This window comes from Elephas maximus, chromosome 2 (genome assembly GCF_024166365.1).
Source record: "Elephas maximus indicus isolate mEleMax1 chromosome 2, mEleMax1 primary haplotype, whole genome shotgun sequence".
Taxonomy (NCBI): domain Eukaryota; kingdom Metazoa; phylum Chordata; class Mammalia; order Proboscidea; family Elephantidae; genus Elephas; species Elephas maximus.
In genome coordinates this window covers 75848688-75970583 of record NC_064820.1, presented here as the reverse complement: position 1 = coordinate 75970583, position 121896 = coordinate 75848688, and the positions used below count along the sequence as shown (strand labels likewise).

At 41.8% G+C, this 121896-nt stretch overlaps 1 protein-coding gene across 2 annotated transcripts; it reads right to left on the bottom strand.

Annotated features, from left to right (window-relative positions):
• Positions 1-1815: 1815 nt before the first annotated feature.
• MAP1B (microtubule associated protein 1B) lies at positions 1816-102250 on the bottom strand. 2 transcript variants are annotated; one of them, XM_049865289.1, is made up of 7 exons: positions 101959-102250; positions 93759-93860; positions 24975-25057; positions 22295-22435; positions 7458-13917; positions 3843-4081; positions 1816-2628 (listed from the first exon to the last, which is right to left on the bottom strand). In XM_049865289.1, exons 1-7 carry the CDS (start codon positions 102140-102142, stop codon positions 2473-2475), a joined length of 7365 nt encoding a protein of 2454 aa, XP_049721246.1. In that variant the 5' UTR covers positions 102143-102250; the 3' UTR covers positions 1816-2472. The 2 variants fall into 2 exon arrangements, with proteins under 2 accessions (XP_049721246.1, XP_049721257.1); XM_049865300.1 differs by lacking the exons at positions 93759-93860; positions 101959-102250 and adding an exon at positions 27577-28743.
• Positions 102251-121896: the final 19646 nt, after the last annotated feature.

The window sequence follows — 121896 nt, the reverse complement described above, 5'->3', positions numbered from 1 at the left end:
AGCAAAGTAAAGTACATGTATCTTAAGTAAGTCTCTTAAGTGGTCTCATGAAATGTTTGACTAGATCAGTTTATACTCAAAATCATTTTCATCACAATGACTTTTCCACTGTGTGTTAATTTTTTGTACCCTTAATCAATGTGTTCTTTTCAAGGACTTGAAAGAAATAGGGTAATAAATAAAAGTGTTTCTAGAGAAGCCTAACAAAAATAGAACATTAATAAAAAAAAAAAACTAAACATTTGAAAAATGTCATTCACAGCATTAAGTAGACTGCATAGTCCCTCAGTGAAGGAAGGGACCTTGAAGAAGCATTGTTTAAACCCTCATAGCAGTTAGCAGTGCAAAACATATACTTATCAGTCAAAAATAAACTAACAATGTTAATTCTGAAATAAATAACAGACAATAAAATGAGGTCACTGTCCACTACTTCGTAGATCTCAGAGTCTGCAGGAAATGCAACACGACAGAACACAGTATAGCTGTCACGGAGAAGTTGTTCCATCTGAACACTGGGTGCAGTGATCTGCAACTTGAAACCTGACATCAGTTTTAACCATGATCTGGCTTCCCAGGTTCACAGTTCAATGATGGAAATGATCTCTGGACTCTACGTGATGAATCGTGGGAGTTGGGAATTCATTTGCTTTCAATGTATTATTTCTTTTGTTTTTTCTCCAGAAAAGAACATCCCAAAGCAAATTTATGCTAAGGTCCTTTGAACGTGGCTTGGCTCTTTTACCACATGGTTGAACATCTTGAAAGAAGTATGTAGGATGAGGTACTTGTAAAGGCCCTGAAACATAGCCTACCATGCCGTCCTCCCCCACTCTCAACTAGCACATACTCGGATTTCTATGTTATGGGGATCAAGGGGTGGAAGGTATCATTATTCCTGTTAGTTATGGGTTTTTTAATATTATTACTGCAATATCAGACTTCAGTCTCACCAGAACTTCAAAAAAATCATTCATTTTTTGTCTTACGAAACACTTAAAAAAAGACTTCTTTGCAATTTCCTGTAAATGAAAACATTTGTTAAAAAGTTCGTCTATGAAAAGTTCTCACATATCTAAAAAAAAAAAAAAATTCTTCTGTACATTTGTTCCCATTATTATGTTGAAATTAATTGAAAATAAAAAAAGCAAATGTAAGACAAAGGAAGGTAAATACTGTACACCTGCTGAGAACCTCTTCCACTACAAGATCCACTGTTTTCCCAGTTCTGATCATAGAAGCCATTTCAATCTTGAACTTGCAGTAGTAAAGAAGCTATGAAAGGCTCAATTTGTTTGGCTGAGGGGCCACAGGTGCACTGAGGTGGTGTTCAACACACATGACTCAGCATCAAACCATTGCACCAATCAGATCAGCTTCTAGTACCCCCACACGCGCACACACATGCTCCTTTAACTCAAGTATCTATAATCCTACACAGATGTTTTATAAACTTGCCGTCTCACATTAAAAAATAAGTGCATCAAGTATCTTTGTACATTCAAGTCACTTTCTAAGGCAAATTGTCTACCGTATGTACTCCCAACTGCTTTGGTATTTGCTTCAGTTAATTGGGGTGGACTTGGGTGTTGACACATGCAGGTTAATTGACTCAGAGCGGCCTAAGTGGGTGGACAAATGCTGGGAGCATGCCTTAGATCAACCTAGTCGTGTGTTTACAAAGTCTGAGAGTTCCGAAGGGGGTTCAAACCACTTGCATGTCCAGTCTACACTCGCTATGCTATGTCAGTGTGCAGCCCTCAAACTGAAGGAGCTAAATTAAGGCGTGAAAATCTCACATGCCTTCATAACAAGTTTTGTTCTTTTTGTTTTCTTCCGCCAACTTGTTTTAGAAAAGTAAGACCTTTTTTGATGACTCAGTCTGACACAGATTGAAGTTTCCCTAGGTAGACTACAGAATGCCTATTGCCTGAGAAAATGCAGACCTAACTCTTGGTTATTTTCTTGTCCTTACCCCACCCTGCTCTCTCTTCTTCTCTCTGGGTATCTCACCAGCAATCTTTCCCTTACATCTCCTTCTCTTGCATTCTTTTTCTTTCTCATTCTCTGTTTCTCTCTCTCCTGTGTTCTCTCTCTTTGTGCGCTTGCTTTCCCTCTTGCTCTTGCTCTCTCTTGCTCTCTCTCCCTCTCTCTCTTAAGACAAATGCCTCTACCTAGCAGAAGTCAGTTGGGTTTGCTAGTGCATGGTTTCCAAATGTTCAGCAGCGATGAACTGGGGTAGGTAATTCTGCAGTAATTTGAACCCTATTGTGGGAATACTGTTACTTCCCTTAGCAATCAGCAAAAACTGAGAAATATTAGTGACTTGTATCACCATGACACAGTATAGCATTTGGCAGGTAATAGTTCAGTGACTTAATTAGGCGAATTGATTTTTTAGAAAAGATGGTTTCAAATTGAAGAATTTCTGGATGTAAAGTTCAAATCCTGTGGTGTGGCTGGTCTTGGTTTTTACAGTTCAATCTTGCATGCAGGGAAGGATTCATCTTGCATAACCACTGTGCTGCTGCTTGCTAAAACCATGATGTTGAGATCTTGCTGTTTCTCATGGGTCTCCTGGTACCATTCTCTCATCACTTCTGAGTCATGAGTTGGGATCAGGGTCACCTGCAGGGAGAGAAAAAACAAATTTAAAGGCAGAGCTAGAAACCAGATGAAAAAAAAGTAGGAAAACAATGACAAGGTGTTAGTTAAATCATTAGAGGAAGAAGGGAAAAGCAAGGAACATTTTCTGTATTCCTCAAGAAATGCAAAGGACGTTTCAACTTTCATTTTCCAGGAACCAGAATAAAGCCACAAAGAAATTATTTATTCTGGGGGGAGATGAAGGCTGGAACCAAAAGGCAACTAATGACTAGTCAATAAGTTCATCTATATTCACTGCCAGTTTTTCAATTCTTTAGTGTTAAGAGAAGTGCTTCAATTATGGTGCAACTTCTTGTATTTCCTTTAACACAACTGGTGAGTTTTGCATTAAAGATGCTGTATATTTAATCCAAGGAATTTTAGCTATTGTGGTAACTTAAAGCCCTTAGAAGTCCACTAATTGTGTGTAATTGTAATTTCATCCTGGAAACAAAGATTTGTATCTTTAACTTGCGTGTGTGATTGGGGGTGGAAGAGCGGGGTGCATGGGTAATGGCTTAAATAGAAAAACTTTCCTCTACTATTCATTAAGAGGTCACTTGTCCTTCTCATTAAATCTCTATGATTAAGTAACATGTAATTCTATTTAAGATTATGCATACGCAGTTTACTATGTGACTCTGAAGAACCGCAAACAAAACACAGATAAGGAAAGATCACAGCTGAAATAATATGGGGCGGCTCATGGCCAGACAGGTTATTTGGAAGTAGACATTTGGGAGCAACCTATTGAGGACCATTTTCAGCAGTGTCCCTCCTGTGGAATTTCACATGGACAGCTGATTTTCTAAAAGTCCGTATTCTTAGCTTGGTCTATTTATGAAATGCAAAGGAGTAAAGACGATTCTTTAGTAGCTCTCACATTTAAACATAATCACTTTGATTCATGCACACACAATACTCTTGGTATATTAGGGGACAGAGCAAGTAATCTTGGACCCATTTTGCAGATAATTTAGTTATGCCCTTCTGGAGGTGAAGTGGCCTTCCTCCAAGGCCGTGGTGGTGGTGCCAACACAAATATTTGAGACCAGGTTCTATTTGTTAAACCTGCTTTGCCCTCAGGAATGTCATGTGTGATAGACCCATGAGGCACCTCATATGGATCCACAGGCATAAAGGTGTCTCTGGATACAGTTCCATCAGCAGTGCAGACACTGTCCTTGGGCTCTTACCTGCATGTTACTGCCCCACTGAGCCTTCCCTTCCAACAAGGCGTCCAGGACAGCCCGGCTGGGCTCCTCAGCAGCAGGGTCATTTCCACTCACCACGTAGTAGGATGACCTCACTCTCTTGAAAAATTCGACATCAACATTCTTACTATTGCTGTGGTTGGGAATATAGCACAGGTCCAAATACACAGGGGGACCTGGAGGCACGGCTGAGGATTTGGCCGTCTTGGTGGTTCCTGGTCCTTTGGTAAGTAAACAAAGACAAAGAAAAAGCAAGGGTCACAGCAATGAGAAGGGACCTACACATCCAGTCTACGTTCCCTACTCATCCACGAAGAGATTCTCTGGGACATGCGATGGGAGCACTGGGCATTTCCATCCCCTGGGAACTTGTGGAGGGCATTCAACACTGACAATCTGAGAAAATATAACATGGTAGTTTACCATCACAACAGAGAAGTGAAGAAGTGGATGGTTTCCCTTTGTGAACAACGCATTAGCAAAGTGTTTCGAGGCCTTTCAAAAAGATAGAATTAGAGAATAACTCTCCTCCTTCAAGAGCTACTAATGTGCATCTTAATTTGAAAAATGATCTAAGAAACAGATTTTAAAGTCAAAAGGAGACACTTGCATTTGGTAAAGCATAGTCAAGCGATCTCAGGAATCCACTCTAGGATTTCATTTATAGCAATTTTATAAGCAGTTGAATACCCTCACATTGGATCTTGCAAATGGATCAGATTTCAATCCCATATGGATTTCAAAGGCCCTCAGCACCTCACTCCATTCGTAAGCAGTGATGAACCACTGTGTTCTCTCCTCTGCACAGTACTCTGAAAAGCCAGACACGTCCCTCCCTAGAACAAGGCTGGATACTGAGCTTTGGCAAGAGGAAGGCTGAGAAAGACTAGGCTTTGTCTAGCCAAGCAGGACATACCAGACTGGGGAGGGGGACACCTTGTAGCCAAAATTCCCAGTCTAAATCAGAACAGGCTGGACAAAGTAAGAATAAGGACGGTATCCAACCAAAAGTTCCTGGCATCTTGTTTGGTGGGTTGGCATTCTCACTTGTTCCAGGAAGCAGGGGCCACCTCAGCCAGTTCTCCTGTAGCTCGTGGGCCCTTTCTCCCCCTTCAACTTTCTACTGGGTAAGGGAGACAGAAATCTGCTACAACTGAGTCCCTGCAGGTTCTTCTAACTGGTGGGCCCCTCAGCAGGCCTTGTACCAACTTTTCTGCTTGAGAATAGTACTGCCCCCCAGTGGAGAAGTCCACCCAGGCCAAGACTGAAGTCTAGGTGGGGGCTGATGTGGAGAACACAAGCCATTAAAATTAAGGCTAAAACTTTGCAAATCCAGTATAACAAACAGGAAGAGATGATAGAAACTGGAGTCGAAACTGAGTTCATACAATGAGCCATGATCAATTAAAATGTTCATTGTTTATGTGGCTCATATTAGAAGCTGCTCTTGTATCCCCTCCCCCATTCCACCCCAAACCCCAACAAACATACTCACACTGACAAAACTAATTTACAAATCTCAGAAGGTTTAACGTCTTTGAAACACTAACAGAACTAGCATTAAAAGGCAGCGGCTCTTCACCCTAGATGCACAAAGAATCACCTGAGGCTCTTATGAAAAATGCTGATGCCCAGGCCGCGCCCTCCAGACTCTGATTTACAACTGGGCTGGGGCTGGGGCTTGGGCACCACTATTTGTTAAAAGGGCCCCAGGTGATTTTAATGTGCAGCTGGTTTTGAGGTCACCGCTCTAAAGTCATTTAAAACACAGGCTGGATCCTTTATGCTTGATCCTCTTTCCACTCTCTATGGGATTTTTAAAGGCTGTCATCACATAATCAAAACCATCAGTGAATTCTGTCAACTGTCCAATTTTATTTTTTGCAGGAGGTTGGAGGGTAAGAACCAGCCAAACTGATACTTGAATAAACTGACTCACTTTTTGACTACATTAACTGGTCACTTTAATGAACCTGAGCTGAAATTCAGCCTTCAAAATACTGATTTGTGGGCCTTCTAAAGAATTATGGCTTGTAGCAGAAGTTTGTGTTCCTTTTCTTCTAATAACCTGAGCGCTAAATCACTCCCATGAACACCAAATGAATATTGCTCACAGAAGCACAAACCGAGGAACTTGCCAAAAGTCGACCCAGGTTTGTTTTAGATATCAATTAATAGTGTGATTTTCCCTTTTTAGAAATTCATCAGAAAAGCATTTTAAGGCATGTTCAAATTAACTTGTCTTTATTTATTACTTTGCCCTTAGATTACCTCTTTAAATGACCAAAAAGATTTTTAAAAAATCAATTGCATGGGCTAGGGCATATGTTCTTGCAAGTTTGGTGGCATATTTAAGTTTGTTTTTATCCATTTGAATGGATATCATGTTTTCTCCGAAGTGTGGATGAGCTGACAACTCTTTCAGACCAAGGAGGGACTTGTCTGGTGGTTTGTCATGAATTATAAGCATGAACAAATGCAGTTTGTTTTCTACATGCATGTAAAAGACGAAATCTGATGAGAACTGAGTCCTGAAATTGATGCTCTGTATTGCTTAAAGTAAAAATTTGTAGCTATAACTGATACTTTCTAAAATGTACTGAATTTGAGAGCTCCAAAGCTTCATCGATCAGATTTTCCCTAATAAATCAAGGAAATGTTATTTATATTTTGTTTTATATGTTTGAGTCAATTTATATTACTTTGTGAACTGTGATCTGAAAACCCCAATTAACTGTGTAAAACAAATAAAATGTATTAATGCAAATCGCCATGTGGGTTGGAAGCAACAAGAGAAAGCTGGGTCACCTGTTCCATAAAAAACCCAGGTCATGTCTGAGGAGTAATATAAGTCTGGGAATCAAGACCAAAACAGGAATGATCAGAGCCAAGGTCATTGCCAAGTAGGATCTCAATCTGCAACAGTGTGATGAATCTCTACTAGTGAGGCTGTGGAGTAAGAGAGCCTTCAACACTTCTCTCTCAATTTGTACTGGGTACCCACTGGTCAACTGAAATTATGGTATTTATTGGCTGATAATAAAACAAAAGCATTGCCTTTAATAGGGAGGTATCTCCAGCCTGATGATCTTTTTTTGTAATAGAAAAAAAAAATTGGAATATAAATCTTGGGATTAAACTGCTTATTCCAGGCTTGACTCAGAACACTTTGGTTTTCCCTTGTCCTTTCGGATCTTTGGCCTGTGTCTCCTCGGCTTGATTCTGGGGCCAGTGTGGCTAAAGGCAATGCTGACACAGTCTGCCAGGGAAGGTTTAAACTATACCCTTGGTTCTGAAGACTTAGAACAAAGCTTCAGCTGCTGTGTTCCAGAATGGTGCAGGCCCAGGCATCCCGTCTGGTGAGCCTGAGCTTCCCTGGGTCATATGCTGAGCTATCCCTAAGTCTAAGGGGCTCACTGGGCTGGGATATCTACCTTCTGGCACAAAGAGGATAGTAAAGAGAAGGTAAAGCACCAATTTGTGCTCCCTCATGACCCTAGCACAAAAAGGGAAACTTAAAGGCTCCAAACAGCTTCTTCAAATGAAAGTAGGACTGTTGTGGCCTACATCGGGGCGCCCACATCTTCCTTGACCTACCTGCAGTTGCGGTCTTCACTGACTTGGATGTGGAGGTGTTGGTGGCATTCTTGGTCTCCTTGTCTTCCCCCCGGGCAGTTTTGACCTCAGGAGCAGTGGTGGGTTTTGTTGCCTTTTCTACAGATTCTTTCTTCTTGGGAGAAGCCACTCTGGACACCTTATCTGAAGCCTCTTTCAAGCCCACTGGTTTTGGAGAAGCAGCAGAGGGCTTAGACTTCCCATCACCCTTTTTGACAGGTGAAGATGACTTGGTCTTTGTACCTGGCTTTTTGGTTTTGGTCTTCTCTTTCAGGTCTTTCTTCAGAGCTTTGCCGAGGTTCTGCTCAATGGCCAAAGCCTCTGGATCCACCATGGACACATCAGGGTGGCGGGGAGATGGGCTGCGGTCTTGCATGGGTGCTGGAGGTGGGTCCATGTGTTTGTATGTGACGGTTTTGTCTGTGGGAATGGTTTCAGATTCATCTTCAGAGTCGATGTTTGCATCAGCTGTGATGGAGGGGCACTCTTCAGTCTCCGGGGGAACGTCCGAGTCTGTCTGGGATGGGGCTGACTCGCTGACTGAGGTGGGAGGGGTTTCATCACACTGTCGCCCCTGTTGCTTGCCTCCTGGAGGTGGCGGGGCTCCCCCTGATTGAATGAGGGGCTTCTCAGACTCTTCAGTTGGCTCTTCACTGGCAAACCACTCCAAAGGATTGGGATTAATGAAGGAGGGTGAAAGCTCTGTCTTGGGATGCTTGTATTCACAAGAGGACACGAGGCATAAATCAACATCCTGGCGGGCCTCTGAGGGGGACTTCTTTTCTGCAGTATAGCATTGGTCTGAAGTCTCATAGGAATATGTAGATGCCTGGGGGGTTCTGGTGATTTTCTCTGTGGTCTCATAGCAGTATGCGGAAGTATCAGGGGTTTTTGTAGGTGTCTCATAGGAGTAACTTTCAGACTCGGGAAAAGCAGTGATTTTCTCAGTGGTCTCATAAGAGTAGCTGGAATCCCCAAGTGTGTGGCCACCATCTTCAGTGTCATCATAGCCATTGCTAATGTCATCCAGTAGCCTGCTAGACCTCTCGGTTTTTTCATAGCTGTAACCACTCACTTCAGGGGTCCTCGTTGTCTTCTCACTTATCTCATATGAGTACCCACCCTCTTCAGGGGTCCGTGTGGTCTTTGTAATTTCATAGGCATAGCCATCATCTTCAGGGGTCTTGCTGGTTTTCTCAACGGTCTCATAGGAGTAGCCACTGTCACACGGGGATTTTGTGGTTCTCTCCGCCTCCTCATAGTAATAGCCACCTACATCTGGGGTCTGGTGGGTTTTCTCATAAGACTCATAACTTTCTTCACCTGGGGACCTGGCTGTTTTCTCTGGCTTTTGATAGGCATAACTAAAATCACCAGGTGTTCTTCCACCACTGTCCTCCAAGCCAGATGTGGTCAAATCTCTATCCAAGGCTAGATGGTGTTGCATTGTATCAAATAACATTGAGGCACGGAAGCTGTAGGGCTCTGCGGATGCTGCATCCACTGATGGAGAAGAGGAAGTGTGGCAAGCTGCTGCGCTCTCTTTAACTGCAGAGGTAGAATCTGAAAAACTAGGTGAATATAAAGGAGAGGACTCTCTTGGGGTCAGTGGAGAAATATCAGATTTTGGTGAAAGCTTCTCTCCTTCCAGACTTTGCACTTTTTCAGATGTGAGCGAGGCATATAAGGATATATCTCTGGGAGGAACCACGTCGGATAGAGTATCTTCCTGGAGAGGAGAAGCTATCTGAGAAGGGGTATGAGCGGAAGAGGTGGATGGGGAGGCCTCTACCTGAGATACTGAGATAAGCTCAGAAAGATCATTATCTTGGGTGTAGGATGGCTCCTCCGTTGGTGGTATCTTATGTGATAAACTGGAGTCCTGCAAGTCAGAAGGACTATAGTCCACTTCAGTTGGCCCATTTTCAGTGATGTGAAGCATACCTACACCCACAGTAGGCTGATCTGGAGACTGTCGACTGAAGTCCATAGCAAGGGAATGCTCAGGGGATTCTTGGCCAAATTCAATAGACATTGAGGATTGTTCCGATCTGTGATCTTGAACTGGTGTCCTGGATTTGGCTGTTTTAGGGGAGAAGTCTGGTGGAGAAATTGACATTGGTCTTGGGCATTCTTCTTTAGATGGAGACATTTCTGTTTCCTGGAAAGTGGTAGGTGTTTGCACAACAGACACTGAAAGGGAGTCATCAACTTCTGTGGAATGTGGGGAGCCAACCTCAGCATGTAGAGAAGGAGACACATCATCTGTTGTTGGCTCTGGAAATGAGCTTGTAGCCACAGAAGCTGTGGAGACTGAAGCCACACCTTCCATATGAGAGTACGTGTCTTCTGCTACACCCTCATCAACAGGAGTAGCTGACTTGTCTGAGACAGTGCCTTCAGAAATGGACATCTTGGTATCTTCCTTAAAAGATCCAAACTGGCTGACATCAATTTGTGTAGGAGAAACATCTCCTCCTAATTTTCTTTCATCCAAAGCCAGTCCCGGTTGAGAACTCATGGCTTCAACATCATCAGTTTTCTTTTCTTCTCCAAAGTCTTCCTTTATTGGTATAAAGTCTGCGCTTTTCTCTTCCTGCTTCTCTTGGAAAAGACCAGTGGAAGTTATTTCAGAAGCTGGACTTATTTGGTCTGGAGAACCTTGTTCTCCAATTGTTCCTTCAAAGGGGCTTTCAGTACATCTGTCGGGAGTCTTGCCATCAGCATTTAGAAAGCTTTCATATGCAGACTCTGATCCAATTAGGGGAGGGCTACGTAAAGGAGATAAAACTTTTTCAATAGGAGACTCTGAATCAGGCACGGGTTCATCCATGGGACTTATGGAAGGCTTTTCATTGTCATCTTTGGCATCATCAAATTCAAAACTCACTGGAACTGCTGGTGGTTTTTCAATGACTTCTGTGGGGAGATGACTGGATTTCTCATCAGTGGGAGATTGGTAGTAAGGGGTGTGGCCAGCACTGCCAGTCACAGACTGAGATGGAGACACCACTTCCAGAGTCTTATCCTCTGGACTAGCAAAATGCTCTTCAACTACTTCTTGGGTCACCTCGGGAGACACTGGGGCTGCCGCCTCTGCTGAGACTTTAATCTCATTGGGCATCAGGGAGAAATTCACACTACGCTCACCCAGAGGGGTCTTTTCTATGGGTGATGGTGGAGATGGACTCAGAGATGGACTCTTGGATGGGCTAAGTTTTTCATCTGAAACTGCTGAGGTGTCTTTGATCTCCAACGTGACGCTGGCTTTCATTTCTTTCTCTTCAGAACAGTAAGCATCACGTAGAGCAGATCTGCTGAATTTGTCTTCCTCCATGGATGAGGGTGGTGATATGGTGGAGGCTGAAACACTGTAATCTTTGCCTTCAGTGGCATCTGTTTTTGACACGTCAGATAATCCATTGAGTGACGTAACAGGTTTGGGGTATTCCTGAGAATACAGTGAGGACTCATATTTGGTGATGTTTACGAATTCCTGAGATGGGGATTCTGTCTCTTCATTGTTAGTCTCATCACTCATCACGTCACGAGGAGTAGACATCTCATCCATTGGGGTGGGCTCACTGGATATCTCAATAGTAGACTGTGTATAGCCAGAGGTGGCAGTGAATTCCTCAGGCTGGTCTTCTCGATTCTCCTCATCAGAAGCGGTGGCCTCACTCTCTGAACCTCCAGGTAGAGTCTCATCATGAATTGAAGATGCAGGTTCTTGGACAGGAGACTGGGCTCCCAGTTGCTTGGTTGATGTGGTAAGGAATCCATACTGATCCTCAGCACCACCGGCCTCTGCAGCCTTATCAACCACTGCCATCACATAATCTTCAGCTTCAATTTTTTCAGGCTCATATTCTTCCTCTCTGGAATCTTCTGCTTTGTCCTCCTCATCACCCTCCTCCTCAGACTGTTCAGCCTCTTCTTTCTCAACTGCCTCGTCCATATCTTCTTCTGCTCGGTCATCGCCACTGGCCACAGATTCCCTCTTCTCCTTGATGTGCACATCTGCCTCAGCCTTCACACTTTCCTCATCCTCAGTGGGGCTGTGCTTAGTTCTAATATACATGCTTTCTTCACCATCCTCTTCTGGCTCCTCAGCCTCCTCAGTTTCTGCCTTCTCTTCATAGTCTCCAGTCTCTGAGGATTCTTCAAAACCAGCCCCTTCATCTTCAAACTTTTCAATGTCATCCACTTCCTGTTTCTCGACTGGCTCCAGCTCTTCGGGTGTTTGCTCACACTCACCTTCCCCTTCAGTAGTGGTGATTCCCTCATCAGGGGACTCGGCAGGACCTTTGATGACTTCTGTCTCTTTCTGGATGACGTATGCTTCAACTGGTTCTGTTTCCTTCAGTTTCTCTTCATCTTCTATTAGTTCCAGCTGAGGCTTGATGTCCTTTGCTACATCAACCTCTTCAGCCTTTAACTCTTCAAAGTCCTTGGTTAGATCCTCAGGGGATGACATAAGGGACCTCTCAGCTTCAAGTTCTTTGGCAGGGCCAGTTGCTTCTATTCCAGCTGCCACTGACATGGCTTCTGCAGCGGCCACAGTGCTGATGGCTGCAGCTGCAGCCTCTGTTGTCTTGCCTTCCTTCTTAATGACTTTAATTTTTCCTTTCTCCTTTGGCTTCCCGGCAGCAACAGCATCTTTCTTGACAGGCTCTTCCTTCTTGGGTACTTTTGGTTTTAATGCAGCTGGTTTTTTTGCTTCAGGTAGAGGAGTAGATGGCTTCTTTACGTCTTTAGAGATCTTCTTGATTTCTTTTTTGGGTTCCTTTTCTTCCTTTTTAACTTCCTTCTTTTCTTCCTTCTTCACCTCCTTCTTGGCTTCCTTCAATGGTGTTTCTTTCTTAACCTCTTTCTTGGATTCTTTTTTCTCTTCTTTCTTGATTTCTTTTTTGACTTCTTCCTTTTTTGTTTTTTCCTCCTTCTTAATAGGTGTTTTGTCCTCCTTTTTAGCCACCTCTTTCTTTGGCTTTTCCTTTTCCTCTTTCTTTTCTTCAGGTTTTGGCTTTGTTTCCTTTTTCACGGTCTTCTCCTTGGTCACTTTGGGTTTGACGTCTGTGGCTTGCTTTTCAGCCACCTCAGTTTTCACTGAAGGCTGGTCTTCTTTGCTGGGCACCTCCTTTTCACTCACTGAAGGTTTGGTGTCTATTTTTGTTGGCTTGTCTTTTTTCACTGTTACCTTTTCTTTGCTTTCCACTTTGGGTGGCTTTTCCACAAGGTTAGCTTTTGTGATGTCAAGGGTTTCTTCTTTAGACTCTTTCCGCACAGATTTGCTAGGGAGTGGTTTTGTGGCTGGCTTCAGACTTTCTCGGCTATCAGCCCTTTGTTTCAGTTTTACTTGTTTCACTGCAGGAGTGGCTACCTGGCCGGTGAGATCCTTCTGGGTGGCCAGGGGCTGTTTGAGGAAGTCTAAATGTTTGAGTTTTTCCAGCCCTTCTAGGATGTTGTATTGGGTGCTATTTCCAGGAAATAGGACTCGGATGATTTTCTCTGCAGGGTTTGCTGGATGCCACACAATCAAAGATGAGACTGAAGTTAAATAGGAAATTGGAATATCTACTTCTTGACCACTAGGCAGAATTAGTTCAGCCTTGTCTTTGTTAGTGCCAGTCCACTGCTGCATAAAATACTGCATTTCCTTGCTGTTCTTGACAGGGTTAAGTACATACATCTCTAGTTTACCAACTCCCATTTTTTGGAAAAGAATGACAGGATCGATGGTGTTGCCTACACTTCTAAATAGAGGTTCTGGTTTCATGGACAATTTGTTTAGGTACTGAAGAGTGAAACAAGCTTCCTCTATGCTTCTTTTCATCTTGATGTTTGGCTCAGGGTTTTTCAGATTTTCAGGTACATTAAGAAATACAACTCCCAAGTCAGGGGAGATGAGGTTTTTCATCCAGTCACTATTTGTGGTGGAGCCCTGGGACTGTTCCTCCTCGAGCTCTGCTATTTTTCGCTGGAGCATGCTGTTTATTCCAGGCAAATTGTCATCCCCAATGTGGGTGAGCAGGATGGAGTCCACTCGGTCCAAGTGTCGGATGAGCTTCCAGAAGCAAGACTTTCTTTCCGATCCTCCATTGATTAGCATGTTGAATCCATTCACTGCAAACAATGCAGAATCGCCCCTCCCACCTGGAAAAATGTAACAGCAGGGCTTGGACAATTTTAGAAATCCACCAGATGTGGGAGGTTCCAGGATGTCAAAGGGAGATGGGACTTCCACTGATTCTGAGAGATACTCAGTAAACTCTGAAAGTCCTTCCATTTCTGGCAATATAGAGGCTGAGTTGAGTTTAATATTGATGAAATCTTGGAGATTGTGTCTGTCAAGATTGGAGTTCTTCCAGTCCCCTTCTTCAGGACAGAACAGGGTTAAACTGGCTTTGTTGGCAGGGTGGGTTGTGCTCAGTAATTCCCCAATCTGGAATTTAAAAAAAGAAAGGAAGGAAGAAAAGGTTTAAGTGACTGTCATTACTGATCCATCATCTTCATCTGTTACCAGATATCATAGGATCACTGGATGCATACAGGGCCAATGCACTTGCGTAGTGATGCTGGTTGTTTAAATGATGAAATACTTCCACAGTGGCAGATAAACAGCCCCTTTCCTGAGGCCCCATACTATCCCCCTGCTACATCATCCACCTACCAGCCCCTCTCCTAGGGCCCCTTCCCCTTTCCTTGATCCAGCAACCTTGGGTCCCTTCTTGCCCCGTAGGGAAACTCCAGACCTTGCCCCAGTTATGAGGCTAGTGCTACCTGGATCATCAGGGCCTGTGCCATAAAAAAAAATAGCAGTGATAAAATACTGTGTCACCGCTGGGTATTTGCCATGCAAAGATACCCTTTAAAAAATATTAAACTCTCAAAGGGGAAGGCTGTGTGAATCATTCACCAATGATATAGAATCTTTTCTTTCATTCCTCCGAGTTTGGCAAAAAAAACTGATTGACGCACTGAAGTAATTGAGATAATAAGGCATTTGTTGGTATCTCCTTTTAGACTTTGGTAAGTACAAAAGAAAAAAGTTGGTTTTGTGTTTATTTTTTCTGGGAGACAGGAAGTTATGGATTGGCCATTACTGCAAAATTACTGATTTTTGGCATCAGTTGACACTGCTTGAAATATGAGTGATTCACCTAGCCAATTCTCATACTATGGCTTAAAGGGCAGTCTTGCAAATATAAATGCTTAGAGTGATTAGATACTCATACAAGTGAGTGGCCAAATTCACTCCTCATTTGTTTATGTTTAATCCAGGGGAAGACACCATGCTCTCTCACAACTCCCATTCTTTTAAGGACAAGCTGGGTATGCATGGATGAAGATCAAATTTTAGCTCAAATGGTTTTCAATACGTTGTTTAGTACTTCCCATAGGATGGGAATGTGAAAGAGCAAAGAAGGAACAAAACCAGGATTATAGTTTAATGAAAAAGCAATTTTCTGTTCCACTCAGTATTATGGCCATGTGTTTCATGGTCTTAGCCTAATGAACAGTGAAGGAGAATCATGTCATAAACTCTAGTCTTCTTTCGGTTTCAGTAAAGCTCATAAATCAGCTGAGAGTTTCAGGCTGAAAGGAGCCCTGGGTCTTGGTGGTACACGATGAAAGGGCAAAGCAAAGTTTTCATTTGGTCCAGGCATCTCTGAGCTGGCAGGTCTGTGCTCTTACCTTCTAGAACTAGAGTGGGTTTTCTCTGCATCTTATAGCCCCTGAATGCTAACATTCTGAGGCTTCGTGTGTGTGTGTGTGTGTGTGTCTGTGTGTAATTTATAAAATCTGAGTTTCCTACACTACACTACGGTAAGACAGCCATTTTTGTTTCGTTAGCCTATTAGACCTAAGCATAAAATTTTGTGAAGGGTCACAAAATAACAAGTCATTGACTTTGTTATTTTCCTCTGATTTAACTTCACAACTTCCTATAAAAGTGATTTTGGAAGCTAACAAAACTAAAAGAGCAAATAGTAACCATCCTTGGGTGGAGGCTTTGCTCATATTATTTGCTGGTCAGCCAAAACAAGTATAAGCACCGAATATTGTTTCTTGCCCAGTAATTAGCACAGACCTTTGTCGCCATCACCATAGCACAATCAGGATTCTCCCAATCCTAATTACTAATGCAAACTTTAATTCAATTATGCAAACTATTCACATTGTATAATACATTTTAGAGAAAAAAATCCAGGATAACTCAAATGGCTGAATCTTTACTTGTGAAATATTTAAAATGAAGCTTAGTTCATTTTAGTTTTTGAAATCCCACCCTAGCTGAGAGGTGTGGCAGCTAAGGGTATAACCCTGCAAAGGTAGGGGGTATTCCAACATTAGCTCTTTTTATGTGAGATGTGTAATCGCCAAGTTCAAGGAGAAGATAAAAAAGCTTGAAGAATACCTATCTACTTTCTATCTTATCTCTATTATGAGTTGCTATGAAATGCAGAAAGTGAGCCACCCCTCACCACCAAGAAAAGAAAAAAAAAAAAAACACCCAGGTTGTACAGAATTCTGAGGAAGTCAGGGGTAATGATAAACAGCAATGAAAGGTTGGCAGATAGAAACCTATGGTGTACGACAAGAAGCACAGAAGAAAGTCAGCGCTGCCGGGCAGGTTTATTTTCAGACAGGAGAAATCCAGTCCCTCTGGAGAAACAGCAGCATATTGTGCATGATGAGGCAAAAATGCAGAGATGAGGGCTAGAGACAGCCAGTCATGAAGGAGATAGGTGGGAAGGGGAACAGGAGGAACAGAACCAACTACTACATCCTTGGAGCTACACAGAAGAAATAAGTCCCCACTTCCCCCCAGAGCCTGATTCCAGACCTGTGGTCCAACAAGCACACTAGACAGTGAGTGACTTAATGCAAAGACCATGTCTTCAGAGTGCCTGCCTGCGCTCCGTCAATGCTTATTCAATGAAAGCATGAGAACAATAAAGAGGAGCTAACAATGCTAGGAGTAGCAAGGAAACTTGATACCAGTTCTTAGACTTGGTGACTGTGACTTCCTCTAGAAGAGTTTGGAAATCGCCATCATAGTAAATGGTAGCTATTATAGCCCATTATATTAAAAGGCCACCATCTGTCTATTTGTTGTACTGTTGTGGCTTGTATGTTGCTGTGATGCTGGAAGCTATGCGGCTGGTATTTTAAATACCAGCAGGGTCACCCATAGTGGACACGTTTTAGTGGAGCTTCCAGATTAAGACAGACTGGGAAAAAATGCCTGATGATCTATTTCTGAAAAATGCCAATGTAAACCTTATGGATTACAACAGAATATTGTCCGATACAGTACTGGAAAACGAGCCCCCTAGGTTGGAAGGCACTATATAGTGGCAGTAACAATGGACTCAAATGCATCCTCTCCCAATTGACATTTAATTATGAATAGGATGGACTCAAATATACCAATGATCATTCACATGGTACAGGACCAACAACATTTTGTTGTGTTATACGTAAGGTCGCCGTGAGTCTGATCCAACTTGAGGGCAACTGACAACATACTAAAAGTTCCTGGATGACAGAAAAAATTTTTTTTGTATCTTTGTATCTTATTTATAATCAGGCTCATAATCAGGTTCAGTAAATGCTTGTTGAACTTCACTAAACTTGGCCAATTCAACACATGCTGTCTTCCTGGAGTGGGTGCTTGGGATGTGATGAGAGCCTGCTGGTATTTATCAAACACACTGACTAATACCCCTCCCTCGGCTTTTATAAAGGTGGATCAAAGACTTGACTGAAAGAAATATTGCTTTGGGGCAAAGATAGTCTTTTTTGTTAATTATATTTTTTTTTTACTGAATGCAGGCATACTGGATGAGAAAGGAAGAGATAGGAAATAAATGACTTTACTGCAGATGGCATCAGTGAAACAAGATTTGAATTCCTAAACCATGGGCTACTAACTACATTTCCGTTTTTGATTAAGTTACTGGCTGATGAGGAAATATTGCAGACAGTGTACCTCTGGGTTTTTAGCAAGGCGTTTAGAAGGACTTCAGAACAGTATGATACAAGAATTAGGCAGATTTGTAACCAGCCATACAAATTTTTTTAAATTTCCCATCAAGTCAATTTTGGCTCATGGTGACCCCATGTGTGTCACAATAGAACTATGCTCCACAGGGTTTTCAATGGCTGATTTTTCAAAAGTAAGACCACAGGGCCTTTCCTCCGTGGAGTCAAACCTCCAACCTTTCAGTTAGCAGCTGAGCACCTTAATTGCACCACCAGGGACTAGACGTACAAACAGTGCTGCTCTATGGGAGCCTGGAGGGAGATTTGTTGGTGGCCCACCTCAGGGCTCATTTTTGTCCTGCTGAGTACTCACTTGGATGAAAATGGTGAAGAAATATTTAACAAATCTGTGGATAGCATGAAAATGGGATACATGGCAAAATGGTGGGTGTCAGAATTTAAATATTTGTAAAAACCCTTGACACTGGGATGACAATAGCTCAATCAACTCTAACACAATGGAATTCCAAAAGATTAAATGAAAGGTCCAAAAACCAGCTGGGTAAAGTGCTGGTTTGAGAAATACGGCTTAACAATGATACCCATGGAAAAGACTCAGGGATTCTGATTGACAGTCAAATGAATTTATCATGAAGCTAAAGAAGCTAAAGCTTCAAGGCCCCTCACTGGCATGGTCCCCTTCTAAACATCTGTACTTAATTTTAGTATTAATAATTTTGATTCTTTTCCTTAAAGGGGACTCCCAAACTGTATAAATTGCAGAGCCCCTCAAAGTCTGCATCCTCTCCCAACTGACATTTAATTGTGAATAGAAATGGCCAAAAGTTACTTTTAGACTTATGTCACAGAAAATTTGTTGGAAACTAAACAAGTCATCAACTCTCGTAATCCTATCCTGATCGACAGACCTCTGGAAGATGATGTCCAGTCTGAGTCATGATGTTTTAAAGAAACTAGACCAAAAAATAAATTTTAAAAACTGAAACAAGTCTCCCTTGCTGGCTTCTTTTCCTTGGCCTTAACCTCTAAATGCTAGATATGGGTCCCTTATTCTTCTTAATGCATTCTTCTCCCTAGCTCATTTCATCTAGTTTCAGGGCTTTAAATATCTCTAATACGCTGATGGAGCTCTGGTGACACAGTGGTTAAGAGCACCACTGCTAACTAAAAGGATGGCAGTTCGAATCCACCAGCCACTCCTTAGAAACCCTATAGGGACAGTTCTGCTCTGTCCTAGAGAGTCACTGTAAGTCAGAATCAACTCAACAGCAACAGGTTAATATGCTGATGGCTTCCAAATTAATATCTCAAGGTCAACTCTGAATTCCCTGAGCTCTGGACTCATAGATCCAACTCTGTGATAACACCAAGGCACCAAGAACTCAACATGATCAGGGCTGTGCTCTCTGATAATGCCAAGGCACTAACATGTGACCAGGGCTGAACTCTTGAATTTCCCCTATTAACCATCCCATCTCCCCTGCCTGCCAGTGGAGCAGGTTTGAAGGACAGTAACCAGGCAATGTAAAGAACTTTTAATATCTTGTTTTATGAAGAACAATGGGTGAAATGGGTGTTTAATCTACAGGAAAATAATAATAAACATTGGCAATGTTGGTGGAGAGTGTCTAAGACACTGTTAGGTAGAAAAGAGATCACATTCCTTCCTTAAGGATACAAGGAGACAAACTGAGGAAACATCTGACAGAGAGATTGAAAAATGCCCCCAGGAGACGGTGATTTCACATCCCTGGATTTCAGGGAGGGGATGGGTTAGCCAGATGACTTTTCTATCTGTAAGTTCTGGTTTTTGCGTTAACTTCCAGCACAAAAAAACCTGAAGCTCAAAATATATTGATAGTTCTAATTTTCAGCCCATTTATTTTCAGCTATTCTTTTCAAGAAATTGATTGTTTTTGTTTTCCCCAAATTACGTATTTCTGGTTTCTCTGGAGTGACTTGTATGCTTCAAGGACTGGATAAAACAGAATAGAACTGGACACCAAACAGCTTTACGGGTCCCTTTGTTACTGAGACAGTCTGCACACAACCCTTCTTCCAAGGAGATAATAAGCAGTCATAGCTCCAAAAAGGCTGGGAGCCACTGATCTACTCCAGGGATTTTCAATTCACTTTACCTGTGGCACCCTTCCTTCCAGCCCCAAACAGACAAACGTTGAGCTGCTCTGACTGGGGCAGGAGAAACATCTGGGCAGATCATCTACCCAACGTTCTTCCCTTCCTTTGCCTTCCCCTCCATTCCTGACACCACTGATCTAGTCTGTTACGGGAATCGCTAGAGAATCTTTTCCACATAGGTTGAGCATTACTTTCTCCAATATATCGGAGTGGGGGGAATTGGGGAGGCAGAGGAAAGTATGACTTACTCTTCCGCCTTAATGAAACCTGCCTGAACATAATGAAGACACGTGCCCTTCAGAAGCCCCACAATGATTACAATCCCTGAGAGTTTTGCCCTTTCATGAAACTCCATTCATCATTCAGTTAAAGCCACTTCTTTTTCTTCTGTAATTAGTGGCAAATCTGATGCACACACAGACCACTGTGCTAAAATTCTACTTCTGTGGACTGGCAAAAATGATTCAAGCAGCAATATTCACAACATTCTGTCTTACTAAAAAAGAGTGGATTATCTGAAGTCCAGATGACTGAACTGTGATACCTCCTTATTTAAAAATTCGGCAATGACAAACCCTTTTCTTTACATATTTCCTTTGCTTGGTTTTACTGGGAAAAACAGAAACCAATGACATGCAGTAGCAACAAACCACTAGAAACTAACTGCAGAACTGCACAGGAATGAAGAGAGGCACCTGTGTGCAGGTAAATGAGCGGAGGGCTCAGGGCTGAACTGAGCCTACAAACAGAGCAGTTGACTGCTCACCTGTGTCACTGGGCCTTGGGGCTACATCCAGGCCTCCACAGCTCTTTCCCTTTCCCGGGTACAAGGTGCTGAGTGTGTGACCTCACCAGCTACTAGGCAAATGTTTGACTGCCTCTGAGCAAAACATGAGCATGGGGACACAATCTTGCAAAAGATTCACACATCGATTTCAAGTCAGTAGTTACAGTAAGCATTGCAGCTCTAGCTTTGTAATTTCCATGCAGTTTAACAAAGGTTGACCAGTTGCTATCAAGTCAATTCTGACTCATGGCAACCCTACATATGCCAGAGTAGAACTGTGCTCCATACTCATTTCAATGGCTAGCTTTTCAGAATTAGATCACCAGGCCTTTCTTTCAAGGTGTCTCTGGGTGGACCTGAACCTCCAACCATTTAGTTAGCAGCCAAGGGCATGAACTGTTCATACCACCCAGGGACTACTAACAAGGGTTTACTGGGCCTTTACTCTGTGCTGAGGGCAATGGATACAAAGATGAAGGAAGCATAAAGCCTGAATTCTAGCAGCCTTGGAAGAAGACAGATTGTGAACTCTGGAGAAAGACAGGGCCAAAGTTTTCATTGTGGAGTAGTAAAGACAGTACTGGCCGTAAGTGAGCCTTTCAGCCTCTGAGGAAGGAGCCAACAGACAGACTTGGGGTCCCTTTGCAGCTATGGTGGGCGGCAGTACTATCTCCCTCAAGACACAGATGACACCACTATCCTGCAAGCTGGAACATCAAACGCTAGGTAAAATATTCCTTTTCACAGTGCTTTCTTTCCCTGAAGTAGGTGGAGAGTGACAGTCAGTTATGCCATCGACCAGTGTTTTTGCAAAAGCCTCCAGGTGAGCCAAATGAAGCTGGGCAGCCTGTTCACAGCTCTTGCTAGTGCTGAAAAAGTATGAAGAGATCTGTCTGTGAAGTGCAGGGCTAACGAAGATTCAATGCAGAAGGACACAGGGCCCTCTGCAATACCCCTGAGACTGAGGGCTTCCATCTCAGGAAGGCGGTTTTGAACAGAAATGGTAAGTCATCCTGTCAGCACATCCCTCAGCCTCTCACTTAGAAAACCGCTATCAGCTCTGGGCAGGCCCCAACCTGCTGTGGCGAAGGCCCGGAATTGTTTCTGTAACTGCTACACACCATTAAGCAAAATGAAGGAGGCCCGTTATCTTAGAGATGGAAGTTTCCCAGCCAGGATAAATTGTCAAACAGAAATAACCAAATCAAAACCTTTTATCTGATTTTAGCGAATACCACTAACTTCCTATCATTTTCAATACTTCACATGTATCATCTTTTTATAAGATAGGTGTTCATAAGAAATACTAATGATCCGGCTTCAGGCCAGCTACTTTAACCATCTTTTTCTTGTTCATAGACATGCCCTGTTTTCCTATACATCTCCCATTCTAGAAATGTGCCTTCTCAGCCCAAGTTCAAACAATGGGACCAGGGATCAAAAGTAAGAAATCAGAAATAAGTAGACAAGGAAAAGTAGGTACAAGTACTGGAAGAGATCAGGGCAGTTAAATCCTACCAAAAGCCCGAGAGATCTGGGGAGTATTCACTCATAAAAACAAGAAACCTGGGTTCTCTTTCTGGCTCTGTCATGTTTCTCGGACATCATTTTTGCCATCTGTAAAATGTTGAGTGTGCTGGCCCCCACCCACCCATCTATATCTTGGACAGGTTGAGAATGGCTCAAATTAATTACAGACGAGTCCAGTGAATTATAATTGGTGATGGGCCATTGAATCATATGTTTTTGCTTATTTCAAAGGAGGTGTGACATTCTCTCCCTTCTGCCTCTAACTTCCCCCACTGCTTTCAAAGAACAGCTTTTAGCTGCAACAATAACCAAGCAACTGAAAAGCTTAAGACTTTTCCAGACAGGAGCCCACCTCTTGATCGGTGAAAATCTCTATGAAGTTCTGGAAGGAGAAAGAGCCGGACTGGAGAATGAGTTCTCCGGTATTTTCAAAGCACTGCCCTGTCAGCACGAGCAGCTTGTGTCGGGCGGCGTCCGTGATCATTAAGCGCACCTGAAACAAAGCACAGGGAGCAGGGCGTGAGCCATGGTGGCACTGACACCCTACCTCCAGGACAAGCCTTTGGAGCCTCATTCATTCCCTGGCATTCTCATGTCCCTTGGGGGGTTGGACACAGCCCTGCCTATAGCCATCATCTACAAAGCCCATGACTGTACCCACCAGCTTGCCCATGAGTGCCATTTTCAAAGTTCTGCTACAACCACGACAGTAACAGTCGTTGCCTTTCTTCCCATAGTTTCCTCCTCTTTTTCAAAGCAGTATCTACATGTGGCACATAGCTGCTCGGAAGTGTCTGCTAGCAGCTGGTAGTCTGTGGGACATGGGAAGACTTGCAAATATCTTGCATGAGTCACCAAGTACTGTCCAGGTCCCCAACTGCCTCAGGAAGGACAGGTTTCCAAGTACGGTCCCAAGTCAGCCCTCCCTCCCATCCAGGATCCTTTTCCTTACTAGCCATACACTGAGCACATAGCTCCAGATGCAGTCTTCAATGAGATTGGCAAGGAGCCGGATGTAAACAACATAAACAAAAGGCTGCCCCTGAAAGGGAGTCTTTTAAATAGAATTGTAAGTAGTTTGCACTAAATAACTTTCTGTGAACTTTAAGTGGCAAAAAGCCAGCCTGTCCTTCAGTAGAAACAGGGTTGTAAGCGTAAAGATATTCATTCAGACCCCAAATCAGCTCAGCACGTACTCCATGTTAGGTATCATGGTAGGCACCGAGGGAGAGAGAGAAAAATAGCCAGATCATAACTCCTTCCCCCAGCAACCCTACAGCCTAATCATGGAAAAACACATGTGCCTAAGTAATTGTTCCAGCCCCATCTGCTCCACAGGCAAGCCTGAATTCCTTATTTTTCCTTTTTCATTTTCACAGCTGTTCCAGGCAGTCTGCCTGGACATATATTAAATCCTCCAGCTTGTTTCAGTTATAATTACTTCCTGATTCTGTTAGTCACAGAGAGATTGCTATCTCGTCACTTTCCTCAACCTTGAGCCTTAATGACTTATCAAAGAAGTCCTGCAGATCTAAAGCAGGTGGATGTGGAATCAAAAGAGGATAGCCAAAAAGTGGACATAACCCACATGTCCATCAATTGATGAGTGTATAAACAAAAGGTGGTATAGACATACAATGGAATAATATGCAGCCATGAAAAGGAATGAAGTACTAGTATACATATGTTACAACACAGATGAACTTTAAAAATGTTCATCTAAGTAAAAGAGGGTAGACACAAATGGCCACATAGTATATGGTCTCATTTATGAAAGACCCAGAATAGGCAAATGTATAGAGACAAAAAATAGATTAGTGATTGTCAGGAGCTGAGGGGAATGAGGAATGGGATTTTTTAGAGTTGATGAAAATATTCTGGAATTACATAATGATGATAGTTGCACAACTTTGTGAATATACTAAAAATAACTAAATTTCACATTTTAGAAGGGGGGATTTTATGGTATGTGAATTATATCTCTATTAAAAAAAAAAACAAACAGGCTACAATCAAAAAGATGCTTAAATCATGGGCAGAAGAGACACTGGGTAATGGAAGCCCCCAAGGACTTTGGGTATTTTAACGCCCAAGAAGCAACGCAATCTCAAAGATGCTAACTGTAATAAAGGACACGGAAAATGCATCTGTATCAACTCCTGGCCTGGGTGACCGGGGATTCCTGGCTTCAGCCAAGTTCTTATTGCAAAGTGGCTCTGAAGCACCCAGTTACTCTCTGTGGCAACGATTTCATGTGGTGGTAATAATAACATGAATAATAACAGCAAACATTTATATTTCAGTTATTACGTGCCACACTCTATTCTAAGCACCTGACACATCTAATCACAATATTAACTATGAATATTAAAGGTAGGCGCTGTTATGATCTCCATGTCAAAGAGGAGGAAACAAAGAGGAGAGACAAAGAGGCAGGAAGTATCTTGCTTGAGGCCGCCCAGCTAGTAAGTGACAGTCCTGGGATTAAGAAGCCAGGCTGTCAGGCACCAGAGTCCATACTCCTGATCCCCATGCCATCCTGCTTTTCAGTAGTGATAAGGGGTGTGCAGGATAGATCTGAATGGAGCTTCCATCGGAGATGCCGTTCTTCTCCAAATCTGGTTCTGTTATTTCCCAAAGGCTCCGAGTCTATTTCCCCTACTACATGCCTCCCAGACACCATGCCAGCAACATCATCATCCCCCATACAGACTCAAGATTTTATACTCCCTTGACTAGACACAACATTACAGTGCCAGCCAGTGTCTTCCACCTTGCCTTTATTGAAGAGGGGAAGAGGGCTGTGTAAAGTTCAGAGCAGCTAGATTGGGAAGGCGGGTGGTGTAGGGTGGTGCTGATGAAGAGAAAAGCCACTGACTGAGGGCTGAGGAAGCATTCCTGGGCTGGAACTTCTCTTCTCTGTGTCCCTCCCCCTGCCCGCACCTGCCCCGGCCCCTCGGATCGGCTGGGCCCTGTCCTGCATGCTCGCATGTCCTGCCCTTCCCTGGACTCTGCAGAGCCAAACGGCTTACCTCAGTGCTGACTGCTTCATCTGAAGGGTTGATCAGGACCACTGTTTCTAAAATGTCACTTCGGTGATGAAGGATTTTCTGTCCTGCAGACACAAAAAGACACAAAGAAGGAGACCTTTAGTTTTTCCGGATTAGAGTTGCCCCACCTACTTCTGGGGCAACAGAGGGGTTTCTGCCTCTGAGATGGCAAACCCACACAAGAATTCTCCACACTATCTTTGGAAGCACAATTGGTGCTTCCAAACAGGAGCGTGTGGACCCCAGCAGGTTTGTGCAGAGGTGGGTCTGTGTGATCAGGGGCTCCTCAAGCTCTCACACCCCGAGTTTTCATGGTTGATCGCAGGGCTGCCTTTGGTTGCTGAGGGCGGGTTTTCTTCTGAGACAAGCAGTGGATGCCAGGAAAACTCAATGGGGCTCTTGACATTTCTTTTCTTATGGTAATGGGGGATGTTTCTCCCTATCAGCCTTTCTTCTGCTGAGAACTGTGCTGAGATTAATTAGGGGCCTTATTGTGAAATGAATGGCATCCAGAAACCCCAGCTAACAATTAGCCCAATAACAAGAATGGCTGTCTGAGGCAGGCTTACAGTCTGTTGGGGTATTCATTAATGAATTCACTTGCTTGTAGAAAAGTGGAGAAACTGCAAGCAATGAAAAGTGGGGAACAACTCTCCTGCTGGACAGGGTGGCCAAATTACCCCGTAAAGACAAGCACGGTTGATGGAGAACAACAAAATAAAGTGTTGTGCAGGATACGGAAGCCTGTCTAAAGAGGGTTAGAATTCTGCTGGGCCTTTGGTGCCACCTCTTACAGGTTTTAGGATATCCTGTGGCTGAGCCACCTCCAGCTGTGGTGAACTGAGGTGTCTGAATGACACTCTACAAAGACCCCTCTCTTCCCTCAACGAGATGAAAGTGATCAGGCAGATGTGTGGCCAGATGTTGGTGATATATGCTCTGCCTGCTAATAAGGCAATGACGCGTAGAGAAGAAAGGCGTTTCCTCAAACATGGGGGAGGGAGACTAGGGGTTGGGAGGGTAGACAAGAACATGGCTGCTGCGTGGAACTACAAAGAAAGGGGTGACAAGAGGAAATGGGATAGATTCTGAGGGAGACAGTCACCAAAAGAGAGATACACAAGAGAATGACCAAACAGCAGTCTAGGGTACACAGCTCAGTTAAGAGTATTTATCCTTTATATCATCAAGGACCAAAGATACTATAAAAACTTAACAGGCTGGCGTACTTACCCTCATCCCTATGATCAAGCCCATCCTCATCCACTGTCTGATCCTCCCTAACAGCTAGCATTTACCCAACAAACCCCACATTAGACACAGAAGCCCAAACTAAACAATAATAGTAGCTTACCATGTGTCAGGCACTGTTCCAGTCACTTTACTGATTCATTTATTTCCAGAAGAGCTCTATGACATAGGTACTATTATCATCCCCCTTTACTTACTGTCGAGGAATTGAAGCTGTGGTGGACTGAGGTGTCTGGAGAATGAACTAACCCAGGTCACACAACTCGTAAGTAGCTGAGCCAGGATTTAGACCCAAGTCACACGGCTCTAGGGGCCATATGCTTAGCTGCTACTCCAAGGTGCCAGAGGTGACTGATGGTTACTGGGACTAAGATTTAGAACATTGGTGAAGGTACAGATATAAACGCCAAGGTGAAGCTAGGGCCAAGTCCAAAGGAGTAAAACAAGAGATGTGCTTGAAGAAGCAGAAAGCCAGGAAGCAGCCGCAGAAGAATAGTGACAAAAACAAAACAAAACAAAAAAAAACACAAGAATGGCAGAACATTCACATAAAAGAGAACAAAATTAAGAGAAGATATGTGATGTTTTATTCCAAATGCCTAAACATTAAAAAAAAAAAAACTCCACACAGTTTGAGCAGGCGAAGAATTGAGTTTAAAGGAAAAAAAAAAAAAATTAAACTAAGCCACAGGAAAGGAAGAATATTATGAACGCCAAAGTCTGTCATTTATCAGATACTGCTTTGGGGCTTGGCTGTGTTTTGCTTTTGACTACTGTGTGCTTTTAAAGCTAAAGCAAAGGAAAATCAAACTGAATAGGCAAACAATAAAAGGAAACCAGCAAAACACATAAAACCACCCTCTTCCTAGGTCCTTCCACCAGCAGCCTCCTCAAAACAAAGTCTTGAGGAACATCATGGAAGTTAAGCAGAAGCAAAATTAAGCCAAAGCTTAAGACCAAGGAAAAACGAATAGCCATTTCCTTAATCATACTTTGACGTGACTGTTTCCAGCACCCGAAACATCAGGCAGCATAATGCCAAGGTATGACCACAGTGGTGACTACATCTTGGAAAAACCCACAAAAGTAGACTTCAGCAAGGTTCACAAAACTGGCTCCCTCCCCAACAGATGATAAAGAAATCAGAGCCTCTTTCTTCGTAAGGGATCATACATGATTCTCCCAACCGTGCTAACTGCACCTTCAAGACGAGTGTCTAAGCAGCAACAGCCCTACACAGACCAAACTTCTGCCCCACCCAGCATGCCCTTCCCCAGACATACAAGCAAAGATGTCTGCTGCCATGGTACTCCCTGGCAGGGGGTCTTCTTACCATCCACGAGAATTTCCTTTTCCCTTTGGCTTCGTCACTTGCACAAACAAAACAAATGCCATATGAGGGCTGCCGTATACAACTCCTCCCACGTCAGTTTTCAGACCTGTTTGCCCAGGAATTCAACTAATGATTTTCTTTTTATCCATCTTTGGTAATACTGAGAGGAATATGGCACCAAGATGCCATCACTGCTCCTTCAACAAAAGCCTTTTTATAGAATTTGATTTGAATGAAGGAGAGGATTTAAAGAGAGAGAGAAGCCTCAGCTCGTGTCACAGCCAGACTGCTGGCCAGATTTTTCCCCAGGACGACGTAACCAGGGCTGGGCCGTCCCAGCATCTGGCAGACCCAGGGCCTGAGTGCCGTGCCCCCACCTCCGGCAACCCCGTGGGATGCCATCTCTCCCGGCTGCAGGCGGCTCTCAGCTCAGGCTGTTGGGATGCTCACGAAGTTGCATATTTGGGGAATGTTTCACACTGGGCAGTGGGCCAGGCATTCTGAAGGAGAGGCCACCACCCTCGGCTGTAAAGGTCTCATTCAGCTGCTTCAGAAAAGAAGTTCCCAGGAAAGAAAGGCGACATGTTTCCAGCCTCTCTCCCCACCATTATAGTCTGCCCTCTCCATTTTCTGGTCTCCATTCTGCACCTCACAAGGAAACCATTAAGCGGGTCCAGTCAATCGTTAACTTTCCTCGGCACTGGTCTGAGAGAAGCCAAAGTGGGGGTTTGCGAGAGAATGACCGTGGCACTGATTGCTTTGATGAGAAAACGTCTTGGAGGGCTTCCCCCACGCAACTCAGTGTAATCATGAAGGCTTGACTAGAGAGAAAGTCTGTCATGTGGGTGGTGCAAATGCCGAAGCTCTCAGCTGTTAACTGAAAGGTTGGCAGTTCAAATCCACCCCAAGGTGCCTCAGAAGAAAGGCCTGGTGGTCTACGTCCAAAAGATCACAGTCATTGAAAACCCTGTGGAGCACAGTTCTACTCTGACACACATGGGGCCGCCGTGAGTCAGAGTCGGCACCATGGCAACTGGTTTGTACATACGTGTGTGACAAAAAAAGGGGTCTGCTCCACCTCAGAACCAAAAGAGGGTGGTCTGAGGATACCTGAAAGCAGCAGGGTCCTTGCAGACAATGAGACACTGGTCTGGACCCTCCCAAAGGCTGTGCTTAAAACTCAAAAGAGAAGCATTTATTTTTCAGTTATTGCTGGGGCATTTTCCTTTTTTAATATCTGACAAAATATTCTGAAAAATCATCCACTGAAAACCCTGTGGAGCACAGATCTACTCTGACACACATGGGGTCGCCGTGAGTCAGGGTTGACTCAAAGGCAGCTAGTTAGCTCCGTAGAGTTTAGGATTAAACTAAACACATATCCATATACACGCGCGCGCACACACACACACACACACAGAGTCTTCCTGATTTGGAAGAGACTGAACATAGCTGAATTCAGAGACACCACTAAGATGCAGCCACAACCACTCAGTGCCTTCTCCCCTGCACACAGCTGACCCTTCTTTGCTTTCACACACATCCCACAGATTGGCTCCAGAACACAGAGGCTAGGAGGTTGTAACATCTCTGCTCTGGTCCTAGCTAACAGTCAGCCGTAACAGTGTCGGCACAGGCAGGAAGCTGCGAACAAAACAGCCTAGCACCAAGGAGAAAGCACTGGATCCAAAGCCACAGAAGCACTAGGAGGTGGGGGAGAACCCTTGATGAAAAACCAGCCTTGCTAAAATATTTTAAATGTCTTTAAGAGGACAACAACTTGATATATTTTGAAGATTAATTTTTAACTTCCATATCCAGTAAGGATCACAATCCAGAACTTTATTTCAACAGCTACTTTTTCTGGAAAAGCTAAAATGTCAAACATAATCCAGAATGGTTAACTGAACAATCAAGTCTTCAATTTCTGCTCAGTATGAAAGGGAGAAGATAAGGAAGGTCCCGAATCATGGATACAAATGGACCAGTAACCAGGGCTAAGCGTCAGGGCCAAGGAACTGAACAAGGGGAAAAGTTCTCCTCCCCACCCATCTCTGCCCCTGGCCCCAGCAGCTCCACACCCGATGCCCACCACCCCCACCTTCGTTTACCATCTGATTCTCCAGCCCTTTGCCCAGGTCAAGACCATAGTGGATTCTTTTTTGAAAAGGCATTTGATATTGTGATTCAGCACTAGGAACACTTCCAATGGGAAGAAGCAGAAATCTTAGAGAGGGTTAAAGATGATTCTAGAGTTAGGGAATTGTGGGATAAAGTAGGGCTGGAGCTATGTAGATAAAAGCACAGTTTGGTAAATGAAGAATGCCACAAACACAAAATATTTTGTTGTTAAAAATACGTTTTCATTAAAGAAAAGCTGGAAGGGATGGGAGGGAGGGAGAGAGGAAGGGATAGAGGGAGATAGGGAGGAACAGAGAGGCAGAATGAGAGAAATGAGTGCTCTTCAGCTCTACCTCTTCACCAAGGCGGATTTTTGAAGAGGAAACATCTCACCTCTAACCCCGTGTGCAAATAAACAACACAGCCTCAGGGTAAAAGTTAGCTAAATGGGTAAAAGTTAGCTAAATGGATAAAAGCAAGAAATAAAAAGGTGCTCAGTGCAGAAATTAAAAATTAATTACCAACAGATTTCCCAGCAGCTTTTAATAACAATTTTTTATTTTTAATCACATCCAAGTCTCTTTTCTGCAGGAATCAATATAAACGCAAAGCAAAAGTGTGGTCTGTTTAGAGAGAAAGGGAGCTGGAGGAGGGAGGAGCCGTAAGATGCCTGAATCAGCAAAGTTTCTAATGAATCTTCTTTTCTTCTGGAGAACAGAAAGTGAGCCATCAGCAGCTCCAGAGCCCTCACAGATATCCTCTGTCTGTATCCCTGGTAGTTAACGCTGGGGCACAGAGCAGGCCCCAGGCCCCGCCTGGCAGAAGGTGCTCCTAAGCTCCCTCCTCAGAGGGAAAGAAGTTACCAGCAAGTAAGGAGACCTCACAAGCAGCACAAAGGCCTGTTCTCAGCAGCCTTTGATGGTTCACCTGCCCTCCTTCCATCACACCTCAACATTTCTAAGCAAGAAAATCAGAGAGGAAGAAAAAAAATGGGGTGTATATAGGTTCCCTGGTAACAGTGCTTCTGAGAAGCTACAATTAGCATGTCTCCTCCCAGATGCCCCACAGTTATGGCTCAGAGGAGGGATCCAGGAGAAGGGCTGAGGGCTGCCATTTCTTGGAACAAAAAATCACCTCAGTCCTGAGGGAGAACGTGATCACGAGGCAAGGCTAGACAGCTAAATCCCTTCACCTCTACCGCTGAGGCCCTCTTAAAAAACAAAGGTGCTGGGAGACTTCGTATCTTCTGATCGCAAGGTTCCCCAAAGACCAACAGTGTTAGAACAGAAAACGGAAAGCAAACTGTTACCAGGAAATCACACAGATTCCCTCTCAGGGGATGAAAGCTAAGCACGAAGGGAAGGTGTGGAGCCTCCTTGATTTCTCAGAGGCCCAAACACATCAAAATCGACTTGTTCATCTTTTCACATCATCTGCCCTTACACAGCTCAGCCTAAGGCTTGGAAAAGAACCCTTTTTAGACTGGGTGTTTCATAGGCAACAGAGAACATGGTTAAAAAGACGGCAAAAGCATAATCCAATCAGGCATGAAGGTTTTATGGTCACACATACGTTAGAGCACCATCTGTGGGCTAGGTACTATCCTTGTTGTTGTTGTTATTAGTTGCTGTCAAGTGGACTCCTGCTGGCCTGGATCAAAAATCAGTAAATGTGAGGCTAATACTTGGAAGTGGTTATTGGTAGCATCTAATTCTTTGACCACCAGAGAGCCCATAACAAGAACACAGCAATGAAACTTTATACATGTAGAGGGCTTTGAAGTCTTCAAAGCATTTTGTCCTTTAGGTACTTCCTTATTTAATTGTCATACCACTCATATGAAGTGGTTGGGGCAAATATTATTATCCTCTCTTCACCAAAGATCTCACAAACAATACAGTAGTGCAGAACAATAAGCCATGATGCATTCCACTAGGCCACCATAGCTGGGGGGCAGGGCTATGACACTGTTGTTTTTCTTTTCTTGACCCAGTCCCATCCAAAGTAAAGTTTTCAAGTTGTGATGCCAAGATTCCCCTTCATGAGAAGTAAACATACAGCCTGGGCGGCCACTGGTCAGCCAACACCTTCTGAATTACACGGCAGGACACACACTCACCCTTGTGGCCTGGCACACTGGCCTCCCACATGCACCCCAGAGGCCAATTCCCTCTTTGTTTCTGCTCAACAATCAGAGCCAAGTTCTCACCCACTTTCCCTCTGATATTCCTGGAAATGGCATTTCTTTTCTGTTTCTGCATTTGTTTCATCTCTGATGTACATTCCTGCACGTCACATCACTCTTGAAATACTGAAGTTTTTTTTTTTTTTTAATTAAAAAAAAAAAAATCCATTGTAAACAAGTTCAGGAGATTTTGTGTATACACACACACATATATATATATAATTTTTTTTTTAATTTAAATAAGTTGATCACCGCCTGGGAGTTAAACAACTTTTTTTTATCTTGGAGTTACTATACAATTTGAGTCTATACCTATTTTTCTCCACATTCCTGGACCTTGTTGCAGTTAACTATGTTTTCTTATTGTTGTTGTTGGGTTTTGTTTTTCACATGTCTGCTAGTCCCTCTGCCCCACCCTTCCTGTGCATTCTCCGCCACCATTTATGTTTTCCTGGCCCTTAGATGCCCACTTATAAGCAAACCACCAAAACCCTCAGACTTCCAAGGTCTCTCCTTGTTCTAAACATATTCACAGTGTACACATGCAAACCAAAGCCTCGTATTTCAGGCAAGCAGGCAGCCCTTGCTTCTGGCAGCACAGAGAGCCTGATTTTGCATTTCACAGCCCATCATGTTCCAACTGCTTCCGCTGGAAGCCCAGCTCCTGGGAGAAGAGGATGCAAGGTGACAACGGGCTCCAATTCTTTTTGTAGGGTTCTCATTTTACCTTCTTCCCAAATCCTCCCTTTGGTGTTTTATTCTCCTACCTAGTGCCATATTCTTAGGGATGAGAACCCAGGATACCAAAGGTTAGAAAGAAGTTCCTGTCCCTTTTTTTTCCTCTATTTTTTGCTGTGGCTGAAAGAAGTAGAAATAAATACCACAGATGGTGCTGACGAAAGCCTGGCCCCACATGGAGGGCACCTAAGGAAAAGAGCAACACCAGATGCTGGCACCAGTGAGCTGGATTAAGAAAACGTGAGGTCATTTTTTCAACAGTCTACATACAGATGCTACAGATTCAAAAAGGACACCAAGTGAAGGGCAATGCATTGGCCTGTCAGGCCTTCTGACAGAGATCAACATCTGTCTACTTCATTGCCACTTATAACGCACTCTCCTCTGTATTCGCTCATTTCAACCTTGACAACCGTGTCCCGAGTCTATGAACTGGCTGCCTAGGGCTAAGGCAGGGTGGAATGTCCAAGTGCCCTGTTCTCTAAACAAAATTTGTTGTGGAAAAAGAAAAATATTTCTACTCCCCAAGCACAAGAAAGGAATCACTTCTGCCTTTAAGATGGGATGAGCCCAGCAGCCAAGGAGGAAACATTTTACCCACGAACTTGAGAGAACAACTTGTCACTCTTATGGTCAACCAGTTGCCATGAAGTCGATTCTGACTCATGGTGACCGCATGTGTGTCAAAGTAAAATTGTGCTCAGGGTTTTCAATGGCTGATTTTTCAGAAGTAGATCTCCAGGCCTACCTTCTGCAGTGCCTCCGGGTGGATTCGAACCACCAACCTTTCAGTTAGCAGGTGAGTGCTTTAACCGTTTGCACCACCCAGGGAGTTCATTTAAAGGTACAAAGATTTGAACAGTTTTCCAGAATTTAATTCAGGCAAATGAGTGCTACTTTCATAAATCGAGCACTGAGATTAAAGCGTGAATAGGATGCTACCCCTATCCTGAAGGTCATATAGCTTAATGGGAGACTTGGTAGTTTTGACAGTTTCTAATTCAGGAAACTAATTCGGTTAAGTCAGGAGTAGCATCTGACACACAGAGGAGCTCAATCAATATTTGATAAAGGGATGAATAATAAAAATGGCTAGGATATATTAAATAGCTTCCCTGGGTCAGGCACTGACCTTAATTCTTTACATGTGCTATCTCATTTAACCTTCACATTAACCCTATGAGGAAGGCACTATTCCTATTTCACAGATGAGGAAAATGAGGCACAGAGCTGTTAAGCAACAGCCCAAGGGTCCATATTAGCAAGTAGTGGAGCTAAGACGGAAACCTGGGTGGTCAGTCTCCTGAGCCCAGGCTCTTAACTAACAGGCCATTTTAAAAGGAGGGAATGAAGGTAGATGAGAGTGAGTTTGGTTTGGGGCATGTTGAGTTTGAGGTAGGCAGAAATGCAAACCTGACGCTAAGGCGGAAGGATGGGCCAGAAGCACAGATCTGGGAGGCGTGAGCGTATTTTTAGCTGATGTTCTTGGAAACAGAGAAAGAGCCTCTTAATCTTTCTTGCTGAGAACAGTGTTGGGAAATGCCACAATGTAAAGGGCGGGTAGAGTCCGGGGGGGTGCTGCAAGTGGTTAGTGTGCCCGGCTGCTAACCGAAGGGTTAGCGCTTCATGTCTGTCCAGCGGTACCTCAGAAGAAAGAGCTGGCAATCTACTTCCAAAAGATTTGCCATTGAAACCCTACAAAGCATGGTTATACTCTGACACACCCAGGGTTGCCAGGAGTCAAAGCTGCCTGGATGGCAACTAGAAAAAACGGGCTGGCAAAAGCAGGAAAAAGCTGGTGAAGGTAATGGACCAAAAGTACCAGGGAAGTGCTTACCTTCTTCTCTGTTCACCCTTGCTCACCCCCTGAGCTCCATATAACTGCAGCACTGGCCCGATTTGCAAACCAAGAACTAACTACCTCTGCAGAGAGGAGAAGCAAGGAGACATTAAACAATCCAGTCGTAATTCATACCTGGTTTTCAAATTCAATTGAAAACGCACTTGCTTTGACCTACACATCTCTGCCATAATGCATTACACAGCCTCTAGGCATTGCTTCATTTTCTGTCAGCAGCCTAGGAGACACATGCCTAGCAGAGGAAAAAGATCAGCAGTTCTAGAATGTTCATATACCCCACAGTCGCCTGAGGAGCTCAATAAAATAGAGATTCTCAGGGCACATCCTCAGAAATTCTGATTCAGGAGGTGTGGGGTGGGGCCTGGGACTCTGCATTTTTGCAGTCTCCCAAGTGATCCTGATAGAACTGTGGTCCCTTCTTTGGAAGACAGTGTAGATGATGAATACTCTATTAAGCAATAACTGTGACCTCAATGAAAAGCACCCTCACATTGTTTTTCATGTATTGCTATCCTAATGTCTGAACATACTGCTAGAATTATTTCCCTTGGGAGTAAATGTGATAATTAAAGGCTCAAACAACTTTTCCTGGTAAGTATTGATTTTGGAATAATTTGACAGGTTTATGTGACATTTAATTTCCCATCGAACTCCTGCCATTTATCAAATCCAGGAAAACTGCTGACTTTTCACCTTCATCTGTTCCTGTTCAGAACCAAATTATCACACTATTTGCCCTCAAAACCAGCTGCCTTAAGAACAAAAATCAGAGTTTTTTGGTATCTGGCTACTGAAAAGGAAACAGAAAAAGGAAAAAATTCAAATAGCTCACACAACATATATTAAACCTAGCATCTAATAATTACTAATCCCTTAGGAAGCTCTTGGAGCCCTGGTGGCACGGTGGTTAAGAGCTCAGCTGCTAACCAAAAGGTTAGCCATTAGAATCCACCAGGCATTCCTTGGAAACCCTGTGGGGCAGTTCTACTCTGTTCTATAGGGCCGCTATGAGTCAGAATTGACTTGACGGCTATGGGTTTGGTTTGGTTTAGCTCTAGGCCAGAAAGATATAGTATGGGTTTATTTTTCCCCCAGTAAAATCCACATTTGAATTGTGGTGCTGGCAAAAAATACTGAATGTACTATGGATTTCCAGAAGAATGTACAAATTAGTCTTAGAAGAAACACAACCAAAATTTTCCTTAGAAGTGAGGATGGCAGACTTTGGCTTGTTTACTTTGGACATGTCATCAAGAAAGACCAATTGCTAGGAAAGGACATTATGGTTGGTAAAGTGGAGACTGTTGGCACATCAGGGTAAAGCCCTGATTCCTCTTTACCTTCCTGTTCCTTGCCCTCAGTTACGCGCCCTGTCTGCTGACCCAAAATGATATCTCACTTAGAGCCTACTTCTCAACTTCTCTCAGTCAGATGTTCTACTCATGTCTGACTGAATCTGAAGCTCACTCTTTCCATTTTTAAATGTCTTTCCTTTAAACCCATGGCCCACGGTCAGTCATTCATTACCTCTACCATATCTGTAGATTTCATCACTTGCTGTCTTCTTTTAATAGCCCAGAAAGAATGTCATATTTGTTTACATCTTCCTCGGTATACTCCTTTTCCTTATTCTAAGCTATAAAGAAGTAAGTCTTTTCCCCTCTTCCATGTTACCCTTTTCTACTCTCCATATGTTGGTCTAACAGGCAGCAGCAAGAGAAGGGCACCATTTTTTAAGACTTTATGGGCACAGAGGGCAGAAAAAATATATCAGAAGAACTCTCTTGACTGGAACACTTAATACACTGCTGGTGGGAATATAAAATGGTACAACCACTTTGGAAATCGATTTGGCACTTCCTTAAAAAGAAGTACCACACGATCCAACAATCCCACTCATTGGAATATATCCTAGAAAAATAAGAGCCATCACATGAATAGATAAATGCACACCCATGTTCACTGCAGCACTGTTCACAATAGCAAAAAGATGGAAACAACCTAGGTGCCCATCAACAGATGAATGGATAAACAAATCCATTATGGTATAGTCACACAACGGAATACCAGGCAATGATAAAGAACAATGATGAATCCGTGAAGCATCTCATAACATGGATGAATCTGGAAGGCTTTACGCTGACTGAAATCAGCCAGTTGCAAAAGGACAAATATTGTATGAGACCACGATTATAAGAACTCAAGATATGGTTTAAACACAGAAGAAAACATTCTTTGATGGTTACAAGGGTGGAGAGGGAGGGAGGGAGAGGAGTATTCACTAACTAGATAGTGGAAAAGAATTATTTTAGGTGAAGTGAAGGACAACACACAATACAGGGGAAGTCAGCACAACTGGACTGAATCAAAAGCTAAGAAGTTTTCTGAACACAACCAAACACTTCAAGGGACAGAGTAGCAGGGGCGGGGGTCTGGGGACCATGGTTTCAGGGGACATCTAGGTCACCTGGCATGATAAAGTTGGTCAAGAAAATGTTCTGCATCCCACTTTGGTGAGTGGTGTCTGGGGTCTTAAAAGCTAGCGAGCAGCCATCTAAGATGAATCAGTTGGTCCCAAGCTACTTAGAGCAAAGGAGAATGGAGAACACCAAAGACACAAGGAAAATACTAGCTCAAGAGACAGAAAGAGCCACATAAACCAGAGGCTCCATCAGCCTGAGACTGGATAAATTAGATGGCACCTGGCTACCACCAATGACCACCCTGACAAGGAACACAACAGAGAGTCCGTCATGGAGCAGGAGAAAAGTGGGGCGCAGAACTCAAATTCTAGTAAAAAGACCAGACTTAATGGTCTGATTGAGACTGGAGGAAGCCCAGAAGACATGGCCCCCAGACTCTCTATTAAACCAGAAGTAAAACCACTCCCGAAATCAACTCTTCAGACAAAGATTAGACTGGCCTATAAGACATAAAATGATATTCGTGAAGAGTGTGCTTCTTAGTTCAAGTAGATACATGAGAATAAAGGGGCAGCTCCTGTCAGGAGGCAAGATGAAAAGGTAAAAAGGGACAGGAGCTGGTTGAATGGACACAGGAAATCCGGAGTGGAAAGGAGTATGCTGTCACATTATAGAGGGGGCAACTAGGGTCACAAAACACTGTGTATATAAATTTTTGTATGATAAACTAATTTGAGCTATAAACTTTCACTTCAGGCACAATTAAAAAAAAAAACTCTCTCCTTCTTCAACAAAATCCAAACCCAGTATTTTAGCAGTAAAGTATTTATTAAAAGGGAGTTATTACGTGGACTGGGAGTCCCTGGCTGGTGCAAATGGTTAACACACTCCCTCACCAAAAGGTTGGAGGTTCAAATCCAGCCAGAGGTGCCTCAGAAGAAAGGCCTGGGATCTACTTCTGAAAACTAGCCATTGAAAACCCTGTGGAGCACAGTTCTACTCAGGCATACACAGGGTCTCCATGAGTCAAAATCAATTCGACAGCAACTATTCATAAACTAATGCAGTATTCTCCTAGAAGCATCTTACAGAGTTGACTGCCTTTCATACCATTTCTTGTTTTTAGAGGGGATAAAGAGATATGGAACTCATCTCACTCCTAACTGAGGCCGCATGAGGAATCATACTTTGATGGATAGGAATGCAGATCCCTGGCTTTCAATTCTGCCACTGAGATTTTTCATTTCATCTAATAGCATTCAATCCAATAAGTCATACTATTAAAAAGCTTATATGAAAATGGTAATCTACAATACCAATGTATTAATTTACACTAAACAATCTAAATTTTCAGTAAATCAGATTCTAATGCCAACTGGTCGCCACATTCATTCCCATGCCCCAACCCTCCACCCCCAGTGGAACAGTTTGTTTGAAGGTTGTTGCTTGATGATACCATTTATTGTGTCATTATAATGAAGGTATTAACCCTGCTTAACTCCAATCCACTCCTCACAAGTCCAGCGCATGTCTTATTTCCTCTGGGAATAGCTCCCTGTCTACTTCAATTCCCAGAGTTGTCTCGTCCCCCCACATTTCAATAGCAGTTAATGGCCTCTATATAGGGTCACTATGAGCCGGAATAGACTCCGGCAGCAGTAGGTCTGGGTTTTTTTATATCATAGAAGTCAATTAAAGAAAGTACACAAATATTTACATGAGTTATTCCCTCCAACTAAGTTATAACATTTTAGTTAACAAGAGGCTTACACATACTTTCATGTATAATATCTTATTTGAACTTCCTGTGAAGCTGACAATATCTATGTAAATCCCACAGACCCTAGGTCACAATCTTCTACCTGTAAGCATTCAACACATTTGACGACAGTCTTCTGCAAAATGTAACAACTAAAAATATAGATACCACAGTTACATACAAACACCCAATCAATTTCTGAGTAGGATTTGATATAATAGTACAGACTGAAATTCAGCCTCTAGAAGTGAGCAAATCGGGTGCTCTACCTTCAAGGTTTGAAAAATGACACTCTGGTGTCATCATTAGGAGAAAACCCATTGGTATACATAAATAATTAAAAAGGAAACACTGTCTAGCTCTTTTTTCTACATGATAAGGACCAAAAAAAATTTCCAAAGTGCCAGGGGTTGTTAGTGTTCATTTGTTTTTTTGTTGCCGTTGTTTCTTTTTAACAAGTGCATTGAATTTTGCCTCTGGTCATCCAGCCACCCTTTATAATTCCTTAAGGAATTAGTAGGGCACCATTAGGAAGATTTGGATTTTATATTCAACTACAAGGTCACTATCAATGGAGAGTCACAGTGTGTCCCCGAACCACACTTTTTGCTGAAGACTTCTTTCTTACTTTAATTATTTATTTTAAGTTGAATACCATTAACCTTCTCTGGGAGGTTGTACCTGAATCAATATATCTGCGGACTTCGGAAAACTTGATATAGGAAACGATAAACAAAGGAATAAATTAGAGGCCATGTAGATGTAATTAATGCGTACTTAACAAGCAGAGATTTGTTTCTGACACCATTCAATCAAGTGTGACCAAGGGGCATTTTCAAGATACTGATAAATGTATTCTGAACCAACAGATACAGCTCTCCTGAGAAACAGGACCAGAGCCTGTGATACACAAGGGATTCATACAAGGTATTCAAGTAAATTCCACTCTCTTCTATCTTCTTTTTAAAAAGACTGAAACTGCAGTTTAGAATGGATTTAGGGAGGAAGTCAAATAAACTGGGGACTTTGGGAAAACTTGCTCTTGAAAAATCTCCAGGAGATTTTAATTTTTTGAGAAGTAATAGGTTCGCATAAGAAAGTCAACATGCATAAAATCACTTTCTACATTCCTACCTTCCATTATCTTCTGCTGGATATTTTTAATGCTTTATGCACTTGGAATATATGCAATTATCCCTATGTATGTCAGTGGAAGTTCTTACCATGCAGTGCTCTTCGCTTTGTCACAAAGAACACAGTGTAAGTTGCGAGTACGTTTGGTTCCTATAAAAATGCCAACAGGTAAACAAGTGCTGGGAAAGAATGGCCCAAATCAGTCTCTGCAGAGTATGTATCCTCTGCTCAGGCTCAGAGTATGCATAATTAAAAGAAACAACATCTGATTCCTCTTCAGAAAGGAACGCCTCTCCATTTATTCTGGATAGAGGCTGTCATTTGAGAAGCTAGAAAGGTGAGACGGGGCACGCAAAAGCTGTAGGGGCACTACTGACTCAATTTAAACTCTGCTATCGATTTTTTTTTTTTTTAATCGGGAAATGGGAAACCCTGGCAGCATTGTGGTTAAGAGCTATGGCTGCTAACCGAAAGGCGGCAGTTCATATCCACCGGGTGCTCCCTGAAAACCATATGGGGCAGTCTACTCTGTCCTATAGGGCCACTATGAGTCGGATTCGACTCGATGGCAATGGTTTTTTGTTTGTTTGTTTTTAATTAGGAAATGAGTGGATTCAAAATTACTAGTTCTTACAGGAAAGATAAGAAATCCACTTGTCAATACTTCAATCCTTGGGATTTGATGCCAAAAAGTAAAGAAAAACATATTTCTTTTTCCTGTCCATTTTCTTTCAATATAAAATATTTGCTCACTGTAATAAGTTTCATTAGAGAAATTATTCCTTTAACTTTTTTTTTTTTTAATTTAAAGAATGACATTCACCCAAGGGTATCTAATGAAATACAAGTTACATGGTTTGACACATAAAACACTAGTCTGAGAGTGTCTTTCCTATTAATGGATCATTATTTAAAGTGGGCCCAGTTAAGTGCACTCCCCAGTTCCCTTCTGAGTCTTGTGGCCAACTGTGAAATGTCTTGTCCAGAAAAGTAGCAGAGAGAGATCCAGCTCACACTTTCTTATTAACATTTGCTAGAAGCTATAATAACTACTCTGGAATTTTATCTTAACTCGCTAACTTTCTAGTCTTTCGGTAGGTGGAATTTTTGCTTTTAGTATTAAAAAATCCAGTTAACACAATCCAGACAATGGGACAGATGCTGTGAAAAGCAGTATCGCACATAGGAAATCGTACCCCTCTGCTCACTTATTTTCCATAAACTTTGCATGGAACAGAGAGCTGTTGATTTAGCAGAATGCTAAACCATTCTGCAAATCTGGATTCCCTGTTTCCCTTTGTTCCGCCTCCACCTTTTTGTAATGTCTACATTTTGGCATTTCTGCCTTGCCTCTTTGGTTTCAGAGCTTTCCCACTGAGCATTACCCACTAAAAAAAAAGAAGAAAGAAAATATAGCAATTAGCATATATTATGCGGCTGCAGCAAACTAGTATACTCACTGATAAGCATGTCTGTACGAAAGAAGTCTGCCCTGCTTTGTCATATGCGCTGGACTGCCTTGCACTGCTCACAGCCTGCCATATGCCAGCTAGAGATGCCTGCCCCTTCCCTTCTTTCCCAGCCACTGCACAGCCCAGCCAGCTTTACTGGATCGAAGTATTTAATGAGGTTTTTTTTTTTTAATTCAGCTTTGGCTCTGAACCCTGGCCAGCTATTGCTGCCTGGGGCTGGCATTTTCCTTTATACATCATCCGAAAACAGTCATGAAGAAAAACAGTGTCACTAACTGCATATCTATGGGAGATTCACTCTGCCTCGGATTATCCTGGGCTTTGCTGCCTGCAGACAAAATTGGCTAAAGGCAGTCACCACTGAGAGCCAAGGGGAGAGGGAGGAGATAGCTCTTGCTTTGCCCTTTCTAGGGAGTGAACAGTGTGCTCTCTTATCACTGCGCCTCAGTTCAGCGAGGAGAGGGAGAATTAGACCACACAGAACATTCTTAGGACCAAAGTTACATGCACTTTTACCAACAGGCACCCATCGTGTAACAGGACCCTGGAGTACCCCTCTCTACCATGATTCCAGTGGCTGATTCTTTCCTCTCCGACATTAGAAAGGGGTCTGCCTGCTCCTCTTACCTCCCAGACTCTCCTGTGGATTATGAAACCACTAATGCCCCTCAAAGGAAGGCTCTATATAAGCCACAGAAGCTAGTACTCTAAGAGAATATGTTGAGAAAACTCTGAGACCTATAGGGTTCACACATACCTCATAAATTATACAGTCTTTCTTACACTTGCCAAACAATAGCCAGGATGTTGGACTCTAGAATGTCAGGGCCTGGGACTGGCAGCCAGAAGTCCTCTTGCCAGCTGTGTGATTTGATGCAAGCCCTATCTTTTAAATGGGGATAATAATAATACCTGATTCTGAGAATCATTGTGAGGATTGAACATGATGTGATAGGAGAGCTATTTAAATGTTTGGTATTATTATGACTTCTGCCTCCCAGTCTCTCAGGTCCTACAGTTAGGCTTTGCACCTTCCTCCATCATACACTTAGCATGCTTGATCACAGTATCTACCAACAGGTGGTACAAGTGCTATTGGTGGTATGCAAGTGTGGTGATACACAGATGAACTTCTTTTTAATTTTAATAGTGATGTATATATTTTTTATATAATGTATATTGTTATGGTTATACGGCATTGCTTCTGCATCTAGTGTAGTGATATAGGTACTGTTTGAAAAATGGTTAAATGAACAAATGAGCATTACATCCAATCCCCCTGTTGAGTGGATGAGAAAATTGAGACCAAGGGAGGTCATGGGACTTACTCTGGCCCCATCCAACTACAGCTTTGGCCAGGACTGGGACTCTGTCATTTTTGGTTCTTCCTCCTAGCCCACACTCCTTCAGCACCATCTAATGACATAAGTAATATCTCTATTGTATATGCATTTTAACCAGCTGATGTATGTCTTCTTTAATCCTGACTTATTTTAGACACTGGTCTGTGGACTTGACCTAATCTGTAAGACTCAGGAATACACTCATTCATCTATTCAACAAATCTATACTACACACTTCCTACAGCCCAGGTGCTAGGGATACAGTAGTCAGCAAAACTTCCTTTCTAGTGGGGACAGAGGAGCAAAAAAAGAAAAGAAATAAATAAGAAAAATACCTGATAGTGCTTGACAAAGAATTAAAGTAAGGGCATGTGAAAGAGACAGATTGGGTGACAAGTTTTTGACCACATGGCTAAGGAAGATTAACACCAAGAAATCCATAAAGAGTGAGCTGATAAAATTAAGTTTTATTTCTAAAGAGTTGGCCCTGATGGTTTCTGTGCTTTGGTTTTAGCCTTTCAAGGTTCTCGTGATGTTCTAAAACCAAGTGTAGGGCAGCATATGGGTATGGCACAAGATATACATGTACTGGTAAGTACACGCAATTGGAAAGAGAACTTAAAAAAAAATAAAAGGATGCAAGGAAGGAGTTTTCCAGGGAAAAATACTAATCAATAGGTAAATACTAACTAAAAGGCAAAACTACCCAACAAAGAAATACTAAAATTAACCCAGATGAAACATCCTTGCAAGAAAAACATTCAAAGCAAGCCATATTCACCTGATAGACTGAGAACTCTCCCCTCTAAAAGAGCACTACTTACCCTGCATAAAGGAAGATCCCAGAGGACACATATAAGGAGCTTAAAGTGAAGTCCCATCCACCTCGGAACAGAAGTATTATTTAATTGCTAAAGGTGACTGCATTGGCTTCCTGGTTACCCTGCATGTAATTCCCATAATTCTTTGCTGCTGTCTTGTCAGAGCATGAACTCTGGGGTCTAACAAGAAAGCTGGCACCCAGCAAAAAAAGAGATGGCAGCATCACCAGGAAAATAGTTCCCATCCAGTTCTTTGTCAGTTCCTTTTAGGCCATAAGAAGAGACCGAGAGAAGAGCCAAATTCAGTGGCATTGAACAAAGGAACCATTGCTCCTCAACCCAAGATGCCCAAAAGATTCTAACCAATAACTGATACTAAAATATGAATTTCAGACCACGGATAATTTCACCCTTGTCACAGACTATCAACACCTCTCACCTAGACTGAGAAATGCCTCTTACCTGCTCTCCTTGCCTCCAGGTGTACCCTTGTCCAATCCATTCTCCAGACTATAGCCAGAGGGATCTTTTTATGTACAAATGTGCTCATAGTTAAGAGCTCAGACTCTGGAACCAGACTTCATGGGTCCAAATTCCAGCTTTACCACTTACAGGCTATGCTATCTCAGGGTGTTACTTTACTTCTCAATTATTTCATCTCTTCATCTGTAAAATGGGAACAATAATAGTACCTACCTTATAGGGTTGCTGGAAGGAATAAATGTGTTGATAGCTAATATGCTTAGCAGAACAGTAGTAGATAAGTGTTCATGCTATGTAAGTGTTAAACGCAAGCACTATGCTTCATCATTATCATCAAAATCATGTTACCTTTCTCCTTGGACACATTTCAGGTCTCCCCAGTGCCTTTGAGATAAATAAATCTAAGCTGTTAACATGGCTTACAAAGTCACTCACGCTCTGGCCCATCCTTCCCATTTCAGCCTTCATCTCACCACTGTGCCTGTCACTCTACACTATAGTCACAAGGCACCACTTATACTTCCCTGAAGCTTACTTTATTCTATGTGGTCTTTTCTGGATCTTTCTGGGTCTTTCCCTTCCCGGAATAAGCTTTCTCCCCAATTCATTTGGCTGCTTCCTACTTGTCCTTCTTTGTGAGACATCACTACCTTTGGGGAGTCTTCCCTGAATGCTCCATCTCCCAGAGCACCTGGAGTTCAACCTGTGATTGAAAACACCCCCCTATGCTTCTCCACGTGGTCAGCACTGACACCCACGCTGATGTCAGAAATCAGATTTCAAGATGGAATATGGTGCTCTCTTATAGATAGAAGCTTGGTGTTTATTTCTTATTTATTAGTAGAGATGACTGTGTGAAAGACTTCCTAATCGAAATGGTAGTCAGAGGTTTCTAAAAGAGTCCAGTAATATTGATTAAATAAATAGAAGTAGAATAGTTGAAAAGAGGCTTTGCAAATGAGGCAAAAGGGAAGGGAGATTGATTTCGACTAAAAGTTAGAGTTTAGATATTTTTAAAACCTGCATAAATGTATCCCACACAAGCTATGGTTCAACCTATTCATAAATACCTGAGAACAAGTTGCTAAAAATAGGTACTTACTTTAATCTAGTCATTAAGTAAATTACTACATTTTACCTACAAATGTGGGGTTTAACTCCAAACAACTGACAATTTAACCCTTTTAAAGCCCTGGTGGTGCAGTGGTTAAACATTCATCTGCTAACCAGAAGGTCAGCAGTTTGAGTGGATCAGCTCCTCCTTGGAAATCCTATTCAGCAGTTCTACTCTCTCCTATAGGGTCACTATGAGTCAGAAACGACTTGATGGAAACGGGTTTGGTTTTGGGGATTTCTTTTTGGAGGGGGAGTTATGGAGAAGGTTATCTCTTGAGGTAGTGAGGCCTCACCTGTGCAAACAGATACGAAACCAGGAGCTGCTGGTCTGCCTGCCAGCGGTTATAGAATGGTGGTGCCGGACCCTGGCTGATCATCAGGGGTGCTTATTAAAATTACAGATTGCTGGGCTCCCGGGAGATTGTTCTAGTGCTGGGTGGAGGGCTAACTTCCCTAAACAGCCTCTCCAGTGGCCCCTTTCAATTCTTAGTTTCACTGGTTTATAAACACTTGAAACTGTAATAAGCCACTCCTCTGGAAAAGTTCTCTTATCAAATTCCACAATATGCTTAGAATCAAATTAACGCCATTACTTATCAGCATGGGGATCTCTAGGACTTGTAATATGAGGTTACTGGGGGGAAGGAGAGAATCATAGGGGTGCAGAGCTTTCAAAAGATGGAAAAAAGGAAGGAAAAGAAAGAGGTGGCATTCCTGAATGAAAAAAAAAAAAAACTTCCCCATTTAGGGACTATAGGAGGCCAGGAAGGAGGAGAGGGAGAGTAAAAATAACTAAGGAAAGGATCTAGAAGCCAATGTGAGAACAAGAGCAAAGGACTGGGCATTTGGGGCCTTGCTTTATTTCATGGTTGCGTGTAATTCGATACTCCAATACTGATGGAACGCTGACCCCATGCACGGCCCTCAGCATTATAAGCTGGGGGTCGACGCAAAGAACAAGATGGCCCTGCCTTCTGGGCAACACACACTCTGGCAGGGGAAGATAGAGCAATTAAGAGCGGACAAAAGAATAGTCATGGGGTAAACATAGGGCTTAGGAAGGCTTTCTGTGTAAGGTGGTATCTTAGCCATCTAGTGCTGCTATAACAGAAATACCACAAGTGGATGGCTTTAACAAACAGAAGTTTATTCTCTCACAGTCTAGGAGGCTAGAAGTCTGAATTCATGGCGCCAGCTCCAGCAGAAGGCTTTCTCTCTCTGTCGGCTCTGGAGGAGGTCCTTGTCATCAGTCTTCCCCACACCAGGAGCTTCTTAACTCAGGGACCCCTGGTTCGAAGGATGCACTATTCTCCTGGCTCTCATTTCTTGGTGGTATAAGGTCCCCCCGTCTCTCTGGTAGCCTCTTTTATATCTCAAAACGGATTGATTTAAGACAAAACCTAATCTTGTAGATTGAGTCCTGCCTCATTAACATAACTGCCTCTAATCCTACCTCATTAACATCACAGAGGTAGGAATTACAACACATAGGAAAATCACATCAGATGATAAAATGGTAGACAATCACACAATACTAGGAATCATGGCCTAGCCAGTTGACACACACTTTGGGGGAACACAATTCAATCCATGACAGGTGGTATCTAGATGGGACCTAAAGGATGATGAGTAAAATGAGGCAAGGAGGCACCCAGCAGGAAGCTACAAGCCAGCTAGGGGGAGGCCCAAAGAGGCCCTCAGGGATGGAGTGACCTAGTTTAACTAGACTTCTAGAAATGTGAATTGGGATGAATCTATCCAAACCCCTGTTTTATAGATAAAAACATGAAAGTCCGGAAAGGCTAAGTGACTTGTCCAAGGGCACGCTGCAAGATAATGGCAGAACCAGGAGTAAAACATGGGTATCCCAACACTCAGTCTGTTCTTCCCCAAAAGAACCACTGCAGAAGCTGAGGTTGCTCTTAGGAGCCTTGTGACCTCACAGTTCTGTGATCTGGAATGCCTCTCTGCTAGTCCTACACTCTATCCTGCAGCAAACAGAAACATTCCATTAAGTGATATCATCTCAATTGGAGTAAAAGGTGTCTCTGATTCTTAATCTAGATATTGCTCAGATTCCTTACTGGAAGTCACAGATGGGCTGGGAGAGAAGTCATTTAAGTTCAATTCTTAGGTTACCCATCTGGGTCAGTGATGGCAAAAATATGGAATCTCATCCACTTGACTAAAGCTGTTGGCATAGAGCTGGTCACACATCCTCCTTTCTTTTGGGAAAGGAACAGACTAGAAAACATAACTGTCTTATTTATAAAACAATTTAGAGTGGAGGCAGGGAACTCTTAAACGACAATGCCCACTACAAATTTCTCCTCTTTGTTATTGTTGTCAGCTGTCATCTAGTCAGCCTCTGACTCTCAGTGACCCCATGCACAATGGGATCAGACTGTTGTGATCCACAGGGTTTTCACTGCCTGATTTTCAGAAGTAGGTCACCAAGCCTCTCTTCCTAGTCTGTCTGAGTCTGGAAGCTCTGCTGAGCTCTGGAAACTCAGCATTATAGCAACATACAAGCCTCCACTGTCAGACAAGGGGCGGCCGTACATGAGGTGAATTGGCTGGGAATCAAACCCAGGTCTCCCGTTTGAAAGGCAAGGATTCTATCACTGAATCACCACTGCCCCCTTCCTCTCCTTAAAAAAAAAACAAAACCAAACCCGTTGCTGTCATGTCGATTCTGACTCATAGTGACCCTGTAGGGCAGAGAAGAACTGCCCCAAAGGATTTCCAAGGTAACCTTTATGGAAGCAGTCTACCACATCTTTCTCTCCAGGAGGGGCTGGTGGGTTTGAACAATGACCTTTCAACTAGTAGTTAGCCAAGCACTTAACTACTGCACCACTGGGGCTCCTTTTCCTCTCCTTAGGCTCCTCTATATCGCGCTTTCACCGGCTTCAGATAAAACCCACATGGCAAACTCTAAGTGATGGATGAAATGAAAATCCTCACACACTGCACTAGAAGGCTTCAAGCCAGGAGCAAAATCACCCCTGAGCAATCAATGCTTACCGTGCCATAATTAATATTCTACCCACGAGCATTCACAAAAGTTTAAAGACTCAAAATGGAATTGGAAGTGCTTTTTAATGATGATGGCTTAATATTTACTAAGTCCCCACTGTGCTGGATCTCTCAGAATGCATGTAAACAGCAAAGACCCCAGGATCCTTCGAGGTGACAGAATCTAAGCAAAGAAGCAAAAATCATGTGAACATCCTTCCATTTTCATGTGCTATTTCATGAGCACAACCATAAAGTGCTGCAAATAACTACAGGGAGTAAGGTAGTAAGCTGTTTATTAGGAGCGATTTCCTTTTGTTTTTTCTTTATTTTCTTTTTTAGGATAATTTTCTTTTTCTGAAAACCATTTATTTTCATCTATTTCAAAGAGTAAAAGAAAAAGGGAGGAAAAAGAAGATGGAAAGATTTTCCCCCAGTCCTGTCATGTCCTGACATCAAAGATTTTTCAATTTAATCCCTCTGAAAATCTCAGAGGAGCTGACTTTAAATTGTGATACTTCTGCCTCAGAAAGCCATTTTGCCAGTTGTACCTGTTTTGCTAAGTGGCATGCCATATCCTTGATCACAGAATTTTAGGTCTTAAGAGTCACAGAGTCCAGTCCCCTCCCTTGGTGCTTTGTATGGTGTGATGTGGCCTATAGCACTACCTCAGACTTGATTGAAGACCCTCTTGCTCTCTAGTGATAATAACTTAAACCAGTAACTAGTTGCCATCAAGCCAATTCCAACTCATGGCAAGCCCACATGTATCAGAGTAGAAATACACTCCATAGAATTTTGAATGGCTGATTTTTTAGAAGTAGACTGCCAGACCTTTCTTCCAAGGCACCTCTGGTGGACTCAAACTTCTAATCCTTTAGTTAGCAGATGAGCGTGTTACCTGTTTGTACCACCCAGGGACTCCGATAATAACTTAATACTATCGTAAGAACTCTGAAGTGGCTGTCAATCCTCGCTTTTTTCAATACCTATTTTCTTCACCACACCATCAACAGATCCTAAGTGTCAGCTAAGGGACAGAAGTCTCTAGGAGTGGAAGGCAGAAGAGTTTGATAAGCTCATCAATAAGCATTCAGAGTATTAGTCGTCCTACCCTGTGGCCCTCATCATTTCTGCAGAATCACTATCTCAATGCATAGTTCTGTATCTCTGAGAAATACCACAAACATGGTAGAGTGGGAAAGACCCAGGACCTGGCTGGCTTTTAAACTCACTGTGAGCCTTCTCCTCTTTTGCTCAGCTTTCTCATTTGGAAAATAAAGAGCTGATACTAAAAAAAAAAAAAAAGGCAGGGGGGGAGCAGAAGAAAGCCCCATGCAGGGGCACTCATTGCTTCCTGGAAGCCAGGGACATTGTCACTACCTACAACTTCCCCTGTCTGTCTATTTGTCTGACTCCTGGTTGCAGTAGGGTAGGGGAGCAAGAGGTCTTTTTAGTTAAAAAGAGTCTTTCATAGAGAAGTGGTCTCAGTTTGTTAAGGGATTGGCCCAAAGTCAGGCTGCTTGTAAGTGGTTAGGCTGGGATTCAAACCTTGGTGCATCGGGCACTGAAGCTCATCTTCTATCCTTGGTCCCTCAGTACCACTGCATTCAACACCCTGGCAGACTCAGTGCTGTGCTTGTCTCTGCTCCCTGGCCTACAGCTGTGGTTCTTGAAGGTGCATGTACCAAAATCTAAGGAAAAACCAATACATTCTCCCCAGGGCTCCTGAGGCGGAGAGGGCAGGAGTCCTACTGTTTGCCCTAGTCTCCACTTTCTGAGGATTAAGAGATTTCTTACAAATCCTTTATGATGTTACGGATACACAGGTCTCAAGGACATGTCGCTATAGCAAACTTGAAATATTATAGTACAGAATGAAACTACTAAAACAGGGGGCCACTAAACTGATACGAGAAGGCACCCTACAACAATCACAGAGCACTGGGAACCCTTCTTACCTGAAGAGATAGCAAACAAAAGGAAAAAAAAAAAAAAGTCTTGTTTCTAAACACTATAATCAGCCAGGCTACTCCCAGCCTACATTTAATTCCTAGACAATAGTCATGGTTGCTTAAATAACTTCAGCTATTTCTAGCTTGGCAAAATAAATACAAGCTTACAGAAAAATATAACTTGCAGTAAAAGAGTTAATACTATCACTCTTGATTAAAGATGTTACTTGTTTTTTAGGAATCTTTTCAAAAACTGATGGAAGCGGTTGCAGGAAGTTTTTTGTTGTTGTTGTTTGCTTTCTTTTATTTTTAACTACCAATACGCAATTGAAAACTGCCCTTTGCTCTCTGTCCCTGATCCACAATAACACCTTCTTCCCTCTTGTTTCCCAATTCTCATTAATGCTCAGCGTGAAAATAGAAATAAAAGGAGGGAAGAAGATAAAGGAAAGGAATAAAGTGATCTGCCTTCCCTCACTCAGTTCAAAAGCCTATCTTTACCTATCTCCATAAGCACTAGAACAGGCAATGCATTTGAAATGTGGAGGGTGCTGTAGAGCAATAAGGAGATTGATAAGGCTGCTTGGGTGAGATTCTGATTGTCAGAGCCCCGCCTCCCACCATGTGAAAGGCATTATTTCACGTGGGCAGAGGTTATATAAACCTCCTTCACAAGTTAAAACAACCGAGGAGTAAGGCCTGGATCTCACACAATACCCACCCAAACCAAATCAACTGCTGTCAAGTCGATTCTGACTCCTAGCAACCCTGTGGGACAGAGCAGAACTGTCTCATAGGGTTTCCAAAGCTGTAAATCTTTACGGAAGTAGACTGCCATGTCTTTCTCCCGTGGAACGGCTTGTGGGTTTGAACTGCCAACCTTTCTGTTAGCAATCGAATGCTTTAACCACTGCGTTTTCACATTGTACCGTCACGGAAAACTTTTCTCCCTTAAAATTGAATTTGGTAGAAAACTCATTAGTTCCTGGAGGGTCCCTGAAATTCCTGCTAAATCTTCACAAATGTTCCTTTCTTCATTTCCATCACTGAATGCCTTAAGGGTTTCCCCCAAATCCATCAAACCAAAACCAAACTAAACCCGTTGCCATTCTGTCGATTCTGACTCACAGCAACCGGATGTGTTTCAGAGTAGAATTGTGCTCCATTGGGTTTTCAGTGGCTGTGATCTTATGGAAATAGATCATTAGGACTTTGTTTGGAGGAATGGCTGGGTAGACTCGAACAGCTAATCTTTCGGTTAGTAGCCAAGCTTTGGCGGATTAACCAGTAAACAAGGTACACACAGGCATACTTGTGTTTACTTACGAATCTGTAGTGCACAATTTCATATGGCTTTCACATCAGAGATGTGGTGAAAAACATTTGAAATTGTGCACTACAGATTAGAAAGTAAGAACAAGTAAACCAGTGTGTATGTTGCTCATCGGGTACTCCATCCCTGGCTGAGAACAAACCATTTCCACCACCTGGGGACCTAAATCCATCGAAGCCACCTTTTAATGATCATTCCTCCAGGGCCTAAGCCAAATAATGCCTGTAAGGTGCTTATCAGTAGCATAAGACTAGATGTTCAGTGTCATGAGCTGTGTCCCCCCAAAATAACTGTCAACTTGGCTAGGTCATGATTCCCTTGTATGATTGTATGACTGTCTACCATTTTATCTTCTGGTGTGATTTCCCTATGTGTTGTAAATCCTATCACTATGATGCAATAAGATGGATTAGTGGCAGTTATATTGATGGGGTCTACAAGATTAGATAGTGTCTTAAGCCAATCTCTTATGAGATATAAAACAGAGAAGCAAGCAGAGAGACATGGGGACCTCATACCACCAAGAAAGCAGCGCTTCCAACAAAGAGAAATTTATTCTCTCACAGTCTAGTAGGCTGAAAGTCCAAATTCAAGGCATCAGCTCCAGGGGATGACTTTCTCTGTTGGCTCTGGAGGAAGGTCTTTGTCATCAATCTTCCCCTGGACTAGCAGCTTCTCTGTGCAGGAACCCCAGGTCCAAAGGACAAGCTCTGCTCCTGGCACTGCTTTCTTAGTGGTATGAGGTCCCCCCTCTCCTTGTTTCCCTTTCCTTTTATCTCTTGTAAGATAAAAGGTGGTATAGACCACACTCCAGGAAAACTCCCTTTACATTGGATCAGGGATATGACCTTAGTAAGGCTGTTATAATCCTTGTGTCATGGATTGAATTGTGACCCCCCCAAAATATGTGTCAACTTGGTTAGGCCATGATTCCCAGTACTGTGTGGCTGTCGTCCATTTTGTGATTGTAATTTTATGCTAAAGATGGTTAGAGTGGGATTGTAACACCCTTAAACCCGCTGCTGTGGAGTCGATTCCAACTTTATGAGACACAATTCAATCCATGACACAAGGACTACAATAAAAATAATGAGGAGTAGTAATAGGTAGCATTTAGTAAGTGCTTTCTATGTGCAAGGCATTGTTGTGTTTTGCATATATTATTCCTTGTCCTTTTCCAGCACTATGTCCCATTGTCCAGAAGTGATTACTGGGAGTTTGGGACCTCACTTTTACCAAAAGGATCCATTAGTGGATAGTCATAAATCTTAGCAAGTAAGTGTGGGTTGTCTAGTCATTTTTCTCCACTTTCAGGGACTGAGATCAGTAATTCCTTTTACGTTCTGCTGCCCACTTGCTCCAGACACCCCCCTCTCTGCGATCAAAGGCGTCCTCCCCAGCCACCCCCCAGAGAGGCCGTGGAAGCCCACAGCTGGCTCTTCCCAGGAACCCATGTCCTGACTGCTGCCTGTTTCTCACTGTCTGGGTTCCATGGCTGCAGCTGTTGACCTGTGTTTTGCTGCTATTTGCACTTTAAATAAGAAATCAAATGACGTATTGCATTGGCCAAATCAGCTGCAAAAGACTTCTTTAAAGTGTTACAAAGCAAAGTTGTCACTTTGAGGACTAATGTGCACCTGACTCAAGCCATGGTATTTTCAATCGTCTCATATGCATGCAAAAGCTGGACAATGAATAAGGAAAACCAAAGAAGAATTGATGCCTTTGAATTATGATGTTGGCAAAGAATATTGAATATATTGTGGACTGCCAGAAGAACAAATAAATCTGTCTTGAAAGTACAGCCAGAATGCTCCTTAGAAGCATGGATAGCAAGACTTCATCTTATGTACTTTGGAGATGTTACCAAGAGGGATCAGTCCTTGAAGAAGGACATCATGCTTGGTAAAGTAGAGGATCAATGAAAAAGAGGAAGACCCTCAATGCGATGGACTGACACACTGGCTGCAACAATGGGCTCAAGCATAACGACTGTGAGAATGGTGCAGGACTGGGCAGTGTTTTGTTCTGTTGCACACAGGGTCACTATGAGTCAGAACCAACTCAATGGCACCTAACAACAGCAACAACAATTCAAGTCAGTCCATCATTCAGCCACCCATTTAACACACACTTACTAAGTGCTGACTAAGTCCCAGGCACTGTGCCCTCGGCCAGTCGGGGTGGATGTGGGGAGCTGATTCCTTTACAAATACATCTACCGTCTGGCCCATATGATGTGCTGCTTATCAGCTCTGACTCATGACTTCCAATGTCTCCCTGGGTCTCAGTGTCTTCACATGTAAAACGGGGGAAGGGAACAGGATTGAACTGGCTGCTCGTTGGCAGTCCCTTTCTTCTCTGATATTCGACGGCACCGTTGGGTATTTTGGTCCTGCACTGTGTCCCTGTGTAGGTCAGAGAAAACACTGCTTCCTATAATGTGCACAGAAATGCACAGCAATGAAAGTTGGAACCAGAAGAGCCATATTTGAGGTCCTGGTTTCTTGGTATGCAAAATGGGAATAATGACAATTGCTATCTACAGGATTGCTCAGAGGATTGAATGAGATAATGTGTGAGAACCGCGTTGGAAAGCACTGTACAAATGTGAGAGAGCCCTGACATGCCTGGCATGTAACAACCCTGTTCAGGATCAGAAAGCCATAGCTCATCTTTCTACTGTCCTTACACAGCTCTATCATACTTCATGCTTTTACTGCTCAATTAGCACACAATGGCTTTTATTATATGGACGTCCTATTTCATTATCAGGTTGCTGTTTGTTTTCTTTCTTAAGAAGAGGAGATTTGAAATTTTTCTGTCTTCATCTAATGTTTTTTGGTCCACAGGCAAATGCATCATTTAGTCAGATTTTTGCCTTCTCTCCCAGATTTCACAAAGTATTCCTGGCTTAAAGCCTTAATCTTATTCCAAGAAGGGGTTTAAGAAATTCCATACGTAAGAAAGTGAGACTGAGGAGCAGGGAGCAGTCAGTGTCTCGGCATAGGTCTGCACCTGCCAGCCTGAGGCTTCCCTGAGTCTTCGCACAGTCTGGAGTAGCAAGTTTGATGGAAAGGCCATTAAAAAAAAAAAAAAGCCAGTGTTTCAAAAGCAGAGGAAGTAAGTTTCCTCAAAAAGTTATATATAGAATTACCATATGATCCAGCAATTCTACTCTAATGTATACACCCAAAAGACTTGAAAGTAGGAACTCAAACAGATACTTGTATACCCATGTTCACTGCAGTATTGTTCACAATAGCCAAAAGGTAGAAACAACCCAAGTGTGTGTTTGTCAACAAACACATGGATAAAAAAAATGTGGTATATACACGCAATAGACTACTCAGCCATAAAGAGAAATGAAGTTCTGATGCATGCTACGACAGGGATGAGCCTGAAAAACAAAGAAGCCAGTCACAAAAGGAAAAATATTGCATGACTCCACTTACATGAAATATCTAGAAGAAGCAAATGCACAAAGACAGAAAGTAGAACAGAGGTTATCAGGGCTGGAGGGAAGGGGAGTGGGGAGTTACTGCCAAATGGGTATAGAGTTTCCATTTAGGGTGGGGAAAATGTGTTGGAAATGGACAATGGTGAGGGTTGCACAGAATTATGAATGTAATTAATGCCTCTGAATTGTCCACTTAAAAATGGTTAAAATGGAAAACTGTGTTTTATATATATTTCACCACAATTTAAAAAAAAAAAAAAAAAGGCAAAGAAAGAGGGGGAGGGTTGCTGGCAAGCCCAAGGAGGTAGATGTGTGTTCAAAATGAAAATCCTTCTAACTGCCATTTGTACTGCTTCTATCAGATTTTCCACTGAAAGGCTATATAAAAGTGAAGGGGAAACTGTCAACAAAAGAATGAATTTAAGAAATGTTTCAAAAACAGACAGCCCCAGTAGATCCGAGCATCCATCTTCTTCCAGCCCTGCAGACGTTGGAAATACCATACGGAAAGACACTCAAATATGATTGCGTGTGCCTCAACATAATGGAAAACCTTACCTTGTATAGACTTAAACACTCTGTCCTACTTACAGAGGTATTTTCATTTACTCCACCACCTATTTTTGTTATTAGCATAACTACGAGAAACTTCCACAGGCAGGAATACATAAAACCACAGCCTCAGTTTTGGAGCCGATACATTCTGCCCAAATCATACTTTCAGTCACAGGTCACGAACCAGGCTCTAATGGCTCCCCACTGCGCTTGGAATCAAATTCATACCCCTCAGCTCAGCCCTTAGGCCCTTTCACATATTGGCTCTTTGCTATACTCTGAGGAGAGTGAGATGCACAAAATGTGTGATTATCACTCTTAACGAGCTTAACAATCTAGTTTTAAGGCCATATTTTCATGTATAAACTATTTAGAAAACAATATCCACTAATATATCATTAAGTGCTAAGTCAGTGAAGGGACACAAATGTGCAAGGACATGGTAAGGATTCATTCCCACTCACCAGAATGTGCAGCCTCCCATTAGCAGCGGGTACCCCTCCTCAGAAAAATACCTAGTCCAGTATCCAACCTGGAGTCTTGAATAATCTAGGCTCTGGAGCACCCCGATGTCATCCAAAGATTTTCAGTGCATGTGGATTTGTCAGGGCAAAAGTTCACCAGATAAGAGATTCCTAGTGTAGAAGATGCTCTTGAGATATGTAAAGATTATCAGGAACTGTTAGGGTGTCTGCTCACAGCTCAAGGAGGGACACAAAAAGGGGAGGAGGTGAGAAAGTTCAGTACCTATTAGAATCCCAGAACCAGTGGGCCTGGGGAACAAAGACCCTGGTGAACAAAAAAGTAGATTCCAAATCCAAGCCCGGTCACCAAGAGCCACACAACGACTAGGCCTAGAAGCCGTGTTCCACAAGCACCTCTCCATCTGGGAGGAGCCCGGGTTTGTTTATTCACAGAAACCCCGGTTGGCATGATTCTTGAGTCCAGCTGGGGCGGGGAGCTGGGGAAGGCTGAAACGATAAACGTCGCTGCTGCAGCACTTCGCTCTGACTCCTGCCTTCGCCTGGCCATCTGTATTGGCCAAATTAACTAAAAGTTGTCAAACCTCCCCTTTGTGTTGCATAGACACTACCTCTGTGTCTGTTTACAAATAGATGAAGTTGTTAAAAGCAAACTGGAATGGAACCAAAAACGTTCAATTGATCCAAAAATATGTCAGGCTAGCATATACTTCGAGAAAAGTCCCTCTGGCTGTGTGACATTATACATATGCAAGAAACAGGTCCATCCGCTTCTTGGCCCTAAATCCTGTTCCCTCTGGTCATGAGAACACTTCATGTACGTACGGTTCCAGGGAATCCGAGAGTGTCTACTGCATAGCTGCTACAGGAAACATAGGGGAGTAAGCTAGGAAAAGGAGGCACGTTAACAAAGAAAATGAATCCCCCAGTGGAAATATAGGCAAAATAGTAATAAGAATTCCACACCGATATTATTTTAGGGGCTTGTTTTGTTTTGCTTTTGTTCACTATGTCAGTGAAGTACAAGCCATTTCAATCAAGAACAGCTCCTTAACTGTTTCTAACTATAGTTCCAACCTGCAGGTTTTAGTAAGAAATTTTCCGAGGTCATCTTGTCAACCTAAGTAAAACAGATTTTTTTTTTTTTTAGTGGCCATCGTAAAAGCGGTAGCACAGGCTCTGGGAGACAGTCTTTGTCCAACACACTGGCCACAAGTTCCCACAGCCAAGAGCTGGATATAGTCTCGTCGTTTCAATTCTCATTTGTTATTTAAAATGAACTGGTGGTCTCCAAACAAAGTGGAAGTAGTTCTCTCCTCTCTCTGTCTCTCTCTCTGGTCTCTTTGTTTGAAGTCCAACAGGAAGGAATCCAGAGAATAAAGGGAGGAAAGGAGGCTGAATCTAACATGCTCAAAGACAGACATTCCTAAGTGCCTGTCTTATTTATCTCCCGCCCATACCACCAAAACCCACATACCATCCAGCTGCTTGTTGTCCCTCCGGGAGCCAATTCCAGTCCCTTGTACATATCATCACTTCCCTGACTCCAGGCCTCACTTTGCTTGTCCTCACTTTACTTGAGAAAGACTGTAACGGAAGGTTGGTTCCCCCGGAAATAGCAAAGTACCATTGCTTCTAACAAATACTTCCAAGATTTTGTTATTGTTGTTGTTAAGTGCTGTTGAGTTGGTTTCAACTCATAGCAACCCCACGTACAACAGAATGAAACACTGCCTGGTCCTGCGCCATCCTTTCAATCGTTGTATGCTTGAGCCCGTTGTTGCAGCCACTGTGTCAATCCATCCCATTGAGGGTCTTCCTCTTTTTAGCCAATTAAAAGACCTCATACTTGTACATGACTAAATTTCAATGAATGATTCCTCTTAAGTTAAATGTGGTCCCAGACATCATGAAATAGAAAGCATCCAGCAGGGAAACTGAGTTTTGCATATCCACAGCCCCTCACGTGGCCCCTCCTGTGAGAGCACTGGCCACCTTGAGCAGTACAGTCTGTTGCCATGTGACAGAACAAGGCTAGCATATCACCTTACGTTTATAAACGGGAAGGAAAGAAAGACAAATTTGTGTAAAAAGAGCAGACACTCACCTGTAGCAAATATGAGGTAGCTCAGCAAATACTTGTCAGACACCAGACATATCCATAGTACAATTTCCTGACTAAATTTTATTTTCGTATATTCACTCCTGAGACTCTAGATAAGCTTTCTTCTCAGACTTCATATAGCCTTGGTTTCTTTGTGGTTCCTCTGGAGGAACCACATTACTGCTTCTGATCACAGCAATGCCACTAGCCGTCCAAAGTCAACTCTGCATCCGTGCTACTTTCAAGGGCTAGCTCTACAATGTTATCCTCACTCAAAACAGGACTTTATAACAAAAGCTGTATTTTTAAGAATCTGATTGATTATGGGGCCTTGGTGGTACAGTGCAGGAATGGTGGCATAGTGGTTAAGAGCTTAGCTGCTAACCAAAAGGTCAGCAGTTTGAATCCTCAAGTCACTCCTTGGAAACCCTACGGGGCAGTTCTACTCGCCACAATAAAACCGGACAGCAATGGGTTTGGTTTTTTATTGGTTGGTCGATTTAGAAGAAATGCCATAAAAATATCTTGAGATTTTCTCAATGCTTTCTTTTTTTCTGGGATTGTATAATACCAAATTCTTAGTTTTGGTATAACTGATATTGTCGTTAACAGCACTGCACAATGTCAGTTTCGTAGCTTTGATAAAAGTGATGATGATGCTGTCACATCACATGGTGACATGCACTGTTAACGTTAGAGGAGGCCGGCTGGAGGGTCTACGGGAACTCTCTATACTATCTCTGCAACTTTTCTGTAAACCTAAAATTGTTTAAAAGTAAGAAGTTTATTTTTATAAGAAAGACCACTCTGAAATGTCTCAAGTGATTGAAAACATGTTCAGGCATGACACAGTGGTTATCTACAATCTAAAGAACAAAGGAGGGAGTTGTGACAACCACAGAGGGCAAAGCCAGGACCCTGGTGCAGTGGGCCCAGCATGGCCTGTTTGGGGCTGACCTCCATGGCAACAAGACCAGCCTCCTTCAGTTTCACAGACATGGCTTTTCTAAACCTTTAAAAAAAACTATCAGAGTAAATGCATGCCCACTGTAGACAAGCTGGATGCCACAAATGAAGAGGCACCTAGTACTCACCTACAAGTACTTTCATTATTGTGCATCTTTGATCAAATTTCCTTCCAGCACTTTTTCCACACATACCTTTTTTACATAGTTGAAAACACAGTTCTTTTGGTCCTGCTTTCTTCACTTAGTATTCTGTCTTAGTATTTTCCCACATAAATCCAAAGCTTTGTAAATGCAAGGTTTAACACTGCACACTACCTCCACTGCCTGGCAGACCCAGGGTTTGCTTATCCAGGCACCAGCTGCTGCTCCAAGAAGGTGCATCAAAGTTAGGGCTGATGGCGTCACACCACAGAGATCACTTAGGGAAAAAAACAATCGGTCCTGTACCCAGTTCTCTTTGGGCTTAAGTTACTCCTCACTGGTTGATTAGGCAGAGCAGCTTGTTCCGGAATGTTTGGGGCCAGTTCAGCTTTGTGGCTATTTAGTGATGCTTAGAATAAAATGTAGTCACCAGCAGAGAAAAACTTAGACCGTGAGAGAACGGGATGCAAGGAACTCTCAGTTCCTTGGTATAAAACAGTAAATGAATTCTGAATGAATAATTAGTATATAATAAAATAAAAATAGAAGACATTGAGACCTAGAAAATCATGGTATTTTAAATGAGCCAGTCCCCTTCAGTGACACACTAAGTCGACACGTTCATTTTTTTGTAAAAACTAAATGGGAGAAAATATTAGCCCAATTTTGAAAAATGGTTGAAAAGCTGAATATGCTAAAGAGGCATAAATGGCCTGGGCTCAGTTCCTTCTCTGGAAAATGGGATCCTCTGTGATGTGCCTACTCAGGTGCACACACAGCCAAATCCTAAAATAAACTTAGTCCTGCTAAGATTTTCCTCCCTGAGGTACACTCGAGTGGCTACGTCAATATTCAGGAAGAAAAATCAAACATTCGCAGAGAAGTTGTCTCCGAGGAATAAATTTAAATTTTTATTTGAATTTCATCTGTCCCACTTCCTCCCTTCTGGCTATAGGGTGTATCTGGAGCTATAAGGAGAAGAGAGAACTTTCCTTTTTGTTTCCCCCTTTCACACCTCCGATTTCCTGTTTCAGTCCACTTGTTTCCACAGTTCTAACCAGAAGTATGCAGAAGTGACAGAAGAGGACAGAGATGTCCCCACTGAGCAAACAGACTCTATCCAGAGGCCATCCAGGGAGACTTCCAACAATCTGTGTGGAAAATCAAGTCCATCTCTAATTTTACGGGTCTGGACCAGGGTCCTACTGATGAGCTAACAACCCTTCAACAGAGCCAACAAATCACCAAACATTCATGTAAATTTCAGTGTTCATCAGGTTGACATTATACAGTGAAACAAATGTCTATTTTGAAAAAGAGGGAAAGCAATGATTTTGCTTACCACCCGTCCTAAATCTCAACATGCCTGATTGATGTATTTCCCCAAGAGGGGATAAATCATTTGGTTGGAAATACAAAATTCTTTCTGAGGTAGTTTAAAGGGATCTCAGAGATGGTCAACTACATTCTCGTTGGTATATATTGAGTTTGTTCATTCAAGAAAATATTTATTGAGCATCTACCATGTGCCAGGCATTGTGTTGGATGCTGATGGGAAGCAGTCTCTGGCCTCATGGGGGGTGAGACATTAAACAGATAATCACAAACAATTATAAGATGCAGGGCTCTATGAGAATGCATAACATTGTTGTTAGCTGCCATGGGTAGAGCTGGCACAGACTCATGGCAACCCCAGGCACAATGGGATCAGGCCATTGTGACCCATAGAGTTTTCATTGGCTGATTTTTTGGAAGTAGATCATCAGGCCTTTCTTCCTAGTCTAAGTCTCAAAGCTCCACTGAAACGTGTTCACCATCACAGTAATACACAAGTGTCCACTGACTGACGTGTGGTGACTGCATTTGTGGTGCACTGGCTGGGATTCGAACTTGGGTCTCCCACACAGAAGGTGAGAATTCTACCACTGAACAACCACTGCCCTCTGAGAATGTATAACAGGAAAGCCTAAATGAATCCAGAGTGTCAGGAAAGGGAGGACCTGAAGGGTAAGCAGCAGTTCTTCGCCAGATGAAGACAGGGGAAAGAACCAGCCTGGATAGCTGTAAATGCTCCAATTTGGAGATTGCAGAGGGATGGACAAAGAGGCTGGCGTCTCCTGACTCCTCTATGTCAGCACCACCGGAATGTGGCTGCTTCACTGAAGCTCCTTTGTACCAAAGAAGCATCCACAGTCCAATTCATGACCAGCATTATTTTAGAGAGCATTCCAGAACAAGGGGCCTTTCCCTGCATTACTACAAACAACCCTCCTTGCCTCTCCTGTTCCCTTCCCCACCTCAGCATGTCCTGGGTGTGTGGAGAGTGGATCCATGTCCTAGAGCAGTGGCTCTCAACAACTCATGAGCACAAGAACCATCTTGGGGACGGAGCAAATGGGGAGCAACTGTGTAACAAGTGTGGGGTTTCCTTTTGGCATGATGAAAATGTTTTGGAACTAGACAGAGGTAATGGCTGCACAACACTGTGAATGAACTAAATGCCATTGGATTGTACACTTTACAATGGTTGATTTTATGCTATGTGAATCTCACCTCAATAATTAAAAAAAAAAAGCATCAATAAATAAATAAAACCATCTGATGATGAGCTTGTTTAAAATGCAGATTCCCAGATCCCACCCATGGAGACTTCACTTCAGCCCTGGAATGAGACTCAGGAGTCTACATATTCTTAACATGTACCACCCTTCCCTCCACAAAAGATTTTCATCAAAGTTTTAGCTATTCCAGCCTTTCTGTGATTAATTTGAGAAGAACATTCAAAGTTAGCAAGATAGTGTCTAGAACAGGTAACTGATTCCCTAGACAGTGTTTGCAGAGTACCCCCTGAGTGTGTGCCCTTCTGCCATCTCCACTGGTGTCCATGAACAGAGGGGGCGAGTGGCTGACCCCTGAATTCCCAGAGGACGGATGGGAAGGATAGAGGACTATAAGGAGCCTGTGCAGCCTCAGAAGTCCCTGGGTGGTGCAAACGTTTAAGCACTCAGCTACTAACTGAAAGGTTAGCGGTTCAAATCTACTCAGAGGCTCCTCAGAAGGGCCTAGTGATCACAACCATCGAATACCCTGTGAAGTATAGTTCTATCCCACTCAACTGCAACTGGCTGGTTTTTATTATTGTTGTTGTTTTTTGTGCAGCCTGAGGGTAATGGAAAATTCCATGGAATAAAGCTTCAGAAGTGGCTTAACTAAGCTGGATATGTTCTTTGAAATTACTCCTACTTTTAAATATTCAAATCCCTCATTACTGTGGATAACTGGCTATAAACTGGGTAACATCTTTATAACCAACTGTTCTTACATTTAAAACTGACCATTTCCCTATTTTGGGTGATGTTCCCTCCTCTGTAACTAAAAGTAATTTTGGAAACCACTGTTCTGAACTCCACTTTGCAAGGTCTCCTTTTACCTCTCACGTTAATTTTTTATCTGGGTCCAGTACGAAGGTTTTGGTTTTCAGTCTATAAATCTGGCAGTGAAGACAGCATGCTGAGTCTTCCTCTGGTTCATTTTGCAGTCAGCAGGGTTTCCTAGGCAACAGCCACCACCTCAGTCCATCAAATAGTCACCAATTTTCTCCCTTGACATCGCCCCCAAGTCCTCCCCTCCCAGCTGGCCATCAGCACAGCACCACTAATCTTCTGTCTGTGGGGGAGGAGGGACAGGCAGTCCTAGGGAGGATCCATGAAGACTGGCCACTTCATCACCCAGTGGGGTGCACACAGCCCTGGAGTGTCCTCTGTGGGCCTCACACTGGCCTTCTAGGACTGAGTAGCCATGTCAGGGGCCTGCCTTTCCTTCCCAGCCACTTCCCCCGTTTCTTTTTTTAATCAGAAAAAAGGATCCGTGCAGTAATTCATATCAGAGTCATCCCGCAAGAGGAGAGGTACTCTTCAAGACTTTGGCCCAGTGATTAAGGAAGGCCTCTCTGATGCAGCTTCATCAATAACATTGTTGCTTCTAGGCTCTGCTATTGAAAAAGGCTTTACCGATAACCAGCTGTCGTCGAGTCAACGCTGACTCGTGGTGACTGCGTGAGTGTCAGAGTAGAACCGGGCTCCACAGCGTTCTCGATGGCTGATTTTTTGGAAGCCGACCACCAGGCCTTTCTTCTGAGGCTCCTCTGGACAGACTCTAACCTCAAACATTTTGGTTAGCAGCTGAGTGTGTTAACTGTTTGCACCACGCAGGGACACTAAAAAAGGTTTTTGTTGCCCCATAAAGGGGCTGGTGCTGCATGCCAATAGCATGTACTTCCCATACTTGGAATCCATTTGCCCCAGACCTACAAGGTCATCAGAAGTTCATTAACAAAGAAATACTTCCCACTGGCATGTGAGGGTCTTCAGAACTGAAGGGCAGGCTCTAGGGCCAGATTGGGCATGTATACGCTGCCTCCACTACTTACCGGCTGTGGGATCCTGGGCGTGTTACTCTGTGCCTCAGCTTCCTCATCATTAAATGGGACGTTGTGAGGATAACATTCGTAAATACATGTAAACAGCTTAGAACAGTGCCTGGCACATGGTGAGCTTTCAGTGAGTGTTGGATATTATTACTCTTGGCTCATATCAAGAGTGGAGCTCAAGGCAGGCTGAGTTCACAGGGGACAGGTGAACAAAACCAGACTCAAAAGCTGCCAGCTCTGTCTGAGAAAGGCATGGCCTCTTCCCTAGAATATGATTCATCCACAGAAATCCCTAGAAAGGTGGCCTGCCTGAAATCATTTTTAGATTTAATGAAAAAAGCAATCTAGTCCAAATTAGATGAGCTGGATGACTCTGAGAGCCAGCCCTGGGGCACTATTCAGATTTTCGGTTGTGGGTATAATGCTAGGCTGAATTAAGTTGATATAAATGAGTTAATGAAAAATTCAGTCTCCCGCATACTGACAAATCTTCTGTACAAGGGTTTCTAAAACAGCTCCACTGAACAAGCTTCTTGCTTATAATAGAGGCTCTCTCCCTCAAAAAAACCAGAATGTAAATTTAACTTAAATAGCTTTTCCCAAATCACTCCCAATGACTCCCTTCCTTATCTGGCCTCTTTCTCCAGCCTCAGCCTTTCTGTTCAGATTCCCTGCAAACTGGCTACATTTCTAGGTCTTAGTTTACTCCTAGAAATCCCTCAGTGGCACGAATGGTTAAGTGTTCAGCTATTAACCAAAAGGCTAGCAGTTTCAATCCACCCAGAGGCACCTCAGAAGAAAGGCCTGGTGATCTGCTTCCCAAAAATCAGCCACTGAAAACCCTAAGGAGCACAGTTCTACTGTGACATACATGAGGTCACCGTGAGTCAGAATCGACTCAGTGGCAACTGGCTTGGTTTTTTGCTTTTGTTTTTTACTTTACGCCTGAATGAAAAGTTAATGGATGTGGCTGGTAGTTCATTACCGGACCAATGTGTAACAATATATCATGCTTCATGCATAATAAATAAGTGAAATTTCTGAAACAACAGGGATGAATATAACTGAGATCTCAAGTGAGGCCCTCTACGTGCCCACTGGACATTATCATAATTACCTAGAGATTTAGGACAACTCAACTTCCCACCATCATTGCCTTGTGCCTTAAGGAAACCCACCAGCACTTCACCGCTTCTCGGAGGAGATGCTTGGAGTGTGAATGGAATATTGTCAGGTGAAATTAGGCCACTTCTGAGTTGTGCCACATTCCACTGCAGAATCTAGCTGATGACGCAAACACTGAATAATGACACTGATTCACGCATTATATTCATCAGAATGACAAAGCATTCACCCTGGCACCCTGTTTCACTTTGCTAATGAAAAACAGCAAGCTTTTAAGACCACCATCCATCAGGAGAGAAAGAGAGCTCACTTCCAGGAACGACAGGTGCACGACAATAGAAACAGCATTTTTTTTTCGAAGTACGTGGGCTGCTGCCAAAGATTAAAATCATCCTGTGTTTAATATCATTCTCTCTCTTTGTGTTCCTCTGAGGTTTAGTATTTTCTTTCAGGAGAGAAATCAAAAAAGTTGATGTCAGAAACTGCCAAGTTCCTGGGGGATCTTCTACAGTTTCATACTACGTTGGTGAACATTTTCCACTGGGGTCTCTATGACTTTTTTTTTACAGGGAAACATCCTTCCCTTCAGTCCAGTGGATAAGTCTGTACAAGGGTAGTTCTCAAAAAAAAATATTAAATAAACTGAGCTGAGGCAGGAGTGTGTCCCAGACAGTGCCCCCACAGCTGCGGAGAACGTGACCTTTGCCAGGACAGAGTGTCATTCACCGGCAGCACAGGGGGCAGACAGGGATGGGCCCTCCTCTAAAAGCAGGGGGAGCAGCAACAATCTCACAGCTTAGATGCAGGAGAAAAGAGGGATTTATGTTTTAGTCGTAAGAAGGAATTTATTAGTACTTCTCCCACGTAGCCCCTTCTCACCCATTTCTAGTTCTAGCCTAGACCACCTCTCAAAAGCATCACTTGGCTAGTTCTTCCCCCCTAGTATCCTACAAAGCACCATCTGAAAGACTCAAGAATAACACTTCATGTCTCACAAGGTTATTATTCAGCAGCCTCAACTATAAGAAATTCAGCTTGGAATCCAGTAAAAATGAAAAAGGGAGGGGGGAACATTTGAGCAGGCAAAATTAAAAAAAAAAAAAAAATGCCCCTAAATCACAAAACTACTGTAGCAGAAAAGCTCAAGGGCTTTACTCCAGGGAGACCCCTCTGGATTTATCACGCAGAGTCAAGTCTCTCCTTCCCTCTCTTTCTCCTTTACATAGGTCAAGCAAGCTTAGTTACTAGGTTTTGCAGTCTCTACAAGATTCGCTTACCACCTGTCTGTCAGTTTGTCATACTGGGGTGGTTTGCGTGTTACTATGATGCTGGAAGCCATGCCATCGGTATTTCAAATACCAGCAGGGTCACCCATGGTGGACAGGCTTCAGCAAGCTTCGACTATGACAAACTAGGAAGAAAGGCCTGGTGATCTCCTTTCGAAAATTTTTGTCGTTAGTTCCAACTCATAGCAACCCTACGAACCACAGAACAAAACACTGCCTGGCCCTGCGCCATGCTCACCATTGTTGTTAGGCTTTGTTGCATGAGTCCATTGCTGCAGCCACTGCGTCAGTCCATCTTGTTGAGGGTCTTCCTCTTTTTCGGTGACCCTCTATTTTACAAAGCATGATGTCCTTCCCCAGGGACTGATCCCTCCTGACAACACATCCAAAGTATGAGAGATGTAGTCTCGCCATCCTTGCTTCTCAGGAGCATTCTGGTTGTATTTCTTCTAAGAGAATTAGCCAAAGAAAACTCTATGGATCACAACAGAATACTGTCTAATAGAGTGCTGGAAGATGAGCCCCCTAAGTTGGAAGGCACTACACAACAGCCACAACAATGGATTTAAACATACCAATGATCATGAAGACAGTGCAGCACCAGGCAATGTTTCGTTCTGTTATACATAAAGTCCACATGAGTCTCTGACTAACTCGATGCTGACTCGATGGCAACTAACAACAACAGGATTCACAAAAGCAAAATACAAGGAAGGCTATTTAGAACAACTACACTGAAAGTAACTTAGAAGGAAACAACATGATACAAGTGAGGAGACCCAGATGAATATGTTTTCTAAAAGACATGAATTGAAAAATCAGAGCAGGGACTGTTTTCTCTGGTGGCAAATCAACAGGTCCTCTCCAATAAGACATTGAGGGCATGATGACATAATCCAATTGTGCATGTTCATAATGATGACCTTGAATCAGCCTTTAAATGCCTGGGTTCTGCTCAGGGTGCTCTAACAAGGCCTAGCTGTACTGCCTCACCCCATAGCCCTGAAAAGGAAATGTGTTTGTTTGCCACTTGGATTGCACTAAACATTCTCTTTTATACTTGGCATCTCAGCGTGGCAGTGTATTCTTCTGTTACTAAGTTCTCAAGACTAATATTTCACGTGGTCTTTTCTGGTTATTCTGGTCAAACTCTACAGTTTATCAATGACATCTGAAAAGATTTCTCTATGCCAAATCAGTGCTTGCGCCTTTCCATGGCAACTGCATACACACACACACACACAACTTACGAACACAACAACAATACTTTATTAGAACTTGAACATGTCAATATCTCAGCAATCAAACTTTGCAGCACGAATTGCACATGAGGACTAGAAAATCTTATTTCTGAAGTTGGGCTTATAATGATTGCATCTTGTCTTCAAATCCCTGAAAAACTTTATGCCTCAATTCCCCCCTCCATCTGTGAAGTAAGAAATAGGCAACGCACACCACAGTTGGAAATTTCAAAATACAGAATATAGCCCATATAAAAGTATCCCGCAACAACTTATGCTGTGGAATTTCTCATTCCCTTCAGGGAGCATTTTTTCCCTGAGAAATCTCTTTTTCCTTTATTTGAAGTCTCCTTACTACTAATTCCTAATCAGCTGCCGTTGAGTCAACTCTGACTCATGATGACCCCAGAGTAGAACTGGGCTCCATAGGGTTTTCAATGGCTGATTTTTCAGAAGCAGATTGCCAGGCCTTTCTTCTGCAGTGCCTCTGGGTAGACTCAAGCCACCAACCTTTTAGTTAGCAGCCAAATGCCTAAAAGTTTGCGCCACCCAGGGACTCCTACTTAGTTCAAAAACCACCCAGTGCCGTCTACTTAGTTCTAAGTCTCCTCAAATCATCTTTGAGAATGAGAAGTGTATAACTTTATGCAAATACTTCTAAGATTATCTTTTTTTAGGTTTGATTTTATGCTTGTTTCCACATAAATACTTCTCAGTTAGTTCCAAGATCCCTCCTTAGAAATTTCCCCACCTCTTTCCTCCTGGTGATCGGAGCAATTACATGGAGTTTTTGAATACAACCTCCTTCTTACCTACTGAAATGATGCGGCTGTGAGAACGCAAGCCCAGCCCAAGGTGGGGCAGCCTCAGCATCACCATCCAGTCTGCACAATAAGCAGCCGCCCAGACCTCCATCCCACAAGAGGATCTGAAATCACTCCTTTTCACTTTGGCTTTGAAAAAGCTCCAGCCTGCCCTCCACCCTCAGCCCCGGTGGGGGGCGGGGTGAGGAGGGAGCTGGAGCCCCATGGTGGGCACAGCGAAGGTGGCACAGCCCATAAGCCATCCCCCACCACCATCATTCACGCTTCCTCCAGGCAATCAAGCTGGGCACGGAGCCAAGGTGGGAAGAGCCATCAAACTGTCACTGGTAATGGCTCCACATGTCTCCTTTGCTTTTGCCCTGTCAGCATTTTAGGATTTAGGGTTGGGGGCTGTGTTCCAGAAATAATTTAAAAAAACACCCATTTGCAGAAACACGTGGCAGAGCTTTGTGGCCTCTGGGGCCCTCAGCAGAGCAGCATCAGGAAAGAGAGACAGACTCGGGCCCATCAGTGTGGGCTTCCTTGGTTCCAAAGTTTTCAAGATGGGGAAGGCCCGCCAGAACCATGTAAATGATGGCTTTGCTGCGCCCCCACTGTAATCCAGCATTAGGGTAGAAACGATTTGAAGCTGTATTTTCTTTTTCTGTTTTAACCAACTCTCTTAGTAATAGGATATCATTGCCTTAAGCTTTTCTTTCTTTCTTTTTTTTTTTTTAACTGTGATCCTCTTACAAACCAAACATAAAATAGAGTCTCAGAAATCTCTCCATATAAGGAGTTTCAAGACCGAGACTGATTCTGCACCATGTTTGTTGGGCTCAATGGAGAAAGTCATTCTAGGTCACTTTTAAGCTTTCTGAGTCATGCAACACGGAGGCCTGAGAGGGTAGGTCACACAGGAAAGGGCCTAACCTTTCTGAACACCAGGCCAACCACGAGTGGGAAAAGTCACTCTCTGGCTACTGGTCCCCGTGCAATAAGTTAATGATTTCAAGAGACCCATTCGGCCCCAGGACATGGGCTAGTCTGTGGTGGAATGCCCACACAAAGGCTCTGAACCCAGAGGTCTTTTCATTTATTTCCAACTGGGCATCGGAGGCCATTAAAAACCTGCTGAAGAAATTAAACATGTTGTGGCTTCCAAGTCCTGTTCAAGAACTGCCAATCACGTAAATTCTGGAACACTGGGTGCCCACTGTTCTACCCTGCCAGTCATACTCAGAGGTATGTCATGGTCACCCATGGGCCATGCAGATCAAAGGCAGAAGAGAAGGGGAAAAATGGGAATAAACAAGGAAAGAAGACAGAGGGCTAAAGAGTAAAGTGAAGGAAGGAAGCAAGAGAAGGAGAAATGACAGGTGCTGGGAAGGATCCCTGGGGCGCCTGCCCCTCACTGGCCCGGGTGATGCTCCAGAGACCAGACTAAAAAAAAAAAAAAACATTGTCGTTGAGTCTATTCCAACTCATGGCAACCCCATGTGTGACAGAGTAGAATTACTCCATAGGGTTTTCTTATCTGTAGTCTTTACAGGAGCAGATTACCAGGATTTTCTTCCAAAGCACTGCTGGGTGGGTTTGAACCACCAACCTTTAGGTTAGTAGTCGAGCACAAACCATTTGCACCACCCCGGGACCTGGAGACCAGAGACTCCAGATAAAGCACAAGTAGTAGTGCTGCATCATGAGAGGCCTGCATACACCTCCAGGGATGAGTGGTCCAGAAGCAGGGCTGGAAACCTGCGGAGCACTAACTCCCCTCCCCCCAGGGTTTGCGGCTTAGAGCTGTGTTACTGTGTGGTCATCGACTATTCACAATGACTCACAAACAGAGGTGGAGGTTGAGAAAGAAGGGGAAAAGGGCAAGCTGAACACAGGGAGCAAAACCAGGCCCACTTAGATCTTGGCCCTTTTGTTTTTCCCTGTTGTCTACAGTTGGTGGTGATTTCATTCATTTGCATAGATGTAATCTAATTGCTTCCATACACACAATTTTACCTCTTCAGATACATCTTTTTAATTTGAGAATTATTGGATATGTGTAAATTTCTTTTTTTAACATGTTCCTCCTCTATTATTTGTGTCCTATTTCTGACACAATGAGTATAACATAGGAAGGATCTATCTTCCTTTCAGATTTCTCTGCAAAGAAGTTTCCAAGTGATATTTAATTGTTCTCAGGACAATGAAACATGCCTCACCTTATGTACAACCTCACATTTGATACCAACCAGCAGGTAGAAGGCAAAGTCAGGCAGCTCAATATCTAAATTGCACATTTAGGTGGTCAATTAAAACTTATTGATTGGTTTATATCCACCTATGTTCCACTTACAGCCTATATTGGTCTTTTGGAAACCCTGGTGGCATAGTGATTTAGAGCTACAGCTGCTAACCAAAAGGTTGGCGGTTCGAATCCACCAGGTGCTCCTTGGAAACCCTATGGGGCAGTTCTACTCTGTCCTACAGGGTCTCTATGAGTCAGAATCGACTCAACAGCAATGGTTGTTTTTTTTTTTTTTTTTAATTGGTCTTTTAATAGTAGCTGACATTTGGAAGAGGCTGAAATCCTGGCTTTTAAGTTTCAGAGGACATTATGAAACCACCTAAGAAGATCCATGTAAACACAGGCCCACTATTGTCCTATTGCTTCTTTGCAGAAAGTAGTGTTATAGGCAGGAGGGCTGTCTGTTACCCTGATAGGTGGCCATCTGTCCACCTTCTCTTGTTCACCATTTTTATAGCCATTACTTTTATGTTGCCTAACTGGGGCCCCATTAGAAGTATACCCAAGGTATAAGAGATCTCGATTGGCTGTGAACGGTCATCTTGACCAACAATCTAATCTCTCCATATAAACCCCAGAATATGAATCTAAAACAAACACTTAGAAGATCTTTCAGAATCTGTATGTTTTATTTATAAAGACACTAATGTTCACCCTGTCAGCACCAGTTCCTTTCTTTCCCCACATGTATATCTGTCAGAAAAAAGAAACAAAGTGCGTGGCAAACCATGGCCCACAGCCATGATATAAAATAAAAACAAATCCCATTTTACATAGAAAAAATTATCCCTCCATTTTGGGTACATCTTCAAAAAGCTCTATACCAGCGTTCTTGCAAATGAGGGTTGCCATACTTTAGCATGGCATGAGATCAAATCAGTGGGTCACTACCAGTATTTCTTTTAATAGAATGGAAAATGTCATAGCACACAGTAGACAGTAAGGATAAGCACTGCTTTGTGAAACTTTTTGTTTCAATTTTTTGTGTATGTGGGGATCGCCATATTATACTGTGTCTGAAGTAAAAGAAGTTTATAAACCATTCCTATAAGATATATAACTGAATGTAAGTTTGTCTTTAAGATTAAAAAAAATAAGACCCCCTGAATTGGGCCTTTCTTATATATCAGTTATATTGGACGAAAGGAGCCCCGGTGGCTCTGCTGCTCACTGGAAGTTTGGCAGTTCAAACCCACCAGCTGCTCCATGGGAGAAAGATGTGTCACGGTCTGCTTCTGTAAACATTTACAGACTTGGGAGACTATGGGGCAGTTCTACTCTGTCCTATAGGGTTACTATAAGGCAGAATCAACTCGACGGCAATGGGTTTGGCTTGGTTTTGGTATGCTGGATGAAGATCTGCCTAAAGTTTCAATTCTAAAACCACATGTACCATGTATGAGATGAAAATTAACCTGATGATAATTACAAACCTGCATTTTTAAATTGGAAAAAATATACATATTGCTGAAGTATCTACAGTGAAAACTGTGAGAGCCAGAACTCGCTGGGACTGCCTTATTTTTCCTGGTCTGGCAAGTTTTCTGCCTGTGATAGGGTCCAGTCTTACCATTTTTCTATGGCTCTCTATTAGTGGAAAATGTTTGTGTTTGCCTTCTCTGACAGGTTTCCGCCTTACACAGATTCAGCTTTTGCACGTTTTACTGTGCCGGGTTCGTTTGTATTCTGTGACATGTCCGTGCTTTCATTCTGTGGTCTCCAAGAGAGAATTCAACTGCCTTTCTCACCCTCAGCTGCAGTCCTTTCCAGGTGCTCACGTTATGCTGACTTATCATTCAAAACTGACCAAGTACCAGGATGACTTCAGATACATCTGATCCAAGGGAGTGACCAGCAGGAGCCTCAACGTGTCTCAGCATTGGCCAGACATCGCAGGGACTCACACTCTACCTGACAGGGCTAGAAGCTGCCTCCACATGCTGCTCCAAAAAGGAATAAACACTCAGCACTGGGACAAAATTCAGAGCTCTGGGAGTTGGGTGACTTGCCCAAGGTTGAATACAAAATGTCCTAGCAGGGCAGTCAGAAGAAGAACCAGGCTTCCAAGTACCAGCCCCAACACCATGCACTTCGACATAAGATTTAATATGGAGTTGCAGATTGACCCTGGAGGTCACCAGAGCTGGAGGTAGGGGATTAGCAGAGTTTTTTTCTCTTACGACTGTTTTATATATCTACGCTAACCTCCTTAACTCAAACTGACATCCGTGGCTTTTTGTGCCATGTCATTATTCTACTACATGCTAGTTTGAGGTTTCTGAGGTTAGCAATTCAGAAGAGCTTTCCAACCTCTGACTCAAATGAGCTCTATTTTCCCCAGACACATAACTTACTATTGAATCTCATTTCCATGAGAAACACAAAAGCCATAGTGATTCATGTCTCAAATGCTAGACCCACTATTTTTGTTTAAAAAATGGCTTACATTTTTTCTTGATTGTAAAATAATATGTAGCCATAAACCCTTTGTCTTCAAGTCAATTCTGACTCATAGATGAGTATGTACCCAATATATAAAATTTTAAAACAAAAAAGGTAAGGAAGAAAAAAATTTTAATTTACTGACCTACTATTCGGTGATAATTGATATTAAAATTTGGGTGTATCTGGTCTATGAGTATATAGAAATTGGTACAAAATTGCGGTCAAACTAGAAAATAACTTGATGCAACCTGACTTTTTTTTACCTAACATTACAAATCAGTATAACCTGTTGCCGTTGAGTCAATTCTGACTCATGGTGACCCTATAGATTCTTTGAACATATGATTTATGATGCCAGCCAAATATTGCAACCTATTGACGAATCGTCATTAGTTACACTATTCACTATCGTTAAGAACTTTGAGTTTTTCCAGTTTTTCACATATATAAATAATGAATCAGTAAACATCTTTTTATATACATTTTTGTGCATATCTCGGGTTATTTTTTTAGGAAAATTCCCTGTACGGAATTACCAAGCCAAAGGGTTTGAGCATTTTTAAGACTCCTAATACATGGAAAAATTCCATTCAAGAAAAGTTGTATCTATTTATATTCAGTTAGCAGAATGTGAAGGGGCCTATCTTGTTCTCTTTACCAATAATGAGTAGTATCATTATTAAAAAAAAAAAAAAAACTTAAAATTTACAAGTAAAAATTTGTATCTGGTTGTATTCATTTGTATTCCTTGATTTATAAAGAGGTTGAACATTTTTTCAATGTTGGCCATTTTGTATTTCTCTCTCCTCTCTTCTCTCACTCTTTCTGTCTATGTGTATGTATGTATAAACTTAATGTTCATATCCTTTGCTCATTTTTCTATGTGAGTTAAGACTTTACTTATTTATTTGTAAGAACTCTTTATATTATAAGGATATTAAACTTCTGAATTTTCTATTTGCGGCAAATACTTTGGGAATCATTTTTAATTATGTAACAATTTAAAGTGATAAAATGCATTGGGGTTTACAATGTCCTAACAATAACTCATGCCATCTACTGGTAAAAAAAAAAAAAAAAACACCCAGAATCTATATTAGTTCTTCATGTTTCAAGATAAGATGCAGAATTAATATTTTTTCTATGCCAATTATTTTAAAGTTTTGAAAACAAAAGACTAACAGTTGATTGAAGCTATTTAAGATGTTTTATACTTATACTATGACTAAAGATTTTTGTTTACATTTAAATTTTTTAAAGGTTACTTCATTCAAATGAACAAAAAAACTCTTGTCTCTTACTAGACATTACTAAGAGAAAGCAAAGTGGTTTAGTGCTGAATCATCTCAAAGGCAGTAAGAGCAGTTCTGGTGCCAACTCTGAACACAGGTATATGTGCCTTGCTATAAGGAATCATAATAACTGAAGACCCAAATTTAATAATCAGACAAATGAGGACAGGTGGCCTCATTATTTATTTTTATAAAAGGCATTTTTTGAAAGGGACATCTTTAAACCTGAGCTTCTCCTACACACTGGTATGTTCTATTTGTAGGTCATTTAAAATTACTGCCAGCTTGATCAGACCAGGTAAATGAGGGGAAGCTGCTGCCATTTCATTCTGAATCAAGATGGGTCTTATCAGTTAAAGATTGTAAGGCTTTCATGTAATGCAACTGGAAAATATGATTTAATTTGTGGCTTACAGGAAACACTAGTTATGAAATACATTTATTACCTGTATGTCTCTAACAGATTGACTCAGGAAACATAATACACTCAGAGGTTCTACAGAAACTTAGGCTGTCAAGATGACCAACTAATAATAGCAGTAGGGCCAATGGGTCATTGATTTCACTCATATGCATGGAAGGCAAGAGCCAAGCGACAAGATTTATCACCAAATGGTCTGACATCCCTAGGAAGATAAATAGAAGAGGTGCTTGATAAAAAGCCATCTCAGTGAATAAATGATATTGTGAATTATCACTCAGGCCCTGAAAGGTCTGATGTAAGCAAAAATATGACTCACCCCAATAACCCAGCTGATTTCATGAGCCATAAACACAGCCTTCGGTGAAAGTGAAAGGGCAATTGGGGCACTAGGTGGAAGAAGATGCAGAAATCAGAATCTATCTCTCTGCAATTTGTGGTGACCAAATGTAAAGCACTCAAAATTGAGTTCGTAAATTTTTCATAAAATAAGTTTTGGTATTGTCCCTGCAAAAAAAAGGACTCACATGTTATTTGAGCACTCACTTTAACAACCTCTGGACAGGCTTTTCCCTGCTGGCTGACTTAGGCTCAGTGGACAAAATTGACAAGCTGGTAGTTTGGATACAAAACATTCCCTAAGGGGGCAGAGGGGTCAGCAAACAATTGGCCTGGTCTGATTTGGGGCAGGATCTGACAAGGGATGAGAGTAAAATGATTATGTCCCCCAACGGAAAGCAGCTGAGAAGTTCTCCCCTTTTCCTTCCATCTAAACTATGAAGTGTGGTGAGCAGATTTTAAATTACCCCCAGAGAACCAAATCCACAGATGAGGAGAAGCCTTGAATGACAGTTCCCTGCTGAGAGCTCAGAGAGGTCACCATGGAGCCCTAGGAAGATGACCCAACCACCCCTTCAGCCAGCTGGGAAAAGAGCATCTGGCTATCCACAGACAGCCATTTCAGTTTCCTCAAGCAATTGCTGATTTACTGTTCATAACGTGTTTCCTATGAATTACATTTACATTCAGGTACTTGCGGTAAGGGAGCTGTTTTATATTTCGGATAACACAAGGAGTGCTGGAGGTGGGAGTGGAAGAGGCAGCAGCGATATTCACAAAGCTAAATGTTGAGAAACTCAGTGGCTGGCCCCTGACACAGTAAGTAGATGCTCAGCACACGTCAGTGCCTTCTCCTCATCCCACACACAGGTACCACAACAGGTGATTCGATGGTCTAGTCCTTTCTGGAACACACAGGCAGAGCCTGGCACATCCAGGTTTCCTGCTGACCAGACAACCAAACATACTGACCCTGAGGAATCCCATCTAAAGACAGTGTGCTCCACCTCAAACCCCAGTCTGAATCAGGGTCTTCTTTCTAAAACATTGTTCTTATGGGGAAAAATGAGCTAGGAATTTGGACCTGAAAAGCTCGATGAAGAAAAAGAAATAGTTCACCAGCTGGAATTCAAGGCAAAACAAGAATAAAAATGGAAAGGTCCCAGGGCACTCTGGTTGGAAAATTATCACCTGGCAAGACAGCCTGGTTTGGATTGGATTCATACTTCTTCACAGAACAACTCTGTTCCAAAGAAACCGAGTGTCCAAATATAGAGAACTGAGAAACATTTTAAGGGCTTGTGAAACTTACCCAGAAAAATCTGTGGAAATTTTTTTTTCTCCTTCCAAACCTTTGGTAAAATTCAACAAGACTGAAATTCTAAAACCCATATGATCTAGGTGACCCTCAATCTCAGAGCTCCCAGGTCCACTTCGCAGGGAGGGGATCTAGACTTGCAAGAGTCAGTTCCCTAACCAGTGACTGCAAAACACTGACAGAACTGAGTGAAAAAAAGGAAGAGAGGAGGCTGCCGCCTTTACTCACCGAAGGTAATAAGGTCACCTCATAACACTAGCTTGTCTTTTGAAAGGAAATAATTTTGAGAGGTAAAATACCACAGCTGATAAGTACCAGTACAACCCTATACGTTACAGGCACTATTGCTGGTTAATCCCACTATACAGATGAGCAAACTGAGGCTCAGGGCAATTCAGTAATTTGTCTATGGTCACACAGCTAAGTAAGAGCCAGAGCTGGTATTTGAACTCAGTTCTTCTGCCCCTGGTGGTGCAGAGGTTAAAGCATTTGGCTGCTAACCAAAAGGTCATCAGTTTGAACCCACCAGCCGCTCCAAGGGAGAAAGATGTCACAGTCTGCTTCTGCAAACATTTACAGCCTTGGAAGCCCTAGGGGGCAGTTCTCTGTCTTACAGGGTCACTATGAATTGGAATCGACTTGATGGCAACGAGTTTTCTCCGCCCCAGAGTCATTACTCAGCTGCTGTAAAGGATGAAATTATTCCCTTTCCCCAACTCTGCCGGTGATTTTCTTCCTATGTTTATTTTTGTGGGAGGAGTTGGAAATGATTGATGAAAATTATGCTCTTCCATGAACTCAGCTCTGGGCTCGAAGCTGTAACTTAGGCTTCTACCTCACTCCCTAATTTACTTGTTCACGAGGGAAGGAAGCCTAGAGCTTTACCCTAAGAAGTAAGGAATGAGACGTCGATAAATATTTGATGGACGCCATTACAAAAATCTGAAACACTTTAGCGAGGCCTGACGGGCCCAGCTGCCTGCACGCCCTTTCCACCCAGCAGCGGCCACCATCCTGGCCCTCCTTTCTCAGGGACATTTTCTGCAGCAGGGCCCTGGCCATTGTGGGCTCTGTGAAGAATGATATCCTGCTTTTGTAAGAGAAGGCGCAGATTTCCCATGCCTGCTTTGTGTCCCAGACTCTTTCACTAATTGATAGAGTGGCTACAGAGCCCACCACCATTCATGCAGTCGGCACATGGCTGCTCCTACATTTGCACGTTTGTCTTGTTTTTTGTTTGTTTGTTTGTTTTGTTTTTTAATCTCTCCTACAAAGTAAGACAACAGCTCCTGTTAACAAAATGAAGCAAAACCAAATTCTTCTTAACAAAAATGAAAATGTCAGTAGGACGTCTCTCTTCATGCTAATCCACTGTTTGATATGCAATGACGTCATTCCACAGAAGCTGGGGACGAACGTTATGTCTGCTGTAATTACAGGGCTTAATATGCAGGATAAGGGACATGGCTGTGAAGTGCAGGCAAGCTCTTCCCACTGGGCTCTCCTTGGGAATACAATCGAGCCCCCAACTGCAGTGGGGAGTCTTGCTGTGACAATACTAAAAGAAGCAGAAATCAAAGGACCGCCTTGGTCATGGAGTCAGGCTTGATTTTCTGACACAAACTTTATCCTCAAGCAGCCACTTAAATAAAAGTACATTTTTCTCACGCAACTACAGTGTCACAAAAGGTAACAAGTACACGAACAAAACTCTCCCTCACAAACATGCAAAAGCTAAAGTTAGACAAGAAAGCTGTAACTCTGAAGGTTTCCACACAGTGACAATAAGAATGAATGTGGCACTTCTTTTGGTGGGGGCTAGAGGTTACGAGAAGGGAAAATGCTATTTCTACAATACCATAAAGAAGAGAGGGATTTATATAAAGTTTTGAAATGTGTAAACTCTTGATTAGATAAAAAGAAATGGAAGTATTTGGCTCCAGGGAACTTCCAGTATAAAGAACTAATAATACTATAAAGGAACCCTATGCCCCAACAAATTATTGTTGAAGAATACTATAGATTTTATAGAGAGGCAAATATTACAGGTTATTTGAACATTGAGTCAAGATGAATCAGCTTTTCCTGCTTCCCAAACATTTCTTATTCATTGCCTTGAATGACAGGTTAAAAGCATTAATCATTAACAAAGATTTTTTTTTAAGTACTTTTATCTGAAAAGCTAAAAAAAAAAAAAAGTAACATATTTGCTAAACTATTGGTTTATAGTACAAAATTTGTACACATTACTTAGAATAAGAATAGAATGCCATTTACCGTGGAACCAATCCACCCTGTTGTTGTTGTCAACCCTCCTAGAGAAAATATTTTTTTAAGAATGACACATATAATTCTCTCTAAAATACTTGATTTCAAGGGATATCAAAGGCATCAAAATAGTACCACACTTTATAAACAGGGCAGCACAAATGAAGGCTATACCATTTAATTATTACTCTGAGTTAGAATTACAAAGAGTTAACATGGGTGCAGACCAGGAGAGCCTGATATATCCAAATCTGTGAATTTTTTTTTAATATTCACGACAAAAACTGACCATGGCAATTTATAATAAAGAGAGGACTAGACACTGACAGGTGGAAGGGGGTTCAGGGAGGAGGGAGAAACACACCAAAAGGAAATGAAATACACATCCTTGAATCATATGTTACTCCACCCTCTGAAGAAATAGTGCATATATTAACAACAGCTGATCTTTACAGGGCACTTGGTAAGTTTTAGCGCTTTTCATGTTATATAGTCATTGAAATTTCATAAATCCTCTTAAGGTCAGTTCATGGATGAGGAAACTGAGGCACAGAGATGGAGCTTCTATTTGAACCTCTGAGCCCACACCCTTAACCTTTCTGCTGGACGCAAAGAAGGTAGGGAAGGTTTTGATTCACTCTGCAAATACCCCTATAGCAGGGTAACTGATTCGTTCTTTCGCGCCCCACCCCACCCCTCCTCTAGCTCCTCACCTTCAGAACCCAACCAAGACACACAGCCAGAGGAGGCAGTGGAAAACGGCTGTCCTGCATTATAACCTGAGCCAAAGGGTTGTCTCAGGGAAAGCACTTGTAAGTAGGAGTAGAGACAGGAAGAACCAGGGGAGGAGTACGTGCTAGAGCCTGGTCTTTCTAGCAGCCTATCTGTATGAAGAATTACAGGTCCCATCTAATTCTCTGTCACAGGCAGAAGCACTGACAGTGAAAACGACTCTTCCCAGGCCAGGATTCCACACCTGATGAATGCCTGCCGGGTGATGGACACGGGGCAGGGATATGAACCTGAATCTGACTTCCTGGTTCTCGTTAGGAGAGAGTAAAACTGCCAGCGCCCAAGTGGGCAGCCAGAACCACTAAGGAGTCTCTACAACCCTATGTGTGGGCAAATGCTGAGTCTGGGCAGACTTTTACTTGTTCAAGAAGGAGTAAAAAAAAAACAGAACTCAAGATGAGACCTTTGAAAAAGATTCTGCAGCATGAGAAAAACTATCATTATCTTGAAACTTGCTGGAAAAAATATCTCTCTAAAATTTACTATCTATAAGAAACACAATAAAATGTTAGAAAATGATACTTGGTGTCTACAGAAAGGTACCAAGCACGGCCTCAATGAAATGACAGAAAGCAACAAAGATAGGGTGGGCTGAATTACAGGCAGAGATTTAAAAAGAAGGAGCCAGTTGACTCAACAGAATAACTCAAGGGAAGACAAAATGCAATAAAACCCACTCAGTGCTGTCGAGTCGATGCCCAAAATGCAATAGCAGAATGTAAATCTGCACCCGAGGCAGTAAATAGCAGAACTGACACTGCAGAATGCTGATTCTGGGGTGGGCAGGGCAAGTGGGCGATGTTCTCCCAGGACACACAGAAAAAGACCAAAGAGAAAATGACAAGACAGAGGATTCGATATAACACCAAGTTCCATTATAAGATTATACATATTCTTAAGGCTAAAATCAGAATAACTAGAAAAGAAAAACTGAAAAGGATACATAAAGAACTTTGCTGGCTGAAAAAAAAAAAAGGCCACAGTCTGCAGACTGAAAGGTTCAGAACACTTCAAGAAAAAATTAATAAAAATATTATAACATACTTTAATTTCAGATGAATTCAGGAGATAAGCTAAGATTTGAGAGTGAGCAGTGCTGGGAAGAACCTCACGCCCCATTCATTGTTCTCTACAAGCAACGTATACATAAGGTATGATTCTCAGTAACCACATAAACCTTCAAATTCTGATGTCTCTGTTTCACATCTCTTTTTCTCATTGGGATTTTGGCAGCCCAGCAAACTTGTAATTAAGTCCATGTTTTCATGTGGCCACAGAAAATTCAGGTAGTTCTCTGGTACTTTGATTCTTGACTCAAAGTAGAGTAGTAGAATTCTTACTAGAATATTGACATCTTTATAGAAATATTTTTTAACAAGTTCTATTTAGTTGTTTCTGTTTTCAAAGAAATGTGCTTCACATTGATTCTTATGAAATTTAGAATAAATCTGTTTACACCAGAACCTGTAAAACTAAGATGGGTTATTAATATTTCATTAAAAAGGAAACTTAAATAGAGTGCCCGATACCTTAATAGATCTCAGCTCTAAAGTTCCCTTGACCAGGTCAGTTTCCTCTTTTCTATACTGACATAGCACCATATTCTCTTCCCTCGTACTTCACACAGTTTGTGACTGTTTGATTAATGTCTGTCCCTCCACCTTGACTAAAGAGTTCAATAGTAGGGACCATGTCTTTTTTTTTCTGGCTTATCATTGTTAACCTCAGTACTAGACACAGTACCAGATTCCATTAGACAAACAACATACTTCTGTGGAATGAATAGACTTAGTGTAAATGTTTTCATTCACTATTCAGACAAGCAAGTTACGTCCTATGAATTCCAAAGAACTTTGTATCAACAAGACATCTTGGCTTTACACATTAGCTATGTTTATCAACTTTGCATGAAAACCATTTTTAAAAAAATATTTGAGTGACTTTTTTCACTAACATCTATATATTTTAGGTAGACATTATATCACCAACAATTAGATATAAAAGGAACCTTAGAAATACTGAAAACAAAGTTCATAAATACTCAGTAATTTCTCCACAATGGCATAAATCTACTTAGCAGTAGAAAAGGGATCAGAGATCAGATTTTCTGCCCCACCACACACACACACACACACACACACACACATATCCCCTCACCTGCCCCCACCCCTTGCCCAAGGCTCTGTCCATTGTTTCTCAAGAGACTGGCTCTTAAGCAGAGCTTGTATGTTGCTAAGTCTCTGAAAGTAACTGATAGTCTGTAAATAAATGCTTTGGCACACTTCAATGTTTAAAAGAATCCATAGTAAAAAAAATTGTTTGTCATGTAAATAATCACTGCAAATTTTCAGATTTCTTATGCAGCTTATTGCTCAAGCCTAAGAGCTAATTACAGCTTCTCAAACCTATGACACTTCATTAGTCACTGTCCTACCTGCATGGAGCCAGTACTATGTGTCAGGCACGGTTCTAAAGCTCTTTATCAAGGGACATTAGTCTCAGGCCTCCTTATCTCTATGGTTAAGAGATAATTGCATTCCTTTTTTCTTATCATTCAGTTGCAATTGGGAGAAAGCCATTTCTGAAAAGTTAGAATCCTGGAAGATGAAAAAATTTACCCCATTTTTCTCATTCAAGGTAGGTTTTTGTTTTGTTGGTTGTTTCTTATTTTCCTTGGAAAAGTTGGAGCTTTTTTGGTAACTAGTTTCAAATTTCTGATGAGTCTGCTTTTCTTTTTTTATTAGAAAATCCATTTGCTGGCTAAAAGATTCCAGTAATAGAAATTTCTATCTGATGACTGAATCGTATTTCTAGACTACCCCTGGAGTGAGTCAATTTGCCATATTATTTCATTTATATTTACATGCTAGAATGTTATTCCAAAGGCTCCAAATAGTCCCTGTTCTATGTATAACACAATAAAACAAAAATAAGACACAGTATAATGACATGTATAACTAAAACATAATGTAATGCTTCTTTAAAAAGTAGACACTGATCTCATGTTAGATGTTTTTAAAATAACCCAAACCAGCTTTATTTGTAGAAAAGAAGGCGGTGGTTGGGGGATGGGAAGGGTGCGCTAGGAAAAAGAAAAGGAGGAGAGAAGAAAGAAAGACAGGAGGGAAACAGATGACATTAGAGGAGACAAGAGGCATGAGTGATACAGATGAGAAAATAATGGAAGAAAAGTAGGTGAAAATACATGAAATGTCACTTCTGCATCTATAGATATTTACTGGGATGTTCTAATTCTTCTTGAAAACGAAAAGATGGATGTGGCTTCAGCTATTTTTGAAATAACATATAAGTCATACACACACAGTATCATGTATGCACAAGTAAATGGCTGCATGATTTAGCCATACAAACGTTTCTATTCCCAGGATTTAAGATATCCTGATCAATCTTAAGGAAACTCTGGTGGTGTAGTGGTTAAGTGTGATGAGATGACTGCTAACCAAAAGGTTGGCAGTTTGAGTCCACCAGGTGCTCCTTGGAAACTCTATGGGGCAGTTCTACTCTGTCCTGTAGGGTCACTGGGAGTCAGAATTTACTCAGCAGCAACGGGTTACATAGAAATGCAGTTGTATTAATACTGAGGTGTCCATTTGGCAGCCTTAATATAAAGAGTTTGCTTACTACTGTTTCATTAGTAAGACTCACATTTACAGAGTCTTATTAATCAACACTCCCTCGTTTTTTACAGAGTAATTACCACTAATGTTCATAATGATGACCTTGGGGCACAGGGAAAAGACCTTCCTCCTGAATCATCCAGGAAAGATTCAATTAGATTGTTCTGAGTTTGGGTTCCAAGTAGGTGGCAAACTAGGTGCATTCTCCTGGCGTTTTCCTCTTGTGTGAATGCTTCTCACTTGGCCTGTGCTTCAATAAAATGCCAATATTTACCCAAGGTGTGCACATGCCTCTTTTACAAAAAAAAAAAACTTCCCTTTGAAAACATCACTTTATTTGGGAGGGAGAGGGGATAACAGATTTCTAAATATGTGTTTTCTATAAATAGTTTGAGTATATAATATTCTGGGCTAATACATAAATTTGGTTTAGGAATTTGTAGTCAATTCTAGAAAAATTTGAGATTTTCATATAAAAGAAACAACTGTATTACTGGATTCTAAAACTTTGAAAAACAATAATCCCATAAGGAATTACTGGCAACTCTAGAATATTTGATTAAGAAGACCACCGTACTTCTCATCCATAGGGTTATTATCATCAACATTGTTATTGTGCATAAATTATCTTGAGTTTTAGAAAATTCTGTGAGGTTTGCTGTAAACATATCACATTTAGATTTTAGTGACTGAATTAAACATTTTTTGCAAACATGATCAAATTAGAGATAGGATGAATTGGGATTGCTAACCTTAAAGGTATTAGATACCAATAGTCAATCATGAGACATATTACCATAAAAATCACTTTTCCTACTAGATAATCATGACCTTCTGATAATGATTACCAGCATACAAGTTGTGAACTGGCAGTAATAATTTGATCTGAGCATTGCTTCCCAAGGGCATTTATATCTGCATGTGCTGACTTGTTAAATTACGCTGTGCTAATTGATGGCTCACAAGACATGCACAGCTGATCATGCTTATTAAAATGCAGGTCATTCTCAATTACCCATAATAAACTATGTGCTTGAGATTTTTAACACACTCAACCTGCAGCTCATGAGGTTCAACCTTCAGCCTCCTTCTAAGACCTGTGAATAAGTAGCTAATCTGAGACTCGATGGAGCTCCCAACATCAATGTGGAAATTCTAATTTTAATGAGAAAACAACATATATTGCCTATTTGGCATTGTGTAGGTAAAACAACCATGGGTTTGACTTTTGAAACACCTTTCCATCCAGGTGTTTGGCATTATGCAAACATAATTAAGTTTTGTCTTGTTTGGTCTTTCTGCAAGGGAAAGATGATAGAAAAAGCCCAGGGCCAGGAATTCCCAGACTAGGAAATCAGGCTGAGTGTCAAAAAGCTGTGCTGGCCCAAGGTTGGACATCTTCCCCTAAAGTTAATCACACTAGTTAATGGGAGAGGCAGATTTTCTAAACAAAATTCTTTCACTGATACTTTAAAACCTGAATAAAAACTGTTTTAACAAGCGCAACAGAGTAAGACAAGCTCCCTTCTACATTTCGGTGGTAAGGCAATTTAGTAAAAATTCATAGATTCAAACTGGAAGGGGCTTAGGTATCATTTAGTTCATCATTTCCCACGTTATGCTCTACAGAAATCCAGGTCCATGGGCCCAAGTGGTGCTAGAAGTAGTTGGTCAAATAAGGTAATGAAACATAAGGCTAAACGAAATTTAACAAGTTTATTATATGCCTTTACATGCAGTATGGCTTTTCAAGGAATAAGATCTTATATGCCATAGTTCCCAAACTTATTTCACCATGGTATTCTTTTCCATGGAACATCTATTAATGTTTTACACAATTAATGACTGGCAGAACAAAGTTTAGAATACCATGATTTAGTCTAATCCCTTTAAGAAGAAACTTGACTCACAGTAACTTCTCAGGGAGCCATATAAGCAACAATAGCCTTGGCGAACCAGACCTGCTACATTAGACCAGGCTTGGAGGACTTTCTAGCAGGGGAGGTCCTGGCAACCGGCTTCTCAACCTCTCTGCTTCCCAGTCACAGGGACAGCAGAATTGAGTGCTCTCCAAAGCAACTATCTAAGCCTCAGGGTGGGTGAACCAATTATTTCAGATTTGCTCCCATAAAACCTTTTACAAACTGTCCCTTATGTCTTCTGAGTCTGCCAACGGACAATTTTCCAGTACTCAGAGATGAACAATCTCGAAGTTAATTTTATGATTTCAGTTCTGCAGTTTTGTTCTCACGTGCTTCCAGAGTGGAAAATCTTTTCATAATTGAATTAAAGGGCTTAACTTAAATGTATCTCCAAACTAGTGAATAATTGAGCTCGTATTCAAAACTCCTTGATCAGAAAGTGAGTTCAGTATGTTTGGGTATGTTACATTTATGCCTCAACTTATATAGATAATATGATTATATATTCACATAATATATCCTTAATGTGTATTTTTTTTATGTACATGTATTTTTAAAAATAATTTGAACAAACAGAATTTACAGAGGGACCCTCCTGCTAAATCCTTATTTGCCACCTACTATTTTTATAGACTGACTTGTTCTGGTAGTTGTCTTATTTCCATCACTCAGCTGTAAACAGCTTTCAGGCCAGAGTTGCTTACACATCTTCATATGGCCTGCCGAACCAAGAACTGGAACTGCCTCTTGCTACAGGAACTACTACACAAATATTTAATGACAGATTCACAGATAAAAAAAAAATTTTTTTTCACAGATAATAGGTCACCTTCTAAAACAATACATCATATACTGTGAAAAACTTATCTCCTTCCCAATGGATTAGACTAGAAGGTGTTCTCCTCTCTCCTGTTGGAGCTTGCCCTCTCTTCTCTCTCTCTCTCTCACACAAATACACACACAAACCTGAACAAATTACACTGAACATAATTCAACTACCTATAAAGCACTTCAGCATTTTGCAAGGCCCTGGGACTTCATTGTGAACACCACTTCCCACTGAGTTGCATGGCCAAAAATTCTTCCTATTTGAGACTGCTTGGAACTCTAAGGAGTGATTGCTATACCATCTCTAAAAAGGCACTGAATTCAAAAGGGGAGGAATTTCATCAAGTAATTTCCACACCTGTTTCCAGTGGTCTTTCAAAAGTCAAAGCTTCAATGTAACAGTTTAAAAGGGCAGAGAACAGCCACTCAAAATGGCCGAGGATCTCTGCACTGAGAGAGAGGTGTTTGCCTGGGTTACGGAAGTTATTCCATCTTTTATTTTCTTCTTATCAGGCTAACTTTCCCAAATGTGATATTTCAGTAACGAAAAAGCAGCATCTATGGAAACCCTGGTGGCCCAGTGGTTAAGAGCTACGGCTGCTATCCAAAAGGTCAGCAGTTTGAATCTACTAGGCGCTCCTTGGAGACCCTATGGGGCAATTCTATTCTGTCCTATAGGGTCTCTATGAATCAGAATCAACTTGAGGGCAGCGGGTTTGGTTTTTTATAAGGCAAAGCGAAGTTATTGGGGTAAAGTGCTGGGAAAATGTGTTGTTCCCTCAGGAAGTAGCTATTCCTTCCTTAGAGATGCAAACATGTGAGAGGAAAACAAAGAAGCTGTGAATTTGGTCCCAAATGCTCAATGTTTGTTTATACATAGCCTCCAGTGAAGACCTGTTTTATTAAGAAAGAAAGGGTTAGCCTAATAGTAGAGCACAGGTTTACAGGATTCTTCTCTAAGACAACAAAGGCAGCCCTTGGGGTGTTCGTAGTTTATCTTAACCTCTAGGGAAGGTCACAAGGCAATTTTGAGAGGCAACCACATTCTGAGTCTTGAAAATGAGGTGTGGTTACCACTAAGAAGAGCCACATTCAGTAAAACACTACTTTCCCTTAGCCTTTTGGTGGAAGCTGCCCTCAGTCTGGAAGGAAAGAGAGAAGGAGCTGGAGAGAATGAGAGAATGAACCACTACTAGTGTTCATTTTTAATTAGATAATTATATTTTTAAATCATGTGCAACTCTTTTCTAGCTGCATTTCCTATAAGCGTTCATCTTCCCAGTCTTGACCATATGCAAGCCGTTAACATAAATTATAGGGTCGCCATTAGTCGGAATTGCTCGATGGCAAAGGCTTTGGTTTAGTTTTTTCTTTTTAACATAAATTGGCATAGTTTATTAAAATAACATTATTTTTTGTCTTATATTTATGTTAATTTCTGTAGTCCCTGAGGTCCATTTTGAAGTGGCCTTCCCCAGGGGCCTTTCTTACTTTCTCACATTTCCCTGGAACCAAGGAAAGCTGACTTCCAGGCAATGGAAATTACCCTTAGACCACTGCAGAGAAAACAAAAGGGGTGAGCCCTGGAGTATGATGTTTTGGGATACTTGATCGTTGCCCGGGTAGCGTTTAATTAGTCCTGGGTTGCGGCTTTGGTGGGGGTGGGGCTGCTGGTACCTGGGTAACCTTTGTCATTGGGACTGAAAAATCAAAATGCAGTGCTTCCTGTAACATCCAGTCTCACCCCTAGTCTTCCTCAGGAATTTGAGTAAACACCTCTCTCTCTCTCTCTCTCTCACACACACACACACACACCACACAGCATTTGTAAATTAGGAAAACAATCTTTGTTAGTGTTTTTTAAAGCTGTGGGTGACTTACTTCCCCCCACTAAACTATGAGGCTGTCTCATTCTTCCATATATCCATTTATAGTTCCTTGCCTATTAGAAAGCAAAAAAAAAAAAAAATTACTTGAAATTGTTTGAAGAAGTCTATTAGTTTATGCTTCATTCCTCGTCTTCCCCCATATTCCTCCTATTTCTAGCGTGCATCCAGAGATGCTGAATAAAATCCCCCGATAGACCATCCCAAAGCAGACAGTACAAAGCAAAGGGAGCATAGCTGCTTGGTGGTTTGCTGTTGTTGTGTGTTTTCTTTCAAAAAAAAAAAAAAAAAAAACTTTACTACCAAAAACCATGGGGTCCCTTTGGTCTCTGGAAATGAAGACAAAGGCGCTGCCATGCAGCATAAGACGCTGTTCTTGATTAGCAATGAGAGCAAGCTGTTCTGCAATGTCCTTAGTTGGATTTAATGGAGGGGCTATTGACATTCCCCAAAATGGCTACTGGGCCCAGGCAGCCAATATTCTGCTACCTTCCTGCTGCTGCGTGTCTGTGCCAGTGGTTCCACTGTGCCCATTAGGAACTGCATGAGAGCCATTACAGTCGGCAGAGCAAAACATCCTTTTTACTCTAAAAAAAAAAGTGAGATGAATAGGTATTTCTAGGGTGGTCTGAATGAGCCATTATTACCGACCCTGAGGAATGCGAGCCCCTGACCATGGCAATGAAGCACGATTTTATTCCATTCTGTTGGGCACACACACACACAAACACACACACAATCACATAAAGGTGTGAGCATCTGGATGCCAAGAATCCCCAAATTTTAAAGTTGAGCAAAGTGCAAACCTCGCAGGAATTCCACCTTGTGTAGCAGACACTACAAATTCTGGATCTTCTCTGAAGGTCTGGTCCTTTCACTGTTATAAAGGGAAGGGGCTGGGGGTCCACAGTGCGTGGCTCCTGCTGCAGACACTGAATGGGGGCGCTGGGGCGAGAGCTGTGAGCAGGCGGGGCTGTGACCACTCCACCGACTGCAGCCAGGCAGGCAGGGAGGGATAGGGGCAGAGTAAGGGGGAGAAAGGCGAGGAATTTGCATTAAAATAGGGAGTCTCCATCCCAGGTGGCCAGCATTGACCTCAATGGACATTAAAAAGAGGTCTGGCTTCTTCAACAGAAATAAGGCTCTCTTTTTTATTTGTTATGTTTCTCTAATGCCAGGATTCCTCCCCAAAAGAGCCTCGTGGACATGTGGGCAAGTGCCTGTCCTTGTGCACGCATGTGAGAGAGAAACCATGGCGATAAAGTATTGACTGCCCCTCTAAAATAGCAGGTTCTCCCAGCGTTAAGGCAGCCTCTTTAATGCAACTGGAACATATATTTGTGTGCTTTATTGTTGAGAGGTCAGGTGCAGGGCTGAAAACCCATTCATTACCCCCTGTCATAGAGCGGTGGGTGCATGTGAGGCACATACAATTAAGCTACAATTCTACACAACAACAGACTAAACGTGCAAGTCTAGACCAGAAGGAAGAGGACGGAAAATATTCTTAAGCATTTGCTAAGAGCATTTTAACATTTTCTTAACATTCTACAAACAAATAGTAGCTGCAAAACCTTGCTTCATTAATATCAATGGGAGAAGAGGATTCGCATGACTTAAATTCAAAGGGCTCAATTTTAGTTCTCCATCAAAACCAATGTTTAACAGTCACTCAGCACAAATCCAAGGATGCCTGGCAGTGGTGTGTTTACCTTCTAGGGAAAAGGCATGGATTCATAAGCAAAACCACCCCTGTACACATTACAAAATCAGTCACATCGTGTGCAGGTTTGTTAATGCGATCCAGGAGTTATGAAACTAGTGACAAAACGTAAATACACCAAGCCCTTGCTATTTATTCAGCTGATGAAGAAATAAACCCTAAGAAGTCCCAGTTTGTTAAAACTGTCAAGGTCTACAGTCACTCGTTTACTGGGGAGAGTAGAACGGAAAATGAGCAGTGTGGATTATCATAGTTAGAAACCAGGCAAGCAAACCCTCACTGCACCTTAGCATCCCCTCATAGAGACCTGACAACACCATTTGCAAGTGGTCTATTTACAACCTTGCTCTAAGCGTGCCAGGCCAGAAGCTTAAAGCACTGACTGCCTCCCTTTTATTCTCCTGCCCAAAGTACCTTCCAAAGCTCAGTCATAGAATGCTGCTGCCCCCTACACATAACCAGCAGCTATGTGTCTTTTGATAGTGTTGAAGGCAATTGTTTCACTGAGAAATAATTTTAATATGAATTAAAAATTACTACAAGGAGGAAGCCCGCCAACCTCTAAATTCAGTAATTGCCAAATATACAAGTCAAATAGATCCTTAATATGGGAGAGACTATTAATACTAAAAAAAAAAATTAATACTAGCTTACATTTATTGTTCACCATGTGACAAGCTCTTCACATGCATTAATTCCTTTGATCCTTATGAAAATGCTATGACCTTCCCTCTCTAGCCTATGATTACATTGTACAGGACCAGGCCTCCCTCTGATCATCCCTATTTCACACTGTTAACCCTCCTTTTTCCCCCTCCCTCCCAACCCTGGTAACCATTAATAAACTTTGTTCTCTATATGTTTGCCTTTTCTTGTCTTTTTATATAAGCAAGGTCATACAATATTTGTCCTTTTGTGATTGACTTATTCCACTTGGCATAATGTCTTACAGCTCCATCCATACTGTAGCATATATCAAGACTTCATTTCATGTGGTAGTTCTGGAAACTCTGATGGCATAGCGGTTAAAAGCTACGACTCCTAACCAAAAGGCTGGCAGTTTGAATTCACCAGGCATTCCCTGGAAACCCTATGGGGCAGTTCTCTGTCCAATAGGGTCGCTATGAGTCCGATCGACTTGACAGCAACCGGTTTGGTTTTTTAGGGTTTTTTTTTTTTTTTTGCTATGCCAGTTCTATTTTTAGATTTTTGAAGAACCATATACTGTTTTCCACAATGGCTGTACCATTCTGCACTCCCACCAGCAATGGATAAGGGTTCCAATTTCCCCAAATGCTTGCCAACATTTGTTATTTTCCTTTTTTTTTTTTTAAATCTTAGCCATCCTAGTGGGAGTGAAGTGGTATCTCATTGTGGCTTTGTTTTGCATTTCTCTCTGATGGCTAATGATGCTGAGCATCTTTTCATGTATTTGGTGGCCATTCGAATGTCCTCTTTGGTGAAATGTCTATTCAAATCCTTTGCCCATTTTATGATTGGGGTATTTGTCTTTTTGTTGCTAAGTTGTCGAAGTATTGCTCTATTTTGAAAAGACTTGATAGTTGAATTTTTACATGAGTGAAAGACGGGTTGTGTGCTCATGAAAGAATATCTAACCTTTTCTCTCAAGACAACTGGTCTCATATGACCCCTGCTTAGACTAGCCAGAAAGGGTTTTATGCCTGGTGATTGTCCAGAGCAAATCAGCAGAGTATGGGTCCTGGGCACACGGGAGATGTTTGCTGAATAATCTGTAGGCAAGCCAATTCTGCATCAGGTTCAAGAAGATGACCCTAGATGGCTTACCATTCAATGAACTATAGTATGCCAGAGTCAGATGGGGCTTAGAGATTCTAGGGCTAATGTTCTGGGGAACCAGGGAACCCACAGTCTCACTATTCATATTGTCCCCCCTCCCCAACCTTGTGCAAACATAGCGCTCATACTACAGGTTCCTGCTCAAAGGGTATTTGTTCAAAATGACTAAACCTTTTAGAGTTGCCTTGAATGGGGCCAGTAATCTTGAAGAAATGGCTAAACTAAATCTCAAAACTATATTTAAAAACTCATGAATGGGGTAAGCTAGTACAAGGGAACACATTCGGTTGTGCCACCTGGACAATCTCTGTTAGCTGCAACTTGAAGCTATTGCCAGTCTTTTATAAGCAATCTCTAATTTTTAAAAACAACTCCAAAAGGTTTAATGACGGACAGGAATGTAAAACAGATATAAGAGCAACCTCATCCCTAATCTACTTGCATCAGGGAAGACAACAAATACTTTACCACAGCTCTGCAATCAGCTAGCCTAAAAAAAAGAAAAAAAAACTAAATGAACAAATGACTTTTTTTTTTTTTTAGGGGATCTGTCATTTATCTTGTTCCTTGCCTCTATGTTAACTTAGAATCTTAAAACTCTAAATGCAGATTCAGCCAGCTCCATTTAAGATGGCCTGAGTTACACGTGTTAGCTTTTAGAAAACTTCAGTGCATGGGGAAGAGCCTACTAGATTTGGACCCACTTACAAACAAATAGACTTTGATTTTTTCCGTAAACCATTTCTGGTTTGATCACAAAAAGCTAAAGGCTTCCTAAATGGCCCTTTTCTAGATGCTTAGTCCCGACAGAGGGGACTGGTCCTGTACAATGTACTCAGAGGCTGGTCACAGTTTAGTGCTTTCTGGAGTCAGCAAGAATGGTAAGGATGCTGTGTGTCCATAGGCCACTCCCTAGACATAGCATCTAGCACAGCACGGATATAACTAGGTAGGTAACCCGTCTTTACTGCAAGTGGCAGTTTGGGGGGACCTGACCTTTTTAATCCACAACAGTAACACTGGGTTATTGGTCAAAAATTGGTGAATTATTCAGCAATTCTTGCAGCCTTTCTATTTTGCAATACACAGCTGTTAGTCTATAAAACAAATTCAAGTATGAATGAACACAATGGGAATCACATTTTACCAAAAAGTAGTCTTACAAGCAGTCATAAGAAGAAAACTGAACAATCTACATAAAAAAGGGATAAAAGCCTGACTTTTACTGTCATTTTGAAATAAACATAGCTGTAGGAGAAAGGATACTTCTGATTTTTTGTGAGATGATTTTTAAAAGTTATAGAGATTTGCAAGTCACAAAAACACAACACAAAAGCAGAAACAGCCATATACTGTACCTTTACTTCAGCAAATGGTGGGCTGTTTGACAGGCTCTGGATCATACTCACTCTCTGCTGTTTGACAGGCTCCGGATATACTCACTCTCTGCTGTTTGACAGGCTCTGGGTCATACTCACTCTCTGCTGTTTGACAGGCTCTGGGTCATACTCACTCTCTGCTGTTTGACAGGCTCTGGGTCATACTCACTGTCTGCTGTTTGACAGGCTCTGGATCATACTCGCTCTCTCTTTGTTTTTTTTCCTCAATGCAAAGTTACTTAAGAGCTGGCTTTTCACATGGCTTTGCAGCAAGTTTAACTTTTAATGAACAGGTTCTTGTTAAGTTTTTCCTAGCATATTTACTCAATCTCATACTTGGAAACTACAAGTCATTTGGATAACCAAAATGTATGGGATTTTATTCTAATATCATATCCAAAGGGGAGAGCTGGAACGGTCTCAGAGGCATACTGCTAGCGAGCTGCTGCCAACCTTGACTCATGATGGCACCGACATCCTATAAAAGTGGACTTAAATCTCAGCTTGCACAATGCTAACAGAATACCATCTACACAGTCAAAATAGACAGAACTCCATTTCTGACTTTGTATCAATGCCAATAAGCTTAGCAGTCATACAACGAAAACATGTAGACAGAAAAGAACTTTCTCTACTCTGTGTTACATAAAATTCAAGTGACATTCAAGAAATAAAATGCAATGTAGTGTCTATGGCTGATCCATGGTGGAGCTTTTGAGAAACACATCCTGGGTTTGAAGTCTTTATGGGCCAGAAACTATCCCATAACTCCCCGATGTGATCAAGTGGGAGAAATATGGATCACTGCTTACAAGGGGAAGGCAAGTGGATGGGTCAGCATAAGCACACTGCTAGCCCTACAAACATGGCCCAACTACATCCCCAATAAGCGGGCTGGTTAATGGAAGCATCTTCATGTAAGACAAGTTTTTGTCTCCTTACCTGTAATTATTCGCAGGATTCTTTTTCACTTCTGTAAGAAAGGCTATCTTAACAGCAGTTTGGCATATCCAACTCACTTTACTGACACGAAGGAAGGTGAGTGACAATGCAACGGTGGATTATAATTCAAGGATGGGGTATATTAAACTTTGAAATGGCATAGATGTTGTGGGATTCTGGAGGTATCCAATTTGTATTCGTAACCACATTTAAGTAAAATTAACATGTAAATAATTAGCAATCTCTTGAGCTCAGAGTACAGTGAGATAAAAGGAAAAAAAAAATTTACCCCAAAACTTAAAAACTGCTAAAAATCCACAAAAGAGATAACCCTTGCAGTGAAGACTTTGAATGTGGCTTCTGGCTAACCCAGTTGATAATAACAAATACAAAAAATCCTTTAGCAATAAGATGAAGTTTTTTTAAGGCTGTAGACAAAGCCTTCAGCCAATGGTCTGTTCTCTTTGTCCTTTCAAATTCTACATTGACCAATATTGAACAAACCCTCACCTGGGACTTCAGGAGAGAATCTTGCAGAGTGTCGAGACACAAAAAGTTTCAGTTCTTGGTCCAAGTTGCACTCGATCAGGTTTGTGTCCCATGATCGGATTCCTAGGGAAGGAAAGCAAGACAGTTACAAGCTTCCAGCTAGTCATTTCAGGGTAGTTTGGAAAACCTCACTGTAACATTTCTCAGGCTTGAGGGGAGGATGTGGAAACTCCTTTTCTGAAGAGCTGAGTGACCAGCAGGATGCCCACAAAATGGGAGGGCTGGAGAGGTCTCTCTGCCAGGCCACAAGGGAGAGATAACTAGCAGTGCGGACTGAACTTCTGCCCCTCCTAAAAATGTAAATGCAGCTTTTCTGGAAGGGCAAAAGAAAACAGTTATTAGGAAAATGACAGACTCCACTCCAGGGCAGAAGTAGGAAGGGCAGAAAGATGGTGTGTTCTTGAGCCGCTTAAGAGGCCACCAGAACATCTCTGGCTTTCCCATGGCCCACTTGTAGGTAGTAAGAAAATGTAGAATGGGGGTAGAGAAGATCTGCGGACTGGCATTACGCCCTTTGTTTTTAAAATGATGTTCTTGCACTGTGCAGATGTATTCTGTGAGCACATATAGTTTCTTTTCTTTACCCATTCCATTTTTGACCTTGGTTTCTAAATCCCTAGTTATCAATCCAAAATTTGTGTGATCTTTGATTAGAAGGCTGGATTTCAGTCTTCGAGACTTGGCCTACCCATCCTCCCAAGCATTATTTTACCTGACTGGCTTGGCAGGCAGCTCTTTCATTCACAATTGTTACTTGTATTGAGTTATCTTACCAAAGGCAAAGAAATGTAGCAATTTTTTTTACTTTATAAAACTATGGAGCTGGAGGCCACAAACGGTCTATTCGCACAGAAGTTCAGGGTTACTTTCTCAAGTCCGGAACTTGGGGTGAGAGGAATGCCAGGGCGAGAATGAAGGCAGTTTCCTGTGCTGATGCTCGACCTCCCTGGTCACTTCCTTCCTTTCCCTCTGCCCTCCTCTCTCTTGCCCTCCCAGATAGAATGGCTCAGAGGTAAACCCAAAGGACATCAGAGAAGGGAGATCTGGGGAGTAAGTGAGGAAAAATGGGGAACCACAGAACTCTGGGGCATGTCTGTTTGCTAAAGAGAAGCCAATATGTAGTATTCATGACTGTACCTTATATAGAGAGAGCATCCTCAGTTGCCAAGAGCAAATCTCTGAGCAACTAGCATGTATTGCATACCTACTAAGGGCAGGGGCTTGAACCTCTAGGTGTAACGCAGCAGGTGTACTCTCTCTAAATAAGCATCTGGACAAGTAATAATTTTTATTGATCATTAATTAGTCAGGTATACACACTTGACCATTAGGTATATAGAAATGGCAGTGTATTATTTAAACACACCTTAATTCCTTAATGTGATCTGTTTTTACTCCCATTTATATCTTGTGCAGTTTTCCCATCTTGCAAAGAATCAAGATTGCCTATATATAAATATTACCTCCGAAAATTCTGGAAACTCAGTTCACTGCACATCTAAAATACCTTTTCAGATTACACATGAAAGACCTTTTTGACCATGAGGAATATTGTCAAATGGACATATGTCTACTAAATAGAGGCAAAAATATCTCCTGTGATAAATGGGGAGAATTCAGGTATGCAAGAGTTAACATTCCTAAAGAGAGGCTAAATTATTACAAGAATTTTATGGGTCTCCCTGGAACCATTAACAGCCTCAGTTTGCATTTGCACTAATGGAGTATTTAAATTTTAACAAGAAAGGCTTGTTGAGATTTGCGTATCTTTTTAGTCCAGAAATGATAAATGGGTTCTTTTTGTTTCATGGAAAGCTTGACAGGTTGAGAGGTCTGAATTCATTAGAATATTTTACCTCAGTATATACACTACATACTCATCTAGTGTGAAAAATCATTGAGTTCCTGTCTGAGCTGCTTAATTGGTATTGTTGACTGAATTCTCTGCGCTCCAGGTCTGAGCTCTACTTTGTCTTCTGGCTTGTCAAGCTGGGTCAATAAGTTAATAATGAAACATGTATTTAAATTAAATTCATACAATTTTCTGCCTTTGTTCCAACTAATGTCCAAATTGCTACATTTATTTGAATGACTTCATTGGGGTTATAGGTAGACTTGCTCTTACGTTGTCATTCACCATTTTTTCCTTGGCTTCAATTTACTTACCAGGACACATGCAATTAAATGTTTCCTTTATATTTTATAAACGTCTGGCTTTATGATTTATAATTTAGCGATGGAGAAAGCACCAAACAATAGAAAAACTATTTTAGTAAGTTTTAAATTTTACTAGTAAACAGATGATAAAAACTAAGATTTCTCATTTTTGTACTCCCAATGAAATTAAAAAATTTAGCTTAGCTTCTCTTTTTAGGTGAACAGTTTCCAGCCAAATTATTTCTTAACAATGCGTAATCACTACTAAAAAATCACTACTACCACTTATAAAATAAAGGTTACAATGGGTTCACTAGTTATTTTAGTTGGAAAGAGAAATTTTGGCAACAGGCCACTTTCTCTACCGATTTTAAAAATAAAATACTTTATACTTACTTGGTACTTTCTACTGGATAATATTTCTAGAGGGAAGTGGTATTTTGCAATGAAAGTTCATATTGCATTTAATAGGTGTATCTCCCCTTTGTGACTAAGTCAGCTAAGAGTGGGCCCTCTAGAGCTCATAGAATGGGAAAATATCTCTTTGGCTCTTCCAGATTCTCTCTTTTTTCATCATTGGCGAGGATACTGGGGTGTTGGTAAAGAGGTTCTGATGAAGCCTTGCAGAAGCAAGTTATCTGGTCACTGATGCAGGGTGAGAAAACCAGGACAAATCCCGCATCCTTCTTCTGACTATGCCCCCAATATACCTCAGATCAAGCTCTTCCCTGAGCCTTAGCTTCTCCAGGGCTCTATGAAGACTGTGCCTCTTGCTGGCTTATCCGGGTGGGATAAGGTGAACCTCGACTTTTTAAACATCTGGGCTCAGAGGGCATCTGTCAGCCCTAGGAACTCAGCAGTGTGACTAGGCATCCTAAGAAGCTCACAGCCTGCTTTGCAGCAACCACCCAGCCAGGAGGTGAGGGACATTACTGCGTCTGTTTTTCTGGAGCCTATTCTTGCCTGGCCTTATTGGCCAGGAGGTAGCAAAGGAACTTTTCTTCTCTGACCCCAGGTAGTAAGAGTCCACAAAGGGTAGGCTAACATGCATATGAAGTTTACAGATGGACAAAGGAGAAAAGATCATGTGTGGAAGGGTGGGGGGTCACCACAGGACAAGTCAGGGTGAAAAATGAGAAAGAACCAGATAGCCTATGGTATACAGACTATAGCTCTCCTACTTTACCAATTATGCAAGCATCCTGCAGTATTGTTTAATGAAACCTACATCAAAAAAAAAAAAAGCACCTTCCATTTAAATGGCTAATATCTATATTACTAAAAGAGGCAGTAGATTTCAGAAAGCAGAATGAAATGGCCATGTGTTAAAGGTTGAAATGGCACATGGGCTCTATTTGACAGCTATCTGGGCCTTACCCATTGTATACCCACTGCCATCGAGTCAATTCTGACTCATAGCAACCCTACAGGACAGAGTAGAACTGCCCCATAGAATTTCCAAGGAGCAGCTGGTGGATTCGAACTGCCAACCTTTTGGCTTGCAGCTGTAGCTTGCCATAGCTTTTAACTACTGCACCAACCAGGCTCCTATTTGGGCCTTAGACAAGTTCATTTTCTTCTATGGGCTGCAGGTGCTCTCTCTGAGAAATAGTTTTTAAGTATTTTTGCAAATATCTAAATCACTAAGCTATAATCATAAGATTCTATTTGTAAAATTATGCTTTAAAAGCTTGCTGAAATCAGATTAGAGACATAAACCAAATAAACAGAATTAAAACAAATGATATGCTAAGTTCAGGCAGCCTTTATTTTCAGGGAAAAGATTTCTTATTCTTTCCCTTGACCTAACCACCTAACCTGGTGATCCTCAATCCAATTTCCTTTTTTTTTTTTTCCTTTTTTAGCCAACAACTTGATGTTCATAATGTGCATGCTATGTGTAAAGCAGACAATATCTTATATATTGAGCTCATAATTTCAAAGCATTGAAACATTGATAACAAATAATTTGGGTCTCGGATAACAGCTCACAATAGAAGCAAATAAAAGAAGTGATTTACAATAATTTATTTATTGACCTAAAAGTTGGAACTTGTTGAAAAAATAAGCCCTTAAAAAAGATTAAAAATGAATTACCAATTTATTGACCTTAAATTTTGGAACTGGCTTGTATTTCAACACGGGTTACAGAACCCTTAACAGACAAAACCAATTAAGCAGTGCAAGCAAAAATTCATCTGCCTTTTGACTTTGAAAAATATAAAGATGAGTATCATAAATGTAACACTCTCCAACATTTTATTTAACTCCCACCATGTATGGGTTTTTTGTTTTTGTTTTTTCCTATTAAAACAAAATGACAAAAAACTAAACCCCAAACCCTTCCTGGGTTCTTAATTGTATTACTGTCTCAGACAGAAGACAGTCAGTAAATGATCTGGGTTGCAATGTAATCAGCTAAACTTATATCAATCCAGAGCAAGAGATGTTACACATCTCTCTCTCTTATGTACAAATTCTGCTGATTCCCAATGTTCACCATTAACTGGAAACATCAAATTGACACTTACTATTTCTTATATGTTTTAATTCCTCTGAAAAAATAAAACGAAAACTCCTTTCACAGGGCTCTAGAATTCAGTTTGCGAGCATGGCTGTATGCAGTCTACGTATTAAAATAAACGAGAGGAGTAGGGGCTCTGCTAAAACTGAGGAAGGCTGTGAAATCCCTGTTGTGGGCTAATAAGGGAGAGGGCGGGGCATGGAGCCAGTGGTAGAGACAATGGTTTGGCATAAGGTCTTCCACAACTAAACAAAGCTAGACCAGTCCAAGGAAAGACGATTGTTGCAAACTCTGGGGAAGATACAGCCAGGCCCCACATTATGCTTTTTGAATATATTTGAAGAGACTAGAGCAATCATCTCTCTTCCTTGGTTTCAAGAAGCATTTACTAAACATCCAATTCAGGATGTTTTCAGGCCTGTTGATTTACTGCATTACCACCATCTCCCTACAGATTTACAGGTTATTTTCTAGGTCTTCCCAGAGACCCCTCAATAATCAGATGGCAAGAACCCAAGTCACCGGGGTCTCTAAACCCACAGAGCCTCAGTTAGAGGGGAGGGGAAATAGGATAAAAAGTAACAGATGATGAACTGCTTTCTCAGCCTGTGACTAAGGTTCAGAGCCAAACCCCCTGGAGCAGATCCATCTTGCTTCACACAACATGACCCAGTGTCACCAGCAACAACAGCAGCGCCACCAGAGTGACTTCTGGAGGAGGCCCAGCTGGGACCTGAAGGCTGAGGCAGCATGTCATCCACAGGGGAACAGAGTCAACCTGCCCTGTTGCTAAGTCATCTCAGATCATCTGAAAAGCTACTGGAGCAGTATCTTCACTTAGCATTGGAAGATGCTGCTGCAGGAGCTGAAGCCAAGACCCCAAGACCCAGGAGAGCAATCTCCAGAGGAAAGGCAGCATCTGTTACTCTGAATAAGGAAACAGCTCTGTTCACTCACTTGGTTGATTTTTAATGGGATCAATAAAACCATTTCAGAGTTCTGTGCAAAAACCTGAGCAAATAAGGGAATTAAAAAATCAGGAAGGCATGATGACTGGAAAGGGAACCTGAGGTGGGCTTCTGGGATCCCAGCAATGTCTGTTTCTTGATCTGGATAACACAGGTGTGTTTGTATTGTGAAAATTCATTGAGCTGCTCACCTATGATCTGTGCCCTTTCCTCTACATAAAATACTTCAATACACTTTTTTTTTTTTTTTTAATAAGAATTAGGAAGGTAAGTTCTGAATCTTATCACTCAGTGAAGCAGGCTGAATAAACCCCCTGAGGATTCCCGCTCTGAAAGGATGATCAGCAAGTAACAAAGCAGGAAGATAATTAGACCGAAGGTGACTGCTAACCCATCTCCCTGCATGGGGTGCTGCCCACAAGTGGATGACTGTACAAAGGCAAGCTCTGAAAATTGCTGTATTTGAAATTTCTCTCTGATGTTAGCCTGCCTTGCACTACCATCAGTGCCAGGGCCAGAAAACAAGCGATGCTGCAGTACTGGTCCTTCTGTCACTTGTGAATGGTGTGACCTTGAGCCAGTCTCCTATCCTTCCCGCCTCTCTGGACGCTCTAAAATGGGGGGTGATGATCCCTCTCCTGGCACCACACTGAGTGGTTATGAAGATTTTATAGATAGAAAAGCATCTTCTGATGTATTATTGTTTCCCTGGCAATGCTGCAAATGATATTTTTTAAAATCCTAAGTAATTGATTCCTACAGTAACCACACCCAAAGTCAGTACGTGTGAAATTTTTCAAGGAGGAAAATGTGCAATATACCAAATTAAAACAGTTCTGATTAAAGGCCTGTGGTTTGAAAATGAAGGGTTGCTGAGATGCTCAAATAAAGCATTTCACTAGAGAAATCTCTCTACTCTTGAATTTTTTTTTTCCGAATAAAATAACACGACTGCTTTCTGCTCACTTTTTTTTTTTTTTAGCTGAAAAGGAAAATCAGTGCTTCAAAGTTAAACAAAAGAACCAGGTCCTTAACTCCAGTCCCCACCCTGCAGCCTTTTGTTCTAGTAACTAGTGGCCGTTTCCAAATGCAGAGGCAGATGACAAGCGTTTATTTTTTCAACTAAAACAAGCATTTTCTTTCGTCTTTTATTATTGGGGGTGGGGAGAGCAGGGGGCGAGGGCTGCGTGAACGCCCTTTGTCCGCCTCGGGCTGCCGTAGAGACCGCAGTGCGGACTGCACCACGCCCACCAGCCGGTGTCTCGGGTAGAAACGCTTCAGCACCACCCCAAGAGAATAGAGCACCGGCTGGGGCTGCGGAGGGACCTGGCGACGCCTGCCAGGGGCGAGGGGAGGACCGGGACGGAGAAGGGAGCGGTGGGGGTAAAGGGAAAGGCAGAAACGAGACCTGCCCACCCGGGGGCTCGGAGCGCAACAAAGCCGGGCTGAGGGAGCAGTGGGGGCGCGCAGCCCTGGCAAAAGCCCGAGGCCCGGCTAGAGCGCACGCCCAGCCAGCCGCGCCCGATGGGCGCCGCAGTGCAGGGGGCAGGTGCGGCGGGCGGGTGAAGAGCACTGCGGCAGCCTGGGTGGGGCTGCGGAACCGGTCGGTCCACGCGCCCCAGGCTGTGCCCGCTGGACCCCCTCAGCCCCGCCCAGGACTCCCGGGGAACCGCTATTCGGCCTCTGCAGAGCGCGCTCCTCGTGCGGGCAATCGGCGAGGAGCTGGCGCTACCCGCCGACCCCCTCCCCTCCAGCCGTCCCTCCTGAGGCTGGGACTTCTAAAAGAAGCCCCACCCCGCAACTTGGGGTCCCATTGTCCTTTCTGAAAGCTGCAACTAAGGACCCAGGGGCCGTAGCAAGGCGGGCTCTCTCTGGGAACGGAGCGCAGGCGGTTCTCCATCCCTGCATCCCGGGCGGGGGGGGGGTGGGGAGCGGTGGGGGCGGGCGTGGCCCTAGCACTAGCCTAGTCATTCCCAGGAAAGAACGAATCTTGCGGTTTTTAAGCCAGAAAAGGCATTTTTCGGGGGCTAAGGTGGCCGTGGGTGAGGACTATTCCCACACGGGCCTTGGCACATGGTGTTTCAACCCAGGGCCTGCCGGCGAGGGGACCCCCAGCCATTTGAAGGGAGAGAGAGAGGGAGGCTGAAAGGGAGTGGTTGCATCAGGTTCTCCCCCACCCCTCTTTGGCCCCTTGCGATTGCACCTTTATTGTGGCCTCCGCTCCTCTGACACCTGCCTTTCATTTAGCGGGAGAGGCGGTGGTCAGCTCCGTGACAGATTCCCTCAAGGTTATCAGGCATTTACTCTCTCAGGGTCTCAAATGTAATAATTCGGATTATTCTCCGAAAGTAACCCAGAAAAGACTCTGGACGCAGTGCGGGAGGTGGCAGGGAGCGGCAGGGGTGTGGGGAGCGTCGGGGGAGGAGGGTGGCCATGGTGCCCTGGGTGGGGTCGCGTTTGCGCGTCTCCTTGCGCTGGTCTCCTGGGGACCTGGGGACGCGGGGACGCTTACCGAGCTCGATGTTGCCGATGGCGCGCCGCAGGTGCTCCTCGGTCACGATCTCGCCGACAACCACCAGCAGGTAAAACTTGCTGTCAAGGAAGCGGTGTGACAGGCTGGGTGAGGTGGACACCGCCGGGTTGGCGATGCTGCCGGACGGCTCGGGTTCGGTGGCTTCCACCACCACGGTCGCCATCCTGCCGGCCTGCTGTGCCTCGGCGATGTGTCTCGCTCCGGCTGCTCCTCTTCTCTGCCGCAGGAGAAAGGATTATCAAGGAGGGTGCTGCCTCCGCTCCGCCCCCTGCGTCCCCCCTCCTCCTGGCGCTGCGTGCCACCTCCCCCTCTCCTAGCTGGCGCTGAGCGCGCCGCGGAGAGGAGTGGGGAGTGAGAGAGGGCGGGGAGGCGGTGCCGCTTCTACATAGAGACTCGTCAGGGAGCCCAGGAGGAGGAGGAAGAGGAGGAGGAAAGGACCACCCGGCACATCCTCACGCGTTGGCTGCCTCAGCTCTTCCAGCCGTTGGCCCGGGGCTGATGTCATCTGCAGCAAATCATCTCGCCCGCGGCCCGGAAGCTGGAGGGACGAGGTGTTTGGACAATGGTCTGGGCAGGGCCGAGAGCCGGGGACGGGGGAACCGTAACGGCTCTCGCTGCAGCCGTCAAGGGGGAAAACACTTGTAGTCCACACATGCACACCCACTGCCGGCTCTGAACCCCCACCCTGCTTGTGCAGGAGACTAGAATGGGCTTCCGTTTTCAGAATGAAGTGTTTCCCTTGTCTGAGGTGCACAAGTCAGGCCCTTGCCTTGCACCCCATCTGCAGTGAGGCCAGGTTCTCAGGAGCCTTAATAGCTACAGTAGATTTGATGCTCAGGGTACCCTGCCCAGGAAAACGGAACCTGTCTTTTCTTTGACCTTGTGGGTTTAGGAAGACATTTACCAATAGCAATATTTACCGTCTTCACTTAGTACATCAAACGTGCAAAACCTTAACCTGCTATTGTTCAGGCTTTGGATCCTACTCAGAAGGCCCAGGGGTGAAAAATACTGACTTAGTGGTGCTCATGGGAAATGAGAGCAATACAGATGCATTATCTTAGACACAGATTTCTTAGTAACATGCTGAATGGATAGTATCAGGCATAACAAAGAATAGAAGATACTGTCTCTACCCAGCAGGATTACAATGATTATAATGTACTTTTCAGTTCCTTGGGGAGCACACAGGCAAAATTATTTTATTTGACAATGATGTCTTAAAATATATGTAGCATTGGGGATTTTTTAGTGTCTTTGTCTAGAAAAATTCATAAACGTGTTGCATTTTTTTTTTCCTAAGGACCCCCTTCTACAACCATTTCTCACAGACTTACTGAATACAGCTTCTGTCTGAGGAAGGGCGGTGGAAATGGAACAAAGTGTGCAAATACGGTACCATTGTAAAAGACTGGGGGATTGAATGTTTAGGGAAGAGGAATGGATGGAAATTAGAGTAGTTCATATACCTTTAACACCAGGATGCATTTTTTTTTTAAATCACCTGGATAATTCCAAGATTGCCAAAAAAAAAAAAAAAAAAAGAAAACCCACTTTGTCTTCAGTGTTAAGCACCATAACTTGTAGTCTTTGCTCTTAGCTTTTTCCTGAAATCCTGATGTGCTAGACCTGGTGGGCAGCCATCCTACATGCCAATCTGATCAAAGGGAAATAATGATACTGTCTGGACTGTAGCATTTGGGGGCTGTGGCAAACTTACTGGAGAGCTGAATTCACCAGTGAACAATGACTAAGAGTTTCCCAGCGAGATGGTAACAGATCGTGTCTTGGTCAAGAGAAGACATTTAATTGTTGTTATAGAGGTGAGGCTAGCACCAAAGGTCAGAATGGGGGAGGGGAGGACTATGGTGAGGTGCACTGTTTTCCAAAGGTCAGCCATTGGAGCCCAGCCTCATCTAGCAATTTCTTTCCAGACTATGAACTGCCATTGCTTTTATTCTTGAGATAGTTTTCTTTAAACAACTCATTCATTAATTTACTTCAATTTATTTTTTAACTGAAATTTTATGTTGCTTTGTAAATGGAAGAAGTACAGCCAGAATGCTGCTTAGAAGCAAGGATGGTAAGACTTTGTCTCAGGTACTTTGGACGTGTTATTAGGAAGGACCAGTCCCTGGAGAAGGACATCATGTTTGGTAAAGAGCAAAAGAGAGGAAGACCCTCAGCAAGATGGACTGACACAGTGGCTACAACAATGGGCACAAGCATAACAACAATTGTGAGGATGGTGTAGGACTGGGCAGTATTTTGTTCTGTCGTACATAGGATTGCTATAAGTTGGAACTGACTTGATGGCACCTAACAACAACAACATATAAATGGAAACACCAATATCACATAAATAGGAGGTATCCATATTATAAACAATGAAAATAAGATAATGTGATTAAATTTTTGCTAGGTACTGTTACTTGCACAAGACTGAGCCTGTGGTATACCCTCTCTAGGTTAAAAGTAGAGATTAGTAAATGTGAGTGAGGTGTTAAAGACATACTAAGCACTTAACTAAGTTGTTCTTGATGTCATGACAGAAAGATTGAATGAAAATTACAACAGAAGAGCTTTCTTACTGTGTGAGTCAATGCAATTAAATGCTATGACCATGAACCACCTAACTCTTCGCCCACACTTTGAAAAACAAAGACATAATGGGAAGAACACAGACTAGGGATGCTGACTCCTACTTTACAGCTCTGTAACTTCAGGCAAGTGACTTATTGTTTTTGAGCCTCAATGTTTTCATCCGTATGGTGGGGAGAACAATATCTTCTTAACTGTTTGAATATGTGTGTGAGAGAGAATTAAATGATATAACATGTAAGTACCTAAAACAGTGATTAGAACATAGTATGCACTCAATATATGATTGATGAATTGACCTGAACCACTAATACCAATGTTTTTTCCCAGTTCCTTACACAATGGAATGAAATCCTTACAAAATACGCAGTTGGGCACAGTCACCAACATCCCTGAAACAAGAATAGAATATTAAGTGACACTGCAAAACCAGTCTCCTCTCGTCACCCCAAGAAAAAGGATACAGCTCTGAAGAGGTGGAAAGGGAAAACTGACGTTTCAGAGTGCCTGTATTGCCAACTGCCCACTTGACATCCCTTGGATGTACCAAAGACACCTCAAACTCAACAGTCTTCAAAGCCAAATCAGCATATTTGGCCTTCAAACCCAGTCATCCTTCACTTTCCAAGTTTCAGTGAATAGTATCTGTCCAATGATGCAAGCCAGAAACCTCAAAGTCATCTTGGATTCCTTCCTGACCCTCAGCCCTGTGTGCAAACCGGTATGGAGACTGGTCGATTTTACCTCCTGAGTATCACTTCAGTCCAGCCATTTATCTCCACTATCACCACCCTAGTCCAAGCTACCAACCTCTTGAGAGATAGTAGTATACAGGTTAGAAAATGGATTCTGGAGTCAGACTGCCTGGTTTTGAATCCCAGCACCATAATTTATTAGCTGTATGGCCTTGGGCAAGGTGCTTAACCACTCGGTGATTTGGTTTTCTCATTTGGATAGTCTTCTATCTCATAGGTAGGGAATATGTAAAATGCTTATAATAGTGCCTTATGTGTAAGTACTCAATAAGGGTTTGTTATAATATTTAACAGTTTACTATGGAAAATTTCAAACATATGTAAAAGTAGAGAGGATATTATAAGACGTACTATCATCCAGTTTTAACAATTATGAATTCATGGCCAATCTTTCTTCATCTGAAATATCTATTCACTCTGCCTTGATTATTTTGAAGAAAATCCCTGATATCATGTAATTTTATCTGTAGATATTTCACTGTTATCTCTAAAAGCTAAAGATTCTCTCTTTTTAACAACAAAAATATCTTCATTACATCTAAAATTAACAATAATAATTTAACATTAGTTATCCCATCTGTGTTCTAATTTTCCCAAATAGTCTCACTATTTTTACAGTTTGCTTGTTTGAATCCAGATTTAAATAAAGTCTGTATATTTCCATTGATTGACATGTCTCAAGAATAAACATATTAATTTTCAAAATAATGAGTTCATTCTATAACATCTTTCAGAGGTGACTGATAACATTTTTTGTATCAGTAAGAATATAATTTGCAATCATTATTCATTATTCATATCCATATTCTTTAATCGTCACATCTTTGGACAGTGGTATGACAAGATGTTCCCTGCTCATCTTGTACATTTCTGGCCTCAGAACCTAAATTAGCCATTTCTCTGATGAACACTGGTTCCTTAAGTAGGAAATGGTATTTGGAGACCATAACCTGGATACTAGGGGTACTTATTGCTACTATCTTGGTCATCATTTCTAGATATTTTCGGGGGACAGGGATAGGAAATACATTTTTTTTCAAGGTCATTACTAATACTGCCAATTCAAGATAGGACTACTACAAAGATTTTGCTTAACTTTCTAGCCTGCGTTTGTATTTCGTTTATCCCATACTGAGAATTCTAGTTCTCAAAGATACCAAAGCGATAGAAATAGAAAAGATAATTATTCATTTGCTTTATCCCACAATATATACAGATACATTAACAGCAGTCTCAGTTAACAATACAACACTTTTGCCAAAAATATGATGACTAAATGCTGTAAGTCGAAAATCGACTCCACGGAAACAGGGTTGTTTTTTTTTTTAAAACAGTTTAATTTTTTTTTTTTTGCAATTGTTGTTTTTAGGATGTATCACATTAAAAAAGAACCAAAAATCCCAGTTGCCAGACACCAAAATGATCACTTCTTTGTTTTATCCCCCAACAGGCACACACAAAAAAGTCTTAGAATATTGATAGGATTACTGAAAGCAGTTTAGGATTTTTGTGGGGGATTTTTCAAAAAAAAGGTTTTTTTTTTTTTGTCATTAGATATGTCCCAATAGAGATACAGTTTTAAAATCGCTTAAATTAATTCCTTTTTATATGATTATGAGACAGACTCAATACATTCTTAGGTTTATTTGTTTCATTTTGTTTTCAATTTTTTAACAATTATAAAATTAAATTTTGCTTTATAGTTATGCAAAATGTTTACATGGTTCCAAAGTCAAATCTAAAAAAAAAAAAAAAAAAATTTATATTCAGAGAACTTCAGCAGCTTCTATCTTTGCCCCCTGCTCCCTGCTCTCTCTCCCTATACATAACCTTTTCTTGGATAGCCATTTCAAAAAATGCAAATAAATGTGTGTGTGTGTGTGTGTGTGAGTGTATTTATATTTATATATTTATGTTTCTACCCCCCACTACCTTTTTTGGATAAACAGCAGGATACTATGCACAATTTTCTCCACTTTGCTTTTTTCACTTAACTGTATATCCTGAGATACTCTGTAATGGTATGTATTAATAGTCCTCATTCCTTTTAATAGATATGTAGTAACCCATTGGATTTATTACTGATTTATTTATCACCAGCCCATTATTGATGGATATGCGGGTTCATTTTTTTTATTATTATAAACAGTATTTAGCTATTTTTTTTTTCTCTCCTGTGCAAGACCAATAGTCACCTGAGTGACATGCCCGCACCCACTGTGGCCCTCATCTAATCCATGCTCCACGCCAGTGGAGAGTAATCTGCTCCCTTTTCCTAGCTGTGTGAACTGGGCTCTTCCCATCACCATCCTTCAACAGCAAACAAAACAAAACTCTGTAAGTATATAGAGCAAAAAATAAAATTTCCTCCGTCTCAAATTCTGCTTCCCTCTTTAGAGGTAACCACTGTTATTCATCTGAACTAGTTCCTATGCATTTGCAGATAGAGACATAGAGGAGCTCTGGTGGCTGCTTGACTGCTAACCAAAAAGTTGGCCGTTGGAATACATGAGCTGCTCCTTGGAAACTCTATGGGGTAGTTCTACTCTGTCCTATAGGGTCGCCGTGAGTTGGAATCAACTCAATGGCAACTGGTTTGGTGTTTTGTTTTTTTTTTTTTTTTTCAGATAGGTAGGTAGGTAGATGGATGACAGAGGTAGGCAGACAGACATAAAAAAAAAATAGATATAGCTTTTTCCCAAATGGGATATTTTACATACTGTTCTTTAAATGACATGTTCCCTTTGGAGCCCCTTTCATGCAAATATATAAAAATCTGCCTTATTTTTTAAACTGCTGCATAGTAACCCACAGAATGAATTAACCATAGCTTATGCACCCTTTCCCCTAATGGTGGTGCTTTAGAAGGCCTTGTTTTTTCCTGTTATAAACAATGTTGCAATGACCACACTTGTACCTGCTTCCCTGTACATGTATATGAGTACCTCCAAGCATAGATACCTAGAAGTTCAGTAGATGAGTGGAAGGTAATACATAGTTTTAACATTTGATGACCTCTGCCAAATTACCCACCAAAGAGGCTTTATAGGTTTATGCTCCCACCACGTCATTGCATGTTTCCCACATCATCATATATATATCTTTTAGCTTCTGCTCATCAGAAGGGAAAAAAATTGAGTATCTTTTCATTTGTTTTGTTTTTTTAAGTAACAGAATTTATACTTAATCTTTGCCCTTGTTTTCTATTGGACTCTTGGTTTTATCTTTATTGGTTTGTAAGAGCTCTTTACATAATCTGGATAATAGGCAGTTGTTATCAGTATATGTCACAAATATTTCCTTTCAGTATGTTAGGTTTTGTGTGTAAATCTATTTATATCTTTGACAATATAGAATACCCACCCAACCCAGTGCCGTTGAGTCAATTCTGACTCATAGCAACCCTACAGGACAGAGTAGAACTGCCCCATAGAGTTTCCAAGGAGCGCCTGGCGGCTTCGAACAACCGACTCTTTGGTTAGCGGCCGTAGCGCTTAACCACTACACCACCAGGGTTTCCATATAGAATATTAACTTTTTAAAAACACTTTATTGTTTTAGATAAATGTTTACACAGCAAATTACTTTCCCATTCAACAATTCAAATACAAATAGTTCCATAATATTGGTTGGTATCCCCTGACTGTGTCAGCACTCTCCCCATTTCCACCCTACCTCACCAGTTTCCGTCCGTCCAGTTTCCCTGCCCCTCCTTGCCTTCTCATCTTTGCTTTTGGGCAAATGTTGCGCATTTTGTCTCATATAGTTGATTGTTCTAAGAAGGACATTCCTCACTGGTGCTATTTATTTTATAGGCCAATCTATTATTTGGGTGAAAGGTGACCTCTGGGAGTGGCTTCAGTTCCAGGTTGAAAGGGTGTCTTAGGGCGATAGTCTGAGGGGTTCCTTTGGTCTCTACCAGTCTAGTAATTCTGGTCTTTTTCAGGAATTTGAGTTTTGTTCTACTTTTTTCTCCCATTCTAACCAGGACCTTCTATTGTGTCCCTGGTCAGAGCGGTAGGTAGTGGTAGCCAGGCACCATCTAGTTCTTCTGGTCTCGGGCTAGAGGATGTTGTGGTTCATATGGGCCATTAATCCTGTGAACTAACTACTTCCTTGAGTCTTTGGTTTCCTTCCCTCTCCTTTGCTCCAGACAGGAAGAAATCAATAGTTGTGTCTTAGATTGCTACTCACCAAACTAGGTTGTAGAACATTATCTTTATGAACCCTGTTATGCCAATTGACCTAGATGTCCCCCAAGACTGTGGTCCTTAGCCTTCAAGACCAGTAACTCAGGCCATGACGTGTTTGGCTATGCCTAAGGCATTTCTATAACTCTGCCGACTATGTGCTCAATTATGTATATGAATATATACATAGCATGTACAAACATGTACATACAAATGCCCACAACTATACCTGTACACGCAGGAGTATGTACTCCCATACACCCTCCCACACCTATATAACATACATATCTACCTATGTAACCACTTACGAATATTTGGCTGTTATTGTTGTTGCAGAATTATATACATGATACATTTACCATGGTTGTCCTTTATTCTTGCGTACCTCTCAGTGTCTTCATTTGCCTTGGTCACACTGTGCTGACTTCCCACATATTGTGCATTGCCTTTCCCTTCACCAGAATTAACACATGTCTACTATCTAGTGATTAATTGTCCCTTTCTTCCCCTCGCATCCCTGGTAACCATCAAAGCACATTGTTTACAGTGTGTAAACTTATTCTTAACTTTTTATAAAAGTGTTATCATACAATATTTGCCCTTTTGTGATTGACTTATTTCACTCAGCATAGTGTCCTCCAGATTCATCTGTGTTATATTTCATGGACTCATCATTATTTTTTATCATTGTGTGTATCTCATTGTATGTATATATTACATTTTGTTTATCCATTTATTCACTGATGGGCACTTAGGTTGTTTGCATCTTTTTTCCATTGTGAATAATGCTGCAATGAATATGGGTATATATATGTCTATTCGTGTCACTGCTCTTATTTCTCTAGGATATGTACCTAGGAGTGGAATTGCTGGATCGTACAGCATTTCTAGTTCTAACTTTTTGAGGAAGCACTATAGCATTTTCCATAGTGGTTGTGCCATTTTACAGTCCCACCAGCAGTGTATAAGAGTTCCAATCTCCCTATGACCTTGCCAGCATTTGTTGTTTTCTGTTTGATTTTATTTTATTTAACAGTGTTATTTTTGTAGGGGTGAGATGGTATCTTATTGTAGTTTTGATTTGCATTTCTCTAATGGCTAATGATCATGAGTATCTCTTCATGTATTTGTTAGCCGACTGAATGTCTTCTTTGGTGCAGTGTCTGTTTATGTCCTTTGCCCATTTTTTTTTATTGGATTGCCTGTCTTTTTGTTTTCGAGGTGTTGAAGTTTTCTACATAAAAGATTAGACCTTTGTCAGATATGTTATTGCCAAAACTTTTCCCTAGTCTGTAGGTTCTCTTTTTACTCTTTTGTTAAATTCTTTTGATGAGCATTAGTGTTTAATTTTTATGAAGTCCCAGCTATCTAGTTTATTTATCTAGTTTATCTTCTGTTGTTTGTGCATTTTTACTTATATTTGATAGTATATTTATGCCATAAATTAGGGCCCCTAGCTTTGTCCCTATGTTATCTTCCAGCAACTTTATAGTTTTAGGTTTAACATTTAGGTCTTTGATCCATTTTGAGTTTTTGTATATAGTGTGAGGTATGGATTCTGTTTCATTTTTCTGCAAATGGATATCCAATTTTGCCAGTACCATTTGTTAGAATATTTTTATAAGGTTAAACCAGTCTTCTTTTATGAATTATTGATGGGTGGTCATATTTAGGAGGGATCCCTCAACCCAAATCTTAAAACTATTCTAATAATTTTGTAATTTTGTTCAACTGAGGGGATATATAATTCAAATCAAAAGACTAATAGTGGAAAGGATATTTGAGATTGTCCTGTAAGAACCATTTTTCTTAATATGCAGATGGAGAAAAGGTGATCTATATGAAGATAATATCATGAACAAAAACAACCAGTAAAAATATACTGAGTTTATTCCTTTCTTTTATACACAAAAGATGTCACACTGAACAAACAATTCTACACCTTGCTTTTATCACTTAACAACACATCTTTGAAATATTTCCATAATCTTTCATAAAAAGCATCCCTATTCCTTTTGACTAATGTGTAGAATTCCATTGTGTCTGACTACCGTAATTAACTTATTACTCCTCTGTTTTTTTTTTTTAAATCACTCCTCTATTGATGATTATTTCCAATCTTTTGCTAATAAAAGCAATGCAGTAAATAAGCTTCTGTATTTGTTTGCTTAGTTTCCTGGTGCTACTATAACAGAAATACCACAAGCAGGTGACTTTGAAGATCAGAAATATATTTTCTTACAGCTCTGGAGGCTAAAAGTCCAAATCAGGGTCCTGGCCATGTGAATTCCTCCTTTGTCAGTAGCCCTGGGCATTCCTTGGTTCCTTGGCTTGTAGATGATCTTTATACAGCATCTGTTGTGTGTTTCTATGTTTAATCTGCTCTTTTTCATAACTCCAAAGTGATTAGATTTAGAACCCACCCAACTCAGGTTGATTTAATTAACATAGCAAAAAAAATCCTATTCCCTAACAGGATTAATCAACAGGTATAGGGGTTAGTATTTCAACATTTTTTGGGGGGCGGGGACACAATTTAATACATAGTATATGTCATTTTCCCTCTTTTAGAGACTATCTGTAGGATAAATTCCTAGAAAAATTGCTGAGTCAGAGGTTATACATATTTGTAATGTTGAAAAATCACCTCTTATAGGGCCACTAGGAGACCCTGGTGGCATAATGGTTAAGAGCTATGGCTGCTAACCAAAAAAGTTGGCAGTTCAAATCCATCAGGCGCTCCTTGGAAACTCTATGGGGCAGTTCTGCTCTGTACTATGGGGTCACTATGAGTTGGAATCATCTCAACGGCAACAGGTTTGGTTTTTTGGTTTATAGGGTCACTATGCGTCAGAATCGCCTCAACGGCAATAGGTTTGGTTTTTTTAGGTGTTGTACCAATATGTACTTCTACCAGTACTGCATGAGTGGGCTTTTAATTCCTTGTAATATGTTTTCAAACCTTTTGATTGTTGACAGTTTAATAGACAAAAAATTGTATCTCTTTGTGATTTTAGTCACGTTTATTTTATTATGAGTGGGGCTAAATATCTTCTCATATGTTTAAGGACTATTTGCATTTCCTTTTTTGTGTACTGTCTGCTTATATCCTTTGCCCATTTTTTCACTGGACTGTTAGTGTTTCTCTTATTGATTTGTATGCATTCTTATACATTAGGGAAATTAGTCTTTTTCTGTTACATGAGTTGCAAGTGTATTTTTCTGTTTGGCAGTTGTTTTTCTGACTTTAAATATCGTAGATTTTACCATGGAGACTTTTTTTTTTATGTAGTTAAATTTGACTAGTTTAATTTATAGCTTTTGAGTTCTGTGTTAGAGCTAGAAAGGCCTTTCCCATTCTGAGATTATATAAGAAAATTTCTCCCAGGGTTTTCTGTAGTACTTTTAAGATTTCATTCTTAGTATTTTAGATTTATCTGGAGGTAGACTATGAGCTATGGTTCCACTTACTGGTTTTTTCCACTTCCAAAACAGCACCTTGTTGATAGAAAATTTCACAGAATTTTGAAATGATTTGGTAACTTATCTTTCTCCCCCAAATGATTCTGAAATCTGTAAGAGGAGAGGCTTTTATATTTTCACTCCCTCACTTACCCACTGTTTAATCCACTGCCAGCCCCAGCCCCAGCCCCAAGCTTAGCCTAGTGCCTGGCAATTAAACAGTTCTTGCTTTTACATTTCTTGACTGCTCTGGACGTAAGAAATCCACTGCCTGAGCTACGGCAAGGCCTACCCGGGGAGTGGCTAAAAATGAAACTGAGGTGTTCTCTGGCCAGTCAGTGCCTTTTCATTAAATTCAGGCTCTTACCCAGTAAAAGTGCCAAGTGAGTCATAGCAACACATGTAGAGGATGGCATCCTGAGGGGAAGATAATTATAGTGGAAATCGCCAAGGCTGCTTGGAGATGGGACTGCTCAGCCGGCACTGCAGACAGCAGCCTCTGCCACAGCAAACAGTCAGGCAATAACAAGCAGACTTGCGCAAGGTGGGAAGCTGCAGACGTAAATGCAGGCTCCCTTCCCAGGCTACCAGCAGCCCCTGGGGACAATGTGTCCTAAGCAGGCAGCGATTACAGAGTCCTCCCAGCTCACACTCTGGGAGGATATCGCTGTCTAGCAGAGGTGCTCCAGGCTGGGGCAGGGGTGCTGTCTCAGGACTTCAGGGGTAACATCTGGGTGGCACTAGGTCCAAGAAGGAGTGGCTTATGTGTCATCTACTAAGCCTAGACAGCAGTAACTGAGTATCTACAATCTGTCACATGTTGTTCTAGGCCCCAGGAGGGCCTGGGGAGCTGGTCTCTGGCTCAGGTTAGTCAGGAAAGTCACATATGCACATAAAAATATGGTGAAAGGCAGCAGAAAAGTAATGCCCTGACAGGGACCATGTTACTCAACAGAGTATGGAGGAAGAGGAGTTCCTGGGTGGTATACATGGTTAACATGATCAGCTGCTACCTGAAAGGCTGGTGGTTTGAGTTTACCCAGAGGCACCTTAGAAGAAAGGCCTGGTGACTGACTTAAAAAAAAAACAAAACCAGCCACTGAAAACCCTATACAGCACAGTTCTACTCTGACGTACATGGGGTTTCCATGAATTGGAACTGACTAGATGGGAACTGGTTGTGGGGGAAGAAGCAGTTGCTTCCAGCTGGCGGGGCAGGAAAGCTCAGAAGGAGGAAGGAGGTGGAAAGAGGCCTCTAGCAGCCTGTGCATACAGCCTGTCTTAGGAGAGGGAGACTCTGAAGACCAGTTTTTGAGGCTATTAGGAAAAAGCAGATGGAACGGAGTGATAGAATAATGGCCTCCCAAAGATGTTCGGATCCAAATCCCTGGAATCTGTGAGTATGCTACCTTTCAAGGCAGAAAGGACTTTGCAGATGTGATTAAGTTAAGGATCTTGACATGGGGAGATTATCCTGGGTTATCTGGCGGGCCCAATGTAACTACAAGGGTCCTTATAAGAGAGAAGCAGCAGGATCAGGGTCAGAGGAGAGGCATGTGTGTGGTGAGAGAAAGAGAGAAGAAAAAGCGAGAGAAAGAGAGAGATTTAAAAATGTTATACTGCCAGCTTTGAAAATGGACAGGTCAAGGAATGTGGGTAGCCTCTAGAAGCTGGAGAAGGCAAGGAAACGAATTCTCCCCTAGAGGCTCCAGAAAGAACAAATCCCTGCTGACACCTTGATCTTAGGACTTCTGCCCTCCAGACAGCTGTAAAATAACAAATTGGTGTTGTTTGAAGCCACTACATTTGTGGTCTTTTGTTTCAGCAGCAACGGGAAACTAACACAGGTGGTTAGACACTTGGAGAGATGCAGGGGCGGCTTACCCAATAAGCAAGGTAAAACCAAAAAATCCAGTGCCGTCGAGTCGATTCCGACTCATAGTGACCCTATAGGACAGGGCAGAACTGCCCCACAGAGTTTCCAAGAACTGCCAACCTTTTGGTTAGCAGCCGTAACACTTAACCACTACCCGACATGCTTAAAACAAACAAACAAAAACAAACCAATTGCCATAGACTTGATTCTGACCCATAGTGCCCCAAACCCGTTAACCTCAATTCCAACTCATAACGATCCTATAGGACAGAGTAGAACTGCTCCCATGCTTAGGGTATCAACCAAACAAGGGCATAAGTTGTTCAAAGCAAAGAACCATAAATGCCAAGCAGACAGGACACAAGGGAAAGTGAGTGCTGCAATGGAGGAGAACCGGCAGGGCACTAAATGATACCATTTTATAAATTTTGCATACAATAACAATTATATTTTCCTTTTCATTTTGGACTGAAATTTTTGCGTTAATGTCCAAATTTAAATGTACATTTTATTTTATAAATTTTACTTGTTTTTTAAATTTTATTTATTTTCAATTATTCAAATTTATTTGCTACAGTAGAATGAAATTCAAAAATGACATAATTTTATATTCAGGTAAAACAAAACAACAACAACTTAGTACAGCACAAAATGAAAGCTCACAGAAGAGAAAAACAAAACGATTTTTTTTCTTTTTTGAGGGGGGAGAAATTCTCTAAAGACAATTCCAAAATTAACTTTCTTTTTCAAATGTAATGAATCAGAAGTTAGACTTCTTCCACTGGATGCTGAGTTTAATGGGTGCAAATCGTTGTGCTAGTACCACTAGTACTGAAATTAGAAGTAGCAATATGAACATAACAGAATTTGTTCCTAATTCTGCATCCATTCCTTGCTATAGAAAAAAATAAAATAATGGTATAGAAAGTGAAACTCTTAGAATCTGAAATTGTCACATATGCAGACCCCATAAGTAACAGAAATACAGATTCTGCTTTGTGGAATATTTTTTTCTTCTAATGATGCAAATTATTGGATCAAAAGAGGGCCAAGTGATTGTCAGCATCACGGTGGACCATTTGAAAATTTATGTCAAAAATTTCCGGATGGTAAACAAGGTTCTGTAGCCAGAATATATTTCTAGGGTACAAAGCTACTGGTGAAAATTATAAAAGGGAGTGCTACTGTATTCTCCATCAGTCTATCTGTATATTGCTTTGTTTGCAAACTATTCAGTCCTAAATCATTTAATTCTTGATTTGCTATGGATGGATTTAGCAATTGGTGCAACTCAAATGTGATTGATAAACATGAAACAGTTCAATTCACAGAGATTTTATGTTGTCATATTTAAACTGAAGACATGGTTTGGGCTTTACTCAGAAACTGGAAACAAATGAATGAAGAATGTCAGTAATGGAAAGTCATTTTGCAATGCACTACTGCTGTCAATACAACAATCGTCGAATGGGGACTGTATTTTACAGAAAGAAATTAAGTGTTTGGATCCCCACAAAAGGGAAAATTTTGTGGTTTACTTGAACTTATTGCTCAGTTTGATCCATTTTTAGCAGGTCACATCTCAAAATATGGTAATACAGAAAACGGCAACCCATCGTATATGTTTGGAACAATATGTGAAGAATTAATAAACTTAAGTGGCAAAGTTTGATCAAGTATTTTCAGTGAAATAAATATAGCCCAACATTTCAGTTTGTCTGTAGCTTCTAGTCCTAATCTTTCTCATACAGACCAGCTAAGTATTGTTTTAAGATGTGTATCTCCAATGGATAAAAGATCTGGCAATCTGCTGTAAAGATTACAGCCAAGAAAATCCTGTGGGGTAGTTCTACTCTGTCACATGGGTTGCTATGAGTCGAAATAAACTTGACAGCACATAACAACAACATGCGCCAGGTATACCAGATACTGTTGTAGTTCCTGAAGATACAAAGATGGAGAAAGCAAGCCTGGTTCTTACCCTCATAGAGCTTTGTTTCCAGAGTGGAGGAAGTGCAGATATGGGAAACTAGAGAAAGCAGAGAAATCACATTTTAAACAGTCTTTAATGGGGGAGGGGGGTCTTCACTGGACTAAATGCAGCCCAAAAGATTGTGAGGTGGCACTGGTTCCACTTGGAATGAAGTGGCAGCTCGTATGCCTTTGAACCACCACTGCTGTATACACCTCCTGTATCCACTGCCAAGGAGTCAATTATGACTCATAGCGACCATGTAGGATAGAATAGAACTACCCCACAGGATTTCCAAGGCTGTAAATCTTTATGTAAGCAGACTGCCATATCTTTCTCCCATGGAGTGGTTGGTGGGTTCCAATTGCTGACCTTTTGATTAATAGCCAAATGTTTAACCACTGTGCTACCAGGGCTCCTTCCACCTGCACCAGGGAGTGAGAATTCTGGCCACCCTCATGGAGCTGACATAAGAAAGAGTCAACTGGCAGTAAGGAGCATGGAGAATATGCCAGAACCAAAGGAGCTTGGGATGATGACAAGACCCGGGAAGTCTCTGTGTAACCTGGCATTTGTAATGCTTCACAAACTTTGTCTCACTGAATTCTCACACTTCAATTTTCCAGATTACAAAACAGACACAGGGAGATTATTATGACTATCGTTAATAGATATTATTGCAACCTGGAGGCAACATGACTATAGAGGACTTTCTCAACCTTTTAAACTGTAGGCCCCCCTGTGGAAAATATAAAAATATGCCTTTGAAGTATTTGAAATTTCAAAATATGTTAATCATCATGACTAAAAACAAACCAAAGCAAGGGGTAATTTTGAAAGAAGCTTTTGGATTTGCTCTGGGAAGATGTTTTACTTTAATCATGACAGCAGTGTAAAGTAGTGACCCACAGCACGGAAATGTGGAAGAAGGTGCTACTGAGACCATTGTAACATGTGTTTGTCTTCAAGTCACACGTGCTCTCCCACGAGATTTTGATCCACCTCTCTCCGCATTGCTACCACTGAGGATTATCCCAGTAAGTGATGATTGACAGTGAGGAAGTTAGGCGATATTTGTGTATCTGATTTCTTCCCATTCTAAAAAAAAATTATTAAATACAGAATCAATGTACTTGATGGAAAAATTTCACAACACCCAAATGGAACTAATCTCCCAGAATTTAACTAACATTATGTTACAGTATGGTGCAGGGGTTAATCAAATGAGTTTATAGTCAGGTCGCCCAACTTCAAAGCCCAATCTTACCATTTGTTAACTATGTGATATCAGACAAGCTACTTCACCTTGTGTCTCAATTACATCATTTGAAAAATGTGGGTATATATTAATCATCTCTATGTCAGATAGTTCAATCATTCCTTCATTTACTTAATTTTCTGCTTGACTAATCCTAGTTTCTATTTTGTTTTAATTTTAACATTGCTAAGGAATTCTTTCTAAAGTATATTAAACATTCCCTTTCCCTCTTACAGAAAGTGTTTTGAACCCAACTTACCTTTCTTTGATAACTCAGGGTCATCATTATGAACATGGATTGAAATACATTGACGGTTATTGGGATGTTGTCCCTGCAATAAATGGTCATGTATCTACTTCATATAAGGGATTTTACTGGTTGGTTCTTGGTTTCTTGTTTGTTTACCACCTTCATTGCTGCCAGGATGTCAGCTATCACTTCCTGATGATATTAATGTTATCACCTTGAAGAAATTTCAGTAGCTTTTAATATGTAAACTTAGACTACCAAACCAAATAGGTCTAACTGGGTTCCGAGTTGCCCCATGAATCAAGTGCATGAGCTTTAGTGTGGGGATTTTCTAAGATTTAGTTGGTTAATCTGAGGCCTCTTTTCACTTTGCTTTTGGTCTTATGTCGTCTCTTGTCTGCCTGAAATATCAGGATAGCTGAGTTTTGTGCAGATGAAATTTTTCTGCAAAAAAATATTCAGAACACACGAATTTAGAATTCAAGTTAAATGTTATTACAGAGCCGAAAGTAGAACTTATTTTGAAAAGACTTCAAATTGTTATAACTAAAACAAGTACAAATTATTTAAATGGGGTAAGAGGAGCTACAATTGGAATGTCAGTAGACTCTGCTTAAACAGAATTCGAACTTTCCCTGGTTCATCTTTAAAAATTTAACTCTGAACTTGTGAACTCAGCTTATACTGTATTAATGTACACCTAGTCATATTGTTTTGTAAGGTGGCTACAAATTAATGGTGCTTTGAACTTATTTTAAAATACCACTTTTAAAATTGATATCAATGTTTTTGTTAGTTCTGCTTAAAAAAATGTTTTCAAAGAGAATGTTCGTCTTATATGAAATATATCAGCCTTCAAGAATGTTCTCATGGAATACTGAATATGACTTCTAAATGTACGAAAAGCCAATGGGAACCATATTTTTTAAAAATAAATTTTATTAAACTGCATTTTCATGATTAGTGATTACATAACTTCTCACATCTACCTTATGTAATACAGAAATACGGAAAGAAACTTACCTGTCACAACATCTTTCTTCGCTGGGATAACCCCAGGACATTATGCAAGAAGAGGAAACTGTCCAGATTTCAGATTTGAATGAGGAGAAAACTTCTGAGCTTAAGGCTAGAAAGTCTAATAAACAGTGAAGGGTAGTGGGGCTCTACCAGTTGCCTTCAGTCGACTCTGATTCGTGCATGGTGACCCAATCTATGTTTTCAATGGCTGATTTTGGGGAAGTAGATCACCAGGTGCCTCTGGGTGGACTGGAACCGCCAACCTTTCAGTTAACAGTATAAGGCATTAACCATTATACCACCCAGGGACTTCAGCTGGGCCCTCGTTCTTAAGTGTCTTTGAGTCAGTTCTGACTCACAGCTAACCCATGTATAACAAAACAAAGCACTGCCCAGTCCTGTGCCAACCTCCCAATTGTTGCTATGTTTGAGTCCCTTGTTGCGGCCACTGTGTCCGTCCCTCTCATTGAGGGTCTTCCTCTTTTTTGCTGACCCTCTAATTTACCAAGCATAATGTCCTTTTCCAGGGACTGGTCCCTCCTGATATCATGTCCAAAGTACGTAAGATGAAGTCTCACCATCCATGTTTCTAAGGAGCATTCTGGCTATACTTCTTCCAAGACAGATTTATTCATTCTCTCGCAGTCCATGGTATATTCAATATTCTTTGCCAACACCATAATTCAAAGGCATCCATTCTTCTTCAGCCTTTCTCATTCATTGTCCAGCTTTGCGTGTGAGACAATTGAAAATACCATGGCTTGGGTCAAGTGTGCCTTAGTTCTCAAAGTGACACTTTACTTTTTAACACTTTTAGGAGGTCTTTCGCAGCAGATTTGCCCGATGCAATGCATCTTTTGATTTCTTGACTGCTTCTTCCAAGGGCGTTGATTGTGGATCCAAGTAAGATGAAATCCTTGACAATTTCAACCTTTTCTCCATTTATTATGACGTTACTTACTGGTCCAGTTGTGAGGAATTTTGTTTTCTTTATGGTGAGGTATAATTCATTCTGAAGGCTTAGTCTTTGGTCTTCATCAGTAAGTGCTTCAAGTCCTCTTCACTTTCAGCAAGCAAAGTTGTGTTATCTGCGTATCACAGATTGTTAATAAATATTTCCTCCAATCTTGATATCTTGTTCTTATTCATATAGTCCAGCTTCTTGGATTATTTGCTCAGCATACAAATTGATTAAGTATGGTGAAAGGTACAACCCTGACACACACATTTTCTGATTTTAAACCCCACAGTATCTCCTTGTTCTGTTCAAACTACTGCCTCTTAGTCTATGTACAGGTTCCTCATGAGCATAATTAAGATTAAGTGTTCTGGAATTCCCATTCTTTGAAATGTTATTTATAATTTGTTATGATCCACACAGTCAAATGCCTTTGCATTGTTAATAAAGCACAGATAAACATTTTTCTGGTATTCTTTGCTTTCAGCCAGGATCCATCTGACATCAGTAATGATATCCCTTGTTCCACTTTGTCTTCTGGATCCAGCTTGAATTTCTGGCAGTTACCTGTCAGTGTGCTTGCTGCAACTTTTTTGAATGATCTCCAGCTAGAGCAGGGCTCTAGGCAGGGACAGGTTACCCAATAAGCAAGGTACATATGAGGTTACTCGTGCTTACTTACTAATCTGTAGTACCCAATTTCACATGGTGAATAATAAGTGAAATTGGCTCTACAGATTCATAAGTAAGCACCAGTCAGCTCATGCATACCTTGCTTAGTGGTTAATCCGCACCTGCTTCTAGCCTTTGCTTTTCTATCTATAGGAAAGAAACCTGAGACATTTCCTCTTGGAAGGATCTTCATCTACTTGCGAGCCTCCACCTTGAGGTCTCTGGAAGAGTAAAGCGCATTGTGAAGGTCCAACCTTGAGTGAGCCTGGGTATGCCTTCAGGTGAAGAGTCAGGTAGAGTGGGGTATGGCCACACCTGCCTACTTCAGGGCCCAGTGGGTAAAGATTCCAGACATACACTGGTAGATTCTGTTCTTCTCCAAACATTGCTAATGCAGGAAGATGGCATTAGAAAAAATGAAAATCTTGCTTGCCATTGTATTTCCAAAGCAAAGAATGGCCTGGTGGTCTACTTCTGAGAGACCAAAGAAAAGAAACAACAAAACCTGCTGCCATCGAGTGGATTCTGGTTCATGGCAACCCCGTGTATTACCGAGTAGAACTGGTCATAGCGTTTTCTTGGCTGTAATTTTAGGGAAACAGATCGCTTGGCCTTCCTTCTGCAACACTACTGGATGGGTTTGATTCACCAACCTTCTGGCTGTAGCAGAGAGCAAACCATTTGCACCACCAAGGGACCTTTCCAAAAGTAAGATCACAGCCATTGAAGACCCTATGGAGCAGTTCTACTTTGAAACACATGGGGTTGCTGTGAGTCAGAATCAACTTGATGGCAACTGGTTTGGTTTATTATTGTGGAGATGTGGCATGTTTGTTATTTTTCAGCAGCAAACTGCAGCCAGTGAGCCTGACAGGAATTCGCCCATGTTCTCCTTACCTCTTA

Bases quoted from the DNA above. Each gene is read 5' to 3' on its own strand.
- MAP1B (XM_049865289.1), bottom strand. From the start codon at position 102,142: ATGGCGACCGTGGTGGTGGAAGCCACCGAACCCGAGCCGTCCGGCAGC. The intron at 22,436-24,974 runs GTAAGCCGTTTG...GCTTTGTTTCAG, and splicing joins ATGAAGCAGTCAGCACTGAG to GTGCGCTTAATGATCACGGA. The intron at 13,918-22,294 runs GTGGGCTCCTGT...TTTAAATTCCAG, and splicing joins AGATTTTCACCGATCAAGAG to ATTGGGGAATTACTGAGCAC.